At 43.9% G+C, this 144179-nt stretch overlaps 1 protein-coding gene across 1 annotated transcript; it reads left to right on the top strand.

Moving 5' to 3' along the window:
* The first annotated feature begins 31509 nt into the window (after positions 1–31509).
* Positions 31510–111617, top strand: LOC122939998 (agouti-signaling protein-like). The gene is made up of 4 exons (XM_044296276.1): positions 31510–31592; positions 54458–54604; positions 55680–55741; positions 111354–111617. Exons 1-4 carry the CDS (start codon positions 31577–31579, stop codon positions 111522–111524), a joined length of 396 nt encoding a protein of 131 aa, XP_044152211.1. The 5' UTR covers positions 31510–31576; the 3' UTR covers positions 111525–111617.
* Positions 111618–144179: the final 32562 nt, after the last annotated feature.

Genomic DNA, 144179 nt, shown 5'->3' with positions numbered 1-144179 from the left:
CAATCATATGCCATGGCACATTTGTCTTTTTTTTTTGTCTTCTGAGGCATTACTTCCAGCCCCGGACTGGCCCACAGGGAAAAAGGTAAATCCCCAGTGGGCCCCTGAGCAAGGTGGACTCCTAGTCCCCCACCCCTGACATATAAGTAGTGATGAGCAGCAGGGGCAATATTCGAATTCGCGATATTTCGTGAATATTCATCATGAATTCGCAAATTTGAGAAATCACCATTATTTTCTCGGCAATGTATAGTTTCCTGAGACTGGAGAAACTGGTTGGCACGGCAGAACATTACAATAGCTTTATATGCAGATAGAGTGCTCCAATATATTCATGATTGCGCAAATTGGCAATTTATGATGCTCATATTTTGGCGCTGTGAGGAAAATAGATTATTATTTTCTGTCAGTCATGTTCCCACACCAGCCATCTGCTGTCAGATAGCAGAGGTAGTGAACTCCACGGGGGGGGGGGCCTGCTTCAAAGTGCAGAAAAATGGCAGAGAACTTCTAGCAGGCCACCTTTGTTTACAATTTCTCACCTCCATTCAGATAGCATGGATCCTGCAGGAAAACTTCCCTGCAGTGGGTCTAGGCCATTACCCAGTTCAATCAAATTATCATACATTTTGGAGCCGGTGATTCATAAGGAATTATGAATCTCCCATCTTTCGCAGACCTAAACCAGATACATATTTGTATCACTGGTCACGATGAACAGGCCCGTGGTCATAGTTTGGTGGTGGAATGCCAGGGAGGGGAGATATGCATATCTCCCCACAGAAACCAAAAAGGTACCATGCTTGGACTCTACTGGTAGCCGGAACCCAGGCGGATCTATTGGTCCCAGAACCACCTCCCTGCGACATTCTGGTCTGGAGCCCGGAGCCCTAATCTGTTTTGCTGCCAGCCCCAGAAGAGGGGGAGTGGAATCCTCCCAGAGGCCGGGAAGGGAAGGGCCGCCTATAGGTCAAAAGGCTTGTGCCAGCAAGAGGGTGTGTTTTTTCTTCTGAAGGGGGTTCACACTGCATACGTGTTTGGAAGGGACCTAGAAACGGCTGCCATCACTGCTTCCCATGTGACTACAAAAAAGCCTTACAGAAACCCATTATTCATCACCACCCAAAGGACTCACCCATCTGGTAAACTGACTTTTGTTCTGCTTAACCCTGTTGTACAACGCCATCTGTATTTACCATTCAGACCACTGTATATATTTTCTGTGTATATTGTGTTGTGTCTAGTGAGCCCTTTAGGCAATTAAATATATAATTTAATCTTGTACTGTTCTGGTATATCAATCACGAATCCCCACGTCCGTGTTTATATTAAACAAGAAGCTGGTGGCAGTCTTCCGGGGCTGAGGAAGCGCTGTTTCACTGGGGTAGTGAAAAGGCTCCCTCAGCTTGTTGCCTCTCTGTGCCCATATGGACAGGAGGAGTCTGTGAACACTGTACCAAGCTGACCTTACCTGCTCCTCAGGGATGGCATAACATCACGACTAGGTAACCAGTATTCATCACAGGCGCAATACATGCAACTTCACATTTTAGCAGGTCTGACTACATATTACTGATTGGTGCACTATGTATTTTTGTGAACTTGTGACATCACAGCACTATGTCTGTATGTCTATCAGCTACACTATATCACGATCTAACCTACCCTGACTATCTCCCACTAACTATCTGTAATATATATATATATATATATATATATATATATACAGTACAGACCAAAAGTTTGGACACACCTTCTCATTCAAAGAGTTTTCTTTATTTTCATGACTATGAAAATTGTAGATTCACACTGAAGGCATCAGCTGTGAATCCACCTGACTTCTCCACAACGCAACTGATGGTCCCAACCCCATTTATAAGGCAAGAAATCCCACTTATTAAACCTGACAGAGCACACCTGTGAAGTGAAAACCATTTCAGGTGACTACCTCTTGAAGCTCATCAAGAGAATGCCAAGAGTGTGCAAAGCAGTAATCAAAGCAAAAGGTGGCTACTTTGAAGAACCTAGAATATGACTTATTTTCAGTTGTTTCTCACTTTTTTGTTATGTATATAATTCCACATGTGTTAATTCATAGTTTTGATGCCTTCAGTGTGAATCTACAATTTTCATAATCATGAAAATAAAGAAAACTCTTTGAATGAGAAGGTGTGTCCAAACTTTTGGTCTGTACTGTATATATATATATATATATACACACACACACTAACTATCTAATGTAATGACACAGTAAAGCACAGAGCACAGCAATGTCTCTCTCAGAACTTAAAAAAACTGTAGAAAATGGCTGCTGGGGAGGTTCATATTGGTTGCAAGGGATGTTGCTAAGCTCAGACAAAGACATTGTAGCCTTTTCATCGGCCCACAAGCAAGAAGAAGGGAGGGATAATGGGTTCAGAAGAACAAAATCTAGAATATTCGCAAATATGAATATATAGCACTATATTCTAAATCTTCGCAAATTATCAAAGTGGCGATATTCACAATTAAAATTTGCGATTCGAATATTTGCGCCCAATCTAATATATAAAGCTGAGTGTATATGTGTGTGTATGTCCACTAAAGGAATCCGCACCGTCGCATTTACAATCATGAAATTTGGCACACATGTACATCAGGTGTCCGGGAAGGTTATAGACCTTTTTTGCAGCCAAGGTGGGCAAAGGGGCACATATTCCAAAGTGCACCTTTCGGATTTCACCGGTCATTTTTTACACATTTCGATTGCAAAGTTCTTCTCACACATTTGGGCCCCTAAATTGCCAGGGCAGTATAACTAACCCACAAGTGACCCCATTTTGGAAAGAAGACACCCCAAGGTATCCCGTGAGGGGCATGGCGAGTTCCTAGAATTTTTTATTTTTTGTCGCAAGTTAGTGGAATATGAGACTTTGTAAGAAAAAAATAAAAATAAAAAATCATCATCATTTTTCTATGAACTCACTATGCCCATCAGCGAATACCTTAGGGTGTCTACTTTCCAAAATGGGGTCATTTGTGGGGTTTTTCTACTGTCTGGGCATTGTAGAACCTCAGGAATCATGACAGGTGCTCAGAAAGTCAGAGCTGCTTCAAAATGCGGAAATTCAAATTTTTGTACCATAGTTTGTAAACGCTATAACTTTTACCCAAACCATTTTTTTTTTGCCCAAACATTTTTTTTTATCAAAGACATGTAGAACTATAAATTTAGCGAAAAATTTATATATGGATGTCGTTTTTTTTGCAAAATTTTACAGCTGAAAGTGAAAAATGTCATTTTTTTGCAAAAAAATCGTTACATTTCGACTAATAACAAAAAAAGTAAAAATGTCAGCAGCAATAAAATACCACCAAATGAAAGCTCTATTAGTGAGAAGAAAAGGAGGTAAAATTCATTTGGGTGGTAAGTTGCATGACCGAGCGATAAACGGTGAAAGTAGTGTAGTGCCGAAGTGTAAAAAGTGCTCTGGTCATGAAGGGGGTTTCAGCTAGCGGGGTTGAAGTGGTTAAACTGCTGCCACATTCATATTTAATCTGTTAGTTTACACATAGACTTACTGTGCCCTAGTATTAAAGAGTGGTCTAATATATCGCCATGTGCATCGTGTTCAACTGCTGCCACATTCTTTATCCGTTACATTACTGATACAGTTACTGTACACTATAGCCGGCAGAAAGTTGCCAGGGCCCTCCAAGAAAATGGGCAGTGTCAAAAATGTTGATGTAGCCAGCACAAGTAAAAGCAGCAGAAGGGGGATAGGTAGCAACCACAGTAACAGGCCAGAGCTGCCACTGTCATCCAGCGGTCATGTTTTGACCAACAATCCAGCTGTACTGGAATTGTTGACTTAGTCTTCAACATCATCTCAAGTGACAACAGATACACACAGCCAGGAATCGGTGGGTTCCTCTGACACCAGGCTTATTTGGAGTGGCCCAGGAACTGCCTATGTGCCCTCACCAGTCCTGAACTTGCTTCTTGCTTTTGCTGCTCCTTTTGCTAGCCAAGTAATAACAGCTGTCAGCTTGGTTCCACTTTTCATTGAGGATGAGCTTTGTGAGGACAGTCAGCAGTTACAGGCAAGGACAGACTTGGAGGAGAGGTCCGCTATGGACTTATCTAGACAACCAATGATGACAGTCGGGTGGGAGCACATGTTGAAAGAGGTGAAGGAAGTGTGCAAGAGATAGGTGAGGGTGAAGGAAGTGACGACCAAACAGATGTAGATGATGATGTAGCCAATTGCTGGGGGCGAGGGTGGCAGCATGCCCATGAGACAGCAGGGTGGAAGTCTGCCTGTGAGAAAGCAGGGTGGAAGCATGCCCATGAGACAGCATAGTGGAAGCCAGTGGCATGCCTAGGGTGTTTAGCACCCAAATACTTCACTACATACCTCTTACATCCAGGGAAATCTCCTGTCATGTAGACCTTCTCTTTCCTCTTCTCCTCCGTTAGACCGCCATGACAAATTCTTTCAGCTGCATCTCGTCTCTACAGAGTTTGTAACACAGACACGTTAGATTTCTCAGTTTTTCCATCAACCTCCCCATTCTGGTGCCCCCACAGTGTCATCCTGCTGCCACCCACAATACTGTGCCCGTTGTTCCCCCCAATGCTCCAGGTACTATACCGCTGAACAAATAGTGACCCCAGTAGACATAATTGGGGTCATTTATCAAACTGGTGTGAAGTAAAACTGGATTTCCAAAAGAGCTGTCAAATATGTCCTAGATCACAACGTTAAAGTACACAGACAGCTTGACACCCGATGCAGTAGCTAGCAGGGCTCAAGAGGCAGCTGCCTTGGGCCCCCCAGGAGCAACTGGGCAGCTGCCCCTTTTGCCCCTTGTTAAAGACGGCCCTGGTTTGTGTGACAAGAATGGTGCAGCATAAAAGAGCTGGCCTCTAGCCTACAAATGCTGCCATATTTACATGTGATCATAAACAAGCCTTCTTATGAACGCCCTTTGAGCCGTGTGTGTAAAAGGGCCAATGCCTTGGAACACCAGGGAAGTTTTAATCAGTAGCAAAACTTTTTTTGTGTGACTATTTTCTGTTTAAAATCTGGGTGTCCTATAGTCCAAAAATATAGTATATTCTTTATAACATTTTATTAAACCTATTTTATTTCCCGCGCATTACGCAAATAATACATTGCTGATTTTCGCAATCAAGAATATAATCTCGAATATATGACGAATATTCTACAAAATATTTGCGAAATATCGCAAATTTGAATATTGCCCCTGCCGCTCATCACTAAATATTACTACCAAGATGCATTAACTTTACATTTGTTCACATTGAACCTCATTTGCCAAGTTGATGTGCAATCACTGAGTGTTCAAGTCAGCTTATAGTATATAGTAGTATAGTATAGTGCACAGTTCTGCATAGCTTAGTATCATCTGCAAAAATACAAATTGTGCTATTAATCCCGTCCTCTATATCATTAATAAATAAATTAAATAATAGAGGACCCAGCACTGAACCTTGGGGTACACCACTTATAACCTGGGACCATTCTGAATTGGAATCATCGACCAAAACTCTCTGGACACGGTCCTTCAGCCAGTTTTCAATACAAACTGTACTTTCCAAGCCTATAGACCTTACTTTACCTATTAAACGTCTATGAGGGACAGTATCAAAAGCCTTTGCAAAATCCAGAAACACTACATCCACAGCCGCCCCTCTGTCCAGGCTACTACTCACCTTCTCATAGAAACAAATCAGGTTAGTCTGACAACTTCTGTCCTTGGTAAACCCATGCTGGTTATCACTTATAATATTATTTACAGTAACATACTCCTGTATATAGTCCCTTAAGAGTCCTTCAAACATTTTTCCCACAAGAGAAGTTAAAGTAACTGGTCTATAATTACCTGTGAAGGACTTTGATCCTTTTTTGAATATGGGCACCACATTTGCCTTGCGCCAATCACTTGGCCCTGTACCAGTACCTAGAGAATCTTTAAAAATTATAAACAGGGGCACAGCAATGACTGAACCGAGCTCTTTAAGCACTCTTGGGTGCAATCCATCTGGACCTGGAGCCTTGGTCACATTTACTCTAGTTAACTTGTCTTGGACCATATCTACAGTTAGCCAATTGAGTATATTTCTGGATGTATTTGGGGGGATTTGTTTTGCTACCTGTTGTTCGTTTTGTATTTTTTCTAATTTTATCTCCTTTTTATAGATTTTATTAAGCCCTTTGTAATCTTCAAACGCTCCAGCTGACCCCTCAGATTTGTATTTTTCAAATGCTCTTTGTATTTTATTGCCCTTTTTACAGTAGGGTAGCTGTAAGCCATGGGGGTTTAATTTTAGCCATTTATACTTGTTGCCTAAAGGAATACATTTTTTAGTGTAATTGCTCAGTGTGAATTTAAATTTCTCCTATTTATCCTCAGTATTATGTGACAGTAGCTGCACCCAGTCTATGCCCTGAAATGCTGCCCTCAACCGGTGTTCCCTCTAAGCCTCTGCTGTTGCTGAGCGGAGCAGTTAGGTACAGTAGCTGGGCAATACATTATAAAAGGTGGGCAATCTCTTACTAAAGGTGCATTCCTATGTAGCAACCACGGGGTAACCTGCTATACCGTGTGACCATAATTTAAAGGGGAATTCTCATCTAATGTTTCTGTGGATTTACAATAAAAGTGTGACAGATGCTGACTCCTATGGTAGTGTAAGGAGAGGTGGCTCAACATGTATGGCTCCTTCCATTTACTTAAATAGGGGAATGGGACCTGTGGTATCTGAATCTATGGGACTCCTGTGGATATTCCGTAAAGGTTTTATCTGCAGTCCTATGTAAGTGACACTACAAATAATACAGTGATAAATCGGAGTACAGATAATGTAGTAGATGTCATCTGGAGTTCTACGTGACACCACAGATAACACAGTGATAGCTCTCTGAATACAGAAAATCTAGTAGATAATCATAGCTTTCAATTGTTAAAAAGCCCAAGGAGGGCCATGATCAGCAGCAGCAGCCATGCCTCTAACCCTGCTTAATGTCTATCTATACATGTCCCAATTCCACCCAGTCCCCTTTGGGGCCAACAAAACAGAAATTCCCCTTACAGTAGAACGCTTCCTTTAGTGGCAGCTCACAGTAGTGACACATACAGACACAGGGACACACACACACACACAGGGGGAGACACATACAGACACACAAACAGACACACACACACACACAGGGACAGACACACACAGCTAGACTCTGATCTTTTTCTGGTCGGTGCTGCACTATGAATGGACGTCGCCTGGAAGAAGATCAAGGAGAAGAGAGTACAGTTTTTGGAGCGCTAGATTCATTACTCCCTGCACCTCCTGCATACTTATGACAGCTTTCATAATGGAAGTGGTCATTAGCAGTCGCTCTACAATTTTTCCACCACTTTTGGTGAAAAAAAGGACATCTTATAGGGAGAAAATACTATAAATATGATCACCAACATATCTCCCCCCCCCCCCCCCCCAGAAAAAAAATAAAATAAAATATATTATATATATATATATTATACCATATTTTTCACCCTATAAGACGCACTGGCCCATAAGACGCACCTAGGTTTTAGAGGAGAACAATAAGAAAAAAATATTTTCTATTACACCTCAGGTCAGACCAGCAATCAGACCCCCAATGTTAATCAGACCTCAGATCAGACCCCCCCAATGCCTCAGACCAACACCCCAACCTTCAGCCATCTATCAGCCCCTATGTCAGCCATATATCAACCCCCATATGTCAGCCATCAGCCCCCATATATCAGCCATCAGCCCCCAGCGCAAATAAAATAAAATAAACTCGCCTCTCCTGCTCCTGGACACCACACCACCGCTCCTCACCATCACGATCCTCTTCATCCTGTTATCGGCTATGAATTGTGGCGCACAGTGTGAGGTCACAAAGTGCCCTCACGCTGTGCGCAGCCCTGCACAGCCGATAGCCGAGCCGGTCCTCCGCTACTAATGAAGCGCTTCAATAATCGAAGCGCTTCATTAGTATTTGCCCCATAAGATGCAGGGGCATTTTCCCCCACTTTGGGGGGGAAAGTGCATCTTATGGGGCGAAAAATACAGCACATATATATATATATATATATATACACACACACACACACACACAAATACATGCATAGGAATAGACTAGACAATAGGTACCTATACACGTAAATACACACATTTTATATAAATATATATATTACATTTCATGTTTCCATGTGTCGTAAAAAGATATCAACAGTATCCCCCATAACAGTGACCTCTACAGTACCCTATGCTTGTGACCTCCACAGTGCCCGCCCCTTTAAACTTAACCTCCACAGTGGCCGCCCCTTTAACATTGACCTCCACAGTGCCAACCCCTTTAACAGTGACTGCATCTTTAACAGTGACATCCACAGTGCCTGCCCCTTTAACAGTGACCTCCACAGTGCCCTCCCCATTAACAGTGACCCCCACAGTCCCTACCCCTTTAACATTGACCACCCCTTTAACAGTGACCTTCACAGTGCCCGCCCCTTTAACAGTGACCTTCATAGTGGCCACCCTTTTAACAGTGACTTCCACAGTTCCCGCCCCTTTAACAGTGACCACCACAGTGCCCGCCCCTTTAACATTGACCACCTCTTTAAGAGTGACCTTCAAAGTGGTCACCCCTTTAACAGTGACTTTCACAGTGACCGGCCCTTTAAAAACCATGACCTCCACTGTGCCCGCCCCTTTCAGCAGTAAAGAAAAATGGCTGTGTTATTATGGAAAACTGGAGTAAAACTGTGTTGATAGCAGTTGGGATTTGAAGAGAAAGACTTGCAGGCTTGTATTGGGGGGGCTTATTTTTTGGGAATATCAGACAGACTGAAATTTATTTTATATATATACACTGCTCAAAAAAATAAAGGGAACACAAAAATAACACATCCTAGATCTGAATTAATTAAATATTCTTCTGAAATACTTTGTTCTTTACATAGTTGAATGTGCTGACAACAAAATCACACAAAAATTAAAAAATGGAAATTAAATTTTTCAATCCATGGAGGTCTGGATTTGGAGTCACACTCAAAATTAAAGTGGAAAAACACACTACAGGCTGATCCAACTTTGATGTAATGTCCTAAAAACAAGTCAAAATGAGTCTCGGTAGTGTGTGTGGCCTCCACGTGCCTGTATGACCTCCCTACAACGCCTGTGCATGCTCCTGATGAGGTGGCGGGCGGTCTCCTGAGGGATCTCCTCCCAGACCTGGACTAAATAATCTGCCAACTCCTGGACAGTCTGTGGTGCAATGTGACGTTGGTGGATAGCGCGAGACATGATGTCCCAGATGTGCTCAATTGGATTCAGGTCTGGGGAACGGGCGGGCCAGTCCATAGCATCAATGCCTTCGTCTTGCAGGAACTGCTGACACACTCCAGCCACATGAAGTCTAGCATTGTCTTGCATTAGGAGGAACCCAGGGCCAACCGCACCAGCATATGGTCTTACAAGTGGTCTGAGGATCTCATCTCGGTACCTAATGGCAGTCAGGCTACCTCTGGCGAGCACATGGAGGGCTGTGCGGCCCTCCAAAGAAATGCCACCCACACAATTACTGACGCAATGCCAAACCGGTCATGCTGGAGGATGTTGCAGGCAGCAGAACGTTCTCCACGTCATCTCCAGACTCTGTCACGTCTGTCATGTGCTTAGTGTGAACCTGCTTTCATCTGTGAAGAGCACAGGGCGCCAGTGGCGAATTTGCCAATCTTGGTGTTCTCTGGCAAATGCCAAACATCCTGCACGGTGTTGGGCTGCAAGCACAACCCCCACCTGTGGACGTCGGGCCCTCATATCACCCTCATGGAGTCTGTTTCTGACCATTTGAGCAGACACATACACATTTGTGGCCTGCTGGAGGTCATTTTGCAGGGCTCTGGCAGTGCTCCTCCTGTTCCTCCTTGCACAAAGGTGGAGGTAGCGTTCCTGATGCTGGGTTGTTGCCCTCCTACGGCCTCCTCCGCGTCTCCTGATGTACTGGCCTGTCTCCTGGTAGCGCCTCCATGCTCTGGACACTACGCTGACAGACACAGCAAACCTTCTTGCCACAGCTCGCATTGATGTGCCATCCTGGATAAGCTGCACTACCTGAGCAACTTATGTGGGTTGTAGACTCCGTCTCATGCTACCACTAGAGTGAAAGCACCGCCAGAATTCAAAAGTGACCAAAACATCATCAGCCAGGAAGCATAGGAACTGAGAAGTGGTCTGTGGTCACCACCTGCAGAACCACTCCTTTATTGGGGGTGTCTTGCTAATTGCCTATAATTTCCACCTGTTGTCTATCCCATTTGCACAACAGCATGTGAAATTGATTGTCACTCAGTGTCGCTTCCTAAGTGGACAGTTTGATTTCACAGAAGTGTGATTGACTTGGAGTTACATTGTGTTGTTTAAGTGTTCCCTTTATTTTTTTTGAGCAGTGTATATAAGAGACTAGCAGAAGGACCCGGCTTCGCACAGGTATAATTCATCTATTTTATTTTGATTGCGTGTGTCGTAAAAAGATATCAACAGTTTCACCCATAACAGTGACCTCTACAGTGCCCACCCTTTTAACAGTGAACTCCGCAGTGCCTGCCCCTTTAACAGTGACCACCAAAGTGCCCGCCCCTTTAACAGTGACCGCCCCTTTAGCATTGACCACCCCTTTAAGATTGACCTTCATAGTGGCCACCCCTTTAACAGTGACCTTAACAGTGCCCGCCCCCTTTAACAGTAAACGCCCCTTTAACAGTGACGTTCACAGTGGCTGCTCCTTTAACAGGGACCTTCATAGCGCCTGCCCCTTTAATAACTGTGACCTCCACAGTGCCCGCCAATTTAATAAGTGACCTCCACAGTGCTTGCCCCTTTAACCACCTCCGGACCGCCTAACGCAGATGTGCGGTCTGTAGGTGGCAGCGCTGCGCACAGTCACGCATATACGCGTCATCTCGCGAGACGCGAGATGACGCGAATATGCGCGCGCATGCGCAGTTCGCGCCGGCATTTCGCACAGCAGTATTTCGTCAGCAACCTGCCAGCCAATGATCGTGGCTGGCAGGTTGCTGATTTTTAAAAAAGCCAATCAAAGTGCCAGATATCAGATCATATTAGTAAATATGATCTGATATATGGCTGCCTGCTCCTCTGCTGGTTCTTTTCGTCGGTTGGATCCAGCAGAGGAGCAGGCTTCACAGTGAGTACACCAAACACTACACTTTAGCCCCTGATCACCCCCCTGAACCCCAATTAACCCTTTGATCACCCCTGTCAATCACAAGTGAAAAGAAAAAAGTGATCAGTGCAAACTGTCACTTTTTTTTTTCACTGTTATTGACCGTTAGGTTTTAGGTATAGTTTAGGTCCCTTGGTTAGGTAGTTAGCGATCAGTTAGCGCCCAGCCCACCGCACCGCAGTCCGTTATTCGCTGATTAGCGTATCGCTAATCAGCATTTGTACTTTTATAGTATCTTGAAGTGATCAAAACTGATCACGGTCAGATCTATAATAGTACTAGTGTCACTTTAGTTCGCCCTCCACCCAAAACACAGTGTTTGCCCGATCAGGCCTGATCGGTCGCCAACACGTGCGTTCGCCCACACCCGCCCCACCGCAGTGACAAAAAAATAATTTTTTTTTTATCACTGCACATTCACTTTACACGCACTGCGGCGATAAAAAAATCAGTTTTGATATTTTTTATCAACCGCAGCGGCCTCCGGTACTTCGCTAGCCTCCCCTTTGTAAGACAGGCTTGCTTTTTTTTTCTTGGGTAGTCTCAGGGAATACCCCTAAATTTAGTTGCCCACATGTCTAACAGGGGGTATTCTTCTGAAGAGGCCTACAGGCTTCTGACCCAGTCGGATGAGGAGTGGGAACCCTCATCTGATGAATCCAGCGGGTCAGAATACGAACCTGTAGAAAGCAGTGGCTCTCTGACCCAAAGTTCGGACAAGGAGGCTGAGGTCCCTGATACCACCAGGCGTACCCGGCCCCGTGTCGCTAGACCGCAGGTTGCGCAGGATCCGCTTCAAGAGCAGCAGAGTGGGGCTGGTGCTGTCGGATTACGTGGTGAGGCATACACCAGCAGCCCAGCCCTCCCTGGACCTAGTACCAGCACTGCCGTACAACCTGGTGAAGTAGCGAGCACCAGAAGGGCAGTTGAAGCTGGTACGGTGGCACGTGCAGTAGTGACCCCGTCGCAGCCACCGCAAAGACGTGCCCGTAGAGCCCCTAGAATCCCAGAGGTGCTGGCAAACCCTGATTGGCAGTCCCCAACTTCAGCCGCACCTGTAGTTTTCCCTTTCACTGCCCAGTCTGGAGTTCGGGTTGAGACAGCTCAGATCGGTTCGGCCCTGGGATTTTTTGAGCTGTTCTTGACTGCAGAGCTTTTAGACATAGTTGTGGCCGAAACAAACAGGTATGCCACACAATTTATCACCGCTAACCCGGGAAGCTTTTATGCCCAGCCTTTCCGGTGGAAACCAGTCCAAGTTTCCGAACTTAAAACTTTTCTGGGCCTCCTCCTCAACATGGGCCTGACAAAAAAGCATGAATTGCGGTCATATTGGTCCACGAACCCGATTCATCACATGCCCATGTTCTCTGCTGCCATGTCCAGGGCACGTTTTGAGGCCATCCTGCGGTTCCTGCACTTTAGTGACAACACCGCCTCCCGTCCCAGGGGCCACCCTGCTTTTGACTGGCTCCACAAAATTCGGCCCCTCATAGACCATTTCAACCAGAAATTTGCAGATATTTATACCCCAGAGCAAAACATCTGCATAGACGAGTCCCTGATACATTTTACCGGGCACCTTGGCTTCAAACAATACATCCCAAGCAAGCGCGCCCGGTATGGGGTCAAATTGTATAAGCTCTGTGAAAGGGCCACAGGCTATACCCACAAATTTCGTGTCTATGAGGGAAAAGATCAGACCCTGGAGCCGGTCGGTTGCCCTGACTACCTGGGGAGCAGTGGGAAGACAGTTTGGGACTTGGTGTCACCCTTATTCGGCAAGGGGTACCATCTTTATGTGGACAATTTTTACACAAGTGTGGCCCTCTTTAGGCATTTGTTTCTAGAACGGATTGGCGCCTGTGGTACCGCGCGAACTAGTCGCGCGGGCTTCCCCCAACGGCTCGTTACCACCCGTCTTGCAAGGGGGCAGAGGGCCGCACTGTGTAACGAAGAACTGCTCGCGGTGAAATGGAGAGACAAGCGTGACGTTTACATGCTCTCCTCCATTCACGCAGACACGACAATACAAATTGAGCGAGCAACCAGTGTCATTGAAAAGCCCCTCTCAGTCCACGACTATAACCTCCACATGGGAGGGGTGGACTTCAATGACCAGATGTTGTCTCCGTATTTAGTTTCCCGACGCACCAGACGCTGGTATAAGAAGGTGTCTGTATATTTAATTCAATTGGCTCTGTACAATAGTTTTGTTCTCTACAGTAAGGCTGGGAGAACTGGATCCTTCCTCAAATTTCAGGAAGAGATCATCGAGAACCTCCTGTATCCAGGAGGTTCCGTGGCCCCAACCACCAGTGTAGTTAGCCGTCTACACGAGCGACATTTCCCCAATGTCGTTCCTGGTACCTCAACCCAACAGTCACCCCGAAAAAGATGTCGTGTCTGTAGCAGGAGTGGAATAAGGCGTGACACCCGCTATTTCTGTCCTGACTGTCCGGACCACCCTGCCCTATGCTTTGGAGAGTGTTTCCGGAAGTACCACTCACAGGTACACTATTAGCATAGGGATCATCTCACCAGGACAGGCACACAGGGCTATTAGGGCCCATTCACTCACTGCTGCTGCAAACGTCTCCTTTCACATGGGACAAAGTGCATAACGCACTTCGCCACATCTTTGGGCGATTTGCGCTTTGCACATTGACCCATGGGGAAGGAGAGGTTTGTTCTATAAAGGTAAAAAAAAAAAAAAAAATAAAACACACCAGTAAGCAAACACGTTAATGTTCAGTTAAAAAAGTTAAAGTTTATATGTTCTGTTGCAAAGTTAATAAAATTATTGCGTTGCGGCCTGGTTTTTTCTTTTTTTTTTTTTTTTCTTTTTTTACCTTCCAGGTGGACCAACCGATCTACTAGCTGCAGCACCGATGTGCATTCTGACAGAAGCATTGCGCTGCTGTCAGATTACACGCAAGTCGGTGTATGCGGCGCTGCAAGACGGGATTTTCTCCTCTGCAGTGACAGATACGTTTGCCAAGGCATACGAGCTGAGGAGGAGGCGGCGTTCCTATGCTTTGGCAAACACTTTGTATATATATATATATATATATAAAAAAAAAAAATCCCGGCAATGATTTATTCATCCACATCGATTGATGTGAATGGAGAAATCTGGTTTGCCAGGGCATACGAGCTAAGTGGGTATGGATGTTGGGCGGAGCTCCTATGTCCTGGCAGACGCCTTTCCCCTCCATTTTTTTTTTTTGGCAGAGATTTTTTCATCCACATTGATCGATGCGAATGAAGAAATCTGTGCCGTTCATTTTTTTCTTTCAGCCCAGAGGCTGAACGGAAAAAAAAATCTCATTACCTGTATGCTCAATATAAGGAGAATAGCAGAAACTCCTAATGCTGGCCATACATGTAATGATTGTGGAGACCCTCAAATGCCAGGGCAGTACAAACACCCCACAACTGACCCCATTTTGGAAAGAAGACACCCCAAGGTATTTGCTGAGGGGCATATTGAGTCCATGAAAGATTTAAATTTTTGTCCTAAGTTAGCGGAAAGTGAGACTTTGTGAGAAAAAAAAAAAAATAATCAATTTCCGCTAACTTATGCAAAAAAAAAAAATTCTATGAACTTGCCAGGCCCCTCATTGGATACCTTGGGGTGTCTTCTTTCCAGAGTGGGGTCACATGTGGGGTATTTATACTGCCCTGGCTTTTTAGGGGCCCTAAAGCGTGAGAAGAAGTCTGGGATCCAAATGTCTAAAAATGCCCTACTAAAAGGAATTTGGGCCCCTTTGCGCATCTAGGCTGCAAAAAAGTGTCACACATCTGGTATCGCCGTACTCAGGAGAAGTTGGGCAATGTGTTTTGGGGTGTCATTTTACATATACCCATGCTGGGTGAGATAAACATCTTGATCAAATGCCAACTTTGTATAAAAAAATTGGAAAAGTTGTCTTTTGCCAGGATATTTCTCTCACCCAGCATGGGTATATGTAAAATGACACCCCAAAACACATTCCCCAACTTCTCCTGAGTACGGCGATACCAGATGTGTGACACTTTTTTGCTGCCAAGGTGGGCAAAGGGGCACATATTCCAAAGTGCACCTTTCGGATTTCGCAGGCCATTTTTTACACATTTTGATTGCAAGGTACTTCTCACACATTTGGGCCCCTAAATTGCCAGGGCAGTATAACTACCCCACAAGTGACCCCATTTTGGAAAGAAGACACCCCAAGGTATTCCGTGAGGGGCATGGCGAGTTCCTACAATTTTTCATTTTTTGTCGCAAGTTAGTGGAATATGAGACTTTGTAAGGAAAAAAGAGAAAAAAAAAAATCATCATTTTCCGCTAACTTGTGACAAAAAATAAAAAATTCTAGGAACTCGCCATGCCCCTCACGGAATACCTTGGGGTGTCTTCTTTCCAAAATGGGGTCACTTGTGGCGTAGTTATACTGCCCTGGCAATTTAGGGGCCCAAATGTGTGAGAAGTACCTTGCAATCAAAATGTGTAAAAAATGGCCTGCAAAATCAGAAAGGTGCACTTTGGAATATGTGCCCCTTTGCCCACCTTGGCAGCAAAAAAGTGCGACACATCTGGTATCGCCGTACTCAGGAGAAGTTGGGGAATGTGTTTCGGGGTGTCATTTTACATATACCTATGCTGGGTGAGAAAAATATCTTGGTCAAATGCCAACTTTGTATAAAAAAATGGGAAAAGTTGTCTTTTGCCAAGATATTTCTCTCACCCAGCATGGGTATATGTAAAATGACACCCCAAAACACATTCCCCAACTTATCCTGAGTACGGCGATACCAGATGTGTGACACTTTTTTGATGCCAAGGTGGGCAAAGGGGCACATATTCCAATGTGCACCTTTCGGATTTCACCGGTCATTTTTTACACATTTTGATTGCAAGGTACTTCTCACACATATGGGCCCCTAAATTGCCAGGGCAGTATAACTACGCCACAAGTGACCCCATTTTGGAAAGAAGACACCCCAAGGTATTCCGTGAGGGGCATGGCGAGTTCCTAGAATTTTTTATTTTTTGTCGCAAGTTAGTGGAATATGAGACTTTGTAAGGAAAAAAGAGAAAAAAAAAATCATAATTTTCCGCTAACTTGTGACAAAAAATAAAAAATTCTAGGAACTCGCCATGCCCCTCACGGAATACCTTGGGGTGTCTTCTTTCCAAAATGGGGTCACTTGTGGCGTAGTTATACTGCCCTGGCAATTTAGGGGCCCAAATGTGTGAGAAGTACCTTGCAATCAAAATGTGTAAAAAATGGCCTGCAAAATCTGAAAGGTGCACTTTGGAATATGTGCCCCTTTGCCCACCTTGGCAGCAAAAAAGTGTGACACATCTGGTATCGCCGTACTCAGGAGAAGTTGGGGAATGTGTTTTGGGGTGTCATTTTACATATACCCATGCTGGATGAGAGAAATATCTTGGCAAAAGACAACTTTTCCCATTTTTTTATACAAAGTTGGCATTTGACCAAGATATTTTTCTCACCCAGCATGGGTATATGTAAAATGACACCCCAAAACACATTCCCCAACTTCTCCTGAGTATGGCGATACCAGATGTGTGACACTTTTTTGCTGCCAAGGTGGGCAAAGGGGCACATATTCCAAAGTGCACCTTTTGGATTTCACCGGTCATTTTTTACACATTTTGATTGCAAAGTTCTTCTCACACATTTGGGCCCCTAAATTGCCAGGGCAGTATAACTACCCCACAAGTGACCCCATTTTGGAAAGAAGACACCCCAAGGTATTCTGTGAGGGGCATGGTGAGTTCCTAGAATTTTTTATTTTTTGTCGCAAGTTAGTGGAATATGAGACTTTGTAAGAAAAAAAAAAAATCATCATCATTTTCCGCTAACTTGTGACAAAAAATAAAAGGTTCTATGAACTCACTATGCCCATCAGCGAATACCTTAGGGTGTCTACTTTCCGAAATGGGGTCATTTGTGGGGGTTTTCTACTGTTTGGGCATTGTAGAACCTCAGGAATCATGACAGGTGCTCAGAAAGTCAGAGCTGTTTCAAAAAGCGGAAATTCACATTTTTGTACCATAGTTTGTAAATGCTATAACTTTTACCCAAACCATTTTTTTTTTTGCCCAAACATTTTTTTTTTATCAAAGACATGTAGAACAATAAATTTGGCGAAAAATTTATATATGGATGTCGTGTTTTATTTGCAAAATTTTACAGCTGAAAGTGAAAAATGTCATTTTTTTGCTAAAAAATCGTTACATTTTGATTAATAACAAAAAAAGTAAAAATGCCAGCAGCAATGAAATACCACCAAATGAAAGCTCTATTAGTGAGAAGAAAAGGAGGTAAAATTCATTTGTATGGTAAGTTGCATGACCGAGCGATAAACGGTGAAAGTAGTGTAGTGCCGAAGTGTAAAAAGTGCTCTGGTCATGAAGGGGGTTTCACCTAGCGGGGCTGAAGTGGTTAAAAACAGTGACCTCCACAGTACCCACCTCTTTAAGCAGTAAATAAAAATTGCCGAGTTGTTATGGAAACCTGGAGTAAAACTGTGTTTATGGCAGTTGGGATTTGAAGAGAAAGACGTAGGCTTATATTGGCTAATGTGGGTCATTTTTTGGTAATATCTCAGAAACTACGTCCTAGAGAGCCGAGACCTGGTCTAAAACCTCCCCGGACACCTGATGCACCTGTGTGCCAAATTTGGTGAAGATCAGTCATTTGGTCGTGCATAAAGAACGTCCAGACAGACGTCTAGACAGACAGACAGACAGAAATTCATATATATTATACACACACAGGCATATCTATATATGTAGACACAGTGTGTTTGTGTATATATATACCTGTGTGTGTGTATATATCTCCTATACTGGTTGGTGAAGATCAGTCATTTGGTAATGCATAAAGAACAGACAGACAGACAGACAGAAATTAATTTATATTTATATATATATATATATATATATATATATATATAATATACACACACACACACACAGGCATATATATACAGTACAGACCAAAAGTTTGGACACACCTTCTCATTCAAAGAGTTTTCTTTATTTTCATGACTATGAAAATTTTAGATTCACACTGAAGGCATCAAAACTATGAATTAACACATGTGGAATTACAAACCGGATTCCAAAAAAGTTGGGACACTATACAAATCGTGAATAAAAACTGAACTGCAATGATGTGGAGGTGCCAACTTCTAATATTTTATTCAGAATAGAACATAAATCACGGAAAAAAGTTTAAACTGAGGAAATTTACAATTTTAAGGGAAAAATATGTTGAATCAGAATTTCATGGTGTCAACAAATCCCCAAAAAGTTGGGACAAGGCCATTTTCACCATTGTGTGGCATCTCCCCTTCTTCTTACAACACTCAACAGACGTTTGGGGACCGAGGAGACCAGTTTCTCAAGTTTAGAAATTCTTGTATAATACAGGCCTCTAACTGTTCAATCGTCTTGCACCTTCCTCTTTATGATGCGCCAAATGTTCTCTATAGGTGAAAGATCTGGACTGCAGACTGGCCATTTCAGTACCCGGATCCTTCTCCTACGCAGCCATGATGTTGTGATTGATGCAGAATGTGGTCTGGCATTATCTTGTTGAAAAATACAGGGTCTTCCCTGAAAGAGATGACGTCTGGATGGGAGCATATGTTGTTCTAGAACCTGAATATATTTTTCTGCATTGATGGTGCCTTTCCAGTCATGCAAGCTGCCCATGCCACACGCACTCATGCAACCCCATACCATCAGAGATGCAGGCTTCTGAACTGAGCGTTGATAACAACTTGGGTTGTCCTTGTCCTCTTTGGTCCGGATGACATGGCGTTCCAGATTTCCAAAAAGAACTTCGAATCGTGACTCGTCTGACCACAGAACAGTCTTCCATTTTGCCACACTCCATTGTAAATGATCCCTGGCCCAGTGAAAACGCCTGAGCTTGTGGATCTTGCTTAGAAATGGTTTCTTCTTTGCACTGTAGAGTTTCAACTGGCAACGGCGGATGGCACGGTGGATTGTGTTCACTGACAATGGTTTCTGGAAGTATTCCTGAGCCCATTCTGTGATTTCCTTTACAGTAGCATTCCTTTAAAAACCATGTGGTGCAGTGTCGTTTAAGGGCCCGAAGATCACGGGCATCCAGTATGGTTTTACGGCCTTGACCCTTACGCACAGAGATTGTTCCAGATTCTCTGAATCTTCGGATGATGTTATGCACAGTTGATGATGATAGATGCAAAGTCTTTGCAATTTTTCGCTGGGTAACACCTTTCTGATATTGCTCCACTATCTTTCTGCGCAACATTGTGGGAATTGGTGATCCTCTACCCATCTTGGCTTCTGAGAGACACTGCCACTCTGAGAAGCTCTTTTTATACCCAATCATGTTGCCAATTGACCTAATTAGTGTTAATTGGTCTTCCAGCTCTTCGTTATGCTCAAATTTACTTTTTCCAGCCTCTTATTGATACTTGTCCCAACTTTTTGGGAATTTGTTGACACCGTGAAAATTTGAATCAACGTATTTTTCGCTAAACCTACCTAAGCCGTTGGGCTTCTATGTTCAGGAGCGCAGACGCCGCACATATGGTGTGCTGCTCCTAGTAACCTCCATGTGCATCAAGCAACCAATGGGAGGAGGAGCAAGCACAGCTATATGTACCACCTAATTAAGGCGCTCTATTGGATAGGGGAGGGGGGCAAAAGTGGATAGGAATGCTGCTCCCAAGATAATAAGTGCGCATTCACACTTGAAGATGCCACTCCCTCAAGCAAATACTACATAGACAAAAAAAATCACAGAAAAAACTAAGATAAAAACATCCTGCACGATATGATACAAATGTGCAGATGTCCCTGGCCATATTATTGAAGAAAACCACAGAAATAAGATAATAACGCACTTAGTAAAGTAGATGCAAGCACTATATGTGGACAAAGTCCTCACTCTGATATGATAATATCTGAGACACTTAGTCAATATATTTTGATCAAAACACATCTAAGCCCGCCTATCCAATAGAGCGCCTTAATTAGGTGGTACATATGGCTGTGCTTGCTCCTCCTCCCATTGGTTGCTTGATGCACATGGAGGTTACTAGGAGCAGCACACCATATGTGCGGCGTCTGCGCTCCTGAACATAGAAGCCCAGTGGCTTAGGTAGGTTTAGCGTAGGACCCGCCTGACCTGAGACCACCATGGCGTTCGGTAGGCGGGCTTAGATGTGTTTTGATCAAAATATATTGACTAAGTGTCTCAGATATTATCATATCAGAGTGAGGACTTTGTCCATATATAGTGCTTGCATCTACTTTACTAAGTGCATTATTATCTTATTTCTGTGGTTTTCTTCAATAATATGGCCAGGGACATCCGCACATTTGTATCATATCGTGCAGGATGTTTTTATCTTAGTTTTTTCTGTGATTTTTTTGTCAACGTATTTTCCCTTTAAAATGATACATTTACTCAGATTAAACATTTGATCTGTTATCTACGTTCTATTACAAATAAAATATTGACATTTGCCATCTCCACATCATTGCATTAAGTTTTTATTCACAATTTGTTTAGTGTCCCAACTTTTTGGAATCCGGTTTGTATATACATAACAAAAAAGTGTGAAACAACTGAAAATATGTCATATCCTAGGTTCTTCAAAGTAGCCACCTTTTGCTTTGATTACTGCTTTGCACACTCTTGGCATTCTCTTGATGATCTTCAAGAGGTAGTCACCTGAAATGGTCTTCCAACAGTCTTGAAGGAGTTCCCAGAGATGCTTAGCGCTTGTTGGCCCTTTTGCCTTCACTCTGCGGTCCAGCTTACCCCAAACCATCTCGATTGGGTTCAGTTCCGGTGACTGTGAAGGCCAGGTCATCCACTTCTAAGGACGGGCAACAAGCAGAAGAGACTTGTTTGGGCTAAAGAACACAAGGAATGGCCATTAGTCCAGTGGAAATCTGTGCTTTGGTCTGATGATTCCAAATTTGAGATCTTTGGTTCCAACCACCGTGTCTTTGTGCGACGCAGAAAAGGTGAACGGATGGACTCTACATGCCTGGTTCCCACCGTGAAGCATGGAGGAGGAGGTATGAAGGTGTGGGGGTGCTTTGCTGGTGACACTGTTGGGGATTTATTCAAAATTTAAGGCATACTGAACCAGCATGGCTACCACAGCATCTTGCAGCAGCATGCTATTCCATCCGGTTTGCGTTTAGTTGGACCATCATTGATTTTTCAACAGGACAATGACCCCAAACATACCTCCAGGCTGTGTAAGGGCTATTTGACCATGAAGGAGAGTGATGGGGTCCTGCACCAGATGACCTGGCCTCCACAGTCACCGAACCTGAACCCAATCGAGATGGTTTGGGGCGAGCTGGACCGCAGAGTGAAGGCAAATGGGCCTACAAGTGCTAAGCATCTCTGGGAACTCCTTCAAGACTGTTGGAAGACCATTTCAGGTGACTACCTCTTGAAGCTCATCAAGAGAATGCCAAGAGTGTGCAAAGCAGTAATCAAAGCAAAAGGTGGCTACTTTGAAGAACCTAGAATATGACATTTTCAGTTGTTTCACACTTTTTTGTTATGTATATAATTCCACATGTGTTAATTCATAGTTTTGATGCCTTCAGTGTGAATCTACAATTTTCATAGTCATGAAAATAAAGAAAACTCTTTGAATGAGAAGGTGTGCCCAAACTTTTGGTCTGTACTGTATATATACACATATAAACACACATGCATGCATAAATAAATATGGACACATATACACACATGCATGTCTAGAGATATATATAGACACATATATACATACATAGATCTATATACACACATAACATAGATTGATCACTTATCTTTCTACTTGGAGACTGCAGGAGAGGAGCAGTCAGGAGGCACGGAGGAGGAGGAGGGAGCGCACTGCTGATAGCATGCAGAGAGGTTTTTTCTTCCTAACCTTTGCATGCTTCCTTCTGAGTGCGGACTGCTGGACAGCATCAATCAATGTCAGCAGGCATGTGTGTAGAGCTCCTCATTGGCTCAGCGTGCCTGCTGATGTGTAATGCTGCAGCCCTGCGGTCCTCCTGAGCCTGAACACCTGAGTGAGTATGGACACATACATATAAACAGCTTTCTTTATAGGGCAGACAGGGAGGTGGGGGTTGAGGGGTGCCGAGGGAGAACACAAGTGCCGCATATGAACTATGATTAACTGAATAACTCCAATGCAGAGTAGACGGAAGGGCAGTATGGTGGGTGCCTGTTCCAAACCCACCACAGCAATGCACACAGTGAAAATGGTGTGCATTGCGAGGATGGGCTTTACGGAACAGGCACACACCATTACATGAAGCGGGCCTGCAGAGGCCCTGAGCGGAGGCAGTAAGTAAGCTGCGCGGCCTCGCGCCCGTGCAGCTCACAGGGAACACTGCCCTCAACCCAGGGAAATTAGCCTTTTTGAAATTTAGTGTCTTTGCTCTGCCTTACAGAGTTTGCTTCTTATAGTTTAGGGGAATATAATTATATTGTGGTCACTGTTACCTAGTGTTTCTCGAACAGTAACATTTCCAACAAGCTCTGCATCATTAGAGATAACCAGATCCAACAGAGGTCTGTACAACCTCACTGCAGAGCTTATCTGGGTCTGCTTACACCCAGAAGCTTGTGCAGAGCATAAACGTGGCATTGCCACTTCTTATCTCTATGCATAGCTCTCATCGATCACAGTGTATAAAGAGATGGGTAAGGTAGAGATGGTAAAAATTGCAGATCCCTCCACTCCCACAGCTGCACAATTAGCATTCAGCTGCAATGACTGGAAGAAACATCCATGCAGAGATAATTACTAACCACCCGGACATTTATAGTCAACAGTTGACATTTCACTAAACCTTTTTTTAGTCCCATTAAACATGCAAGATAAATATGGCAGATATGTCTGGAAAAGAGCAAATTAACCATTGCTTATGATGGATATACTGTATCTTTCAGAGAGCATTAAGGGGTTACGCCTTCAAAGAATCTTCTAAGCTGATTTATGACCAAATCAATGTTCAGCTTTGTAAAAAGAGATAAAACAACAGGGGGTGCTTCTTCTGGACCAGCAGCCAAAACAATAAAAAGGAGTATGGCAAAAAAAAGTGTAAAATCTTAATCATAGTGCATCACAATAACAAAACTGTAGAAACAAATATTGCTTCTATTCTATTTCACCTGTTCAGCACACAGATCTAAAATATACAGACCATATAAAAAAACAATAAGAAAAAGTGGCACCGCAACTTCAGTCCAAACCTATATTTACAGCACCACTGCAAACCACATCACAAGAACACAGTGTGAGAAATTGCCATAACTGATAACTTGCAGATGTGAACTGTAATAAATACATTTTTAAAAGTCAGCTACCTGTTGCAATAAACCTCCAGGCTGATAATTGTCTTTTGTAGTGCAATCCCAGAGAGAATTGCATTCTGTGCAATAAATAGTTCCTATTAGCAGTGTTAGTAGAGATGTTCCAGCCAGCAGTGTGTATCATTTTCACAGACAAACTCCCCTGTCCTCTCGTTCACCATTGGTGCGATTTTTGATTCTCCACAGGAAGTACTGCTGGTATTATACTCACAAGCGCACGAGGATATGTAAGCACATCAGATGGAAGCCGTCATTACGAACTTCTCTTGCTCTTTTCTTCCCATAGATAGTTCTACAGAAAATTCGCTCTGATAGTGAAGCACTGTCAACAATGTCTATATAAACAGATTTTTAACATACTCACAAACATCAGTAGAAATACAGGCAAATCAGAAAGAATAAAACGCAGCAACGCGGGGTGTTAACGACCGTATCTGTTTTGCGGTCCACCCAAAAAAACAGAAGACATCCGTATTCCATCCTTTTTTTTTTTTTTTGTGTGGACCCATTGTAACAATGCCGAAAATGGACAAGAATACGACATGTTCTATTTTTTTTGCGGGGCTACGGAACGGACATACGGATGCGAATAGCACACGGTGTGCTGTCCACATTTTTTGCAGACCTATTGAAATGAATGGGTCCGCATCCTATCCACAAAAAAGAAAAACAGAACGGACACGGAAACAAAATACGTTCGTGTGCATGTAGCCTAATGCAAATTAAAAGGAATTGTATTAATGCAGCTTAAAATTAGAATTTTGTGAAAAAGTTAAATATTCTAGTCACCCTCTAGTCAGCTAATTAATCCATACCCCCTGAGCAAAGGGGACCTGAGATTGTGACTCTGGGGTTTCATAAGCTGTAAGCCATAATCATCCAAATTATAACAAATAAAGGCTTGAAATATCTCGCTTTGCATGTAATGAGTCTATCTCATATGTCAGTTTCACCTTTTAAATTGCATTACTGAAATAAATGAACTTTGCACCATATTCTAATTTTTGGATTTTTTGACCTGTAATACCAGGAGTGCATGGGGTTAAGCCCACATCACTATTGGGACCTGCTGCGGTAAATTATCCAGGCAACGTATTGGAGGGCTTTCATTTTATATTTTCAGTGTGTATCATTTACTTCTGCCAGCCCAACAAAGGCAACGATGAAGTTACTGTCATCCATCCAATAATGACAAAAACTTCCTACATGTTTCGGACACTGCAGTTCCGTTTCTTCCTTTGATTCCTTCCTAGTTTGATTTGGCCATAAACCAGCTTAGAAGATCACTTCGGAGGGAAAGAATCAAGATGAGAAATCTCATTTCTCCTGGATGCATCCATGCTTTAAAAAAAAAAAGAAAAAGAAAGAAAAAACAGGAAACCAAACCCTAATTGGAACATGAACCCAACCTTATTGTTAATTTGTCTAGCCACAGTGCACACAGTCAAAGGTGTGGGACAATAAATGTGGTGCTGTAAAACTATATGCTGTGGTCAAAATTATTACCAGGCAGTTTTTAGTTGGAATGAAAGAATGACAGAAGCTCTGACATTTACTTGAAGTCTGTGAAAGCATCATTTCTTGATTAGACTCCTAAACTTAACTCTTTCAAAGTAACATTTCAAATAAGCTTCTTTTTTTCTGTTCTATTTTAATGTCAGGCTTATTACAATGATCGTTTTTTATATTCCAATCTAAATAGTATACAGCATTAACAGAAATCACCCAAGTACATACATATTATACTTAAGGATTGGGGCCCCTGCATATGAAGACCAAGTGCAAGTGCCCTCAACCAAATTTAAAAGGGTGGTAAGAACTTTCTCAAATAATGAGAAGAATCAACACAAAAAAATCATGCAAAGGAAATAGCTAAAAGGAAAAAGTTATACTGACTCAGGTAGTTAGAGGTGTATTAGTATCAATCTGATCTCGTTTTTATGTTTGTTGTGGGATCCATTTTCTATATATATGCCTTTGTAATGAGATTACAAGAATGAGCAAAATTATCATAAAGACATCTAGTTTTTGTGTACAGCAGCAATATCACTAATTCCGACACTGGTGATATTGACACATCTTTTAGTCTATACAACTATATGGCTACAATAATTTTCTTTGTTTTACTGTAGTAAAAAAGTTTTAAAAAAATGCCACAGATAAACTAAAACTGGAGATCAATTAGGGTGTATTTTTTGTAGTGGTGAAATAAGAGAAATTTCCTTTGATCGTTCAACAGCTGGGAAGATTTTTCTGGTTGTCTAGAAAAGTAACACTTCAGAGACTGTGAGAATTCATCAAACATGGCAAAACGAGAAACAGAAAAAGAGGCCGACAACAGGATTCCTAGCAAGTAAGCAACTTTACAAATCGTTACTCTGAGAAGACACAGGCTGAGAACTAATCATATCAAAGTCATGTTTACTACTTCCCCGTCAGATGGACCGTTAAAAGATTGTAAAAGTCCACTCCCTAATTTGCTAAAAATATCTTTGAAAAAAAGCTTTCATGTGTGAGGTCAACTTCACTATCCTAAAAATGCACAACTGTTCGTATAGGAAACTAATATACTATATACTTTCGAAAAACGGCCAAGAACAGGATTTGAAAGTAAAATAAAACGACTGTATAAAATGAAAGGATTTTGAGTTCCCATTTTGAAAAATCCAGGCTTGATGATTTATGATACTTTAAGAAGTAAATATGAACAGATGTGATTCTATAAAGTATGACAGACAAATGTTTGCTTGAATATACTGAGCTAATCCTCTTTCCATAGTTTTGTGACCGTCGGTGCTGTATTCTTTAATTGTTTGTTTTTATGCTGTAATAAAACTTACATCACATTATAAATGCCAATGCTCTCATTTACCAAGAAATATAATAAAAGAACAGTGTATGCTTGCGTTTTATAGTACTGAAGAAAATGAGCCACAAATTAGAAACAAATGCAAACACATCTTTAGTATCCTGATTGACAGTTACTTTCAGATCTTGCCTTTTTTGCCATTTTTTTTCCCTAAAATATCACAGATAGTTAAACCGTAGAAAATCTTAGCAGCCGCTATAAAGGAGGTTTTCTAAAAAATGTAACATAATACTATAATCATGATCACGTTGAGTCAAGAAATTCTCCATATCTGAGCATTTGAAAAAATTTGTGGCCGCTACGTGCGGCTATTAACTTGTTGCCGATGAGTCTCTCTACCTTTTTTCTTTCACTGAAACCTTTATATTTTCCAGATTTATGAAACTGTCTTGACAGAGGAGCCTGTTTTACTACATGAAGACACACTAAACTGGCTTACAGAAAAGGTTAAGCTGTTTGATTGACAAAGAAAACGACTAAAGTACTGCGTATAGTGAGAAACCCATAGCACTTAGGCTACATGCACACGAACGTTGTTTGTTTCCGTGTCTGTTCTGTTTTGTTTTTTTTGCGGATAGTATGCGGACCCATTAATTTCAATGGGTCCGCAAAAAATAATGCAGACAGCACACCGTGTGCTATCCGCATCCATATGTCCATCCGTAGCCCCTCAAAAAAAATTGAACATGTCCTATTCTTGTCCGTTTTAGGCATTGTTACAATGGATCCACAAAAAAAACGAATGGCATACGGATGTCATCCATTTTTTATTTTTTTTTGCGGACCGCAAAACGTATACGGTCATGTGCATGTAGCCTTAAAGTAGGACAATAGACATCATCTCTATGGAACTGTCACTGCTTATTAAGGAATCTCACATGTGGCTTAATGCCCAGTATTACTCTATTTAAACAGACACACAGGTCGGGTGTTATGTATAGTGCTGTTGGGTATTAGCTACAGAGTTCTGAGTCTGCATTCCAGGTATACAGGTAAGCAAATTTATAGTCAGGGGTTAATTGGGATTTTACTATTTGAGATTATTATTTTCCGAGTATTTTAAACAGTTGCAAATACTATTTTACTGAAATGAAACAGAAATTGTAGATACGATTATTTAACCCTGTTCAAGCGGCATTCAAAAAATATTTAATTTAAAACTGAATCTAGATGAGCAAATATAATTTTTTAAGAGCTTAAATTGTTGCTATATTTTTGATACATTTTATCTAGATTGTTTTAATACTGGGTTGTAAAAGAGACATTATTGTAATTATAAAAAATGATTATAATAAAGCAAATATAAAAATGATGTGTATTGTGTCATATGCATATCCTATGTCCCAACTAGAACCTTTAATAACCAAGTATATAAAGTACATTTTATTTCACTGCACATTCCAAAAAATACTTTTTTTGATTAATGTAAGTAATTTTGTAACGTTTTATTATAAAATAGTAACTAAGGACATGAATAGAATATAAAAAATAGCATATAAATGGAGAAAAAAAATCTAAAAATCACAGGCACTAAAGTATCTGCTGTACTCATATCACATTTAATTCAAAATACTATATTTTGGTTATCTGAGCAGTGGAGTATAGTATTCAAATAATAAAAGAAATCGGGGGAGGATGTGAGGCAGGAAATAATTAACTTAGTCATAATGTGACCATATGGATTAAGATTTATAAGTTGCAATAATATTACTTTCATGATAAATCGCATAAAAAAATATGTAGCGTGACCTTTTTATCTATTATTGTAACATTTTCCTGATAATCTAGATTGATAGAATTTAGCATAAATTTGGCTTAGGCCTAGTTCACACTTCAGTGTTTGGTCAGTGATTTCCATCAGTGATTTGTGAGCCAAAACCAGAAGTGGAGCCTCCATAGACATTAGGTAGAAGGGAAAGATCTGCTCCTGTTCTATGTTTAGAGCTGCACCTGGTTTTGGCTCACAAATCACTGATGGAAATCACTGACCAAACACTGAAGTGTGAACGAGGCCTTATAGTGAACATACTTTCTTCATGTTACCTGCACTGTTCAACCTGAACAAAAGCTTTATTGATCGCTGTTATAATGTTTTGTTGAAAAATACCCTTGAGAAATACAGAAATATATACCGTATATATAAATATATAATAAATATATTTGAAAAAAAAAAGCCAAAAGAACACAGGAATCCTATGTAATCTCTAATAGGGTAAGCATAGGAAGTTCAGAAGCAGTCTTTGTTTTAATATATTGTGCACAATTTAATATTTTTTTTATTTTTAAATAGCACAAAATTCGTTGCAATCTGCAGGCAGCATATTAGCTAGCAGATTGATATATACCGTAGTTTTGTGGGAAAAGATCCAGTAAAACTTATATTGTATACATTTATATCTCTGCTTTTTCTGAACGCAAAATCTCCACCAACTATGAGTGAATGACAGCTATATCTGTATACATACACAATGCTATCAATTTAGATGTATACAATAAATTCCAAGTTTTACTGAAACTTTTTGCACAAAACTATACATCAATCTGCACAGCTCCTCCTGCTATATAACCTACTGCTTGTAGATTGCATTTTATTTTGCGGTGGTTTTTTATTGTACTATTTAAGAATTTAAAAAAAACATTAAACTGTGCAAAATATTAAAAGGGAATGCTACTGAACATCCCATGCTTACGCTATTAAAACAATAAAGCCTGGACCTGGAGCAGTTTACTTTGATTTGTTAGCAAAGTCCAGATCTCACCAGATCAGTCAGTGTGGCGCTGTTAGATGTTCCCAGTAAGCTATTAGATGCAGGAGCGTCCCTCTTTTTTTCTCCAAGATGTTTCAGTCGCAAACACTGCAGCCGCTTTCGCCATCATGGCTTTTCTCAGGGGATAGGCCCTTGAGAAAGCCATGATGGCGAAACCAGTTGGGTTTTAAGATCTTTTATATGCATAACCACAATATTTTCATTCTGTAAGTATAATTTAAAGTGTGTTAAATAAACTATCGGATCCCACCCAGGGTGCGCTTTTTGGTTTTCCAATCCTGTGCAGTACTCCCAGACTCCATGAAGCAAAGGAACAGCCACAGAGATGTGCAAGGGCTGTTTCACACGAGCGGATGCCGTGCGTGACATCTGCAGCGTGAATGACAGCCAAGACCCGCACTGGACAGCAGAGACACGGAGCATTAATATGATTGATAATGCTCTGTGACCTTCTTACTACAAAATCATTTTGAGATAAAGTTAGTAGAAAGAGGAATGAAAGCAGCACACACGGTCTCATCGGGTCACCAGAATGCATCAGCCGCCAAGACGACCGTAGATCCACACCGGTCATACCAGAACGTTGAAGTAGAAGAGTCACAGCAGCATCTCCGTTTTTTTCTTTTTATTGCGAAAACTTCACAGCATGCATACAAATAACGTATACATGCTGTGAAGTTTTCTCAATAAAAAGAAAAAAACGAAGATGCTGCTGTGACTCTTCTACTTCAACGTTTGAGATAAAGTTGTCACCGTGATTTTGAAGTAAAAAGATCACAGAGAGGCACGGAGCATTATCAATCATATTAATGCTCCGTTTCTCTGCTGTCCAGTGCGGGGCTTGGCTGTCATTCACGCTGCGGATGACACGCACGGCATCCGCTCGTCTGACACAGCCCTAACTGCAGTGTTTGCGGCTGAACCAGCTTGGAGAAAGAAAAGAGGGATGCTCCTGCATCTAATAGCCGAATGCCTTGGCTACATGTGGCTTACTGGGACCATCTAACAGTGCCACACTAAGGCCTCTTTCACGCGGGCGTCTCAGATTTGCTCCGGATGTGTCACATGTGCATTGCGGTAAACCCACGCCAGTGTGCACACAATTTCAGTCAGTTTTGACTGCGATTGCGTTACGTTGTTCAGTTTTTATCACACAGGTGCAATGCGTTTTGCACGACCGTTATAAAAAACTGAATGTGGTACCCAAACCCGAACCCAGACTTCTTCACTGAAAATGCAACAATGCATTTTGAAAGGTTTCAGCAAATAAGTTGTTCGTTGTACAATGGAAAGTTAACTCAATTTCCAACCCACTAAGGCTACATGCACACGAACGTATTTTGTTTCCGTTTCCTTCAGTTTTTTTTTTTTTGCGGTTAGCACGCGGACCCATTCATTTCGATGGGTCTGCAAAAAATCTGGACAGCACACCATGTGCTTTCCACATCCGTATGTCCGTTCCGTAGCCCCGGAAAAAAAAATAGAACATGTCCTATTCTTGTCCGTTTTAGGCATTGTTACAATGGATCTGCAACAAAAAAAAAAAAACGGATGGCATACGTTTTTTTTGCAGATCCGCAATTGCATGTAGTCTAATTGTAACAATTCCTCTTGGATTTTCAGATCTGTGTTTGCTTCTGATCAGTGGGAAGCTGCATTGTTTACTTTCAAGAAATAAAAAACTTTTGATCGTTTGATGGATACATTATATGGACACTATTGTATCTGTAAAGAGTCAAGCACTTGTATGTTCATTACATGACAGATTTTTTCTTGATTACGCAAGGATTAAAGCTAAGGGGGGGATTTATGAAATGATCTGTGACAGTTTGGTGACATTAAACAGATAAATATTTGCAGTTTTCATAATAGCTTGAAATGTTCTCTCCTCTAGCCACTCTTCAGAAGTAGAAGCAGGAGAGGACATGATCCCCGGTGGTCCAACTTATTTACTATTTCTTACTAAAGAAATTGCCAAAAATTATAGCACTGGTCAATGTCTGCTGACTATAGCAGATTTCCATTTCTGACAACAGGGCCACAACACGTGACTGCTACAGCCAATCACTGGCTTCAAAAGTTTATATTGTAGATCACTAATTAAAGAAGTGGTAACTCCTTGCAGCTTGTTAAAGACTTACCACTTCTTTCAATAGCAATACACAGTTCCTGGCAGTATCGCTGCAGCTGCTTGGCTGTTCGACCGCTGTATGGTGTCCAACCCGCATGACAGCAGACTTAGGTAAGATCTTAATATATATTGGATGAGTTGTGGTTATTTTGGTGTTGCAGATGTTGTCACCTTCACCACCCTGCAGAAATGGAAAACTGGAAATCTCCTCCAATAAACCATGACTAGCAAATGAGCTTGGTCTGTGGTTGTTGTTCTTAATGAAGCTTCAAGCATGTACCCTAGCAGTAAAGGCTTGCACAAACGTATTTTCGATAAGTGTTCGTTCAATTATAATTTTTTTTGTGGACCATATACGGAACCATTCATTTCAATGGGTCCGCAAAAAAAAAACGGAAGGTACTCCGTGTGCATTCAGTTTCCGTATTTCCATATATACGTTCCGCTAAAATATAGAACTTGTCATATTATTAAGGATAGTACTGTTCTATTAGGGGCCAGCTGTTCCGTTCTGCAAAATACGGAATTCACATGGACTTCCGCAAAATACATACGGTCGTGTGCAAGAGACCTAAGTCTGTAAAATGAATAAAATACCCAGCATTGATTGATAAGAAAATATTATTCTAACTAACATGATAAGTTTGTATGGCAGGGCAACTGCAGTCCTGGATGCTCTCAATGCTCTCAATGCTGTTGCTGTGATTTTCAAACTTTTAACAGATTTTAGTACTATAGCTTACATCAGCCTAGGACAAAAGCTGCAGATTCAGGGACTAAGGAAGATTTTGTGTACATTTATAGTCATTTTGCTTGACTACAATGCTCCATTCATGGGTCCGCAATTCCGTTCCGCATTTTGCAGAACGGAAATGTGGACCCATTCATTTCTATGTGTCGATGTGCGGCCCGGATACGGAAATGCGGACCCGTACTTCCGGGTCTGCAATTCCGATCCCCCAAAAGATAGAACATGTCCTATTCTTGTCTGCAATAGGCATATTCTATTAGTGCTGGCGATGTGCGGTCCGCAAAAGGCAGAATGCACATTGCCGGTGTCTGTGTTTTGCGGATCCATGAAGCCGCAAAACACACATGGATGTGTGAATGGACCCTAAGTTGAAAAGAAAAATTGGCAACAGTTGGTACGCTCTCAAAATAGGCATAAATTGGAGTACTATAGGGTTGTGAACTGAGCTTAAAGGGGTTTTCCGGGCTTTTAATGTTGATGACCTTCATTTAGGATAGGTGATCAATATCAGATTGGGGGGGGGGGGCTATAGTTAATGTGGCCGGTGGAGATTCTGTCTGCATTCAGCACTGCTGGAGCATTCCGGCAGGCGGTTCTCTGCTGGAAGGGCCCGCCAGAATCACTAACTCAGATGTGAAGGTAGCCTAATACAGGTCCACATACCTCTTACATCCAGGGACATCTTCTTTGATGTAGATGTTCTCTGTCCTCATCTTCTCCTTTTTCACCACACCGCCATGATGATTTATTTTCAGATATCTCTTCTCTCTGCGGGTTCTCTCTCTGTTTGACAGACAGACATCTTAGTTTTCTAGTTTTCCATTATCCTCCCACTTAATTAAGACCCCTCTAATATTGTGGCCGCTGTGCTACAATAATTATTATAATTATTATATTTTATAAATATATTATTATATATTATAATTATAATGTTCCCCAAAAATAATTGTACTAAGCCGATACCATGCCAGGGTGCCCACCAAAGTAACAGTGCTCCCCAAAATCCCACCAATAGAAATAATTATCTACCAGACAACATGTAGTAGTAATAGTGCCCCTATAGTCAGGGCCGTCTTTACCAAGGGGCAAAAGGGGCAGCTGCCCCAGGCCCAGTTGCTCCTGGGGGGCCCAAGGCAGCTGCCTCTTGAGCCAGAGGCGTACATAGGAATCACTGGGCCCCATAGCAAAAATCTGAATTGGGCCCCTTAACCCCGCCCACTACCCACCATGGCCCCTCCCACTTCCTGACCTTGCTCCTCCCATGACACACCCCCATTAAATAAATTTATACATGACCTACAGAAACTGTTAGGGGTTTCCTGGGGGTGACCTGTCACATGGGATATCTGCTGCAGCCTGCAGGTCTCCTTATTTGGGGTGCCATGTTAGGCTACTTTCACACTGGCGTTCGGGTCTCCGCTTGTGAGTTCCGTTTGAAGGCTCTCACAAGCGGCACCGAACGGATCCCTCCAGCCCTAATGCATTCTGAATGGATGCGGATCCGCTCAGAATGCATCAGTATGGCTCCGTCTGTCCTCCGCTCCACTCAGCAGGCAGACACCTGAACGCTGCTTGCAGCGTCCGGGTGTCCGCCTGGCCGTGCGGAGGCAAACGGATCCGTCCAGACTTACAATGTAAGTCAATGGGGATGGATCCGTTTGAAGTTGACACAATATGGCTCAATTTTCAAACGGATCCGTCCCCCATTGACTTTCAATGTAAAGTCAAAACGGATCCGTTTGCACCATCATGTTAATGCAAACAGATCCGTTCTGAACGGATCTAAGCGTTTGCATTATAGGTGCGGATCCGTCTGTGCAGACACCAGACTGATCCGCTCTGAACGCAAGTGTGAAAGTAGCCTTAAAGGCAATCTGTCACTAGCAATTTACCCCCAATTTTTTTTTCATGAATCCATGTTTAACAGAGTACCTGTTTTCCATCTGTCTTGTTCTTTTGATTGTGAGTCTTGTCATTTCTTCAAAAAATCGATTCTTATGATATGCAAATGACGCTGTAAGGAGCCCAGAGGGGCGTTATTCTTTCTCCACGGTGCCCAGGAACGCCCCTCTGAAATGCCGTGCCCGCCTAAGTTTGAAAACTAATAACGCCTCCAAGTTCATCTAAATCACCTCCCAGAGGCGCGGCTAAGTGCTCAACACCCCCCCTCCTCAGTGCCGCGCTCTGCGGCAAACACCCCGATCCTCCTCTCGCCGGCATCCCAAATCCCGCGCAGGCGCAGTGCCGTCAGTCATCTTATCATAGTGCAGGCAATCGCCGACACTGCGCCTGCGCGGGATTTGGGATGCCAGCGAGTGGAGGATCGGATTTGGGAGGCGATTTAGATGAACTTGGAGGCGTTATTAGTTTTCAAATTTAGCCGGGCACGGCACTTCAGAGGGGCGTTCCTGGGCACAGTGGAGAAAGAATAACGCCCCTCTGGGCTCCTTACAGCGTCATTTACATATCATAAGAATCGATTTTTTTGAAGAAATGACAAGACTCACAATCAAAAGAACAAGACAGATGGAAAAAAGGTACTCATGGATCCATGTTTAATAAAGTACCTTCTGGGCTCCAGCTGCAAGGACTGGAGCCCAGAGGGGCGTTTTTCTTTCTCCACGGTGCCCAGGAACGGTGCCCCTCTGAAGTGCCGTGCCCGCCTAAATATGAAAACTACTAACGCCTCCATGTTTAGCTGAATCGCCTCCCAGAGGCGCGGCTAAGTCCTCAACACCCGCCCCCCTCCTCAGCGCCGCGCTCTGCAAACACCCGATCCTCCTCTCGTCGGCGTCCCAAATCCCGCGCAGGCGCAGTGCCTGCGCCTGCGCTCTGATAATACGGCTGAGGGCAACAGCTTCAACATCGAACAGCTTCAACATGTTGAAGCTGTTGCCCTCAGCCGTATTATCAGAGCGCAGGCAATCGCCGGCACTGCGCCTGCGCGGGATTTGGGACGCCGACGAGAGGAGGATCGGGTGTTTGCAGAGCGCGGCGCTGAGGAGGGGGGCGGGTGTTGAGGACTTAGCCGCGCCTCTGGGAGGCGATTCAGCTAAACATGGAGGCGGGGGGGGCGGGGCGGCGCGGCGATTGCGGAGAAGAGTTGATGTTGGGGCTGGGCCCTGGGGAGAAAAGCAGCCGCATAGCCGGCTGCAGGTCATGAGTGGGCGGGGCCAAATAGTGTGGCGGGGCCTTATCTGCGCTACGGGCCCCCCAGTGCCGCGGGCCCCATAGCAGTGGCGTGGTCTGCCTCTATGGGCGGTACGCCACTGTCTTGAGCCCTGCTAGCGACTGCCCCGAGTGTCAGGCTGTCAGCTACACAGGGGGTGCTGCCATGCCATGCCTGCCGGCACTGAGTCCAGGCATCGTACTGTGTTAGAGCTGTGATCTAGGACCTTAGATGACATCATCACCATGTGACCAGTAACCTCGCAATATTACTAGTCACATGGCTATGAGGTTATCACAAGTCCTACCAGGAGTGTTGCAGAAGTTAACTGTGGAGCTTTTTTGTGTGAAGATTACATCAGAAAAAGGTGACAGGGGCTGTTATGTTAATATACTGTAAACTACTGTATAGTGGGGTGCTGTATACTGTGGGGGGCCTGTATACTGTGGGGGGCCTTTATACTGTGGGGGGCCTGTATACTGTGGGGGGCCTGTATACTGTGGGGGGCCTGTATACTGTGGGGGGCCTGTATACTGTGGGGGGGGGTGTATACTGTGTGGGGGCTGTATACTGTGGGGAGGGCTGTATACTGTGGGGGGCCTGTATAGTGTGGGGGGGCTTGTATACTGTGGGGGGCCTGTATATTGTGGGGGGCTGTACACTGTGGGGGCTGTATACTGTTTGGGACTGTATACTGTGGGGGCCTGTATACTGTGTGGAACTGTATACTGTGTGGAACTGTATACTGTGGGGGGCCTGTATACTGTTGGGGGCCTGTATACTGTGGGGGGGGCCTGTATAGTGTGGGGGGCCTGTATAGTGTGGGGGTCTGCATACTGTGGGGGCATGTATACTGTGTGGGGGCATGTATAGTGTGTGGGGGCCTGTATAGTGTGGGAGGCCTGTATAGTGTGGGAGGCCTGTATAGTGTGGGGGGCCTGTATAGTGTGGGAGGCCTGTATAGTGTGGGGGCTGTATAGTGTTTAAGGGCTAGAGGGCTGCAAAAGGCATCAAAATGTGGTTAAGAACATGGCAAGTGCAAATGTGGATAGGGAAATGACTTTAAATAACATAAAATACATAAAAATAAAAAATAATAATCTTGATCTAGGAGGACGAGGTCCATATGGAGTAGGAGGTTGAGGAGGCGGTGGATGTGGCGGTGTAGGTGGAAGCGGCAGTAGAGGAGGAGGTAGCCTACACTGTTTTTTGGTTTAAAATTTTATTTTTTAAATTAGGGTACACCCCAAAACATTGGGAAATATAACCTGTGATAGACCCCCCGCTAAACACACGTTCAGACAATTGACTGGCTGCAGGGCAGGCCAGCACCTCCAAGGGGTAAAGGGCAAGCTCAGGCCATGTGCCCAATTTGGAGACCCAGAAGTCAGTCAGTTCGTGTAGACCTGTGCAAATTTACTGCCCCAACATGCCGCACGTCCCCGTGATGTTTACGATCTTATTGGATATCTGCTCTATCAACTTTCAATGTTCTTTTCTGCGCCTACCTTGATGATCACGGGTGGTGGGGAATCAGGGTTCCACGCCGGAGAGGGAGCGTGAGAAAGAGAGACCACATCCAAGGGAGGATTCATTTTTTTCAAATTTAAAATGATAGAGTTGGATTATGGGAGAAATTTTTAAAGCATAAAAGTGTGACAACTTTTTAAAGTTTAAGCATTGAATGAAAGGATGTGACGCCATTAATTACTGAAGAATTTATGAAATTGTATTCCCTGTCACCTATGCAAAGCAGGGGTTTATTCACGTCTAAAATTGTATAATGTCAACCCAAGAATGTAACAGAAAAATTTGTGAAATTTATTAAGCTGTTAACTAGGTAGAGGAGGGGTATATTACACCCCAAAATTTGTGAATTTCACCCGAAAAATGTAAGTGACAAAGTAGTGAAATGACATAAAATAAAATATGTACAAATAAAAAAAATAATAATAATTAGATTTTTGAGGTTACATATGGAGTAGGAGTTTGAGGAGGCGGTGGACGTAGCGGTGTAGGTGGAAGCAGCGGTGGAGGAGGTTTTTGGTTTTAATTTTATTTTTCAGGGTACACAAAGAGTGTGAAATATCCAAAATACAAGAATGAGCAATTGCGCTGCAGTATAACCATGGCTGGTTAGTGCCGGTATACATGTCTATTCTGCACAAGATACGGACAAGTCCTGTGGGATCCATGCCTGGTTCATTTTAATGAACGTGAGCTTGTCCACATTGGCTGTGGATAGGCGGCTGCGCTTGTCTGTGATGACGCCCCATGCCGTGCTAAACACACGTTCAGATAAAACACTGGCTGCAGGGCAGACCAGCACCTCCAAGGCGTAAAGGGCAAGCTCAGGCCATGTTCCCAATTTGGAGACCCAGAAGTTGAAGGGGACAGACCCGTCATTCAGTACGTGTAGGCGCCTGCACACATACTGCTCCACCATGTTGGTGAAATGCTGCATCCTGCTAAGAAGTTTCATATCAGCTGGTGGTGTTGGTTGCTGTGGCATGCTGTCAAGGAACCATGAACCAGACGTACAACAAGAGATAAGTGGAAATAAGAAGGCTTTATTGAAAATCAAGCTGTAAGGCAAAAGTCCAAACGGATGGCTAAACCGAAGCAGGGTCTTGCGAAGCCAGAGGTCAGGAACCAGCAGGGTAGTCAGACGAAGCCTGGATCAGGAACCAGCAGGGTAGTCAGACGAAGCCTGGATCAGGAACCAGCAGGGTAGTCAGACGAAGCCAGGATCAGGAACCAGAAGCAGCAGCAGTCTTAGAAGCATGTGAACACAGGAGGACCACGCAAGGAACTGAAGCCACAGACCTCCTATATATATGAGCTAGGCATCCAGCTCCTCCCAGTGGGAAGGAGAAGCCGCAGGATGGGAGGCTACAAGAAACCCAGAAACCAAGATGGCCGCCAGCACATGTCAAACGAAGGAGAAAAGCAAGAAGGTAAGACCATGACACTTGCTGACAAAGCTTTTCCACATTTCGTCCATGCTAACCCTGCCTTTTGAGATGCTGGCGGTGCCCCAGCTGCGTTGGCGACCTCTTCCCCTTCCTCTGACTTTGCCTTGTACTTCCACTGTGCCCCCCCTGTCAGGTGGGAATACCACCAGCAGCGTGTCTACCAGCGTGCGCTTGTACTCGCGCATCTTACAATCACGCTCCAGTGACAGAATTGAGGACGGTACGTTGTCCTTGTAAAGGGGATCCAGCAGCGTGGCCATCCAGTAATCAGCACAAATTAGAATTTGCGGAGACACTGCAGCATGTACAGGTCCTTCTAAAAAAATTAGCATAGTGTGATAAAGTTCATTATTTTCTGTAATGTACTGATAAACATTAGACTTTCATATATTTTAGATTCATTACACACCAACTGAAGTAGTTCAAGCCTTTTATTGTTTTAATATTGATGATTTTGGCATACAGCTCATGAAAACCCAAAATTCCTATCTAAAAAAATTAGCATATCATGAAAAGGTTCTCTAAACGAGCTATTAACCTAATCATCTGAATCAACTAATTAACTCTAAACACCTGCAAAAGATTCCTGAGGCTTTTAAAAACTCCCAGCCTGGTTCATTACTCAAAACCGCAATCATGGGTAAGACTGCCGACCTGACTGCTGTCCAGAAGGCCATCATTGACACCCTCAAGCAAGAGGGTAAGACACAGAAAGAAATTTCTGAACGAATAGGCTGTTCCCAGAGTGCTGTATCAAGGCACCTCAGTGGGAAGTCTGTGGGAAGGAAAAAGTGTGGCAGAAAACGCTGCACAACGAGAAGAGGTGACCGGACCCTGAGGAAGATTGTGGAGAAGGACTGATTCCAGACCTTGGGCGACCTGCGGAAGCAGTGGACTGAGTCTGGAGTAGAAACATCCAGAGCCACCGTGTACAGGCGTGTGCAGGAAATGGGCTACAGGTGCCGCATTCCCCAGGTCAAGCCACTTTTGAACCAGAAACAGTGGCAGAAGCGCCTGACCTGGGCTACAGAGAAGCAGCACTGGACTGTTGCATGTCATTCGGAAATCAAGGTGCCAGAGTCTGGAGGAAGACTGGGGAGAGGGAAATGCCAAAATGCCTGAAGTCCAGTGTCAAATACCCACAGTCAGTGATGGTCTGGGGTGCCATGTCAGCTGCTGGTGTTGGTCCACTGTGTTTTATCAAGGGCAGGGTCAATGCAGCTAGCTATCAGGAGATTTTGGAGCACTTCATGCTTCCATCTGCTGAAAAGCCTTATGGAGATGAAGATTTCATTTTTTCAGCACGACCTGGCACCTGCTCACAGTGCCAAAACCACTGGTAAATGGTTTACTGACCATGGTATTACTGTGCTCAATTGGCCTGCCAACTCTCCTGACCTGAACCCCATAGAGAATCTGTGGGATATTGGGAAGAGAAAGTTGAGAGACGCAAGACCCAACACTCTGGATGAGCTTAAGGCCGCTATCGAAGCATCCTGGGCCTCCATAACACCTCAGCAGTGCCACAGGCTGATTGCCTCCATGCCCCGCCGCATTGAAGCAGTAATTTCTGCAAAAGGATTCCCGACCAAGTATTAAGTGCATAACTGAACATAATTATTTGAAGGTTGACTTTTTTTGTATTAAAAACACTTTTCTTTTATTGGTCGGATTAAATATGCTAATTTTTTTAGATGGGAAATTTGGGTTTTCATGAGCTGTATGCCCAAATCCTCAATATTAAAACAATAAAAGGCTTGAACTACTTCAGTTGGCGTGTAATGAATCTAAAATATATGAAAGTCTAATGTTTATCAGTACATTACAGAAAATAATGAACTTTATCACAATATGCTAATTTTTTTAGAAGGACCTGTAATCGCTCATGTGTGCCAGGCTGCCCAGAGGCAACGATAAGCTGTCCTCTGTCAGAGGTGTATCGTCTGTGTCCTCTGTATCCCCCCATCCACGCACCAGTGATGGCCATGAGCTGGTCTGGGTGCCACCCTGCTGTGAACATAGTTCCTCCTCCTCCATCTCCTCCTTGTCATCCTCCAGAACTGTGCCCTGGCTGGACAATTGTGTACCTGGCGTTTGTGGGTGCAGGAACCCACCCTTAGAGCCACTTGGGAATGACTGGCCGGAAACCCTACGAAATGATCCCTCTTCCTCCTCCTCCTGTGCCACATCCTTTTCCATCATCGCCATGAGCGTTTTTTCAAGGAGGCATAGAAGTGGGATAGTAACGCTGAGAACGGCGTTATCGGCACTGGCCATGTTGGTGGAGTACTCGAAACAGCGCAACAAGGAACACAGGTCTCGCATGGAGGCCCAGTCATTGGTGGTGATGTGGTGCTTTTCCGCCAAGCGACTCACCCGAGCGTGCTGCAGCTGAAACTCCACTATCGTCTGCTGCTGCTCGCACAGTCTGGCCAGCATGTGCAAGGTGGAGTTCCACCTTGTGGGCACGTCGCATATGAGGCGGTGAGCGGGAAGGCCGAAGTTACGCTGCAGTGCTGACAGGCGAGCAGCAGCAGGGTGAGAATGCTGAAAGCGCGCTGTAGGGGATCGTCTCTTTTCAGGGGTTAACACTCACAGATATGTTCGCAGACATGATTATAATGTCCAAACTCTTGCTTTATTTCAGACACTGTAGCAAAGCACAGGTTAAGAAGTCGCAGCTTCAACTTATCACGTGTGACCTCCACACAAAATAACAAACCCTTGCCTGGCTAGGCACTAACTAAACACATAAGCGTATCCCTGACTCGAGAGAGCCCTGGTCACACATGGAACACAAATCCGGCTTTCCTCAGCCATTCAGTCCAGCAACCTCCAGGCTGTGACACTTCAATACCTTTTGGGGGATTGTGGCCCAGTAGTCCTCCCGACTCTGGCCTCGTGATCCTTGTTTCACAGGCGTCACTGCGTCCCCCAAAGTTCAGGCTATCGCCTAGCCTCATTGCCCCTCAGCCCACCCGGCTGGGACCACTCACACAGAGCCTCACCAGGACTCTGCTTCACAAGACACTCCAGAGTGAGCCACACCCAAGATCCAGTAGCAGGATTTAATAGGATCCCTGGACATGAGCATGCCTCAAGTCCCGGACTGGAACCTGGGGAAACAACACCTCAATGTTTGCATTGCCACGACTTTATGCAGCATCTCTGACATATCGGTGTAATTTTTAAGGATTGTTTGCACCACCAAATTCAGCACGTGCCAGGCAAGGGATGTGCGTCAAACCGGCTAGTCCCAGAGCTGCTACGAGATTTCGCCCATTATCGGACACCACCAGGCCGGGCTTGAGAATGACTGGCACAAACCACTCATTGGTCTGTTGTTCAAGGCCCGTCCACAGCTCCTGCGCGGTGTGGGGTTTGTCCCCCAAACAGACAAGTTTTAAAACTGCCTGCTGTGGTTTATCCCTGGCTGTGCTGAGGTTGGTGGTGAAGGTGTTACGCTGACTGGATGAGGTGCTGGTAGAGGATGAGGAAGCAGAGTAGGAGGAGGAAGCAACAGGAGGCAAAGAGAAAAGCTCTGCAATCCTCGGTGGTGGAAGGACATGCGCCAAACTGCTATCCGCCTCAGGCCAGAGATATTACTGCCCTGACCGTGCTTACTGGTCCACATATCCGTAGTCAGGTGCACCTTGCCACAGATGGTGTTGCGCAGTGCACACCCGATGTTGTCCCCTACTTGGTTGTGAATGAAAGGGATGGCTCGCCTTGAAAAGTAGTGGCGGCTGGGCACGACATACTGTGGGACACCCACCGCCATAAGGCCTTTAAAACTATACGTCTCCACCAGACGGAATTACAGCATTTCAAAAGCCAGTAATTTAGAAATGCTGGCATTCAGGGCTAGGGATCGCGGGTGGGTAAGGGGGTACTTCCTCTTCCTCTCCTGCGTTTGGGATATGGAGACCTGAATGCTTCCGTGGGACATTGTGGAGATGCTTGGTGACCCAGGTGTAGGTGTTGCTGGCAGATCCTCTGTTTGCGGGGTGGCAGGTGGCACTGTCACTCCAGAGGTGGATGAAGAGGCTGCAACTGCAGCAGAAGAGGAAGCAGGAGGAGCCAGAGACCTTTCTTGGTTTTTGAGGTGTCTACTCTACTGCAGCTAGTGCTTTGCACTTAAATGCCAAACGTTTATGACCCGCTTCAGGCTCAGATTGCACAGCATGCAAACCACTCGTGCCTTGTCGTCAGCACATTGTCTGAAGAACTGCCACGCCAGGGAACTCCTTGGAGCTGGCTTTGGTGTGCTCGGTCCCTTGCTGCGGTGGGCAGTAGGATGCGTACTGTTTAGAGGACAGCCGCTCCCCTTTTGCACCCTGCTCCCTCTTTTGCTGTGCTGGTGGCTTTGTGCGACCACCGCCTCTTCCTCTGAACTACATAGGTCACTCGCATAACCTTGATTCCATGTTGGGTCGAGGATCTCATCGTCCTCCAAATCATCTTCCACCCAGTCTTCACCCCTGCCTTCCTTGTCAGTCTGCACACTTTTGAAAGTCCCAACAGTTGGTACCTGTGTTTCGTCATCATCCGAGACGTGCTGTGATGGTCCTCCCATGTACTCATCTTGAAAGATAAGTGGTTGGGCATCGGTGCACGCAATCTCTTCCGCTTCTGGGGCAGGTATAGGTGGATGGCCCTGGGAAACCCTGCTAACAGAGTCATTAAAAAGCAGAAGAGACTGCTGCATGACTTGGGGCTCAGACTGCTTGGCTGATTTGCAAGGGGGTGAGGTGAAAGACTGATGGACATCAGCTGCAGGTGCCAACTGTGGTCTTTCAGCAGGAGACTGGGTGAGAGACAGTGTGAAGGAACTGGATCCACTGTGAGCAACCCAATCTACTATCTCCTGTACTTGTTCAGGCCTCACCATTCGTAGAGCAGCATTAGGCCCGACCAAATACCACTGCAGGTTTTGTCGCCTACTCGCACCTGAGGAAGGGGTTTCACTCAGGGTGACCACGTGTCCCGGATTGCCCGGGACAGTCCCGCATTTGGAGAGTCTGTCCCGGGTCCCGGTCACCCTCATTCCGGGACAATTTAGTGTCCCGGAATGACCTGAGCCACAGCCGCCGACCTCTGCTAATTGCTCTGAGGCTCCAGGACCACCACACATTACAGTCCATTGTCCAATCATCACCTACCCGGACAGAAACCTTCGGGCGGTGAGGTGATCCGCTTCCCAGCGTGACGTCACTTCACGGCGCCACTAGCCTAGGTCGCCGGCTGATGACGTCAGGACTCTGAGTCTGAGAGGAGATGAAGCTGCTGGTAGGCGGCGCAGTGATGTGAGCAGTGAGCTGTGCTGAGGTAACTGGCTGGCGGGATGATGATGACATACGTTCTTAACTTCTTATGTATGCCGGTCACGTTTCACTCTACTATCCATTCATGTTGTGATAGATATTAGGGGTATAGGGATGAGCCATAGATTACAATTACAAGTGGAGTGGAGGTTTATGGAAGTGATTGTATTATATACTACTAGCAGGAGACACTTTATAGTATATTGTCTGCTCTGTATTACTGGGCTGCAGTGAAAGGGAAAACCAAACTTTTCCCCAAACTAGTAAAAACTTGCGAAAAAAATATCCCCCTTTCCTGGATAAGGCTATGTTCACACCTAGTATAACCTGTGACCAGCAGAGCGGACCACACATGTGATCAGAACTTTACCACGCTGCCATCCACTGAAAACGGAAAATTAGGCAAAAAAAAGTATCAAAAATCATATTTTTTGGGGAGTGGACATGGGTGCGGGGGGGCCGGGGCGGGTGTCCCTGAATGGCAGTTTGGAAATGTGGTCACCCTAGTTTCACTTGTGCGTGTAGCTGGCACAGATCGACCACATCCTCTCCCTGCAACAGGAGCTCCACCAGCAACACCACGACCTGGGCCACGTCCCTTATTTGACGCTCTCCTCATATTTTTCGAATTTAGGCTATTGCCCTAAATGGGTGTTTAATTAATAGTAGAATAAAACGACAGTATGTAAAGGGTGTATCTCACAGGGCCTGAACCAGTATAGGCCTGAATTAAATATGTATTTGCCCAAAATGGCTGTTTTTCAAATGGCTGTATTTTAAATGCCTGATTCAAACCCCGGTATGTAGAGGGGGTATCTCACACGATCTGAACCAGTGTAGGCCTGAAGTAAATATTTCTTTGTCCATAATGGCTGTATTTCAAAAGCCTGAATCAAACCCCTGTATATAGAGAGTGTGTCTCACAGGGCCTGAACCAGTATAGGCCTGAATTAAATATTTCTTTGCCCAAAATGGCTGTATTTCAAATGGCTGATTCAAACCCCTGTATGTAGAGGGGGTATCTCACACGGTCTGAACCAGTGTAGGCCTTAAGTAAATATTTCTTTGTCCATAATGGCTGTATTTCAAAAGCCTGATTCAAACTCCTGTATGTAGATGTAGTATCTTACACGGTCTGAACCAGTGTAAGCCTGAATTCAATATTGGTATACATGGTGGTATTTAAAATCTCTGAATGTAACCCAAATGTATTAAGGGTGTATCTCACAATGACATCTGCATCAAAGGCTGCCAACTAAATTTTTTGTGCCCAAACAAGTGTTTGTTTAACAACTGAATTTGACAGCAGTATATAAGCTTGTAATTTCACATGTGCTGATGCTGCAAGGCCTGGAAATAGTGTTTTTTGTCAAAAAAAGTGTGTTTTTCAAACCCCAGAAAATGATGGGTGCATTTCTAGCTTAAATTGCACACTGACTAATCAAGATGTTGTATATTGCCCAAAAAAGTGTTTTTTTGGTAACAGAATATGAAAGCTGTATATATTAAACTTGAATTTAACACGTGCAGATCTGGAAAATACTGTTTTTTTGGCAAAAAAGTGTTTTTAAAACCCCAGAAAATGATGGGTCTATTTCTACCTTAAATTGCACACTGACTAATCCAGATGTTGTAGTTTGCCCAAAAAATGGTGATTTGCAATGTCCTAAAAGCTCAGGTGCAGTGCTGGTGCACTGAGCTTGCAAAAAATGGCCGCCGCCGCCACCAACCACCTCACTAACAGAATTATAAAAGTCTTTTGGTCAATGGCCTCAGGGCAGGGTAACAATTGTGTCCTGCACCCACACAACTATTTCTAGGTAGATCGCTGAGTTAGGCGCCATGCACACGGCCGTGTTTCACAGCCGTGTGCGGGCCGTGGAACCGCGGCCTGGATCCCTCCTGAGAGCAGGAGCGCACGGCGTCACTGGTTGCTATGACGCCGTGCGCTCCCTGCTGCCGGCACAGTACAGTAATACACTGGTATAGATCATACCAGTGTATTACTGTATTGCGGCGGCAGCAGGGAGCGCACGGCGCCATAGCAACCAGTGACGCCGTGCGCTCCTGCTCTCAGGAGGGATCCAGGCCGCGGTTCCACGGCCCGCACACGGCTGTGGAACACGGCCGTGTGCATGGGGCCTTAGAGTCTGTCCTATTCTCTCCCTGAAATCACAAGTCCAGCAGCATCCTCTCCCTACACTAAGCTCAGCAGAGTGACGTACAGCGCTGCGTGACTCAAGCTTATATAGAGCCTGGGTCACATGCTGCTATGGACAATCACAGCCATGCCATTAATAGGCATGGCTGTGATGGCTTCTAAGGTCAGACAGTTAACCACTTGTTGATTGGCTGCTCTGCAGCCTTTTAAAAAGCGCCAAGAAAGTGCTGAACACCGAACCCGAACTTTTACGGAAATGTCCGGGGTCCAAAAATCCTAAAGTTCGGTACGAACCCGAACTTTACAGTTTGGGTTCGCTCAACCCTAACACTGACTAGTGTATATTGCCAAAAAAGTGCTTTTTTGGTAAAAGAATATGAAGGCTGTATATATTAAACTTGAATTTAACACTTACAGATCTGGAAAATAGTGTTTTTTGGCAAAAAAGTGTGTTTTTAAAAACCCAGAAAATGATGGCTGTATTTCTAGCTTAAATTGAACACTGACTTAGGGCTCTTTCACACCTGCGTTATTGTCTTCCAGCATAGAGTTCCGTCGTCGGGGCTCTATGCTGGAAGAATCCCTATCAGTTTTATCCCCATGCATTCTGAATGGAGTGAAATCCGTTCAGGATGTCTTCAGTTCCGGAACGGAACGTTTTTTGGTCGGAGAAAATACCGCATGCTGCGCTTTTTGCTCCGGCCAAAAATCCTGAAGACTTGCCGCAAGGCTGGATCCGGAATGAATGCCCATTAAAAGGCATTGATCCGGATCCGGCCTTAAGCTAAACGTCGTTTCGGCGCATTGCCGGATCTGACGTTTAGCTTTTTTAGAGTGGTTACCATGGCTGCCGGGACACTAAAGTCCTGGCAGCCATGGTAAAGTGTAGTGGGGAGCGGGGGAGCAGCATACTTACCGTCCGTGTGGCTCCCGGGGCGCTCCAGAGTGACGTCAGGGCGCCCCACGCACATGGATGACGTGATCGCATGGCATGTCATCCATGCGCATGGGGCGTTCTGACGTCACTCTGGAGCGCCCCGGGAGCCACGCGGACTGTAAGTATACCGCTCCCCCGCTCCCCGCTCCTACTATGGCAACCAGAACTTTAATAGCGTCCTGGCTGCCATAGTAACACTGAACGCATTTTGAAGACGGATCCGTCTTTAAATGCTTTCAGTTCACTTGCGTTTTTCCGGATCCGGCGTGTAATTCCGGCAAGTGGAGTACACGCCGGATCCGGACAATGCAAGTGTGAAAGAGCCCTAAGCCTACAAATGCACCAGATGTTGTAAATTGCCCAAAAATTATTTGTGCTGTTTTTAAAGCTTGGATTTCAATGTCCCAAAGGATCAGATGCAGTGCTGGTGCACTGAGCTTGCATAAAATGGCCGCCGCCGCCTACCTGACTAACTCATAAAAGTTATTTTTTTTTCGGTCACTGGGCTCAGGGCAAGATAAAAAAATTGTGCCCTGCACCCACACAACACAATGTATGTAGATCACTGAGTTAGATTCTGATTTTGAGCAAAGGTTCTCTCCTATTCTCTCCCTGAAATCACCAGCAGCATCCTCTCCCTACACTAAGCACAGCAGAGTGGCGTGCGGCGCTACGTGACTCCAGCTTATATAGAGGCTGGGTCACATGCTACACTGGCCAATCACAGCCATGCCATTAGCAGGCATGGCTGTGATGGCTTCTAAGGCTACTTTCACACTTGCGGCAGTGTGATCCGGCGGGCAGTTCCGACGTCGGATTCTGAATGCCGGCGTTCAGGCATTTCTTCAGTTTTTTCATCCGGAGAGAAAACCGTAGCATGCTGCTGTTTTCTCTTTTGCCTGATCAGTCAAAACGACTGAACTGAAGACATCCTGATGCAAACTGAACGGATTTCTCTCCATTCAGAATGCATGGGGATAAAACTGATCAGTTATTTTCCGGTATTGAGCCTTATGACGGAACTCTATGCAGGAAAAGAAAAACGCAAGTGTGAAAGTACCCTAAGGCTGGTTTCACACGGGCGTGACGGATTTGATCCGGATGCGTTCAGGGTGCGTTCAGTGAAAATACTGCGATTTTGGCACTAAAACAAGTCAGTTTTGTCTGCGATTGCGTTTAGTTGTTTTTCCGCGCGGGTGCAATGCGTTTTGATGCATTTTTCACGCGCGTGATAAAAAACGGAATGTTTACAAACAACGTCTCTTAGCAACCATCAGTGAAAAACGCATCGCACCCGCACTTGCTTGCGGATGCAATGCGTTTTTCACGCAGCCTTATTCACTTCTATGGGGCCTGTCCTGCGTTACAAACACAGAATATAGAACATGCTGCGATTTCAAAGCATTGCAGAAGTGATGCGTGAAAAAAAACGCTCATGTGCACAGCCCCATTGAAATGAATGGGTCAGGATTTAGTGCGGGTGCTATGCGTTCACGTCACGCACTGCACCCGCGTGGAAATCACGCTCGTGTGAAAGGGACCTAAGGGCACAGAGTTAAACGCTTGTTGATTGGCTGCTCTGCAGTCTTTCAAAAAGCGCAGAGAAATCACCGAACCCGAACTTTTACTGAAATGTTCGGGTCCGGGTTCCAAAAATACTAAAGTTCGGTACGAACCCAAACTTTACAGTTCGGGTTCGCTCAACCCCAGTCATAATAAAATCATTTTTATTTGCATGAAAACCTTGAGTGTGCAGTGGTACTTCTCTCATTAAATTAAATTGTACAGCAATAGCTCTAAAGTGGCCCATTTTGAGCCTTAGCAACGCTCCTCTGTCTTCTGTTTACATAACACAGTCAGTGTGGAGCGCGTCTCCACAGTTATGTAAACAGAAGATGGAGGAGCGTTGCTAAGGCTCAAAATGGGCCACTTTAGAGCTATTTTTCCTCATAGAAGTGTATGATTTAATTAATTAAAATATATTACAAAAATGGTCAGTATCACTGCCCTTTAGGCCTCTTTCACACTACCGTTTTTTCTTTCCGTTTTGCTGTCCGTTTTTTGCGTTCCGTATACGGTCCGTATACGGAACCATTCATTTCAATGGTTCCGCAAAAAAACGGAATGTGTTCCATATGCATTCCGTTTCCGTTTTTCAGTTTTTCCGTTCCGTTGAAAAGATAGAACATGTCCTATATTTGGCTGCAAATCACAGTCCGTGGCTCCATTCAAGTCAATGGGTCCGCAAAAAAAACGGAACACATACGGAAATGCATCCGTATGTCTTCCGTATCCGTTCCGTTTTTTGCGGAACCATCAATTGAAAATGTTATGCCCAGCCCAATTTTTTCTATGTAATTACTGTATACTGTATATGCCATACGGAAAAACGGAACGGAACAACGGAACGGAAACGGAACCACAACGGAAGCAAAAAACGGAACAACGGATCCGTGAAAAACGGAACGCAAAACACTGAATTCAACATACTGTAGTGTGAAAGAGGCCTTACACTTACAAAAATGAAAAAAAAGGATGACAGTTACACTTTAACAGAAAGTTGGTCTAGCTATATGAAGAAATGTATTGCTATATAACTATGCAAATTAGGAATTCGGCAGTCTGGGAAAACTGGGTAACAACCTATGCAGAAATGTAAAGGAGGACATACTTGGTACATACCTTGCCTACACTATACATACACTATATATGTAGTTTGGTCTCCAGTATACCACCACATGCTATCCAGGAGCAATAGGTTTCCTAGTTTGATAAGTTCCTGCATTCTTCTGTATTCTGTTGTCTACTGTGTACCAACTTTCTGCCCTTTTTCTGAACTATGATCCTCCTCTGCCATGACCTGACCTGAACCAGATCTCCATATTGATCCTACACTGTCTGCCCTGACCTCTAATCATTTCCCATATTACACTCACTTCATCATCCCTGATCCTGGTCTGTCCCTGATTATGAGTTACCCACAACTAGAGGTATGGAGGAAAACTGCCAAAAAATGAAACCATGCGCTACATATAAATAAACGTCTAAAAATAATTTTTTACTATCTTACCGACAACCTTCAAATCTGAGGAATATCCTGAACTAAAGTTCATGGCCATGTACCACACAAAATAGAACCTATCCCCGTAATAAAAGAAGATGCTAAACATGTTCCCATATAATGACAACAGATAAGATCCAGATCCTCAACACAGCAGGACTATAAGTTCCCTGGGATATTCACATGTTCTACATCTAATGTTGTGTATCTGATTATCTGCACTAAATGTCCAGTTGGGGCCTCTATGTTGGAGAAACGGGACATAAACTAAAAGCCAGAATGAGACCCCACCACCACATAATTAAAGAGAAGAAGCTACACTTTCCTGTGGCTAAGAATTTCTGTAGCTCGGGACACAATGAAGGACACATTAAAGTTCTTATATGAAAAGGTAATTTAAAATCTCAAAGAGCCAGAAGAATTTGGGAAAACAAATTTATAAGGCCTCTTTCACACGGGCGTCATGTTTTTTGCCCGGATAAGAGGCGGGTGCGTTGCGGGAAAATGCGCGATTTTTCCGCGCGAGTGCAAAACATTGTCATGCGTTTTGCACTCGCGTGAGAAAAATCGCGCATGTTTGGTACCCAGACCCGAACTTCTTCACAGAAGTTCGGGCTTGGGATTGATGTTCTGAAGATTGTATTATTTTCCCTTATAACATGGTTATAAGGGAAAATAATAGCATTCTGAATACAGAATGCTTAGTATAATAGTGCTGGAAGGGTTAAAAATAATAAAAAAGTTAACTCACCTTCTCCTCTTGTTAGCATAGATGCCGGTCTGTTCTTTAGCTGTGGACTGAATGACCTGAGGTGATGTCAGATCACATGCTCCAATCACATGGTCCATCACCATGGTGATAGAGCATGTGATCTGACGTCATCAAAGGTCCTTCAGCCACAGCTAAAGAACAGACCGGGATCTACGCTAACAAGAGGAGAAGGTGAGTTAACTTTTTTATTATTTTTAACCCTTCCAGCACTATTATACTAAGCATTCTGTATTCAGAATGCTATTATTTTCCCTTATAACCATGTTATAAGGGAAAATAATACAGTGAATAGACTGTCACCTAGAACCCATGCGTGTAAATCGCACCGCATCCGCACTTGCTTGCGGATGCATGCGATTTTCACGCAACCCCATTCATTTCTATAGGGCCTGCGTTACGTGAAAAACGCACAAAGAGGAGCATGCTGCGATTTTCACGCAACGCATAAGTGATGCGTGAAAATCACCGCTCGTGTGCACAGCCCCATAGAAATGAATGGGTCAGGATTCAGTGCGGGTGCAATGCGTTCACCGCACGCATCGCACCCGCACGGAAAACTCGCCCGTGTGAAAGGGGCCTAACACTGCTTGACACTCTGAATACTGGACAGAATTTGTCCCCGGAATTTATGAAACACTACAAGATCTAAAGAGTGTTCTATAGACATAGTGGAGGCACCAGGTCTCTGAGATATGATTACTTTAGCTACCATAAAACTTACACACCCCTTATCTGTAAGATAATTAAGGACTCTTTCTCAAGATCTTTGATATTCTGTTGTTTTTCAAATGTCCATTCATTCCCCCATGTTTCTGTTCTTATTGTATATATATATATATATATATATATAGCTGTTTCTTCATACATTCTTGTAGTATGCCTGGTGAAGGCTATGTAACATCATTACTTCTATTTCTGTTAGCCATTAAAAGGTATTAAACCTGCAATACTCTTATTTTGTTTCTCTGCATGAGAGCACTAACCTAATTTTCTACTGGCTAACACAATACTAGACTTTTCCCTTTTTCTTTTGATTTTGCTAGACGCCTCGGTGCCCTGTGTCAGTATGTCTGACCCCTGTGGGTCAGCTTTGGTAGTGGCCTGGGGACTCATCTGCAGTGAAGTCCGGATCTCTGTATAGGGGTAAATGGGTGAATACCAGGGTGCTGCTAGGATAAAGCTTTTAGAATTAGCGCAAAGTCTAATCTGTTGGTTGGATCCTGTATTTAGTCTTTCCTTAAGTACTGGTGAGGTGAAAGATTTAGACAGACTGCAATAAATAATGAACCAGAAAGGTTACCCATCAGTTTTAATACCGTTCAATTTTAGACTATCATGTGGCCTGCATTTGATTGGATGACCAGAAAACAAACTAAATAATACTTCTAAGGGTGGGTTCACATCTGCGTTCTGGATTCCATTATGGCTTTCCATTATAACCTGGTCATAACGGAAAATAACGGAATCCATAAGACGGAAGGACGGATCAGTTATACTGCCCATAGACTTATATTGTGACGGAATGTAAAACCGAAGCCTTTAAAAGGCATTCCGTCTTAATAGAAGTCTATGGGAATCATAACGTTTCCGTCCCGTTTCCGTTATGCAAACGGAGACAAAAGTCCTTATTGATATTAATTTGGGGTTTGGGTATATATGATGCTTTTTGTGAGGCACGGTAACAAAAAATGGCTATTCTGGCACAGTTTTTATCTCTTTACAATGTTCATGTGACAGGTTCATCTCAGGGGATCATGCGCTATTTTTTACAGAGCAAGTTGTTATGAATATGGATATCAAATATGTCTACTTTTTTGTTTGCTTCAGTTTTACATAATAAAGCATTTTTTTTAAAACAATCATGTTTTTTTGTTCCAAGGTACCATTTGGAATCGAACCAGAGTTCGGGAAATAGTTTTTTACAGTACAAATAAATTTATAAAATTATTACGCGAAGTCTCGCGAGACTTTGCAAAGCAGTAACTTCGGCTCATCGGAGGCAATACATTCTAATACTGTACGGAGATCCTGCTCCGTATAGTATTAGAGCCAATTTTTTTGCAAATCGACTTTGGATGTTCCATCTGAATTTGATTCGCTCATCTCTAGTTGCCGCTATTATTGCAGCCACATGCCACTTTTACCCTATCCTTTCATTGTACTGCTGCTGCTCCCAATTAAAAGGGAGACTTTCTCTAGGCTTGTTCAGAACAAGCCACTCTTTCTTCTGACAATTAACACTTGTGCATGTATAAATATAGGCAGGCATTCTTCCCTGTTAAGACATCATTTTTGGATGCTTGTGTAGAACGAGCCACTCTTTCTTCTGACATTAGTGTATATGTGTGTATAAAAAGGGGCAGTGATTTGCCCCAGACCAGTTAAAGCATAATTTTTGGACGTTTTGGTCCCAACTAGAAAGAGAGAAAAAAATAGAAAAAATGAATTACAAAAGACAATATATTTTTATAGTCCAAGGAGACTAGATCGCTTTATATATCAATTTTCAGGCCAATTAGAGCATGAATGAGTCTGCCCTTGCTGACAGTACCCCATCATGCCACTGTCTGCCAGCCTACCATCAAATTCAGTACCATATGGCTTCTGTCACCACTGTCGGCCTGGCTAGCATGACATTCTGCGCTATATGGCTGCTAGTGATGAGCGGCAGGGGTCATATTCGAATTTGCGATATTTCAAAAATATTTTGTAGAATATTCGTTGAATATTCGCAAATTTGGAAATTCGTTATATTCTTAATTTTTTTTTACTCGAAAAATCACATCCAGACTAAGGACTCGTTAACTCTAATGTGTGAAGCCCGTGCCTGTGCTGTGTACCGCAAATTGCAGACTGCAATGCACCAGCACCTTCTGTGGGGCAGGCGCATGGGGATCGCAGACCCATTTACTTGAATGAGTCCACGATCCCTCCATTCCGCAAAAAATATAGAGCATGTTCTACTTTTTTGCGGTGCGGAGGCACAGAACAGAACCTCAGAAAGCACTCCGTAGTGTTCCGTTCCGTGCCGCATCTCCGGATTTGCGGACCCATTGAAATGAATGGGTATGCATCCGTGATGCAGAATAACAACGGAACGGTCCTGTGTATTGCGGATCCGCAAATGCGGTCCGCAATACGGGAACGGGACACCAACGGTCACGTGAACGAGGCCTAAGGTTGACACATTAAAATCATTGGATATATTCACAAACTGTCTATTCAGGGAAAACTGAAGCACACTCTATCTTCATTGGTTTTTCATTCAGTATGGGTCCATTAAAATCAATGGGTCAGTGAAAAAAAATGAACGCACTAAAAGATTTGCTTTTCACTGATGGTTGCTAAGTAATGCTGAGTGTTAGGGCTCATGCACACAACCATAAATGTTTTGCAGACTGCTAATCTCTCAAAATGTCCTATCCTTGTCGGACAGAACAGGAATAGGATACATGAGATTTTTTGCGAGGCCACAGAATGGACATGAGTGCTGTTCCCATCTTTTGCGGATCCATTGAGATAAACTGAACCACAAATAACGGATTGCAGACTGAAACTATGACTGTGTGCATGAGCCTCTTTCTTCTGTTTTAATTCACATGCATAAAAACTGATGATATCTGTGCAGAAAAACTAAAAACTAAATCAACAGTGAAAGAAAGTAATTTTTCATTGACAGAATTCGAACAAGTTTTGTACTGCTTGGGTAAACTAAGTAATGGAAGGATTCATTCTGATTATTTCATTGTACTTTAATTTTGCATTGTTTAAACTGATCAGCCTTACAACATATACGCTAACAAGTGATATGTTTTCTTTTTAACAGACATGAATGGGTTACATTTAAGTCTTCTTTTAGCCTATATTATATGGGTTGCAGAATCTCATATTATTCCAGTGGAAAAACAAGAGAAAGTCAGCAGTCGCAATATTTTCCGTGTTCCAGAGATTATTCCACCAATATCCATTATTGGTGAGTAAACAACAAATACATCTGTCAATCAAGATTGAGTTAACGCGGTTATCCCATGAGTAATGTAAAAAAATGAAATTCAGACATCATACAGTACATGACATCCTTTTTCTAACAAAGCTAGAACCAGCCCTGTACCTCCCATGGATCCAGAAATCTCCCCATTCATTGCTCTGCTAGATTTATATCAAGCTGGCAGCTCAAAGGGAGTGTCCTCTGTGCTGCAGCTCAGGAGGCGTGTCCATGCTCTCCCTATCACAGCTCAGGGGGCGTGTCCATGCTCTCCCTATCACAGCTTAGGAGGCAGTTTAAGGATGAAACTTAGCATGTGCGGCCATCTCAATGAGCAGGTCAAAGAAATAAGAAAAAACAAACAGCAGGTGGCGCTATACAGACACATTGTATTGATTAATTTTGAGGCTATAATAAAGTTTTAATCACATGCAATTTCAAAAGTATTCAGCTCTAGCTGCTGGTTTGAAAACTGTAGGATATTTTTCATGGGACAACCCTTTTATAGTTCCTTTACACTGAACCATTCAGCAGGCTAGTGTCAGGAGGGAAGTGTTCCTTCCCAGCAAGCAGCTGCTTGTCAGTGAAGGAAACCACTGCATTTACATGCAGTGATCTCCTCCACAGTATGGGGATGAGTGATCGTCACTACAAAAATCACTGCTGGCAGGAGATTGAGCCGTCTAAACAAGAATGATTTAGGTGTTCGCATAAACAATCACATTACCCAATGAATGAGTGTTTAACTCATTCGTCGGGTAATCGGCAGTACCTTTACACCGGCAGATATTAGGGCTGTGTAAAGGGACCTGTATACAGCATCTTGTGACATTTGACAAAAGACGCCAATGTCCTGCTGCTAGCCTAAAACCAGGTTTGTATTTCTGCCAAATGTGGTGATGGTCACCGTAACTTGTGGGTCACAGCACAACTACATTCACTATCATTTGCTGCAATGTAGCATCATGTCACATGGCCACGAGTCTCTGCCTAAGCCTTGCAGTCATTTAAAATGAATCACAAAGCAAGTAAATGCAGCTAAATACTGTGTTGTATTCCTCAGATTTGAAAAAAGCTTCTCGGAGGGTGAGCAGAGCAGAAGCTGAAAAGAATAAATGGGCAAAGGTACGGTAGATATGGCAATACATAGTGAAGTGAGATTCTGATGTTTTATTCTACACATTCTGATTTCTGTCCCAGAACAGAGGGCAAATTTTAGGGACAGCAGCGGAATGAAGCTACAGTACGTGGGCAATGCTGTTTGTGAACAGGCAATGAGTACATACAATGGGGGATTTATTAATAACGGAGTAAAATACTAATCTGTCCCTCGACAGGATCGAGAGGATGCATGCCTTTTGGTGCATTCACCATTGTGTTAAAACAATGTTCTAGAAAGCATTACTACATTCCTGCAATCACATATAACACATTTGTATTTAAAAAAGTGCCACCAGGGACAGGGCCTTTATAGATATGTTCTGAACACCTTTTTATCAGTTTATTTATACCCATTTCTATGATCTTAACAATTACCTGTACTTTGCCTTTAATCGCCTCCAGACCGCCTAACGCAGGATCGCGGTCCGGAGGCGGCAGCGCTGCGCAGAGTCACGCATATACGCGTCATCTCGCGAGATGCGAGATTTCCTGTGAACGCGCGCACACAGGCGCGCGCGTTCACAGGATCGGAAGGTAAGCGAGTGGATCTCCAGCCTGCCAGCGGCAATCGTTCGCTGGCAGGCTGGAGATGCGATTTTTTTAACCCCTAACAGGTATATTAGACGCCTTTTTGATAACAGCGTCTAATATACCTGCTACCTGGTCCTCTGGTGGTCCCTTTTGCTTGGATCGACCACCAGAGGACACAGGCAGCTCAGTAATAAGTAGCACCAAACACCACTACACTACACCCCCCCCCCTTGTCACTTATTAACCCCTTATTAACCCGTGATCACCCCTGATCACCCCATATAGACTCCCTGATCACCCCCTGTCATTGATCACCCCCCTGGAAGGCTCCATTCAGACGTCCGTATGTTTTTTACGGATACATGGATCGAATCCGCAAAACACATACGGACGTCTGAATGGAGCCTTACAGGGTATTGATCAATGACAGGGGGGTGATCACCCCATATAGACTCCCTGATCACCCCCCTGTAAGGCTCCATTTAGACGTCCGTATAATTTTTACGGATCCATGGATACATGGATCGGATCCGCAAAACACATACGGACGTCTGAATGGAGCCTTACAGGGGGATGATCAATGACAGGGGGGTGATCACCCCATATAGACTCCCTGATCACCCCCCTGTCATTGATCACCCCCCTGTAAGGCTCCATTCAGACATTTAGCGGAAATTGTTTTTATTTATTTTTTTCTTACAAAGTCTCATATTCCACTAACTTGTGTCAAAAAATAAAATCTCACATGAACTTACCATACCCCTCACGGAATCCAAATGCGTAAAATTTTTTAGACATTTATATTCCAGACTTCTTCTCACGCTTTAGGGCCCCTAAAATGCCAGGGTAGTATAAATACCCCACATGTGACCCCATTTCGGAAAGAAGACACCCCAAGGTATTCCGTGAGGGGCATATTGAGTCTATGAAAGATTGAAATTTTTGTCCCAAGTTAGCGGAAAGGGAGACTTTGTGAGAAAATACAAAAGAAAATCAATTTCCGCTAACTTGTGCCCCCAAAAAAAAAATCTATGAACTCGCCATGCCCCTCATTGAATACCTTGGGGTGTCTTCTTTCCAAAATGGGGTCACATGTGGGGTATTTATACTGCCCTGGCATTTTAGGGGCCCGAAAGCGTGAAAAGAAGTCTGGGATCCAAATGTCTAAAAATGCCCTCCTAAAAGGGATTTGGGCCGCTTTGAGCATCTAGGCTGCAAAAAAGTGTCACACACTTGGTATCGCCGTACTCATAAGAAGTTGGGGAATGTGTTTTGGGGTGTCATTTTACATATACCCATGCTGGGTGAGATAAATATCTTGGTCAAATGCCAACTTTGTATAAAAAAAATTGAAAAGTTGTCTTTTGACAAGATATTTCTCTCACCCAGCATGGGTATATGTAAAATGACACCCCAAAACACATTCCCCAACTTCTCCTGAGTACGGCGATACCACATGTGTGACACTTTTTTGCCGCCTAGGTGGGCAAAGGGGCACACATTCCAAGGTGCACCTTTAGGATTTCACAGGTCATTTTTTACACATTTTGATTTCAAACTACTTACCACACATTAGGGCCCCTAGAATGCCAGGGCAGTATAACTACCCCACAAGTGACCCCATTTTGGAAAGAAGACACCAAGGTATTCCGTGAGGGGCATGGCGAGTTCCTAGAATTTTTTATTTTTTGTCAAAAGTTAGCGGAAAATTATGATTTTTTATTTATTTATTTTTTTTCTTACAAAGACTCATATTCCACTAACTTGTGACAAAAAATAAAAAATTCTAGGAACTCGCCATGCCCCTCACGGAATACCTTGGGGTGTCTTCTTTCCAAAATGGGGTCACTTGTGGGGTAGTTATACTGCCCTGGCAATTTAGGGGCCCTAATGTGTGCGAAGTAGTTTGAAATCAAAATCTGTAAAAAATGGCCGGTGAAATCCTAAAGGTGCTCTTTGGAATGTGGGCCCCTTTGCCCACCTAGGCTGCAAAAAAGTGTCACACATCTGGTATCTCCGTACTCAGGAGAAGTTGGGCAATGTGTTTTGGGGTGTCTTTTTACATATACCCATGCTGGGTGAGAGAAATATCTTGGTCAAATGCCAACTTTGTATAAAGAAAAAGGGGAAAAGTTGTCTTTTGCCAAGATATTTCTCTCACCCAGCATGGGTATATGTAAAATGACACCCCAAAACACATTCCCCAACTTCTCCTGGGTACGGCGATACCAGATGTGTGACATTTTTTTTTTTGCAGCCTAGGTGGGCAAAGGGGCACACATTCCAAAGAGCACCTTTCGGATTTCACCAGTCATTTTTTACAGATTTTGATTTCAAACTACTTTGCACGCATTTGGGCCCCACAAGTGACCCCATTTTTGAAAGAAGACCCCCCAAGGTATTTCGTGATGGGCATAGTGAGTTCATGGAAGTTTTTATTTTTTGTCACAAGTTAGTGGAATATGAGACTTTGTAAGAAAAAAAAAAAAAATCATCATTTTCCGCTAACTTGTGACAAAAAATAAAAAGTTCTATGAACTCACTATGCCCATCAGTGAATACCTTAGGGTGTCTACTTTCCGAAATGGGGTCATTTGTGGGTGTTTGTGCTGTCTGGCCATTGTAGAACCTCAGGAAACATGACAGGTGCTCAGAAAGTCAGAGCTGCTTCAAAAAGCGGAAATTCACATTTTTGTACCATAGTTTGTAAACGCTATAACTTTTACCCAAACCATTTTTATTTATTTTTTTACCCAAACATTTTTTTTTATCGAAGACATGTAGAACAATAAATTTAGTGAAAAATTTATAAATGGATGTAGTTTTTTTTTTGCAAAATTTTACAACTGAAAGTGAAAAATGTCATTTTTTTGCAAAAAATCATTAAATTTCGATTAATAACAAAAAAAGTAAAAAATGTCAGCAGCAATGAAATACCACCAAATGAAAGCTCTATTAGTGAGAAGAAAAGGAGGTAAAAGTCATTTTGGTGGTAAGTTGCATGACCGAGCAATAAACAGTGAAAGTAGTGTAGTGCAGAAGTGTAAAAAGTGGCCTGGTCATTAAGGGTGTTTCAGCTAGGGGGGTTGAAGTGGTTAAAGGGGCGGTCCAGGGGCGGTTATTTTTTTGCACTTTATATGTTTCTAACTAAGGAAATGTAAGGGGTTGTCAGTTCACTTACTAAATCTCCAGTGGCCCCATTCTCCTAGTTAGCAGAGGTCACATGACCTGTGATGTCAGCTTCTCCTTCTGCTCTGATGACGTTCTATCTACAAGCCTGAGGGAGCAGGAGGAGCAGGTCTGCTGCTGTGCACGGAACCTCACTGTGAAGGCTGTGATGGTTGGAGCAGCAAGCCACGCCCCCTGTACTGCTGGCTGAGTAGTCTACCCTGTCTCTCCCCTTCTACTGGATTATGTAGCAAAGTTTTACCCCTTCTACCATAAGCAGCACAGACTCAGGGTTGGAGGCTCTGCCTCAGGTACTGAGCATCTGCAGGATTTCCTCTTCTCCAGGCAGTGAGGAGATAACTGCTGTGCAAAAGATCGAGCAGACACATAACTGACAAAGACCAGAGGAGTCCTCTCCTCTATATTCTGCTGGTTGTGAGGAAGTACAGATAGGGGGAAGATCAGCAATGTGATTGTACCGTACAGCTGGGACTTGTAGTCCCACAAATACAACATGAGTATACCAGCAGTAAGAGGGAGGGTAAAGGCAGTTTTTGTTGACATCCACAAATAGTCATGAGGAAAACCTCAGAAATTGTTGTTTACATGCAAGTGCATGTAAACAAAGGGACCAGGACAGAACTAGGTAAATAAATATAAATTATTTTTATTTTTTGGGCCTAAAACTTGCATAGCTTATGTATATATTTCTGACCATCAGATTTGCAGTGCTTTATTTTTTATATAACCTGGACATCCCTTTAAAGTATAATTAATGATAAAAATAATATTTAATGGGGAGCTGCGGTAAAGATGTCACACAATTATCTGTTTGCTGCATCTGGCATTAGAATTTTTTATTTTTTATTTTAAAATGCCTATTCTTATCCCCAAATGGACATTATTCTTTGCTGACCCATTGAAATTGAATGGGTCTGCATCTGATCTGCAAAATATGCAGATTTGATGCGGAGCAAAAATATGGTCGCGTGAATGGGGCCAAATTCACATGTCCACTTTTCCGTACAGACCATCAATCCAGGCACAGAAAATCACTGAAAAACCTCCCTGTCTATGATGCTCTGTGCTGCGAAAAAACACAAACCTATCCACAAAAAAACAAAGACATGGTGTAATAAATGGATGTTTAAAAAAAACAAAAGAGTAATAAAATTACATTAGAGAGTAAAGGGCCCTTTACACAGGCTGAGAATGGGCCAGATAATCACTAACAGGAGTTCATAGGAACACACATTAGTGATTATCCGGTGGAGTAAACCGATTACTCAAAACGCTTGTTCATTGGGTAATCACATCATTCATGCAGACCCGTAAATTGTCGATTGCTGGCAGCAGATCATGCCATCTAAACAGCATTCTGCTGCTAGCAAACAATGACTATGTATGAGGACGAACAATGGCCCTCCTCCCTGTACTGACTCCATAGTCTTCTTCACTGATCAGCAGGCGCTTGCCGGGAAGGAACGCTTCCTTCCCAACAATCGCTTGCTAAATTGTTATATGTAAAGGGACCTTAAGTCCTTAATTAGCTTACAGAAAAAGAGATGCATTCTGGAAATGTATTTTTGGGGTTTCTATGTTGGAGAAACAGGACAGAAACTCAAAGCAAGGATGAAGTCTCAACTGTTGTTGTTGTGGACAAATATTTTTGTTGCCCAGGATACAATGAAGAACATATGAAATTTGTCATATTAAAAGGCAACTTCCAATCCCAAAGAGGCAGAAGAATTGGAAATTTTTATTTATAACACTCTTTTGCGCAATGAACACAGGGCTGAATTTTTCTTAAAGGGTACCTGTCACTGGGATTTTGTGTATAGAGCTGATGACATGGTCTGCTAGATGGCCGCTAGCACATCTGCAATACCCAGTCCCCATAGCTCTGAGTGCTTTTATTGTGTAAAAAAAACTGATTTGATACATATGGAAATTAACCTGAGATGAGTCAGAGCTTGAAAATATGACTCTTCTCTGGTCACGTAAGTAAGATTCTGCTCCAGAAATATTGAGATCACCAGGTCTCTTAACTAACATCAATTTAGAAATGATAAGGGTACAGCCACACATTCAAATTTCCTGATGCAGTTTTAGAAGCCAGGAGTTAATAAAAAAATAAGTCACATCTGTCCTATATACTTTTTCTACTTTTATGATCCACTCCTGATTTTGGATTCCAAAAACTGCATCAGGAAACCTGACCACTAGAGTTGAGCGAACACCTGGATGTTCGGGTTCGAGAAGTTCGGCCGAACTTCCCGAAAATGTTCGGGTTCGGGATCCGAACTTCGTCCCGAACCCGAACCCCATTGAAGTCAATGGGGACCCGAACTTTTCGGCACTAAAAAGGCTGTAAAACAGCCCAGGAAAGGGCTAGAGGGCTGCAAAAGGCAGCAACATGTAGGTAAATCCCCTGCAAACAAATGTGGGAAATTAATTAAAATAAAAATTAAATAAATAAAAATTAACCAAAATCAATTGGAGAGAGGTCCCATAGCAGAGAATCTGGCTTCCCGTCACCCACCACTGGAACAGTCCATTCTCAGATATTCAGGCCCCAGAACCCAGGCAGAGGAGAGAGGTCCCGTAACAGAGAATCTGGCTTCATGTCAGCAGAGAATTAGTCTGCATGTCATAGCAGAGAATGAGGCTTCACGTCAGCCACCACTGCAACAGTCCATTGTCATATATTTAGGCCCAGCACCCAGGCAGAGGAGAGAGGTCCCGTAACAGACAATCTGGCTTCATGTCAGCAGAGAATCAGTCTGCATGTCATAGCAGAGAATGAGGCTTCACGTCAGCCACCACTGCAACAGTCCATTGGCATATATTTAGGCCCAGCACCCAGGCAGAGGAGAGAGGTCCCGTAACAGACAATCTGGCTTCATGTCAGTAGAGAATCAGTCTGCATGTCATAGCAGAGAATCAGGCTTCACGTCACCCACCACTGTAAGAGTCCATTTTCATAAATTTAGGCCCAGCACCCAGGCAGAGGAGAGAGGTCCCGTAACAGAGGATCTGGCTTCATGTCAGCAGAGAATTAGTCTGCATGTCATAGCAGAGAATGAGGCTTCACGTCAGCCACCACTGCAACAGTCCATTGTCATATATTTAGGCCCAGCACCCAGGCAGAGGAGAGAGGTCCCGTAACAGACAATCTGGCTTCATGTCAGCAGAGAATTAGTCTGCATGTCATAGCAGAGAATGAGGCTTCACGTCACCCACCACTGCAACAGTCCATTGGCATATATTTAGGCCCAGCACCCAGGCAGAGGAGAGAGGTCCCGTAACAGACAATCTGGCTTCATGTCAGCAGAGAATTAGTCTGCATGTCATAGCAGAGAATGAGGCTTCACGTCAGCCACCACTGTAAGAGTCCATTTTCATAAGTTTAGGCCCAGCACCCAGGCAGAGGAGAGAGGTCCCGTAACAGAGGATCTGACTTCATGTCAGCAGAGAATTAGTCTGCATGTCATAGCAGAGAATGAGGCTTCACGTCAGCCACCTGTCACGACCCCTGGTCATGGTCGTGACTCCTTGGGAGCCGCATGCAGTTATCCGCGGTCTGGTGTTGTCGCAACCGCAGCTGGGGGCACTTAGTGGTTTGCCTCAGGTGCGGTTGCCGCGAATAACAGGCATGCGTGCGGTTGCCCTTGGCAACGTGTTTTGGTGTGCACGTCCTTCGTCTGTGTTTGTGTGCACTTCCTGGTCTGTTTGTTGTGCACGAGGTTGTATGCACTTGGACACCTCCCTTCATCTGCGGTTGTCCGCGGCAACGTCTGGTGTTGTGCATGTGGTGGCAGGGTCTCTGCCTGCTGGTTGTTCTGCAGGACACGGTGGCCACGCATGCCGTTGCCAGCGGTGACAGGTGAGTGAGTGTGTGTGCTATTCCCCTTTAAGTTGGTGTTTTCCCTTCTGTGGTGTAGGAAGGGTTAACTCCCTTCCCAGTGTGTGTGTTGTCACTGGGTGTGGTTGACTGGTGGGTGTGGCCTTTTGGCCTATATAGCCTGAGTCTCTTGCAGGCTTCAGTAGGTTGCTCTCAGCCATGCTGGCTGGAGCAGCCTCCTGTCTCCTCCATCTGCCTGGTGAGGACCATCCTTCTGGTCATAAAACCTTGTTAGTAAAACCTTTGTTACCTTGTCTGATGTTATGTTTATGTGTATGTGGTTGCTGGCTTGTTGCACCTTATGGTTCCCTGGTTCCCTGTGTGATGTATGGTGTGTGCTGTTGTCTTCTCTGTTGTTGTAGACAGACAGCACTTTTGCATGGGTTCCGGGCGGTGTGTTTGTGGCAGGTAGGTGAGGTTGAAGTTCCACATACCTGCCACTGCCATAAGTGGTATTGGATTCCCTTTATTTCCAGCTTGGCCTTTCTAGGCTCCTGTTCCTCCGTGTTCTGGAGGAACAGGTAGTCTATCCAGCTCCTAGCCTAGGGACCTGCGGAGGGATAGTAGGGACCCGAGGTTCCTGCGCATGGGTCCTCCTACCCTAAAGGTCGGCCCATGCAGGTTAGGAGTTAGGGTCAGATCAGGGAGACTTTAGGAGGTGACCTGCTTCCTGATCCTGTGGTCTTGCAGCGACCAAACATCTCTGGGTACCGCACGGCTGGGGGTTTCCCCCATCGCCAGCCGTGACACCACCACTGCAACAGTCCATTGGCATATATTTAGGCCCAGCACCCAGGCAGAGGAGAGAGGTCCCGTAACAGACAATCTGGCTTCATGTCAGCAGAGAATTAGTCTGCATGTCATAGCAGAGAATGAGGCTTCACGTCACCCACCACTGTAAGAGTCCATTTTCATAAGTTTAGGCCCAGCACCCAGGCAGAGGAGAGAGGTCCCGTAACAGAGGATCTGACTTCATGTCAGCAGAGAATTAGTCTGCATGTCATAGCAGAGAATGAGGCTTCACGTCAGCCACCACTGCAACAGTCCATTGGCATATATTTAGGCCCAGCACCCAGGCAGAGGAGAGAGGTCCCGTAACAGACAATCTGGCTTCATGTCAGCAGAGAATTAGTCTGCATGTCATAGCAGAGAATGAGGCTTCACGTCACCCACCACTGTAAGAGTCCATTTTCATAAGTTTAGGCCCAGCACCCAGGCAGAGGAGAGAGGTCCCGTAACAGAGGATCTGACTTAATGTCAGCAGAGAATTAGTCTGCATGTCATAGCAGAGAATGAGGCTTCACGTCAGCCACCACTGCAACAGTCCATTGGCATATATTTAGGCCCAGCACCCAGGCAGAGGAGAGAGGTCCCGTAACAGACAATCTGGCTTCATGTCAGCAGAGAATCAGTCTTCATATCATAGCAGAGAATCAGGCTTCACGTCACCCACCACTGTAAGAGTCCATTTTCATAAATTTAGGCCCAGCACCCAGGCAGAGGAGAGAGGTCCCGTAACAGAGGATCTGGCTTCATGTCAGCAGAGAATCATTCTGCATGTCATAGCAGAGAATCAGGCTTCACGTCACCCAACATTGGAACAGTCCATTGGCATATATTTAGGCCCCGGCACCCAGACAGAGGAGAGGTTCATTCAACTTTGGGTAGCCTCGCAATAAAATGGTAAAATGAAAATAAAAATAGGATTGAATGAGGAAGTGCCCTGGAGTCCAATAATATATGGTTAAGGGGAGGTAGTTAATGTCTAATCTGGACAAGGGACGGACAGATCCTGTGGGATCCATGCCTGGTTCATTTTTATGAACGTCAGCTTGTCCACATTGGCTGTAGACAGGCGGCTGCGTTTGTCTGTAATGACGCCCCCTGCCGTGCTGAATACACGTTCAGACAAAACGCTGGCCGCCGGGCAGGCCAGCACCTCCAAGGCATAAAAGGCTAGCTCTGGCCACGTGGACAATTTAGAGACCCAGAAGTTGAATGGGGCCGAACCATCAGTCAGTACGTGGAGGGGTGTGCACATGTACTGTTCCACCATGTTAGTGAAATGTTGCCTCCTGCTAACACGTTGCGTATCAGGTGGTGGTGCAGTTAGCTGTGGCGTGTTGACAAAAGTTTTCCACATCTCTGCCATGCTAACCCTGCCCTCAAAGGAGCTGGCATTGACACAGCTGCCTTGGCGACCTCTTGCTCCTCCTCTGCCTTGGCCTTGGGCTTCCACTTGTTCCCCTGTGACATTTGGGAATGCTCTCAGTAGCGCGTCTACCAACGTGCGCTTGTACTCGCGCATCTTCCTATCACGCTCCAGTGCAGGAAGTAAGGTGGGCACATTGTCTTTGTAGCGTGGATCCAGCAGGGTGGCAACCCAGTAGTCCGCACAGGTTAAAATGTGGGCAACTCTGCTGTCGTTGCGCAGGCACTGCAGCATGTAGTCGCTCATGTGTGCCAGGCTGCCCAGGGGTAAGGACAAGCTGTCCTCTGTGGGAGGCGTATAGTCGCTCATGTGTGCCAGGCTGCCCAGGGGTAAGGACAAGCTGTCCTCTGTGGGAGGAGTATCGTCATCGTCCTGCCTTTCCCCCCAGCCACGCACCAGTGATGGACCCGAGCTGCGTTGGGTGCCACCCCGCTGTGACCATGCTTCATCCTCATCCTCATCCTCATCCTCCTCCACCTCCTCCTCATCCTCGTCCTCCTCGTCCTCCAGTAGTGGGCCCTGGCTGGCCACATTTGTACCTGGCCTCTGCTGTTGCCAAAAACCTCCCTCTGAGTCACTTCGAAGAGACTGGCCCGAAGAGACTGGTGCTAAAAATGACCCCTCTTCCTCCTCCTCCTCCTCCTCCTCCTCCTGGGCCACCTCCTCTTCCATCATCGCCCTAAGTGTTTTCTCAAGGAGACATAGAAGTGGTATTGTAACGCTGATAACGGCGTCATCGCCACTGGCCATGTTGGTGGAGTACTCGAAACAGCGCAACAGGGCACACAGGTCTCGCATGGAGGCCCAGTCATTGGTGGTGAAGTGGTGCTGTTCTGTAGTGCGACTGACCCGTGCGTGCTGCAGCTGAAACTCCACTATGGCCTGCTGCTGCTCGCACAGTCTGTCCAGCATGTGCAAGGTGGAGTTCCACCTGGTGGGCACGTCGCATATGAGGCGGTGATCGGGAAGGCCGAAGTTACGCTGTAGCGCAGACAGGCGAGCAGCAGCAGGATGTGAACGCCGGAAGCGCGAACAGACGGCCCGCACTTTATGCAGCAGCTCTGACATGTCGGGGTAGTTGTGAATGAACTTCTGCACCACCAAATTCAGCACATGCGCCAAGCAAGGGAATGCGTCAAATTGGCTAGTGCCAGAGCTGCAACGAGATTTCGCCCATTATCACACACCACCAGGCCGGGCTTGAGGCTCACCGGCAGCAACCACTCGTCGGTCTGTTGTTCTATACCCCGCCACAACTCCTGTGCGGTGTGGGGCCTGTCCCCCAAACATATGAGTTTCAGAATGGCCTGCTGACGTTTACCCCGGGCTGTGCTGAAGTTGGTGGTGAAGGTGTGTGGCTGACTGGATGAGCAGGTGGAAGAAGAGGAGGAGGAAGCCGAGAAGGAGGAGGTGGCAACAGGAGGCAAAGAATGTTGCCCTGCGATCCTTGGCGGCGGAAGGACGTGCGCCAAACAGCTCTCCGCCTGGGGCCCAGCTGCCACTACATTTACCCAGTGTGCAGTTAGGGAGATATAGCGTCCCTGGCCGTGCTTACTGGTCCACGTATCTGTGGTTAGGTGGACCTTGCTACAGATGGCGTTGCGCAGTGCACACTTGATTTTATCGGATACTTGGTTGTGCAGGGAAGGCACGGCTCTCTTGGAGAAGTAGTGGCGGCTGGGAACAACATACTGTGGGACAGCAAGCGACATGAGCTGTTTGAAGCTGTCTGTGTCCACCAGCCTAAATGACAGCATTTCATAGGCCAGTAGTTTAGAAATGCTGGCATTCAGGGCCAGGGATCGAGGGTGGCTAGGTGGGAATTTACGCTTTCTCTCAAATGTTTGTGAGATGGAGAGCTGAACGCTGGCGTGTGACATGGTTGAGACGCTTGGTGACGGAGGTGGTGGTGGTGGTGTTGGTGGTACATCCCCTGTTTGCTGGGCGGCAGGTGCCAACGTTCCTCCAGAGGCGGAGGAAGAGGCCGAGGCGGCAGCAGCAGAAGAGGCCGAGGCGGCAGCAGCAGAAGAGGTAGCAGGGGGAGCCTGAGTGACTTCCTTGGTTTTAAGGTGTTTACTCCACTGCAGTTCATGCTTTGCATGCAGGTGCCTGGTCATGCAGGTTGTGCTCAGGTTCAGAACGTTAATGCCTCGCTTCAGGCTCTGATGGCACAGCGTGCAAACCACTCGGGTCTTGTCGTCAGCACATTGTTTGAAGAAGTGCCATGCCAGGGAACTCCTTGAAGCTGCCTTTGGGGTGCTCGGTCCCAGATGGCAGCGGTCAGTAGCAGGCGGAGTCTCTTGGCGGCGGGTGTTCTGCTTTTGCCCACTGCTCCCTCTTTTGCTACGCTGTTGGCTTGGTCTCACCACTGCCTCTTCCTCCGAACTGTGAAAGTCAGTGGCACGACCTTCATTCCATGTGGGGTCTAGGACCTCATCGTCCCCTGCATCGTCTTCCACCCAGTCTTGATCCCTGACCTCCTGTTCAGTCTGCACACTGCAGAAAGACGCAGCAGTTGGCACCTGTGTTTCGTCATCATCAGAGACATGCTGAGGTGGTATTCCCATGTCCTCATCATCAGGAAACATAAGTGGTTGTGCGTCAGTGCATTCTATGTCTTTCACCGCTGGGGAAGGGCTAGGTGGATGCCCTTGGGAAACCCTGCCAGCGGAGTCTTCAAACAGCATAAGAGACTGCTGCATAACTTGAGGCTGAGACAGTTTCCCTGGTATGCATGGGGGTGATGTGACAGACTGATGCGGTTGGTTTTCAGGCGCCATCTGTGCGCTTTCTGCAGAAGACTGGGTGGGAGATAATGTGAACGTGCTGGATCCACTGTCGGCCACCCAATTGACTAATGCCTGTACCTGCTCAGGCCTTACCATCCTTAGAACGGCATTGGGCCCCACCATATATCGCTGTAAATTCTGGCGGCTACTGGGACCTGAGGTAGTTGGTACACTAGGACGTGTGGATGTGGCAGAACGGCCACGTCCTCTCCCAGCACCAGAGGGTCCACTAACACCACCACGACCATGTCCACGTCCGCGTCCCTTACTAGATGTTTTCCTCATTGTTATGGTTCACCACAACAACAAAAATATTATTTGGCCCAATGTATTGTATTCAAATTCAGCGGGATATAAATTTGAGGCCTAGTATTTAGGCGCTGGGTGACCGGTATGGATTTACTAACAGAATTGGACTTGGAAATGCACAGTAGCGTGTGTGTGAAGTTATTCTGAATGACCCTATGCGCACCTTGAATATTATATACCCTTTTAGGGATAGATTTCAAATGGCTCTGATATAGCAGGAACCACTAAATTATGAAATTGCTAAATTGGGAATTGTATTTCAACCCAGAACAAAAAATGTGCTTTGACGGACACTAAATAACTTTCCCAGCCACAACAGGACAGCGGTAACTAGAGATTTAGCGGGATATAAATTTGAGGCCTAGTATTTAGGCGCTGGGTGACCGGTATGGATTTACTAACAGAATTGGACTTGGAAATGCACAGTAGCGTGTGTGTGAAGTTATTCTGAATGACCCTATGTGCACCTTGAATATTATATACCCTTTTAGGGATAGATTTCAAATAGCTCTGATATAGCAGGAACCACTAAATTATGAAATTGCTAAATTGGGAATTGTATTTCAACCCAGAACAAAAAATGTGCTTTGACGGACACTAATAACTTTCCCAGCCACAACAGGACAGCGGTAACGAGAGATTTAGCGGGATATAAATTTGAGGCCTAGTATTTAGGCGCTGGGTGACCGGTATGGATTTACTAACAGAATTAGACTTGGAAATGCACAGTAGCGTGTGTGTGAAGTTATTCTGAATGACCCTATGTGCACCTTGAATATTATATACCCTTTTAGGGATAGATTTCAAATAGCTCTGATATAGCAGAAACCACTAAATTATGAAATTGCTAAATTGGGAATTGTATTTCAACCCAGAACAAAAAATGTGCTTTGACGGACACTAATAACTTTCCCAGCCACAACAGGACAGCGGTAACGAGAGATTTAGCGGGATATAAATTTGAGGCCTAGTATTTAGGCGCTGGGTGACCGGTATGGATTTACTAACAGAATTAGACTTGGAAATGCACAGTAGCGTGTGTGTGAAGTTATTCTGAATGACCCTATGTGCACCTTGAATATTATATACCCTTTTAGGGATAGATTTCAAATAGCTCTGATATAGCAGAAACCACTAAATTATGAAATTGCTAAATTGGGAATTGTATTTCAACCCAGAACAAAAAATGTGCTTTGACGGACACTAAATAACTTTCCCAGCCACAACAGGACAGCGGTAACGAGAGATTTAGCGGGATATAAATTTGAGGCCTAGTATTTAGGCGCTGGGTGACCGGTATGGATTTACTAACAGAATTGGACTTGGAAATGCACAGTAGCGTGTGTGTGAAGTTATTCTGAATGACCCTATGTGCACCTTGAATATTATATACCCTTTTAGGGATAGATTTCAAATAGCTCTGATATAGCAGAAACCACTAAATTATGAAATTGCTAAATTGGGAATTGTATTTCAACCCTGAACAAAAAATGTGCTTTGACGGACACTAAATAACTTGCCCAGCCACAACAGTACAGCGGTAACGACAGATTTAGCGGGATATAAATTTGAGGCCTAGTATTTAGGCGCTGGGTGACCGGTATGGATTTAGTGACAGAATTAGACTGGGATATGGCCAAAAAATAACCACACTATTGCTGGTTAAATGCACTTGGTGACGGGCGCAGCTTGCCCCTGATGTAGTATATGGCCAAAAAATGAACAGACTATTGCTGGTTAAATGCACTTGGTGTGATAGCTTGACCAACCACACTACTGAGGGTTAAATGCACTTGGTGACGGGCGCAGCTTGCCCCTGATGTAGTATATGGCCAAAAAATGAACAGACTATTGCTGGTTAAATGCACTTGGTGACGGGCGCAGCTTGCCCCTGATGTAGTATATGGCCAAAAAATGAACAGACTATTGCTGGTTTAGTGCACTTGGTGCGATAGCTTGACCAACCACACTACTGAGGGTTAAATGCACTTGGTGACGGGCGCAGCTTGCCCCTGATGTAGTATATGGCCAAAAAATGAACAGACTATTGCTGGTTAAATGCACTTGGTGATGGGCGCAGCTTGCCCCTGATTTAGTATATGGCCAAAAAATGAACAGACTATTGCTGGTAAAATGCACTTGGTGTCACAGCTTGACCAACCACACTACTGAGGGTTAAATGCACTTGGTGACGGGCGCAGCTTGCCCCTGATTTAGTATATGGCCAAAAAATGAACAGACTATTGCTGGTTAAATGCACTTGGTGTGATAGCTTGACCAACCACACTACTGAGGGTTAAATGCACTTGGTGACGGGCGCAGCTTGCCCCTGATTTAGTATATGGCCAAAAAATGAACAGACTATTGCTGGTTAAATGCACTTGGTGTGACAGCTTCACCCTGATGTAGGCTTTAGCCAAAAAAACAACCACACCATTGAGGGTTAAATGCACTTGGTGACAGGCGCAGCTTGCCCCTGATGTAGTATATGGCCAAAAAATGAACAGACTATTGCTGGTTAAATGCACTTGGTGTGACAGCTTGACCAACCACACTACTGAGGGTTAAATGCACTTGGTGACGGGCGCAGCTTGCCCCTGATGTAGTATATGGCCAAAAAATGAACAGACTATTGCTGGTTAAATGCACTTGGTGTCACAGCTTGACCAACCACACTACTGAGGGTTAAATGCACTTGGTGACGGGCGCAGCTTGCCCCTGATGTAGTATATGGCCAAAAAATGAACAGATTATTGCTGGTTAAATGCACTTGGTGACGGGCGCAGCTTGCCCCTGATTTAGTATATGGCCAAAAAATGAACAGACTATTGCTGGTTAAATGCACTTGGTGTCACAGCTTGACAAACCACACTACTGAGGGTTAAATGCACTTGGTGACGGGCGCAGCCTGCCCCTGATTTAGTATATGGCCAAAAAATGAACAGACTATTGCTGGTTAAATGCACTTGGTGACGGGCGCAGCTTGCCCCTGATTTAGTATATGGCCAAAAAATTAACAGACTATTGCTGGTTAAATGCACTTGGTGTGATAGCTTGACCAACCACACTACTGAGGGTTAAATGCCCTTGGTGACGGGCGCAGCTTGCCCCTGATGTAGTATATGGCCAAAAAATGAACAGACTATTGCTGGTTAAATGCACTTGGTGACAGGCGCAGCTTGCCCCTGATGTAGTATATGGCCAAAAAATGAACAGACTATTGCTGGTTAAATGCACTTGGTGACGGGCGCAGCTTGCCCCTGATGTAGTATATGGCCAAAAAATGAACAGACTATTGCTGGTTAAATGCACTTGGTGTCACAGCTTGACCAACCACACTACTGAGGGTTAAATGCACTTGGTGACGGGCGCAGCTTGCCCCTGATGTAGTATATGGCCAAAAAATGAACAGTCTATTGCTGGTTAAATGCACTTGGTGTCACAGCTTGACCAACCACACTACTGAGGGTTAAATGCACTTGGTGACGGGCGCAGCTTGCCCCTGATGTAGTATATGGCCAAAAAATGAACAGACTATTGCTGGTTAAATGCACTTGGTGACAGGCGCAGCTTGCCCCTGATGTAGTATATGGCCAAAAAATGAACAGACTATTGCTGGTTAAATGCACTTGGTGTGATAGCTTGACCAACCACACTACTGAGGGTTAAATGCACTTGGTGACGGGCGCAGCTTGCCCCTGATGTAGTATATGGCCAAAAAATAAACAGACTATTGCTGGTTAAATGCACTTGGTGTCACAGCTTCACCCTGATGTAGGCTTTAGCCAAAAAACAAACGCACCATTGAGGGTTAAATGCACTTGGTGACAGGTGCAGCTTGCCCCTGATGTAGTATATGGCCAAAAAATAAACAGACTATTGCTGGTTAAATGCACTTGGTGTGACAGCTTCACCCTGATGTAGGCTTTAGCCAAAAAAACAACCACACCATTGAGGGTTAAATGCACTTGGTGACAGGCGCAGCTTGCCCCTGATGGAGTATATGGCCAAAAAATGAACAGACTATTGCTGGTTAAATGCACTTGGTGTGACAGCTTGACCAACCACACTACTGAGGGTTAAATGCACTTGGTGACGGGCGCAGCTTGCCCCTGATGTAGTATATGGCCAAAAAATGAACAGACTATTGCTGGTTAAATGCACTTGGTGTCACAGCTTGACCAACCACACTACTGAGGGTTAAATGCACTTGGTGACGGGCGCAGCTTGCCCCTGATGTAGTATATGGCCAAAAAATGAACAGATTATTGCTGGTTAAATGCACTTGGTGACGGGCGCAGCTTGCCCCTGATTTAGTATATGGCCAAAAAATGAACAGACTATTGCTGGTTAAATGCACTTGGTGTCACAGCTTGACCAACCACACTACTGAGGGTTAAATGCACTTGGTGACGGGCGCAGCCTGCCCCTGATTTAGTATATGGCCAAAAAATGAACAGACTATTGCTGGTTAAATGCACTTGGTGTGATAGCTTGACCAACCACACTACTGAAGGTTAAATGCACTTGGTGACGGGCGCAGCCTGCCCCTGATTTAGTATATGGCCAAAAAATGAACAGACTATTGCTGGTTAAATGCACTTGGTGTGATAGCTTGACCAACCACACTATTGCTGGTTAAATGCACTTGGTGTGACAGCTTCACCCTGATGTAGGCTTTAGCCAAAAAAACAACCACACCATTGAGGGTTAAATGCACTTGGTGACAGGCGCAGCTTGCCCCTGATGTAGTATATGGCCAAAAAATGAACAGACTATTGCTGGTTAAATGCACTTGGTGTGACAGCTTGACCAACCACACTACTGAGGGTTAAATGCACTTGGTGACGGGCGCAGCTTGCCCCTGATGTAGTATATGGCCAAAAAATGAACAGACTATTGCTGGTTAAATGCACTTGGTGTCACAGCTTGACCAACCACACTACTGAGGGTTAAATGCACTTGGTGACGGGCGCAGCTTGCCCCTGATTTAGTATATGGCCAAAAAATGAACAGACTATTGCTGGTTAAATGCACTTGGTGTCACAGCTTGACCAACCACACTACTGAGGGTTAAATGCACTTGGTGACGGGCGCAGCCTGCCCCTGATTTAGTATATGGCCAAAAAATGAACAGACTATTGCTGGTTAAATGCACTTGGTGTCACAGCTTGACCAACCACACTACTGAGGGTTAAATGCACTTGGTGACGGGCGCAGCCTGCCCCTGATTTAGTATATGGCCAAAAAATGAACAGACTATTGCTGGTTAAATGCACTTGGTGTGACAGCTTCACCCTGATGTAGGCTTTAGCCAAAAAAACAACCACACCATTGAGGGTTAAATGCACTTGGTGACAGGCGCAGCTTGCCCCTGATGTAGTATATGGCCAAAAAATGAACAGACTATTGCTGGTTAAATGCACTTGGTGTGACAGCTTGACCAACCACACTACTGAGGTTTAAATGCACTTGGTGACGGGCGCAGCTTGCCCCTGATGTAGTATATGGCCAAAAAATGAACAGACTATTGCTGGTTAAATGCACTTGGTGTCACAGCTTGACCAACCACACTACTGAGGGTTAAATGCACTTGGTGACGGGCGCAGCTTGCCCCTGATGTAGTATATGGCCAAAAAATGAACAGATTATTGCTGGTTAAATGCACTTGGTGACGGGCGCAGCTTGCCCCTGATTTAGTATATGGCCAAAAAATGAACAGACTATTGCTGGTTAAATGCACTTGGTGTCACAGCTTGACCAACCACACTACTGAGGGTTAAATGCACTTGGTGACGGGCGCAGCCTGCCCCTGATTTAGTATATGGCCAAAAAATGAACAGACTATTGCTGGTTAAATGCACTTGGTGACGGGCGCAGCTTGCCCCTGATTTAGTATATGGCCAAAAAATTAACAGACTATTGCTGGTTAAATGCACTTGGTGTGATAGCTTGACCAACCACACTACTGAGGGTTAAATGCCCTTGGTGACGGGCGCAGCTTGCCCCTGATGTAGTATATGGCCAAAAAATGAACAGACTATTGCTGGTTAAATGCACTTGGTGACGGGCGCAGCTTGCCCCTGATGTAGTATATGGCCAAAAAATGAACAGACTATTGCTGGTTAAATGCACTTGGTGTCACAGCTTGACCAACCACACTACTGAGGGTTAAATGCACTTGGTGACGGGCGCAGCTTGCCCCTGATGTAGTATATGGCCAAAAAATGAACAGACTATTGCTGGTTAAATGCACTTGGTGTCACAGCTTGACCAACCACACTACTGAGGGTTAAATGCACTTGGTGACGGGCGCAGCTTGCCCCTGATGTAGTATATGGCCAAAAAATAAACAGACTATTGCTGGTTAAATGCACTTGGTGTGACAGCTTCACCCTGATGTAGGCTTTAGCCAAAAAACAACCACACCATTGAGGGTTAAATGCACTTGGTCGCAGCTTGTGCTGGCGCACCACAAGACACAAAATGGCCGCCGATCACCCCAGAAAAATGTGACTGACAAACGGTCTGGGCAGCCTAAAAACAGTGAGCAATTGAGTATCAGCAGCTCAATGATCCACAGCTGCAGATCGATCAATAATCAAGTCCTTTGGAGGAGTTAATCTGCCTAATCTCGCCCTACTGTCGCAGCCGCAACCTCTCCCTACGCTAATCAGAGCAGAGTGACGGGCGGCGCTATGTGACTCCAGCTTAAATAGAGGCTGGGTCACATGGTGCTCTGGCCAATCACAGCCATGCCAATAGTAGGCATGGCTGTGATGGCCTCTTGGGGCAAGTAGTATGACGCTTGTTGATTGGCTGCTTTGCAGCCTTTCAAAAAGCGCCAAGAAAGCGTCACAAAAGCGCCAAGAAAGCGACGAACACCGAACCCGGACTTTTACGAAAATGTCCGGGTTCGGGTCCGTGTCACGGACACCCCAAAATTCGGTACAAACCCGAACTATACAGTTCGAGTTCGCTCATCCCTACTGACCACATGTCCGTAACCTAAAACCTTTACATCGCGTAGGGTCCTGCCACAGTATCACAGTGCAATGGTGATACACTTACTGCATCAACAAACATGCATTTACAACGCAGTGGATTTTTTTTAGCCAGCTACAGTTAATTTAGATGGTTTCTGCTATGCAGAGTACCAGTGTTTAATTAGGCTGCTAAGCTTTATAACTATGGTGTAAATGCCTGTCTGCTCATCTTAGCTGTTGATGAACTACAGCACCCTTACACCATGTCTCAGCTCTTTTGTGTTTCTTCAGACACTTTGTTATGCAATGCTAGATGAAGATAACCACATTTTCTTGAAAGATTAATATATAACATCATTGCTTGTATTTTTGCTAGCCATGAAAGGTATCATATCTGCAAAACTCTTATTACTGTATTTTTACTTTATAAGACGCACCTTTTTTCTCCCCAAAGTGGGGGAAAATGTCAGTGTGTCTTATGGGGTGAATACTAATGAGCACTTCCCTTAGTATAAGGAGGACTGGGAAGCGGTGAATGCAGCTCTCCCCGAGCTCTTTACTCACCGCTTCCTGGTCCTCGGCCACTCACTGTGCTGTGACTGTGCACATTGTAAGGACGTTGGCGCTCTATCACCTCACGCTGTGTGGTGTCAGTTCACAGCACAGCGTGTGGCAGGCTGGACTAGAAGAGTGTGGCTGTGAGGAGCTGCAGCGGTGTCCAGAGCAGGAGAGGTAAGTTAATTGTTAATTGTTTTTTAATGTTTCCTCCATTTGACCTGAGCTCTACTTGGGGCGGGGGTCATTCACTTCTGGCTCTGATTTGAGTTTTGCTTGGGGGGGGTCATTCACATTGGGTTCTGATTTGAGGTCTGCGTGGGGGGGTCATTCACTTCTGGCTCTGATTTGAGGTCTGCGTGGGGGGGTCATTCACATTGGGCCCTGATCTGAGGTCTGCTTGGGGAGTCATTCACATTGGGGGTCTGATCTAAGGACTGCTTGGGGGCAATTCAATTGGGTGGTTCTTAGTAACATTGGGGCTGTCATCTGAGGTCTGATTGGGGTCTTATGAACATTGGGGCTCTGATCTGAAGTCTGATTAACCACCTCCGGACCGCCTAACGCAGATGTGCGGTCCGGAGGCGGCAGCCCTGCGCACGACGACGCATATACGCGTCATCTCGCGAGGGCCGGGATTTCCTGTGAACGCGCGCACACAGGCGCGCGCGCTCACAGGAACGGAAGGTAAGCGAGTGGATCTCCAGCCTGCCAGCGGCGATCGCTCGCTGGCAGGCTGGAGATCCGAATTTTTTAACCCCTAACAGGTATATTAGACGCTGTTTACAGCGTCTAATATACCTCCTACCTGGTCCTCTGGTGGTCCCTTTTGTTAGGATCGACCACCAGAGGACTCAGGTAGCAGGACTCAGGTAGCTCAGTACAGTCGCACCAAACACTACACTACACTACACCCCCCCCCGTCACTTATTAACCCCTTATAAACCCCTGATCAGCCATGATCACCCCATATAAACTCCCTGATCACCCCCCTGTCATTGATCACCGCCCTGTCATTGATCACCCCCCTGTCAGGCTCCGTTCAGACGTCCGTATGATTTTTACGGATCCACGGATACATGGATCGGATCCGCAAAAAGCATACGGACGTCTGAATGGAGCCTTACAGGGGGGTGATCAATGACAGGCGGGTGATCACCCATATACACTCCCTGATCACCCCCTGTCATTGATCACCCCCCTGTCATTGATCACCCCCCTGTAAGGCTCCATTCAGACGTCCACATGATTTTTACGGATCCATGGATACATGGATCGGATCCGCAAAACACATGCGGACGTCTGAATGGAGCCTTACAGGGGGTGATCAATGACAGGCGGGTGATCAGCCATATACACTCCCTGATCACCCCCCTGTCATTGATCACCCCCCTGTAAGGCTCCATTCAGACGTCCGCATGTGTTTTGTGGATCCGATCCATGTATCCATGGATCCGTAAAAATCATGCGGACGTCTGAATGGAGCCTTACAGGGGGGGTGATCAGTGACAGGGGGGTGATCACCCTGATCACCCCCTGTCATTGATAACCCCCCTGTAAGGCTCCATTCAGACGTCCGCATGTGTTTTGCGGATCCGATCCATGGATCCGTAAAAATTATACGGACGTCTGAATGGAGCCTTACAGGGGGGTGATCAATGACAGGGGGGTGATCAGGGAGTCTATATGGGTGATCACCCCCCTGTCATTGATCACCCCCCTGTCATTGATCACCCCTCTGTAAGGCTCCATTCAGACATTTTTTTGGGCACAAGTTAGCGGAAATTTTTTGTTTGTTTTTGTTTTTTCTTACAAAGTCTCATATTCTACTAACTTGTGTCAAAAAATAAAATCTCACATGAACTCACCATACCCCTCACGGAATCCAAATTCGTAAACATTTTTAGACATTTATATTCCAGACTTCTTCTCACGCTTTAGGGCCCCTAAAAAGCCAGGGCAGTATAAATACCCCACATGTGACCCCATTTCGGAAAGAAGACACCCCAAGGTATTCCGTGAGGGGCATATTGAGTCCATGAAAGATTGAAATTTTTGTCCTAAGTTAGCGGAAAGTGAGACTTTGTGAGAAAAAAACAAAAAAAATCAATATCCGCTAACTTATGCAAAAAAAAAAAAATTTCTAGGAACTCGCCATGCCCCTCATTGAATACCTTGGGGTGTCTTCTTTCCAAAGTGGGGTCACATGTGGGGTATTTATACTAGAATTTTTTATTTTTTGTCGCAAGTTAGTGGAATATGAGACTTTGTAAGAAAAAAATAAAAATAAAAAATCATCATCATTTTCCGCTAACTTGTGACAAAAAATAAAAAGTTCTATGAACTCACTATGCCCATCAGCGAATACCTTAGGGTGTCTACTTTCCGAAATGGGGTCATTTGTGGGGGTTTTCTACTGTTTGGGCATTGTAGAACCTCAGGAATCATGACAGGTGCTCAGAAAGTCAGAGCTGCTTCAAAAAGCGGAAATTCACATTTTTGTACCATAGTTTGTAAACGCTATAACTTTTACCCAAACCATTTTTTTTTGCCCAAACATTTTTTTTTTAATCAAAGACATGTAGAACTATAAATTTAGCGAAACATTTATATATGGATGTCGTTTTTTTTGCAAAATTTTACAGCTGAAAGTGAAAAATGTCATTTTTTTGCAAAAAAATCGTTACATTTCGATTAATAACAAAAAAAGTAAAAATGTCAGCAGCAATAAAATACCACCAAATGAAAGCTCTATTAGTGAGAAGAAAAGGAGGTAAAATTCATTTGGGTGGTAAGTTGCATGACCGAGCGATAAACGGTGAAAGGAGTGTAGTGCCGAAGTGTAAAAAGTGGCCTGGTCATTAAGGGGGTTTCAGCTAGCGGGGCTGAAGTGGTTAACATTGGGGGTCTGATTGGGGCTCTAAGCTGAGGTCTGATTAGCATTTGGGGTCTGATTTGGGCTCTGAGCTGAAGTCTAATGAAAGATATTTTCCTCCTCTAGAACCAAGGTGCTTCTTATGGGCAGGTGCGTCTTATAGAGCGAAAAATACTATATGTTTCTCTTGAGAGTGATAAAACATTACTGTACTGGCTAACACAACATCCAACTTTTTTATTTATTTTTGTCGACAGCTCTAAAGATACTACTAGCTATGACTGAGCTAACAAAAAATTATATGATACATCATATTGTGAGCCTGGCTGCATCACATTTACCTGGAGGGGGTGGATCTGTCTGACCAGTTATGAAGTAGTCCAGATTTTGTTACTGGAACAAGTCTAGGACCAGTATTAGGCCTCTTTCACATGAGTGTCGCGGGTGAGAGCCGGATGCGTTGCGGTTGCTCTGCTGGAAACGCAATTTCAGTTAGTTTTATCTGCAATTACATTGTTTCCACGAGAGTGCAAAGCGTTTTAATGCGTTTTGCACGCGCGTGATAAAAAACTGAAAGTGGTACCCAGACTTGAACCCAGACTTCTTCACTGAAGTTTGGGTTTGGGTTAGGTGTTCTGTTGATTTTATTATTTTTCCTTCTAACATGGTTATAAGGGAAAATAATACCATTCTTAATACAGAATTCTAACTAAAATGTCCATTGAGGGGTTAAAAAAATTAATGAATAAACTCACCTCATCCACTTGATCGCGCATCCGGTACCGTCTTCTTTCTTCTTCCTGCAGGACCTGCAAAAGGACCTGCAAGAAGAAGAAAGAAGACGATAACAGCTGCGCAATCAAGTGGATGAGGTAAGTTTTTTATTATTTTTTAACCCTTAATGGACATTTTACTTATCATTCTTTATTAAAGAATTCTATTATTTTCAATTATAACTACCGTATTTTTCGCCCTATAAGACGCACCTAGGTTTTTGAGGAGGAAAATAAGAAAAAAAATATTTTGAACAAAAAGGTGTGCTTTTGGTGGGTTTTGAACTAATGGTGGTCTGTGGATGACACTATTATGGGAGATCTGTTGAGGACACTGTTATGGGGGATCTGTGGGTGACACTGTTATGGGGGATCTGTGGGTGACACTGTTATGGGGGATCTGTGGGTGACACTGTTATGGGGGATCTGTGGGTGACACTGTTATGGGGGATCTGTGGGTGACACTGTTATAGGGGATCTGTGGGTGACACTGTTATGGGGATCTGTGGATGACACTGTTATGGGGGGATCTGTGGATGACACATATATGTGTCATCCACAGATCCCCTCCATAACAGTGTCCCTGTAGTGTGAATGACCCCCAATACAGGGGGTGGGGGTCGCATCTGGTTTTATAATGACAGCGTGGCCCGTGCAGTGACTGTATTCTACTACACGGCTCCCGCTTACTGTATATACCGTAATCTTTATCTCTATAATTGTGGCATTGTTAATAGTAATTAGCGCTGTGTATTACTTACAAGCGCTCGGTAGCAGAGAGGAGGGAGCTGGCAGCGTGAGTCATATGTCATGCGCCCACGCCACCTACTTCATTCATAAAGTGGGCAGCGCAGGCGCATGACGTAGTGACTCACGCTGCCAGCGCCCGTCCTACCGGCCTGCCTCCTCCCTCCTCTCTGCTACCCAGCGCTTGTAGTAAGTAATACACAGCGCTGATTACTATTAACAATGCCACAATTATAGATAAGATTACGGTATATACAGTGAGCGGGGCCCGTGTAGTAGAATACAGTCACTGCACGGGCCTCGCTGTCATAAAACCAGATGCCGGCCCCCAGCCCCTCCTCCCTCTCAGCTGATACACCCGCCGCCAGTTCGGCAAAATGCAGCATTCGCCGCATAAGATGCACTGCTATTTTTCCCCCACTTTTGGGGGGAGGAGTGCGTCTTATAGGGCAAAAAATATGGTATGTTATAATGGAAAATAATAAAGTAAATGGACTTTATTGGGGTCACGGGGTTCATCTCATAATCTTCTTAGCAACCATCCATGAAAATCACACTGCATCTGCACTTGCTTGCGGATGCAATGCGATTTTCACACAGCCCCATTCACTTCTATGGGGCCTGCATTGCGTGAAAAACGCAGAATATAGAACATGCTGCGAATTTCACGCAACGTACAGTAGAAGAGGCGATAATCCCAACTAAGACTGGGCCCTCTCTTGTCTTGGATCCCATAGCAGTCGCATGGTCTGCCGCTATGGTAGTTATGTCCCGGGGATGGATATCCTGCACTGGTGTGCCATGCCAGGCTTTAGCAGAGCGCAGAGAGTACAGGCAGGAGAAGTGATGTGCTCTGCACATGTAACCACTACCCAAGTCACTTCGAGTCCAGCAGGAATTGGAAGCACCTGTGAACCGGGCAGAGACGCAGGGACTGCAGGCTGGTGATTTTTTTTTTTTTATTGGCCACAGGTCACTACCATTGAGGTTGTCAGCTCCTAGGCCACATAACCTCTTTAAGTATTTTGCTTTATTAAAAGATCTTACCAAGGGATAAATAGAAAGGTATCTATGTTGTTCTAAGAAACCCTACAGAGTGAGAGGTTACATGGGGTCTGTTTGGATGTTATCTAGGCTTGAACTCTATGGTATTTAACATGTCTGACAGCATGAAATAATATGAAATCTGGACATTTTTGAAGTCCCTTGACTAACATCATGGTATCACGGGCCAAATTAGAACTCAGTATGTTCCATCTGGAATGTATTATTGTTATGCTTGCCTGTCGGGCAGCATTTTGAATCATAGATTGAAGAAGCTCATTGATCATTATCTTACGCCCCCCAAAAAAGTATCTTGTTCACAGGCGTAATTTGCTGTTTTGAAATATGTGGAGTCCAATTTCTATTGGCAAAAGCAATCGGTTATTTTTTCTGCTTAAAAAAAAATATATATATAAATCGAAGGACTTTTACAAATAAGGCCTCATGCACACGCCTTTGCGTGGCCGTTCCATGCATTGGGAACCGCAATTTGTGGTCCCCAATGCACTGGAAACGTCTGTGCGGGGGCGGATCAAGACCCATTCAACATGTTCTATTTTTTTGCGGTGCGGAGGCACAGACAGAAACACCACGGATGCACTCCCTAGTGCTTCCGTGGGGTTCCGTGCCTCCGTTCTGCAAAAAAAACATATTGAATGGGTAAAGTTGAATGGTTCTCGATCCGTCCCGGCCACCGCACGGACGTTGCCGATTCAAGTGATTGAGTCTGCATCCGTCATGCGGGGAGCACGTGGTCGGTGCCAGCATAATGCAGACCAAAAGTTTACGGGCCGCAATACAGCCACGGCAGGGTAAGGGCTGTGTGCATGAGACCTTAGCCTGTTTTTATCTTTGCTTTTAACAATTATGGTACACTTCCAGTATAGAACATGGTTCACCAGTTCAAGTTATATGAGCCAAATCCACTTTAAAAATAATGAAATACGTTACATAAAACAGATATTTCTATCTCAAACAATTACATGTAACATACAGGTCAAAGGTCAGCAGCATCAACTTTTCAGAGAGCAGATTCCTCAGGAAAGCTGAACTGTGGAGTAGTAAAATTTCCAACAAACAGCACATTCATGTGTCAAATAAAGATGAGTGAATTAATTCTAAACTAATCAAATATGTTATGAAATTTCCCAAAAATTTGGATTCTGACAAATCTGTAACATGAATTTGATATTATTTTTCATGGGACGCCTTAGATCTTTCTTTTGTGCCATTACATGACAGATATAATATTAAGAAAAATATTTAGGGAAAATCTGTGAAAATTTTCTTTTTTTCCTGCTATAAAAGATTTCAAGACTTCAAAGGACATATTTATGATTTTAGCAGCCTACTTTCTATTGCTGGCTCTATAGCACCGTACTGTCAGTACACATGTTGTACAACCAAAAACATTAGAAGTTCCATTTTTTATGTTCCCCCCTAAGGTATTCATCTTGGGGTAATTTTAAGCTTTCAGCTTTCATTTTAAAATTTTAAAAATTCTGCTATACTATCGCTAAAACGAATTCATATTTTTTTAATTTGTATGCACAAAAAGGAGGCAAAATTGTGTGTACGTAGTCTACATTACTATGGCTAAAATTTATTATAATTAATTTTTTATTTTCTTTATTTCAATTTTTTTTAGTTTTTTATTATTAATTCATATTTTTTTTATTAATGCTTTATTTCATTTTTTATTACAAAAAAAAAACATTTAAATTTGCCACTTCCTACCACAGTGAGGACAGGAAGGGGTTAATTCACAGACTGCAGGCTCACAATAAATTTTACAGCCAGTCAGGGGCGCTTTCACATGAAGAAGAGTGCTCCTCTGCCAGTTTTACACTGTGATGGATCATTTTAGCACCCTGCTACAATGATGACACACAGGGAGACCACTTTGGCTGGTCTCCCGGATACTTACTGTGACTGCAGCTGTCTAATGGCATTATGGCAGCATGGTGTAATGCCCGGCGTCACGCACAGGGAGGGAAAAGGGAAAGCCCTGCCCAAGGGAGAGGGAAAGGTGGTGACCCCTGACTCACCTTGCGGCTGGCACCTGACTGCCCTGACGTCCCTAGATGGGTTCCTCACCCGTGCGGCGATCACGTGCCTAAACCCTGGCTTTCCCTAAAATGAGCCCTAGATAGTGAACGGGCTGGTCTCCCGGATACTTACTGTGACTGCAGCTGTCTAATGGCATTATGGCAGCATGGTGTAATGCCCGGCGTCACGCACAGGGAGGGAAAAGGGAAAGCCCTGCCCAAGGGAGAGGGAAAGGTGGTGACCCCTGACTCACCTTGCGGCTGGCACCTGACTGCCCTGACGTCCCTAGATGGGTTCCTCACCCGTGCGGCGATCACGTGCCTAAACCCTGGCTTTCCCTAAAATGAGCCCTAGATAGTGAACGGGCCAGTGGGATCACTAGTCCGCACCACTGACACTAAGAGGGAAACACCAGGGAGAGGACAGACAATACAGACAAACACATAAACCCAGGTGGGCGACCACAGCAGACCACAAAGGTCCAACAGGGATCTGGAGGGAAACGTTCTGGAACAACAACCAGAGAACGCAGCAACACAGCTGCAGTGGGTCAGTATAGAAGTCCAGGCAGGAAGCTCTATATCTGGCAACCAGAGAAGTGTGAGAGGGGAATATAAGGAGGTTGGGAGTGACAGACAAGAAACAGCTGAGGAGAAGGAGCTACGGATCCCTGAGGGAGCCAAAAAGGGTTGCAAAGCAAACCCAGAAAGCTACCATAAGGAAACAGCCCTATCTTACATAGAGCGCGCAGCAAACCGCTGCGACTTCCTGACCCCGGGTATAACGGAGTCAGGCGTGATTCTTGACACCCTCGTGACACATGGTCACAGAGATCTGCAGCACCACAAAGCACCAGTAGATCACCATGTAACCCAATGCTTTTGTATGTTGGGTTAAAGAAAAGCTTACTGCTATGCCAGTGTGAAACTGGCTGTTTGTTACCATCTATGATCAGTTTACTTATAGATATATATGTCACTGTCATTTTGACATAACTAATGCTGTATTGGCGTTAAAGAGCTTGAAAGAACTTCGATACAGTCCTTGAGACTACAGAATTACATGACTTTTCAGGGCAACGGCGGTACTGTTGATTTAGATAAAATTTATTCAGACCAAAATCGAATCTGATGATCTAACCTGAAATGGTAGTCCAGAAAGTATCCCCTTTTTCATGAGCCTCCTGGACATTTTAGGACAGTTGGCAAGTATAGCTTAATATATTCTATTTTACTTGCAGCTTCTATGTACAGTATATAGGTTTTAAGATCTCTCTCTTGTAATGCCGTTTACTAGCCAAGGTCTGACATACTGGTCTCTGTGTGGACAATAACCAGGGTTACATTCTTTCCCTCTGAGATGCTTTCTTTTCACCATTGTGGAATTCATATTTCAGCAGTATTAGGTATTTTAAAGTTTAAAATTTTATATTTACTATATTCTGCAGTTTTTGCCTGTTTTTAAAGGCGCTTATAGTTCCTTTCAATTTTGAGGTTTATATTAAAGATGAGCGAACCAGTTCATACCAAACTAGGTTCAGTCCTAACTTGGCTTTTTTTTCGGATGACAGAAGAACCCCAACCTTTTGTGGTTCCCTTTGGACAAATGTAGTAAAGCGGAGAGTAGCACAATTTTAATGCACATGTCGGCAGGAAAAAAGCTCTAGAGGAGAAGAAGAAGGGTGCTCACATGGCCCTGAGAGGAAGTGGTGGGAGGGCTCGTCTTTAGCTCACAGGCCAACAACCAGCCAATCAGTGCTGGGCATGCAGGCAGGTGCCCTAGCAGAATTTCATTATGTGCTGGGCTTTGAAAGAAGATAGTTGTGTGTGACAATGTCTGCCCTGGAAAACGATCTTAATGAGTCATAGACAGCGAAACATCAATCAAGCTTGTTGAATTCTACTGCCGGGGACATTGGAGGGAAAGGATGGAATTAGAAAGAAGAAGAATTGTGTGTGTAGAATAGGGACAGGCAGGGAAAACTGTCTGCCAGGGAGTGATAAGGAAGGAGCTGAGGCTTGGTGTGCCTCCTAGCACAACTGCAGCTGATGCAAACCTCAAAAGCAGCTACCTGCAAGGACATTACTTTTTTACAATTCTTTTCCATTTTAAAGGGAGTCTGTCACCTCCCATATGGCCATATGCAGTGCTTACATTGTCCTATAGCACACTGTGGGGATTTGCTCTGGTAGACAGGTTAGCCGACACAGTATAGAGGCAAGAAACCAGGATGTAAATCAAACTTCAGTTTTTAATTCACACTCAACAAAAAAATAACATTCTTGGTGCTTGTTCACACACAGCAAAATAACACAGTGTTCACCTGGAATCCTAGATGTCAGTTCACACCCGTCTTCAGACGGTCTTCAGACGTCAGCGCAGAGAGCTCCACTGTCAGAGGGAGGTAATCCACACAGCTGAGACTGCTGGCAGTTTTTTTTTATCCCAGCCAAAAACCGGCCTGGAGCGTGAGGAGGAGCCACCCACCCTGCACTTTGGCTACTCCCAGTAAGAGCCGGCCTGGATCGGCTTTACAGTCATACTAAATAACAAACAGTGTCAGTCAGCACTAACTGCCGCTGACACTTAAAATTACCGGCTCTTACCTCACCGAGGCCAAGAATCTCGGTGACACATACCTTCTGTCAATGACGGACCCTTGCGCCTTCCTACTCCCCCCTTTGTTCAACCCTAAGGGGGTGAACACTTGCCAGACAGTGTACACGGGACAGGGCATCTGCGTTTCCCTGGAACCTGCCTGCCCTATGTTCCACAGAAAAGTTTTGTAAAGACAAGAACCACCTGGTGTCCCGAGCATTCCTCTCTTTAGCTTGAGAGGGGGGAGTGGTCGGTCACCAGACGGAACTTTCTCCACAACAGATAATAGCGGAGAGACTCGAGTGCCCACTTGATGGCCAGGCACTTTCTCTCCACTATACTGTAACTAGTGTAGGCTGGGGTAAGCTTTCAGCTCAGGAAAACAAAGGGATGTTCCTCCCCATTGATTTTCTGAGAGAGTACAGCTCCGAGGCCTACTTCAGAGGCATCGGTCTGTACCACAAACTCCCACTTGAAGTTGGGGGTGTCACCAATACCGGGGGCCGACTTCAAAGCGGAGAAGCCTTTTCCGCCTGCTCATTCCACTGGACCATCACTGACTTGCGTCCCTTCAAAAGGCCTATCAATGGTGCAGCGACTATAGCAAAATTGGGGACAAACCTCATATAGTACCACACCATACCCAGACACGACTTTACTTGCCGATTTGTGACAGGCCAGGGCCAATTCCTAATGGCCTCAATTTAGTTCACCTGAGGTTTGATCCTTCTGCACCCAATTACATACCCCAGGTATTTGGTCTCTTCTAACACTATCACGCACCTTTTTGAGTTAGCGTTTAAGCCAGCCTTCCTAAGGGAGTCAACTACAGCCTATACTTTAAGTAGGTGACTTTCCCAGTCTTGGGGTGCTATGGACAATGATATCGTCCAAATACGCTGAAGTGTACCGACGATGTGGACAGAGTACAATGTCCATTAGACTTTGGAATGTGGCAGGAGTGCCATGTAGACCAAAGGGTAATACCTTGTACTGATACAGCCCCCTCTGGCATGATGAAAGAAGTTTTTTCCTTGGCAGCCTCCGTCAAGGGTACCTGCCAGTACCCTTTGGTGAGTTCCAAAACAGAAAAATGCCCGGCTTGGCCTAACTTCTCAATAAGCTCATCTACACGTCATACTTGGACACCTCATTGAGTTTGGGGAAATCGTTACAGAACCGCAATGTCCCTTCCGGCTTGGGTATTAAGACCATCGGACTGGCCCATTCACTTTTTGATTTCTCTATTACACCTAGCTGGAGCATTAGCTGCACTTTCTCTGCGATGGCTTGTCGCCGAGCCTCGGGTACCAGGTATGGTTTTAACCGTACTTTTGCCTGAGGCTCAGTGACAATGTCATGCCGGATTATGGACGTGCGTCCAGGGAGGTCCGAGAACACATCCGTGTCCTGACTAATGAACTCCCTGGCTTCCTAAGCCTGTTTAGAGGAGAGGCTGTCAGCAACTTTCACTGTGGCAGCTGCTTACCTTGCTTCAGATAGAGGGGCCGAAACCGCTTCCCCTAGGAACCCTGATCGTGGGCTGTCTTCTGTACAGGTTTCCCTATCTTTCCAGGGTCTGAGCAGATTCACATGGTACACCTGCTCTGGCTTCCGCCTCCCTGGCTGGTGTACCTTGTAATCTACCTCTCCAATTTTTTTCAAGTACTCGTAGGGCCCCTGCCACCTAGCTAGGAACTTACTGTCTACAGTCGGCACAAGGACCAACACCTGATCACCCGAGTTAAAGTTCCGTACCCGAGCTGCCCATTATACTCTGGGCTAGCTGTGCTGCCTCCATTTGCTCACTAACAAGAGGAAACACTGTTTCCATCCGTCCCTGCATCTGGGTGACGCACTCAACAACACTTTTTTGTGCGGCGTGCGCTGTTGTTCCCATGCCTCTTTGGCCACGTCCAACAGACCATGAGGGTGTCTGCCGTATAGCAGTTCGAAGGGCGAGAACCCAGTAGAGGCCTGGGGCACTTCTCGCAATGCAAACATAAGATAGGGCAGAAGAAGGTCCCAGTCCCTCCCATCCTTAGACACAGCTCTTTTTAACATATTTTTTTGTGTTTGATTAAACCTCTCTACCAGGCCATCCGTTTGCGGATGATACACAGACGTCCATAGCTGTTTTAGGTGGAGCAACTTACAGAAAACATCTCCATTTACCTCCTTAGCTTTGAGTTTGGCTGATGTATGATGCAGTGGCACCGCCCTCGGGGTACTGAGTGGCGTAGTCGAGGACGACTAAAATGTGTTGGTGCCCTATAGCGGACTTCGGTACTGGGCCTATGAGATCCATAGCGATCCGCTCAAATGGAACCTCAATATTTGGGAGAGGGACCAGGGTACTACGGAAATGTGGCTGGGAGCTGGTTATCTGGCAAGTTGGGCAAGACTTGCAATCTTCTTCTATCTCTCTGAACACACTGGGCCAGTAGAACCGCTGCAGAATCCGGTTCTGCGTTTTCTGCTGGCCCAGGTGTCCCCCAAGAACATGTTGGTGGGCTAACTCCAACACAAGCTTGCGATACACCTTGGGCACCACCAGCTGTTCAATATTCTTACCCTAAAGTTGATTTAGAGATACGTCTCTACATTGTCCGATTAGGGCATCTTAGGGATCGCCGCACAAAGGCAGGAGCCTGATCAGGCTAAGTGTATTTGAAAATACACGGCAGTACACTATACAGTGTACTGCAGTGTATTGTAGAGGCATCAGACCCACTGGATCTTCAAGAACCAAGTGGGTCTGGGTCAAAAAAGTTTAAGGCTACTTTCACACTCATGGACGGATCCATTCATATAATACAACAGTCTGTATCCGTTCTGAACAAATCAGTTTGTATTATCTTTAACATAGCCAAGAAGGATCTGTCTTGAACACCATTGAAAGTCAATGGAGGACGGATCCGTTTTCTATTGTGTCAGTGAAAAACGTCCCCATTGACTTACATTGTGTGCCAAGACGGATCCGTTTGGCTCAGTTTCATCAGACGGACGCAAGCAGCGTTTTGGTGTCCGTCTCCAAAGAGGAATGGAAACGGAACTGATGCAAACTGATGCATTCTGAGCAGATTCTTTCCCATTCAGAATGCATTAGAATGCAACCTGATCCATTTTGGACCGCTTGTGAGAGCCCTAAATAGATTCACCAACGGAAAGCCAAAACGCAAGTGTGAAAGTAGACAAAAAAAAGTGAAAAAAATCTAAGAAAAGAAAACATACTTTATCCGCACATATACAATTGGTTAAAAAAATAAAAATATTTAATACTAAACATGTTTTGTATCGCCGCATCCGTAACAACCTGATCTGTAAAAAAAATTGTTACTTTCCCCGCACGGTGAACGCCATAGAAAAAAACTATGATAGAATTAAAACTTTGCCCACCTCACTTCCCGAAAAATGGTGAGTCATATGCACCCAAATTAGCACCAATTAAACTGTCACCTCATTCCGCAAAAAATGAGCCTCTACCTATGACAATTGCCCAAAAAATATAGAAAATATAACTTTCAGAAAATGGAGACACCTTAAACATGATTTCTTTTCATAACTGCTTTTATTGTGTAAAATAAAATTTAAAAAATGCACATATTAGGTATTGCCGCGTCCGTAACGATCTGCTCTATAAAAACATCATGGGATCTAACCCGTCTGGTGAATGCTGTAAAATGTGCCAAAAAAGCCATTTTGTATTACCTTACATCACAAAAAGTGTAATACCAAGCGATCAAAAAGTCATGTGTCCCAAAATGGTACCAATCAAACCGTCATCTCATCTTGCAAAATTGAGACCCTACCTATCATCCAGAAAATCTAAAAACATTATGGCTTTCAGAAAATGGAGACACAAAAACATGATTTTTTTTTCAAAAATGCTTTTATTGTGTAAAATAAAATGTTGAAAATGCACATATTAGGTATCTTTATGTCCATAACAACCTGCTCTATAAAAATATCATGTGATCCAAACTATCAGTGAAAAACTACCGTGAAAAAAGTAAAATAAAAAATGTGCCAAAAAAGCAATTTTTTTATCACCTTACATCACAAAAAGTGCAATACCAAGCTACCAAAAAGTCATATGTCCCCACAATGTCACTAATTAAACCATTATCTCATCCCGCATATAATGAGACCCTACCTAAGACAATTGCAAAAAAAAAGGCTTTCAGAAAATGGAAACGCAAAAATATGATTTTTAGAAAATAATTTTTGGGTGTAAATCCCAAATAAAATTTTAAAAATATACATTTTGGTATCGCCGCATCGTTACGACCTGCTCTATAAAAATATCACATTATCTACTCTGTCAGGTGAACATTGTAAAAAAAAATTAAAAAAAAAAAAACTTTGCTATAACAGCTGTAATTTTTATGGGAAAAAAAAGAAAAATAGGAAAGTAGTAGGGCACACCTTCATTCAGCTGTACATGGAGTGTTTGTGAAGACAATAGATTTATTCAAACTAAATTGTATACAAAGTTACATAAAATACATATATAGACACGTACTAAATTATACTCATAGAAATATTAATAAAATCATAAAAAGGTATAGTCCTAGTGGATCCCTGTATTTGATCAGCACTCCCTATAGAGTAGTTCTATATAAATAACGTTGTTCGTCCGGTAAATTCACTGTCCCAACACAGTCGGGAATACTTAAGTTAAGAAAGATAGTCAGATGGAATCCTCAATATAGTCACTTGAATTTACTTGATTAAATCGCTTTATATATTTGATATAGTACCTCAGATATCGCTGCCTGCATATACATTCACTCAGCGCTGGTTTACTCACTGTTCTGTTGAGTTTTGTTGGTTATGTTGCGTCTATCGTGGCGTCCCACGTGTAGTTCGGTTGCTGCAGGCAGTAATCTGGCTTCCAGGAAACTTGTCTGCGGGTTTGGGGATCTTCGGTAGTTGTTTGTAGGTGTGCCATACTAGTGATTTCCTGATGTTATTCTTGTGCAGGTGATTGATTAAGCGCAAGGTCAGGTTTCACTGAGATTGTGGATTTTCCGGCCTTTCCTTTACAAATTTAATTACCTATCCCTCTCCCTGTGTATTACTTGAAGCGCTTCAGTATTCCAGTCCTGTACTTTGTTTCATGAGACTGAGGAAGGAGTCTTAATTAACTCCAAAACGCGTATGGTGATCAACAGTCTCATGAAACAAAGTACAGGACTGGAATACTAAGGCGCTTCAAGTAATACACAGGGAGAGCCCACATGTACACCCTTGAAAAATTATCATTTTGACCCTCAAAAACATTAGGTGCAAGGGCCTGCTGATCTGACCATCTAAAATATCAGGGGCGAGGGCCTGCTGCTGAGCTGACCCTCTAAAACATTAGGGGCGAGGGCCTGCTGGTGAGCTGACGCTCTAAATCATTATAGGCAAGTGCCTGCAGATGAGCAGACGCTCTAAAAAATTTGAGTTGAGGGCCTGCTAATAAGCAGACCCTATGAAAAAATTAGAGTAGAGGGAATATATACAATCTGGATGAGGAGGAGGGGGAGCAGAAAACAAGATTCAACCATACACTCTTTTTGTGGTGGAAAAGGTGCATGGGAATACACTACAGTAGATTGAGTACAGTGTAAATCAGGCATGTCCAAACTGCGGCCCTCCAGCTGTTGCAAAACTACAACTCCCAGCATGCCATAATAGCTGTAAGCTATCCAGGCATGCTGGGAGTTGTAGTTTTGCAACAGCTGGAGGGCCGCAGTTTGGACATGCCTGTTATAAATGATAGATTGAAATTGCCTTTTGAGTCAACCTGTCAGCATGCCAGTGGACAAGCGGATACGCTTATCTGTTATAATGCCACCAGCAGCACTAAAAACACACGCTCAGACAAAACGCTGGCGGAAGGGCAGGCCAGCATCTCCAAGGCGTAAGTCGCAAGTTCGTGCCACGTGTCCAGCTTGGACACCCAGTAGTTGTAAGGATCATTTAGGACGCTGACACGGTCTGCTATGTATTCCTTCACCATCTTCCAAAACTTTTCCCTCCTTGAACCACTAGGCCGCGCTTCAGGGTGAGGTTGCTGGCGGGTTGTCATGAAAGTGTCCCATGCCTTGGAGAGTGTTGCCCTGGCTTTGTTGGAACTGCTGTGTGTTCCCATTGTCTCCCTTTTTCTGGTTGCCTAAGGAAGTACGGACTCTGCGTTGTCAGATGGAAAATTCCGGAGCAATCTCTCAACAAGTACCTTCTGGTATTGCACCATTTTACTTGTCCTCTCCACCACAGGAATAAGAGATGAGAAGTTCTCTTTGTAGCGGGGGTCAAGAAGGGTGAACACCCAGTCATCCGTGTTATCTAAAATGTGTATAATGCGAGGGTCACGGGAAAGGCAGATCTAACATGAATTCAGCCATGTGTGCCAGAGTACCAACAGGCAAGACGTTGATGTCGACATCAGGATGACTCTCCATCTGCTCTTCCTCCTCCTCCTCCTCCTCCTCCTCTTCTGCCCTATGGGTACTACGCTCTGTAGCAGAGGCAACTGTCTCCAGCTCCTCCTCCTCCTCTTCATGGTCCAATTCGCGGTGAGAAGACGAACTGTGGGTGGTCTGGGTATCACCGTGTGATGTCCTCCCCAATTTCCTCATCTGCCACATTCAGAGCGTCGTCCTTAATTGTGAGCAGCGATCATTTGAGTAGACACAGCAGTGGGATGGTTACGCTGATAATAGCATTATCACCACTAACCATCTGTGTGGATTCATCAAAGTTTTTTAAAACCTCACACAGGTCTGACATCAATGCCCACTCCTCGCTTGTGAATAGTGGCAGTTGACTCAAAAGGCGATGACCATGTTGCAGATGGTATTCCACAACTGCCCTCTGCTGCTCACAAAGCCTGGCCAACATGTAAAACATAAAGTTCCAGCGCGTGCTCACGACGCAGAACAGGAAGGGAGATGGAAGCCGTAAGCGCTGCTGCAGCGTTGACAGACCGCCTGAAGCTGTAGATGACTTGCGGAAATGGGCACACATGGGGCGCGCCTTCACTAGTAGCTCTGGCAAATTGGGGTATGTTTTGATAAACAGCTGAACCACAAAATTTAAGACGTGGGCTAGGCATGGAATGTGTGTCAGGTTGCCGAGCTCCAAAGCCGCCACCAAGTTACAGCCATTGTCAGACACATGCCTGGTTGTAGGTTGAGTGGCGAAAGCCACAGCTCGGTCTGATCCTTTATACCCTGCCAAAGCTCTGCGGTGGTGTGCTGTTTGTCCCCTAAGCAGATCAGCATCAGCACGGCCTGTTAACACTTACCCACAGCAGTGCTACACTGCTTCCAGCTAGTGACTGATGGCTGACTGGTGCTGGAGGTGGAAGTGGAGGAGGATGAGGCAGAGGAGGAGAAGTGAGGGTTGGAGCCAGTAACATAGCTGCTGGCGGAGACCCTGATGGACGTAGGGCCCGCAATCCTGGGCGTGGGTAGCACCTGTGCCATCCCAGGGTACGACTCACTCCCGGCCTCCACTACATTCACCCAGTGTGCGCTCAGGGAAATGTAGTGTCCCTGGCCACCAGCACTTGTCCATGTGTTAAGTGGACCTTCCGAGTAACTGCGTTAGTCAGGGCACGGGTGAGGTTCATGCTGGTGTAAGGCATGCACGGCACACCGTGAAAAATAGTAGCAGCGGAAGGCCTAAGTGTCCATAAGCCTAAATGGCAACATTTCAAAGGCCAGTAATTTTAAAAGTTGGCAGTTTAGTGCTATGGCCTGTGGGTGGGTGGGCGGGTGGGCGGGTGGGTATTTGCGCTTGCGTTCAAATGACTGTGTTATTGACATTTGGACGCTGTGCTGGGACAGGGAAGTGGATGTTGTTGCTGATAGTTCATGCGAAGGTCCAGGTGCAGGGCAAGAGGCATCCGGGCCTGCGTTTTGGACAGGGGATCGGACAGCACGTAACACAGGGCAGGGGGAGGCAGTGGTGTGACCCGCAGACCCAGATTGTGGACCCAGGCTTTCGGACCACTTATTAGGGTGCTTGCATGCCATGTGACGGATCATGCTGGTGGTGGTGAGGTTGCTAGTGTTCACTCCTCGGCTCATTTTGGTATGGCACACGTTGCAAACTACCACTCTTTTTTTCCTCAGCACTTTCCACAAAAAAGCACCAAACTGCGGAACACCTACCCCTTGGCAAGGTTGATTTACGCATGGCGGTGCTCGGTGTAACAGTTGCAGGCCTGTTTTGTGTGGGCTGACTTCTCCCTTTTGCAACCCCACTCTATCTTCCAGCCTGTTGCGGTGCTACGGATCCCTCCCCCTCTGTACTGCTGTCCTCACTCGGCTTTTCACCTTCCCATGTTGGGTCAGTGACCTCATCGTCCACCACCTCCTCTTCCACTTCCTCACTCTGCTCATCCTCCTGTCTTGACCTAACCCCAACCTCAGTGATTGACAACTGTGTCTCATCATCATCCACCTTGTGAACGAATGATTGCCATTCACCATCGTCATCTTCTTGAGACTGTGAAGGCTCAAGAGGTTGGGAATCAGGGCATAATATCTCAGGTCCCTCTTCAAGCCTGTTAGGCACGAGCGCCAAATGTAATAGTGGCGCTGGAAAGAGCTCCTCGGAATATCCGAGTGTGGGATCACTTGTTTGGCAAGCCTTTCCATGGTGGGAGAAAGGATGATCTGAGCGAGGATTCGGTTGAGCAGACTCTTGGTGGAAGAGAGGGTGGGGCTTAACCGACTGGAAGCATTATCTTGTCATGCACCGCCCAGCTAAGACATAAAGATGGGTACGGTTTTCTTAACTTTTTTTTTGGTGCACTGGCAGCAGGCACAGTTTCATTGCGCCCAGTGCCATGGCCTCTGCGTGAACCATCAGCATCACGCCCACTTCCCCGTCCCTTAGTGCTCGCCTTTTGCATATTTATGGATTTGTTACTGGTTGTGATGCAGTTTTCTTTTTTTTTTTCTGTCCACAAAAGACACAGTTTTCAGATGCAGTACAGCACAGATTTTGGACACTATTTTAGCCACAGATTATTGGAATTTGCAGTACAGACACTGTTTTATGATGTTTATATTTATAACTATATTATTCCCAATATATGGCCCTGAAAACCACATATGGTGTTCAAATGCAGAGCACTGAGATTAACGGATTAAACCGCAGACAGCAAAAAATGTGGTCAAATTCTGGTAAATATGTTTTTTTTTTCCACTTTTTCCCAATATATGGCCCTAACAACCACAAACGGTGTTCAAATGCAGAGCACTGAGATTAACAGATTAAACCGCAGACAGCAAAAATGTGGTGAGATTCTGGTAAATATGTATTTATTTTTTTCACTTTTTCCCAATATATGGCCCTAACAACCACTGACGATGTTCAAATGCAGAGCACTGAGGTTAACAGATTTAACACAGACAGCAAAAATGTGGTGAGATTCTGGGAAATATGTTTTTAGTTTTTTTTTTCACTTTTTCCCAATATGTGGCCCTAACAACCACTGACGGTGTTCAAATGCAGAGCACTGAGATTAACAGATTTAAACGCAGACAGCAAAAATGTGGTCAGATTCTGGGAAATATGTATATATATTTTTTTTTACTTTTTCCCAATATATAGCCCTGAAAACCACAGACGGTGTTTAAATGCAGAGCACTGAGATTAACAGATTTAAACGCAGACAGAAAAAATGTGATCAGATTCTGGGAAATATGTATATATATATTTTTTTTTTCACTTATTCTGGGAAATATGTTTTTTTTTTTCACTTTTTCCCAATGTATGGCCCTAACAACCACAAACGGTGTTCAAATGCAGAGCACTGAGATTAACAGATTAAACCGCAGACAGCAAAAATGTGGTCAGATTCTGGTAAATATGTATTTATTTTTTTCACTTTTTCCCAATATATGGCCCTAACAACCACTGACGGTGTTCAAATGCAGAGCACTGAGATTAACAGATTGAACGCAGACAGCAAAAATGTGGTGAGATTCTGGGAAATATGTTTTTAGTTTTTTTTTCACTTTTTCCCAATATTTGGCCCTAACAACCACTAATGGTGTTAAAATGCAGAGCACTGAGATTAACGGATTTAACCTCAGACAGCAAAAATGTCAGATTCTGGGAAATATGTATATATTTTTTTTTTCACTTTTTCCCAATGCCCTGAAAACCACAGACGGTGTTCAAATGCAGAGCACTGAGATTAAAGGATTAACCTGGGGCTATATAGCACCCAATGACGCGTTCCGGCAGGCCAATCCCTGTAATTCCAGTAGAAAACATGGCTACTGGCATTACAGTGATGGCAATACTTACCTGCACGTTTATTGGCTTCTTAGCATTTGCCAAACGTGCGGGGAGGAGACTCGAGCATGGCGCTCGAGCATATGTGGTACTCGGCCGAGTACCGCCATGTGCTGAGCATAGCGATGCTCAAGCTGAACAGGTATTCGGCAAAGCATGCTCGCTCATCACTAGTGATGAGATCTATATCCTGCTTATAACGCCATAGTTCTAACTGTAGATAGCTGCACTAACGTTATCAGCAGAAATATCTATTGTGTCTACAAATAATGGACTTTCTACAGAATATAAAGTGAGAAATTGACCTGCTGATTACAGGTTGTAGCATACTGTAAGACTCACCATGTTGTGGATTGGAATGAAATCTTACTACCAAGTTACTTGCAAGTTCCAGCAGCCTATATGTAAGTAGCTACTAGCTGTGCTGTGTAACAGGATATGGGGGCAGGGCAGCAGAGCTGTGCTATGTAACAGGATATGGGGCGGGGCAGCAGAGCTGTGCTGTGTAACAGGATGTGGGGGCTGGGCAGCAGAGCTTGTGCTGATGTATGTCAAATCAACAGGAACACCCACAGAGCCTCACAGGAGATGACAGCAGTGAGCAAAACTCATAGAAGAGCATTTCTGAGAGCATGTGAAGCAAAGCTGATACCAGTAAACAAACAAGTGCAATTTTTTTATGTGCTGCATAAGATATGAAGTTATTGATTTTTAGTGCATAAAGGTGTCCGTAGCCTTTAATAGCCCTTAATTTTTCATTTTTATAGTTTAAGTTTGAAAAACCATATAAATCAGTAATTGATAACATACTATCAGGGCTAAATATGTACATAAAAGTGATCAGTACACCAGTACCAAGGGTAGTGCACCACATTATCTGTGAGCGATGACAGGATATTAAGCGTCAGGCCTCAATCATCCATTTCTGTTTATTTCCTTCTTAATACGGTTCCAAATTTGTTTTGAGGTTGTTCAATTTAATTAACAGCGTGTAAGCGATCACTACATCAAAACGCTTGGTAATGCACCAAATTTTTTGTGAGTGATAACGTGATATTAATGTCACGGTGCGGTTCACTGTGACAGTTGTGGAGCCTTGTAGGCTGGCTGCATGCTCTCTCGTGTACTGGCTGCAGGCTGACACCTGTTTATGCTGGTTGCTTGAGGCTGAGTGCTGACTGTGGTTTTGTGTATGAACTGTTGCCTGTGTTTGTGTCTCCCCACGTCCATATCTCTATGGTCCCTGTCACTGGTGCTGTGCTGCTGGCGCCATCCACTTTGTGTACTGGCTGTGGGTGTTCCCATGTATTCTGGTTCTGTGATGCCTGCTGGCTGCAGCCTCGTGTGTAAACGGAGTATGGATGCTTTTGTGTTTGTATCATCAGTGCAGTTCTGTCACTCCTTGTTGTTGTGTAGGCTGGCTGCCTGTAACCTCGTACTGGCTACAGTTATCCTGTGTATGCTGGTTGTCGTTTGGGGTTTGCTGGCTGCAGCATTCTGTGACTGATATGAACTGACACTTGTGATTGTGTGTTCTGTGCTTCTGGTACTCCTGGTTAACCTTTCCTGGTCTGTTCCTGTGTGTGGCTTATCAGGTGCCCTAGTTATTGCAGCTATTTCTACCTGTGAACTGTGGGGCTTGGGGTCTGGGTTCTGTCTTGTGCCTTGCTGGGTGTAGCCCCTTGCTGCTAACCAAGGGGGGTCAGTCTGTCTTGTGCCTTGCTATGTGTAGTCTGTTGCTGCTGACCCAGGGGGTTTTGCCATCTGCCCTTCTGTGTGGTGTTGCCTGGTAAAGCATTGATGTTATATCCTTGTCCATTTCCATATCCTTGTCCATGCCTTGCCCTGTTCTCTGTCTGTATTCTATCGGTTCTATGTTTTGCCTGGCAGTGCTAAACTGCTTCTGATCCTGTCTGTTCCATGTCCAGCCTAGCAGTGCCTAACTGTTTATGATCCAATCTGTTCCATGTCTGTCCTGCGGTGCCTTACTGCTTCTGTTCCTGTCCTGTGTATCTCCTGCCTTCATGAGAAAACTCCTGGGTTCTTCAGAGGGAGGATCTCTAGTCTGTGTGCTACTCTACCTGTGACAGCCATGCTTCTCTTCCGCATAGGGTCCAGACATCTGTTTGTGTGCTGGTTCCCATTTATCTTGTCTGTTCCATGTCCTGTGTTTGTTTGGGTTCTAGTCCTGTTGTTGTCTGTGGTTCTCTGCAGGTTGCGGCCAAGTGTACCGGGACCTATTTCGAGGTGCCACCAGTGAGCCCTTGGCCAAGTTCATCCCCACCAGCAGGGGCTCTGTGAAGAACGGGGCTCGCTGGTTCTCCACCCTCTGGGTTTGGCTTCCTGCCTTGACAGTGCACTTGGGTCAGTGGTAGTGCTACCACTATTTCCTAACCTACTTTTTCTTTTACTGCCATGTTCCTTTATTACATGCGTAATAAAGTATTTTTTTAGTCCCTGGTCTGTTTTTGCCTGTGTCCTGTTTTCAAGACATTCTGGAGGTCTGCCCTGTCCCCCGGAAAGTGACAATTAAGCATCAGGCCTCAATCATCTTTCTGTTTATTTTATTCTCAACATGGTTCCATGGTTCCATTTTTTGGGTGGTTGTTCAATTTAATTACCAGCATATAGGCGATCACTAGACCAATACTTGTGCACAACATTATCTGTGGGTGATAAATTTAGGCCTAAAATAGTTTCAATTTATTTCTGTTTCCACATGGTTCCAATAAAATTTTTGGGGCTGTTGAATTTATTCAAACCAGAATATACATGAGTACTACACCAATACACAGGGTAGCGCACAAAAGTATCTGTGCATGATAACGAATTTAGGCCTAAATCCATTTCCATTTATTTCTGTCTCCACATATTTCCAATAAAAAATTTTTTGGGGGTTGGTGGAAATGATTAAAACCAGCATATACATGTTTACTACACCAATACAAAGGGTAGCACACAACATTACCTGTGAGGCCCAAAAATGACAGGGCTACCAAAGGGTTTCCAACGAATGACCCAGAGCCAGAAAGTGGCTAGTAGTATCACCAGCTAGCCAGCCAGAAGTAATAGTAGTAGTAGTAAGCTTCCATTATACCTGCTTTGGAAAGGCATTATCGTAGAGGATAGAGGATAAAGAGGATAATAATGTCCTCCTCTCAGTCACAGCAGGATAATGTGGAGGTGACTTTGGAGACTGACACCGTGCCATGGAGCTAAGAGTCACAGTCGTCCACCTGCTCATCTTCCTTGCAGCTTGTGAGAAGACTTTCAGTGAAGTTCTCTTATGGCAAGCAAATGCCTGCCGCCAGCGTGTCCGAAAAAGAGGCCCCCCACTCCGCAGAATTTTCCCCCAACCCCCATATCGAGCCGCCACAAGCAGCAGGAGCCGCAACAGAAGTAGCAGTAGTAGCCATTTCAGTCTCCTCAACATGATGGAGAAGTTTTTCCACGTGCCATGCCAGGCTGAGGCCAGTTCAGTCCCCGGTTCAGGCCTACCTACAATACAGCCTGGATTTCTGAGCAGACCGACTGGAACAGTGGCCGAACTGGCACAGAACGCTCTTTCTTCTTTTTTGATTATTTTCCATTGTCATCTCAGACATGGTTTTCAGCACTGCGGGGATGAGGGGGAGGTGGTGACACCCAAACAGACCAGGTTGTCCTCTGCCAGTGTCCAAAACATCACTTTTGTCAAAATGAACCAAGCCTGGATTCGGGAAGGATTTTCTACTCCTCCAACTGAGGCCGATAAATATATCTGGCCTTACTGATGAGGCCCCATCTCATGGTTTTTGGAAGGCAGGTTTTGCTGGACTGTTTTTTTTTACACCATTTCCCATTTCAAGCTCCCCTGATGCACCCCTAGAGTAGAAACTCAAACAAAGTGACCCCATTTTAACCACTTTAACCCCGCTAGCTAAAACCCCCTTAATGACCAGGCCACTTTTTACACTTCTGCACTACACTACTTTCACCGTTTATTGCTCGGTCATGCAACTTACCACCCAAATGAATTTTACCTCCTTTTATTCTCACTAATAGAGCTTTCATTTGGTGGTATTTTATTGCTGCTGACATTTTAACTTTTTTTGTTATTAATCGAAATTTAACAATTTTTTTTGCAAAAAAATGACATTTTTCACTTTCAGCTGTAAAATTTTGCAAAAAAAACGACATCCATATATAAATTTTTCACTAAATTTATTGTTCTACATGTCTTTGATAAAAAAAATGTTTGGGCAAAAAAAAAATGGTTTGGGTAAAAGTTATAGCGTTTACAAACTATGGTACAAAAATGTGAATTTCCGCTTTTTGAAGCAGCTCTGACTTTCTGAGCACCTGTCATGTTTCCTGAGGTTCTACAATGCCCAGACAGTAGAAAACCCCCACAAATGACCCCATTTCGGAAAGTAGACACCCTAAGGTATTCGCTGATGGGCATAGTGAGTTCATAGAACTTTTTATTTTTTGTCACAAGTTAGCGGAAAATGATGATTATTTTTTTTATTCTTACAAAGTCTCATATTCCACTAACTTGCGACAAAAAATAAAAAATTCTAGGAACTCGCCATGCCCCTCACGGAATACCTTGGGGTGTCTTCTTTGCAAAATGGGGTCACTTGTGGCGTAGTTATACTGCCCTGGCAATTTAGGGGCCCATATGTGTGAGAAGTAGTTTGCAATCAAAATCTGTAAAAAATGACCGGTGAAATCCGAAAGGTGCACTTTGGAATGTGGGTCCCTTTGCCCACCTAGGCTGCTAAAAAGTGTGACACATCAGGTATCGCCGTACTCAGGAGAAGTTGGTGAATGTGTTTTGGGGTGTCATTTTACATATAACCATGCTGGATGAGAGAAATATCTTGGCAAAAGACAACTTTTCCCATTTTTTTATACAAAGTTGACATTTGACCAAGATATTTCTCTCACCCAGCATGGGTATATGTAAAATGACACCCCAAAACACATTCCCCAACTTCTCCTGAGTACGGCGATACCAGATGTGTGACACTTTTTTGCAGCCAAGGTGGCCAAAATGGGCACATATTCCAAAGTGCACCTTTCGGATTTCGCAGGCCATTTTTTACACATTTTGATTGCAAAGTACTTCTCACACATTTGGGCCCCTAAATTGCCAGGGCAGTATAACAACGCCACAAATGACCCCATTTTGGAAAGAAGACACCCCAAGGTATTCTGTGAGGGGCACGGTGAGTTCCTAGAATTTTTTGTCACAAGTTAGCGGAAAATGCTTATTTTTTTAATTTTTATTTTTTTTCTTACAAAGTCTCATATTCCACTAACTTGCGACAAAAAATAAAAAATTCTAGGAACTCGCCATGCCTCTCACGGAATACCTTGGGGTGTCTTCTTTCCAAAATGGGGTCACTTGTGGCGTAGTTATACTGCCCTGGCAATTTAGGGGCCCATATGTGTGAGAAGTAGTTTGCAATCAAAATCTGTAAAAAAATGACCAGTGAAATCCGAAAGGTGCACTTTGGAATGTGGGTCCCTTTGCCCACCAAGGCTGCAAAAAAGTGTCACACATCTGGTATCGCCGTACTCAGGAGAAGTTGGGGAATGTGTTTTGGGGTGTCATTTTACATATAACCATGCTGGGTGAGAGAAATATCTTGGCAAAAGACAACTTTTCCCATTTTTTTATACAAAGTTGACATTTGACCAAGATATTTCTCTCACCCAGCATGGGTATATGTAAAATGACACCCCAAAACACATTCCCCAACTTCTCCTGAGTACAGCGATACCACATGTTTGACACTTTTTTGCAGCCTAGATGCGCAAAGGTGCCCAAATTCCTTTTAGGAGGGCATTTTTAGACATTTGGATCCCAGACTTCTTCTGGCTCTTTAGGGCCCCTAAAAAGCCAGGGCAGTATAAATACCCCACATGTGACCCCACTTTGGAAAGAAGACACCCCAAGGTATTCAATGAGGCGCCTGGCGAGTTCATAGAAAACAAAAATTTTGGGGCATAAGTTAGAGGAAATTGATTTTTATTTTATTTTTTCTCACAAAGTCTCACTTTCCGCTAACTTGGGACAAAAATTTTAATCTTTCATGGACTCAATATGCTCCTCAGCGAATACCTTGGGGTGTCTTCTTTCCAAAATGGGGTCAGTTGTGGGGTGTTTGTACTGCCCTGGCATTTGAGGGTCTCCGCAATCATTACATGTATGGCCAGCATTAGGAGTTTCTGCTATTCTCCTTATATTGAGCATACAGATAATGAGATTTTTTTTTCCGTTCAGCCTCTGGGCTGAAAGAAAAAAATGAACGGCACAGATTTCTTCATTCGCATTGATCAATGTGGATGAAAAAATCTCTGCCAAAAAAAAAAAAGGAGGGGAAAGGCGTCTGCCAGGACATAGGAGCTCCGCCCAACATCCATACCCACTTAGCTCGTATGCCCTGGCAAACCCGATTTCTCCATTCGCATCAATCGATGTGGATGAATAAATCATTGCCAGGATTTTTTTGATTTTTTTTATATACAAAGTGTTTGCCAAGGCATAGGAACGCCGCCTCCTCCTCAGCTGGTATGCCTTGGCAAACGTATCTTTTACTGCAGAGTAGAAATCTCGTCTTGCAGCGCCGCATACACTGACTTGCGTGTAAACTGACAGCAGCGCAATGCTTCTGTCAGAATGCACATCAGCTACAGCTAGTTGATCGGTTTGTCCACCTGGAAGGTAAAAAAAAAAAAAAACAGGCCGCAACTCAATAATTTTATTAACTTTGGAACAGAACATATAAACTTTAACTTTTTGAACTAAACATTAACCTTTTTGCTTACTGGTGTTTTTTTTACCTTTTATAGAACAAACATCTCCTTCCCCATGGGTCAATGTGCAAAGCGCAAATCGCCCAAAGATGTGGCGAAGTGCGTTATGCACTTTGTCCCAGGTGAAAGGAGACGTTTGCAGCAGCTGTGTGAGTGAATGGGCCCTAATAGCCCTGTGTGCCTGTCCTGGTGAGATGTGATCCCTATGCTAGGTGTACCTGTGTGTGGTACTTCCAGAAACACTCCCCTAAGCATAGGGCAGGGTGGTCAGGACAGTCAGGACAGAAATAGCGGGTATCACGCCTTATTCCACTCCTGCTACAGACACAACATCTTTTTCGGGGTGACGAGTGGGTTAAGGTACCGGCAACGACATTGGGGAAATGTCGCTCGTGTAGACGGCTAACTACACTGGTGGATGGGGCCACGGAACCTCCTGGATACAGGAGGTTCTTGATGATCTCTTCCTGAAATTTGAGGAAGGATCGCGTTCTCCCAGCCTTACTGTAGAGAACAAAACTATTGTACATCGCCAATTGAATCAAATATACAGACACCTTCTTATACCAGCGTCTGGTTCTGCGGGAAACTAAATACGGAGACAACATCTGGTCATTGAAGTCCACCCCTCCCATGTGAAGGTTATAGTCGTGGACTGAGAGGGGCTTTTCAATGACACGGGTTGCTCGCTCAATTTGTATTGTCGTGTCTGCGTGAATGGAGGAGAGCATGTAAACGTCACGCTTGTCTCTCCATTTCACCGCGAGCAGTTCTTCGTTACACAATGCGGCCCTCTGCCCCCTTGCAAGACGGGTGCTAACTAGCCGTTGGGGGAAGCCTGCGCGACTAGTTCGCACGGTGCCACAGGCGCCAATCCGTTCTAGAAACAAATGCCTAAAGAGGGCCACACTTGTGTAGAAATTGTCCACATAAAGATGGTACCCCTTGCCGAATAAGGGTGACACCAAGTCCCAGACTGTCTTCCCACTGCTCCCCAGGTAGTCAGGGCAACCGACCGGCTCCAGGGTCTGATCTTTTCCCTCATAGACACGAAATTTGTGGGTATAGCCTGTGGCCCTTTCACAGAGCTTATACAATTTGACCCCATACCGGGCGCGCTTGCTTGGGATGTATTGTTTGAAGCCAAGGTGCCCGGTAAAATGTATTAGGGACTCGTCTACGCAGATGTTTTGCTCTGGGGTATACAAATCTGCAAATTTCTGGTTGAAATGGTCTATGAGGGGCCGAATTTTGTGGAGCCGGTCAAAAGCTGGGTGGCCTCTGGGACGGGAGGTGGTGTTGTCGCTAAAGTGCAGGAAACGCAGGATGGTCTCAAATCATGTCCTGGACATAGCAGCAGAGAACATGGGCATGTGATGAATTGTGTTCGTGGACCAATATGACCGCAATTCATGCTTTTTAGTTAGACCCATGTTGAGGAGAAGGCCCAAAAAAAATTTAATTTCGGAAACTTGGACTGGTTTCCACCGGAAAGGCTGGGCATAAAAGCTTCCCGGGTTTGCGGTTATAAATTGTGTGGCATACCGATTTGTTTCTGCCACAACTAAGTCTAAGAGCTCCGCAGTCAAGAACAGCTAAAAAAATCCCAGGGCCGAACCGATCTGAGCTGTCTCAACCTGAACTCCAGACTGGGAGGTGAAAGGGGGAACTACAGGTGCGGCTGAAGTTGGGGACTGCCAATCAGGGTTTGCCAGCACCTCAGGGATTCTAGGGGCTCTACGGGCACGTCTTTGCGGTGGCTGCGACGGGGTAACTACTGCATGTGCCACCGTACCAGCTTCAACTGCCCTTCTGGTGCTCGCTACTTCACCATGTTCTACGGCAGTGCTGGTACTAGGTCCAGGAAGGGCTGCGCTGCTGGTGTATGCCTCACCACGTAATCCGACAGCACCAGCCCCACTCTGCTGCTCTTGAAGCGGATCCTGCGCAACCTGCGGTCTAGTGACATGGGGCCGGGTACGCCTGGTGCTATCACGGACCTCAGCCTCCTCGTCCGAACTTTAGGTCAGAGAGCCACTACTTTCTACAGGTTCGTATTCTGACCCGCTAGATTCATCAGATGAGGGTTCCCATTCCTCATCCGACTGGGTCAGAAGCCTGTAGGCCTCTTCAGAAGAATACCCCCTGTTTGACATTTGGGCAACTAAATTTAGGGGTATTCCGTGAGACTACCCAAGAAAAAAAGCAAGCCTGTCTTACAAATGGGAGGCTAGCGAAGTACCGGAGGCTGCTGCGGTTGATAAAAAATATCAAAACCGATTTTTTTATCGCCGCAGCGCGTGTAAAGTAAATGTGCAGTGATCAAAAAATAAATAAATTTTTGTCACTGCGGTGGGGCGGGCGTGGGCGAACGCACGTGTGGGCGACCGATCAGGCCTGATCGGGCAAACACTGCGTTTCGGGTGGAGGGCGAACTAAAGTGACACTAATACTATTATAGATCTGACCGTGATCAGTTTTGATCACTTCCAGATACTATAAAAGTACAAATGCTGATTAGCGATACGCTAATCGGCGAATAAGGGACTGCGGTGCGGTGGGCTGGGCGCTAACTGATCCCTAAACTACCTAACCAAGGGACCTAAACTATACTAAAACCTATCAGTCAATACCAGTGAAAAAAAAAAGTGACAGTTTGCACTGATCACTTTTTTCCTTTCACTAGTGATTGACAGGGGCGAACAAAGGGGTGATCAAAGGGTTAATTGGGGTGCAGGGGGGTGATCTGGGGCTAAAGTGTAGTGTTTGGTGTACTCACTGTGAAGCCTGCTTCTCTGCTGGATCCAACCGATGAAAAGGACCAGCAGAGGAGCAGGGCAGCCATATAACAGATCATATTTACTAATATGATCTGCTATGTGGCTTCTGATTGGATTTTTTTTAAATCAGGCAACCTGCCAGCCGCGATCATTGGCTGGCAGGTTGCTGACGAAATGCTCCTTTAACTTTTGCCGGCCCGCGATGCGCATGCGTGCGTAAGGCGGTCCGGAGGTGGTTAAAAACTACGGGTTAGGGTGGCAGTATTGTTGGTACTAGTTTAGGGTACATAAGATTTTTGGTTGCTCTATATTACACTTTTTGTGAGGCAAGGTAACAAGAAATAGCTGTTTTGGCATCGTTTTTATTTTTTTTATTTACAACTTCATCTGACAGGTTAGATCATGTGATATTTTTATAGACCAGGTTATCACGGATGCGGCAATACTTAATATGTATACTTTTTTTTTATTTATGTAAGTTTTACACAATGATTTCTTTTTTGAAACAAAAAAAATAATATTTTAGTGTTTCCATAGTCTGAGAGCCATAATTTTTTCAGTTTTTGAGTGATTACCTTGGGTAGGGTATGATTTTTGCGGGATGAGATGACGGTTTCATTGGCACTATTTTGGGGTGCGTGTGACTTTGATCGCTTGCTATTACACTTTTTGTGATGTAAGATTTTTAATTTTTTTACAGTATTCATGTGAAGGGTTAGGTCATGTGATATTTATATAGAGCAAGTTATTACGGACGCTGCGATACCTAATATGTATACTTTTTTTATTTATGTAAGTTTTAAACAATAATATCATTTTTGAAACAAAAAAAATCATGTTTTAGTGTCTCCATATTCTGAGAGCCATAGTTTTTTCTGTTTTTGGGCGATTATCTTAGCTAGGGTCTCATTTTTTGTGGGATGAGATTATGGTTTGATTGGCACTATTTTGGGGTGCATATGACTTTTTGATCGCTTGCCTTTACACTTTTTGTGATGTAAGGTGACAAAAAATGGTTTATTTAGCTTTTTTTTTTTTTTTTACGGTCTTCATCTGAGGGGTTAGTTCATGTGATATTTTTATAGAGTCGGTCGATACGGACGCGGCGATACCTAATATGTATACCGTATTTTTCGCCCTATAAGACACACCGGCCCATAAGACGCACCTAGGTTTTTGAGGAGGAAAATAAGAAATAAAATATTTTGAACCAAAAGGTGCGCTTTTGAACTAATTGTGGTCTGTGGGTGACGCACTGTTATGGAGGATCTGTGGATGACACACTGTTATGGGGGATCTGTTGTTATGGGGGATCTGTGGGTGACGCACTGTTATGGGGGATCTGTGGGCGACGCACTGTTATGGGGGATCTGTGGGTGACGCACTGTTATGGGGGATCTGTGGGTGACGCACTGTTATGGGGGATCTGTGGGTGACGCACTGTTATGGGGATCTGTGGGTGACGCACTGTTATGGGGGATCTGTGGGTGACGCACTGTTATGGGGGATCTGTGAGTGACGCACTGTTATGGGGGATCTGTGGGTGACGCACTGTTATGGGGGATCTGTGGGTGACGCACTGTTATGGGGGATCTGTGGGTGACGCACTGTTATGGGGGATCTGTGGGTGACACTTATGGGGGATCCTCTCTGGATGGCACTGTTATGAGGATCTGTGTATGACAGTTATGGGGGGGATCTGTGGATGACACATATATAGCATCTTATGCTATGTGTCATCCACAGATCCCCTCCATAAGTGTGGGGGTCGCATTTGCTTTTATAATGGGGGTGGGGGTCGCATCTGCATTTATAATGACAGCGGGGCCCGTGCAGTGACTGTATTCTACTACACGGGCCCCGCTTACTGTATAATCATATCCCTAATAGTTAATTGTTGTGTGCATGTAAAAGCATAATGAGCGATAATGATGAGCGCTGTCTATTACTTACAATTAGAAGCGTTCGCCGTTCGGAGCAGAGAGGAGGGAGGAGGCAGGCCGGGTGGACGGGCGCTGGCAGTGTGAGTCATCCGTCATGCGCCCACGCCGACTGCTTCATTCATAAAGTGGGCGGCGCAGGCGCGTGACGTATGACTCACACTGCCAGCGCCCGTCCTCCCGGCCTGCCTCCTCCCTCCTCCCTCCTCTCTCCTCTCTGCTCCGAACGGCGAGCGCTTCTAATTGTAAGTAATACACAGCGCTCATCATTATCGCTCATTATGCTTTTACATGCACACAACAATTAACTATTAGGGATATGATTATACAGTAAGCGGGGCCCGTGTAGTAGAACACAGTCACTGCACGGGCCCCGCTGCCATTATAAATGCAGATGCCGCCCCCAGCCCCTCCTCCCTCACAGCTGATACACCCGCCGCACGGCATCGCGGCAGGTGTATCATTGAAAACTAGGCAAAATCGGCTACATTCGCCGTATAAGACCCACTGCTATTTTCCCCCCACTGTGCGTCTTATACAGCGAAAAATACGCTTTTTTAAAACAAAAACACAATAACAGCTTTTTTAAAACAAAAATAATGATGTTTTAGTGTCTCCATATTCTGAGTGCCATAGTTTTTTCAGTTTTTGGCCGATTATCTATTTTGGGGTGCATATGACTTTTTAATCGCTTGCTATTACACTTTTTGTGATGTAAGGTGACAAAAAATGGTTTATTTAGCAGCGATACCTAATATGTATACTTTTTTTCCCCCCTAATTCTTACCAATTTTTCTTAACTTTATTTGGGAAAAATGATGTTTTTGTTTATTTTTACTTGAAACTTTTAATTTTTTTGGAGGCAAACTTTATTTTTTCAACTTTTTTTTCACTTCCCCCCCCCCCCCCCACTTTGGGACTTGAACTTTTGGGGGTCTAATCCTTTACAATGCATTCCAATACTTCAATAGGGCCATGTCCTGATTTTTACTGACAAGTATAGTACGTGTTTCATTTTTTGCTGAGCCGTGCAATGGAAGAAAAGGGCCCCATAGAAGTGAATGGGACAGCATCTAATCTGCACGGCCGTCTGAATGAGCCCTTACTGCACTACATACATACTGGTACAGCACCTCAACCAGCCTATGTTCATATAAAAAACTTAGATTATTTATTATATTTGAATGTATCTGTATGGTGGGCCCCCAAAACATTTTTTACTGGTAGGCCATAGGTACGCCAGTCCAACACTGGCTGGATCTCACAGGCTCGTCACCAGAAGGCAGCACGATGCCTTCCTTAGGCATCGCACTGCCTTCCATGCCATCGGGTCCCCCCTACAACCGCATGGGGACCGGATGGCACCGCCGATCGCTGAAACAAACCGCAGGAAAAGCCGCAAACAGCAGGTCTCGCCGACACGGGGGGGGGGTCACGGGACCCCCCCACGCATTTAGCCAAGATGCCTGCTCAATGATTTGAGTAGGCGCCGGGTTCCAATTACCGCCCGCCGGGCGGCAGTGATCGGAAATACACAGGACGTACCCGTACGCCCTGTGTCCTTAAGTACCAGGACATCAGGGCGTACTGAAGAGGTTAAACCAGGTGTCAGCTCTCTAGTAAGTACCATTCCTGAGATATTCCCAAAAAATGCATTAGCCAATAGAAGCTTGGTCACATGACCCATATCACCCAATAGAAGCTTGCAGGCCGTTAGCCTCCACATACAGTTTTACTACAGGTTTCCATAACACAGCCATTTTTCTTCACTGCTGTAGGAGAGCTTTAAAGGAAGTCTGTCACCAGGATAATCGCTATTGCAGTAAAGCCATGGCCTAATAGCACTTAGTACCTTATTTCAAGATGTGCCTTTGTTCCAGCAATAGATGTTTTTATCCTCTGAAAAACCTTTCAGAGAGAATATTTAAAAGAAAAACTGCTACAAGAGGACATAGTTTTAAATTAGAGGGGCAAAGGTTTAATAGTAATATCAGGAAGTATTACTTTACTGAGAGAGTAGTGGATGCATGGAATAGCCTTCCTGCAGAAGTGGTAGCTGCAAATACAGTGAAGGAGTTTAAGCATGCATGGGATAGGCATAAGGCCATCCTTCATATAAGATAGGGCCAGGGGCTATCCATAGTATTTAGTATATTGGGCAGACTAGATGGGCCAAATGGTTCTTATCTGCCGACACATTCTATGTTTCTATGTTTCTTTATTTGGTATGCAAATGAGCCAGTAAGGTGCCCAGAGGGGTGTCACTCTTGCAGAAAGGAGCCCAGACACGAACTCTGCCACAATGTGTCCACCCTCAAAAGGCAAACTTAAAACCCCGCCCCAGGTCCCTCTAAGCCACGCCCATGACCCCTCCCACTCCTCAGCCAATGGGGATTGAAAAAATAAAGGTAAAAATCAACTTCTGTCAGCTGCAGGGGTGGGAAGGACGGGGACTTTCAGACAGCAGCACTGTGCTGTCTGAGTGTGAGCTGCAGGAAGAGAGTGAGCTGTTCAAAAGGACATCCTTGTGTCTGTCCAGGCCCTGTGCCAGACGGAGGACAGGGAGTCTGAAAGCCGGACTGTCCGGCCTAAAATTGGACCTCTGGCCACCCTAGGGACAGGCTGCTGTGGAGGTCAAAGTTAAGGGGATTGTCCTCTATGGAGGTCAGTGTTTAGGGGCAGATTGCTGTAAAGACCACTGTTAAGGAGTGGGCCCCTGTGGAGGTCACTGTTAAGGGGGTGGTGTTCTGTGAAACTCACTGTTAAAGGGGAAGGTTGCAGTAAAGTTCAAAGTTAAGGGGGTGGGTTGCTGTGGAGGTCCAATTTTAAGGGACGGGGCACTGTGGGAGGGGGTCATTGTTTAGGGGTGGGGGGCTGTGGAGGTCACTGTTAAGGGGGCGGGGTGCTGTAGATGTCACTGTTATAGTGGACAGTGTTGATAACTTTTAACAAAACACAAGCATTAAATGAAATAAATGAAATATACCCGAGCGAAGCCGGGTCCTTCAGTTAGTTTTTGATTTTTTTGATTAAAAAAAAGTTATGCAAAACATAGTGGCGATGGGGGGGTAGTTATGCTAGAATGAGAACTCATACAAAAAATCTTGCACTCTTGTATTTCTTGTATTGCACAACTTGTAAATTTGTATAGGCTAACAAGTTTGTTTTTTGCTGAAATTGTTTTTAATACTTGCATTGCAGAAAAAGGATGTTCCTGAAAAGAAGAAGACATGGACACCACCTCCCAACTGTGTGCCTCTTAAATCTAGCTGTAAGCCACCTGCACCACCCTGCTGTGACCCCTGCGCTTTCTGCTACTGCCATTTCTTCAAAACTGTCTGCATCTATAAGATGGGTAATCCAAATTGCTAAAATACAACTTAGGCGACTTTCACATTAGAGTTTTCAATTCCGGTATTGAGATCCGTCATAGGATCTCAATAGCGGAAGAAAGTGCTTCAGTTTTGTCCCCATTCATTGTCAATGGGGACAAAACTGAACTGAACGAAACGGAATGCTCCAAAATGCGTTCCATTTGGTTGCACTCCCATCGCGGACAGAATAACGCTGCAAGCAGCGTTTTTCTGTCCGCGATGTGGTGTGGAGCAAGACGGATCTGTCCTGGCACACAATGTAAGTCAATGGGGACGGATCTGTTTTCTCTGACACAATAGAAAACAGTTCCCTTCCCATTGACTTTCAATGGTGTTCGTGACGGATCCGTCTTGGCTATAGAAGACATAATACAACCCGATCCGTTCATGACGGATGCATGCAGTTGTATTATGGTAACTGAAGCGTTTTTGCAGATCCATGACTGATCCGCAAAAAACGCTAATGTGAAAGTAACCTTACTATAGCAATACAAGAAGCAGCCTAGTAATATTTTAACAGCAGTTGTTTAGCTTTAATTGATTTATTACCATGCTAATATATAATGGGATGTTTCCTGTTTAGATAGTTAACCATCTGCTCTTCTGAACGTAAGACTTCCCCCTCATGCAACTCTAAGAGACTGACAGCGTTCTATGAATACACACTTAGGCCTCTTTCACACTACAGTATGTTGCATTCAGTGTTTTGCGTTCCGTTTTTCACGGATCCGTTGTTCCGTTTTTTGCTTCCGTTGTGGTTCCGTTTCCGTTCCGTTTTTCCGTATGGCAAATACAGTATACAGTAATTTCATATTAAAAATTGGGCTGGGCATAACATTTTCAATTGATGGTTCCGCAAAAAACTGAATGGATACGGAAGACATACGGATGCATTTCCGTATGTGTTCCGTTTTTTTTGCGGCCCCATTGACTTGAATGGAGCCACGGACTGTGATTCTCGGCCAAATATAGGACATGTTCTATCTTTTCAACGGAACGGAAAAACGGAAATACGGAAACGGAATGCATACGGAACACATTCCGTTTTTTTGCGGAACCATTGAAATGAATGGTTCCGTATACGGACCGTATACGGAACGCAAAAAACGGACCGTATACGGAACGCAAAAAACTGTAGTGTGAAAGAGGCCTTATACAGGGAGTGCTAATATGCTGCCTGAAGGTGCACTTCACTTTAAAATGCAATTTACACTGTATCTAGTACTTGTGACGTCTGCGAGAAATGTTATCAATCTATGCATATATTCTAAATGCACACAGAGTGAAACATTGATCCCTCATTTAGTATGATGTGATTGAGAAGATAAGAAAAAAGAATTCTCACCTTTAACGTCCTATAGTTCCATTTTCTCTGCTTGAGGGCTCTCTCAGCCTCCAGAAATCCATCTAGTGTAAAACAGTAAATACTAGATAGCAGACATTTCTGGACAGTCCTTAAAATAGTTCACTTTTTCCTGTGTCCGTGATTTTTTTTGAGGCTAGTGTTACTTGACTAGATCACTTTGATGGCAATTATAATCATTTGTCTCACTTCAGCAAATGGCATTCATCATGCAGACAACGTTACTGCAAGGCACTTACTAATGTGTCGTGATTGCCCATATTACCTCCTTAGCTGGCTTGATTCATTTTCCCATTACTTATACACTGCTTGTTTCTATGGTTACAACCACCCTGCAATCCAGCAGTGGTGGTCGCGCTTGCCCACTATAGGAAAAAGCGCCGATCCATATGCACTCCCATGGTGATGACCACCAGAGAAGCCGTCTAATATGTGTGGCACGAACTATAATAGATGCAGTGTGTAAAGATATATAGTAATACAGCAGTGTATGGATATGTGAGGTAGAAGGTATAATAGATGCAGTGTGTAAAGATATATAGTATGTACAGTCGTGGCCAAAAGTTTTGAGAATGACACATATTATTTTTCACAAAGTTTGCTGCTAAACTGCTTTTAGATCTTTGTTTCAGTTGTTTCTGTGATGTAGTGAAATATAATTGCACGCACTTCATACGCTTCAAAGGCTTTTATCGACAATTACATGACATTTATGCAAAGAGTCAGTATTTGCAGTGTTGGCCCTTCTTTTTCAGGACCTCTGCAATTCGACTGGGCATGCTTTCAATCAACTTCTGGGCCAATTCCTGACTGATAGCAACCCATTCTTTCATAATCATTTCTTGGAGTTTGTCAGAATTAGTGGGTTTTTGTTTGTCCACCCGCCTCTTGAGGATTGACCACAAGTTCTCAATGGGATTAAGATCTGGGGAGTTTCCAGGCCATGGACCCAAAATGTCAACGTTTTAGTCCCCGAGCAACTTAGTTATCCCTTTTGCCTTATGCCACGGTGCTCCATCGTGCTGGAAAATGCTTTGTTCTTCACCAAACTGTTGTTGGATTGTTGGAAGAAGTTGCTGTTGGAGGGTGTTTTGGTACCATTCTTTATTCATGGCTGTGTTTTTGGGCAAAATTGTGAGTAAGCCCACTCCCTTGGATGAGAAGCAACCCCACACATGAATGGTCTCAGGAGGCTTTACTGTTGGCATGACACAGGACTGATAGTAGCGCTCACCTTTTCTTCTCCGGACAAGCCTTTTTCCTGATGCCCCAAACAATCGGAAAGAGGCTTAATCGGAGAATATGACTTTGCCCCCGTCCTCAGCAGTCCATTCACCATATTTTCTGCAGAAGATCAATCTGTCCCTGATGTTTTATTTTGAAGAGAAGTGGCTTCTTTGCTGCCCTTCTTGACACCAGGCCATCTTCCAAAAGTCTTCGCCTCACTGTGCATGCAGATGCACTCACACCTGCCTGCTGCCATTCCTAAGCAAGCTCTGCACTGGTGGCACTCCGATCCCGCAGCTGAATCCTCTTCAGGAGACGATCCTGGCGCTTGCTGGACTTTCTTGGACGCCCTGAAGCCTTCTTAACAAGAATTGAACCTCTTTCCTTGATGTTCTTGATGATCCTATAAATTGTTGATTGAGGTGCAATCTTAGTAGCCACAATATCCTTGCCTGTGAAGCCATTTTTATGCAATGCAATGATGGCTGCACGCATTTCTTTGCAGGTCACCATGGTTAACAATGGAAGAACAATGATTTCAAGCATCACCTTCCTTTTAACAGGTCAAGTCTGCCATTTTAACCCAATCAGCCTGACATAATGATCTCCAGCCTTGTGCTCGTCAACATTCTCACCTGAGTTAACAAGACGATTACTGAAATGATCTCAGCAGGTCCTTTAATGACAGCATGAAATGCAGTAGAAAGGTTTTTTGGGGATTTAGTTAATTTTCATGGCAAAGAAGGACTATGCAATTCATCTGATCACTCTTCATAACATTCTGGAGTATATGCAAATTGCTATTATAAAAACTTAAGCAGCAACTTTTCCAATATTTGTGTAATTCTCAAAACTTTTGGCCATGACTGTACAGCAGTGTACAGATATATACAGATTCATCTGACAGTTTATTTTCTTCAGTGAATACAGCGGAGAAAAAAATATTTAATAACTTTGCTTTCTCCTCATCGCTCTCTGCAACTTCCCCCTCATTACTCTGTAGAGGGCCGAAACCTTCAGATTTATACTTTTTACCATTTATAAAATTGACAAACATTTTAGGGTTAGTTTTTCTCTCTTCGGCAATTACTCTTTCTGTCTCTACTTTGGCTGCTTTTATTTGTTTTTTACATATTACATTTTTTTTTTCTTATAGTTTTTCAGTGCTTCCTCGCTATTCTCCTGTTTTAGTGATTTTGTCATTTATTGCTTTCTTTACAGTTCTATTTATCTACATAGTTTTTTTCTTGTTCCTTAACCTTTTATTCCCATACGGTATGTACCTCTCACAATTAGATTTTAGGATGCTTTTAAAAATATCCTATTTTGTGGCAATATTTTTATTTTTTAAGGACTTTGTCCCAGTTAGTTAGGCATATGGCCTCTCTTAGTTGGCTAAATGTAGCATTTTTGAAGTTTGGTATTTATGTTCCTCCCTGAAGAAACACTCTTTTGAATGATAATTGGAAGGTTATTACTTTATGGTCACTATTTCCCAGGTGTCCCCCGACCTGCACATCTGTTGTTCTGTCCGGCCTATTGGTTAATACTAGGTCATAGAAACATAGAAACATTGAATGTGTCGGCAGATAAGAACAATTTAGCCCATCTAGTCTGCCCAATATACTGAATACTATGGATATCCCCTGGCCCTATCTTATATGAAGGATGGCCTTATGCCTATCCCATGCATGCTTAAACTCCTTCACTGTATTTGCAGCAACCACTTCTGCAGGAAGGCTATTCCATGCATCCACTACTCTCTCAGTAAAGTAATACTTCCTGATATTACTTTTAAACCTTTGCCCCTCTAATTTAAAACTATGTCCTCTTGTAGCAGTTTTTCTTCTTTTAAATATTTTCTCCTCTTTTACCTTGTTGATTCCCTTTATGTATTTAAAAGTTTCTATCATATCCCCTCTGTCTCGTCTTTCTTCCAAGCTATACATGTTAAGGTCCTTTATGGCCATCCCTCTAGTCGGGTCATGAACCAGTTGGTTATTGCAAAGAACCTGTTTCCTTTATGAGATATACAAGTTTGTTTCCCAGTCTATATCTGGGTATTTGAAGTCGCCATAATAACCACCTCATTGTCATTTGCTGCCTTGTCTATCTCGTTTAGTAGCAAATTTTCTGTGGACTCTGGTATATTAGGTGGTTTATAATAAAACTCCTATTAGTAATTCATTATTGTTTTTGCCTCCATCTATTTCTACCCAAAGTGACTCCACATGTTCATGTCCCTCACTTATATCCCCGAAGTGTGGGCTTTAGACAGGACTTTACATAAAGGCAGACCCCTCCCCCTCTCTCCGGTTTTGGCTATCCTTTCTAAACAGACTGTAACCTTGTACATTAACTGCCCAGTCATAGCTATCATCCAGCCATGTCTCAGTTATTCCCACCATGTCATAGTTCTCCTCACACATCACTAATTCTAGTTCCCCAGTTTTATTAGTCAGGCTTCTGGAATTAGTATACATACATTTAAGAGGTGTATGTATATTTTGTACCCTACACTTTTCCTTCTGAACTGTTCTAGTCCCTCCCTCCATTTCTCCACCAGTCCCATTACCTTGCCCCAGGTCTCTATATGCACTATCTTCCCATTCTATAACATAATTACCCTCCCCCCCATAATAAAATAAATAAATAAATAAAAATCTGAACTGTGTGCCATGCATTTGTATTCAGCCCTTCTGAGGCAATACTTTGTAGAGGAAAGAAAGAGAACCACCTTCAATCACATCTGCAAGTCTTTTGGGGTATGTCTCTACCAGCTTTGCACATCTAGAGTGTACAGCATGGGGTTTTCAAAAGGACATTCAGGCCTTCAGTGATGAACTAAAATCCAAAGGAGTTTATTTTAAACATTTCTTTTTTTCAACATAAAGCAATCACATGGCAAAATGTCCTTTAGGGCTCATTCAGACAGTAGTTTGAATGGGTCTGCATCCGTTCCACAATTTTGCAGAACAGGTGCGGACCCATTCATTTCAATGGGGCTATATGTGGTGTCCGAATCTGTGGTTCCATTCCACGGCCCCACGGAAAAGATAGAACATGTCCTATCCTTGTCCACAATTGCGGTATTTTCTATTATGGTTGCGGCCATATGCAGTCTGCAAATTGCGGAACGCACATGGCGGTATCCGTGTTTTTCATATCCTCAAATTGCAGATTCGCAAAGCACTATGGCCGTGGTGGGGATTCGCAAAGCACTATAAGTGGGCGTGGCGGGGAAGGGGACGGACTGGGAGGCCCGTTAGAATTATAATTTTCTACGCCTGTTTCAGGCGTCAAAAAAGGTCTAAATATAAGTTAGCTAGGAAGCCGTCTTACATTTAGAACTGGTGGAGGATCCACTGAAGTTATGAAGAGACTGGTGCCTCTTCAGAACTTTGGCTGAACCACTGCCAGCTTAAAGATTTATTAAGACCTGCGTCTAAAACACTGGTCTAAATAAACGTGCCCCATGGTTTTCACATAGTTTCCTTGGTTCTAATACATAGGTCCAGGTGACAAAACCTTAAAGAGGATCTTTCCTCTGTTTAGCCCTAGTCTAATTAAGGTCTTACCTTATAGGGTGGCTCCCACTGATGTTCGTCTGCTGTTGTCCCCCGTTGGTTTCGGCGCCTTATATTCTAATTAGCCAACTTAGTTATACTAGGCGGAGACTAGAGCGGTTCTCTTCTTCTTGGCTGGCTGTGAGCGCACCGCACATAGCTGGGGAGGAGCTCAGTGGGCATACCCGGGCAAGTTCTGGGGCCCACTGCTCCTGGGGGGGGCCCACTGAGCTGCTATGAGCACTTCCATCAATGACACAGCTGTCATTTCACTGACGCAGTACCCCTCTGGTGGGCCCTCTGATAGTCACATGAGGCCGGCTGCTGCAGAGACTTAGACACGACCCCTCTACACAAGATGTAGACGTGCTGCCTGAGGAGAGAGACCGCAGGGCTGGAGCAGAAGTGTGAACACTGTCTGTGAGTCTGCACTGTGACTGTTTCTTCTCTGTGAGACAGGAGGGTGGGCAGGCTAAACTCTTTGAGTTGCTGCTGGATGCTATATATCAGAAGCTTCATGCTATTTAGTTGTTTTACTGCCTCATTAAGCAGTTTGTCTCCATGACACCTGCCCCCTCTTCATATCCTGTCCTATCTCATCCTCATGGAGCCCCTGCTGTCTCCTTTCCTTCCTCATGTATCCAGAGCTTCTGATCCACCCTCCTATCTCCTATTGCTGCCCTGCACAGAACTCCTGCACCTAATTTTTGTATAAATCCCCCTGAGAGCCCCTTCCACCTACTTGCTCGGTCCACCCCTCCTGTCCATCCTGGGCCCCGGGCCCCTGTCTCACTCCTCTGCCTCTCATTATGTTGACGTCTGAACCGCATTCACCAGAAGGATCTTCTAACGTCACTGGGTCATGTGACTGTGCCCCCACCCCATACTGTGCCCTTACCCCATACTGTGCACTTATACCCTGCATTGTTCCCTTTTACCACACCCTGTACAGTGCCCCTAGTCATTCCCTGTACTGTGCCCCCTTATACCCTTTTATCCGGTCACTGTATGGCTGTGTTATCCGGTCACTGTACAGAGGTGTTATCCAGTCACTGTATGGCGGTGGTATCCAATAACTGCATCCCTTTCCCTGCCCACGCCACCTTTTTTAGACCTGGCATGAGTGAGGAAACGTTGCAGATTGTGGGGCTAAGGACCTTTACACCACAATCTGTGTCAGAAATACACCTAATATAGATGTATTTCTATTTAATAAATGACCCCCTAATTGTATTATTATTCCAGGGTAGGGCTAATATTTTTATATTCTATAGATTCTTGGGGGTGACTGGGGGCCATTAGTCTGAGTAAAGGGCCACTGTGGGGTCATTATACTGTGTGTGGGGACACTGGGGGTCATTATACACTGTGTGGGGAGGCATTGGGGGGTCATTATACCATGTGGGAGCCACAGGGGGATATATAAATTTAAAAAAAATGCCTCAAGGGGGCCCACTGGGATTTATCGCCCAAGGGCCCACATGAACCTGGAGCCAGCCCTGTATATATATATATATATATATATACTGTATATAAAAAGGTTGAAGAGCAGCACATAAATCAAAGTTGGTGCAATTCCTTAAAGCAGACCACGGACCCAGCCTGTTAGATATGTGCAAAAAAGGCCAAGGTAGCACTCACATATTGAGTGCTGCCTTGGCCTTTTTTGTGTTTGTGTGTGTATATATATATATATATATATATATATATATATATTATATATATACAGACCAAAAGTTTGGACACACCTTCTCAGTCAAAGAGTTTTCTTTATTTTCATGACCATGAAAATTGTAGATTCACACTGAAGGCATCAAAACTATGAATTAACACATGTGGAATTATATACATAACAAAAAAGTGTGAAACAACTGAAAATATGTCATATTCTAGGTTCTTCAAAGTAGCCACCTTTTGCTTTGATTACTGCTTTGCACACTCTTGGCATTCTCTTGATGAGCTTCAAGAGGTAGTCACCTGAAATGGTTTTCACTTCACAGGTGTGCTCTGTCAGGTTTAATAAGTGGGATTTCTTGCCTTATAAATGGGGTTGGGACCATCAGTTGCGTTGTGGAGAAGTCAGGTGGATACACAGCTGATAGTCCTACTGAATAGACTGTTAGAATTTCTATTATGGCAAGAAAAAAGCAGCCAAGTAAAGAAAAATGAGTGGCCATCATTACTTTAAGAAATGAAGGTCAGTCAGTCCGAAAAATTGGGAAAACTTTGAAAGTGTCCCCAAGTGCAGTCACAGAAACCATCAAGCGCTACAAAGAAACTGGCTCACATGCGGACCACCCCAGGAAAGGAAGACCAAGAGTCACCTCTGCTGCGGAGGATAAGTTCATCTGAGTCACCAGCCTCAGAAATCGCAGGTAAACAGCAGCTCAGATTAGAGACCAGGTCAATGCCACACAGAGTTCTAGCAGCTGACACATCTCTAGAAAAACTGTTAAGAGGAGACTGTGTGAATCAGGCCTTCATGGTAGAACATCTGCTAGGAAACAACTGCTAAGGACAGGCAACAAGCAGAAGAGACTTGTTTGGGCTAAAGAACACAAGGAATGGACATTAGACCAGTGGAAATCTGTGCTTTGGTCTGATGAGTCCAAATTTTAGATCTTTGGTTTTTACCACTGAGTCTTTGTGCAACGCAGAAAAGGTGAATGGATGGACTCTACATGCCTGTTTCCCACTGTGAAGCATGGAGGAGGAGGTGTGATGGTGTGGGGGTGCTTTGCTGGTGACACTGTTGGGGATTTATTCAAAATTGAAGGCATACTGAGCCAGCATTGCTACCACAGCATCTTGCAGCGGCATGCTATTCCATCCGGTTTGCGTTTAGTTGGACCATCATTTATTTTTCAACAGGACAATGACCCCAAACACACCTCCAGGCTGTGTAAGGACTATTTGACCATGAAGGAGAGTGATCGGGTGCTGCGCTAGATGACCTGGCCTCCACAGTCACCGGACCTGAACCCAATCGAGATGGTTTGGGGTGAGCTGGACCGCAGAGTGAAGGCAAAAGGGCCAACAAGTGCTAAGTATCTCTGGGAACTCCTTCAAGACTGTTGGAAGACCATTTCAGGTGACTACCTCTTGAAGCTCATCAAGAGAATGCCAAGAGTGTGCAAAGCAGTAATCAAAGCAAAAGGTGGCTACTTTGAAGAACCTAGAATATGACATATTTTCAGTTGTTTCACACTTTTTTGTTATGTATATAATTCCACATGTGTTAATTCATAGTTTTGATGCCTTCAGTGTGAATCTACAATTTTCATAGTCATGAAAATAAAGAAAACTCTTTGACTGAGAAGGTGTGTCCAAACTTTTGGTCTGTACTGTATATATATATATATATATATATATATATATAAATAGTAAAAGAATGGGCAGCACTGCAAGAAATAAAAATAGCAAAAAAACTTTATTTACCCCAATGGAGCATGCAACGTTTCGGCTCTAGACAGGAGCCTTCCTCAAGCTTTGAGGAAGGCTCCTGTCTAGAGCTGAAACGTTGCATGCTCCATTGGGGTAAATTAAGTTTTTTTGCTATTTTTATTTCTTGGAGTGCTGCCCATTCTTTTTCTATTTTGTATTTATCGGATTGGCTTTAATCCATTTTGGGCCAGTTGCACCCACTATTTTACATTAGGGACAGTGCTGCCACTGTTTTTATTATATATATATATATATATATATATATATATATATACACAGTCAGGTCCATAAATATTGGGACATCGACACAATTCTAACATTTTTGGCTCTATACAGCACCTCAAAGGATTTGAAATGAAACAAACAAGATATGCTTTAACTGCAGACTGTCAGCTTTAATTTGAGGGTATTTACATTCAAATCAGGTAAACGATGTAGGAATTACAACAGTTTGCATATGTGCCTCCCACTTGTTAAGGGACCAAAAGTATTGGGGCAATTGTCTTCTCAGCTGTTCCATGGCCAGGTGTGTATTATTCCCTCATTATCCCAATTACAACAGATAAAAGGTCCAGAGTTCATTTTAAGTCTGCTATTTGCATTTGGAATCTGTTGCTGTCAACTCTCAAGATGAGATCTAAAGAGCTTTCACTATCAGTGAAGCAAGCCATCATTAGGCTGAAAAAATAAATAAAATAAAATCATCAGAGAGATAGCAAAAAGATTAAGCGTTGTCAAAACAACTGTTTGGAACATCCATGTGTGAAAATTATGTCTCATGCTCCCTGAACCACTCTTTCACATTTTGAGCCCGATGAATTCTGGCATTGTCATCTTGGAATATGCTCGTGTCATCAGGCAAGAAAGAAATCCATTGATTAAAAACCCTGGTCATTCAGTATGTTCAGGTAGTCAGCTGACCTCATTCTTGGAGCACATACTGTTGCTGAATCTAGACCTGACCAACTGCAGCAACCCCAGATCATAGCACTGCCCCACAGGCTTGTACAGTAGGCACTAGGCATGATGGGTGCATCACTTCATCTGCTTTTCTTCTTACCCTGATGCACCCATCACTCTGGAACAGGGTAAATCTGGAATCATCAGACCACATGACCTTCTTCCATTGCTCCAGAGTCCAATCTTTATGCTCCCTAGCAAATTTAAGCCTTTTTTCTGGTTTGCCTCACTGATTAGTGTTTTTCTTACAGCTACATAACAGTTCCGTCCCAATACCTTGAGTACCATTCGCATTGTGCATGTGGAAATGCTCTTACTTTCACTATTAAACATAGCCCTGAGTTCTACTGTTGTTTTTCTTCGATTTGATTTCACCAAACGTTTAAGTGATCGCCGACCACGATCATTCAGGATATTTTTTCCCGCCACATTTCTTCCTCGAATACGATGGGTCCCCACTATCTTTCCAGTTTTAAATAATGCGTTGGACAGTTCTTAACCCAATTTTAGTAGTTTCTGCAATCTCCTTAGATGTTTTCTCTACTTGATGCATGCCAATGATTTAAACCTTCTCAAACATCTTTTCCACGACCACGAGATGTGTCTTTCGACATGGTTGTTTAAGAAATGAGAAGTTACTAATTGCACCAGTTGAGGTTAAATAACTTGTTGCCATGCAGTAATTATCCAATAGGATGCTTATAAATATTTGCTTAGTTAAATCCAAGTGGTGACTTTTTTTTTTTTGGGTCTTGGGTCAGGCAGTGTATAAATTCCATTACTTTAAGCAACTGGGCTCTAAAAACATCCCATCCTCCCCAAAGTTGCTCTCGTTTTATAATCCCATAACTTTTCTTTGTTTGTTTTTTAGAGAGATTTTTTATTACTTTTTACTTTTTATTACTAGAAACAATACAAAAAAATAAGATTACATAATCTCAAGGAACTGTAAAGTAATTCAAAATAACAAATAAGTTAAAACAGTTAGTAGTCAAATGAAAGGGTGAGATAAATCAAATCAAAACCATGAGTTAAGAGGGTAATAGAGGATACTTCCTTCACAAAAAATAAAAGCTACAGTAGTATGTTTCCAAATAGACAGGGTGTCGCTAAATCTCTTCTAGGGCTCCCAGCGAGATGTGATATTGGAACTTTTTGGGGATTTGTTAGCATAAGTAAGTTTCAAGGCATAAGGAGGTGTCTTTGGCAATACTTGGGTTGGCTGAAAGAATAATATGGGTAATGGGATAACCTTGGTGTTGAAGAAGCATAAAACAAGGGATGGCAATTCTTTTCTCAGTGAAGGATGACATAATATCATACACATAGCCAAAAATTGTAGACTATAGGACTATGACACCACGCATAAATCTATGTACCTTTAAATCCACACCCCTGCCAGCAGGTGTATGGATAAGTCTTATCTATCTTAGCTATGTGTGATGGAGTAAGGAACCAACAAAGTGTCAATTTCTGAGAGATTTCCCAATACTTAGTACCTTTTAGTGATTATACTTGGTGAACTAATTGCTTTAAGCCACAGGGTTGTGGAGAAGTTGTACTGGAAATTATGTTTGAATATATGCAAATGAGCCTCTAGGGGCAAAGGGAGCATTGCCGTTACTCCTAAAGACTCTGCTCTCTCTGCAACTATTGCGCCCTTTGTATTTTGATTGACAGGGTCAGGCAGGCATGATCATATTTACACTGCCTTGGCCTATCAAAGTGCAGAGGGCTAGGGAGTTGCAGGGAGGAGCACTGAGACACTAGGTGTAATGACAACACCCCTGTTGCGCCTAGAAGCTCACTTCCATATATTAAGATTTTGCTCAGCAATGGGGGCACATATGAACATGGAACCAACACAAGTGCCTTTAGCTGCCAAGTGCACATGTAACAGGTCAGCCAGTGTCATAGGTACAAATCTGCTGACAGATGCCCTTTAATCAATAAAGAAGAGCTTGTAACGAAAAGAAGTGCCAGTTTAGGAAAGATAGGTTCCTCCATTTCCTTATTAGGAACTGCAAAGGAAGAGACTATCTCCGAAAAGAGCTTCAGGACATTAATATTTTGGAGGACTCTCAATTATCTGGAGTTGCCTGGAAACATCCAAAACTTAATCAGGTAGATATATATATATATATATATTATTATTATTATTATTATTATTAGGGGGGAGGAAAAGAATAAGGTAAAAAAAAACAAAAAAAAAACAAGAATGAATATCAATGAAAAAATAGAAGTAAAAAAATTATATCTCAATACTAACCATACCAATAATGTATTGTATATATCAAACAATTCTGAATTAATTCATACAAATCATGATTATAATATTCACAAATAACCTAATCCAGTTTCTTACAAAATGTTAGTTCATAATTGCATGATTAGTAATACATAATAATTGCATAATAGATAGTAAATATGAAATATACCATATAATCATGTGAATGGTTATTTATTAAAATTTCTAATATTTTACAGAAAATATATGAATATCCTACTGGTTAAAATTTACATAAAAAGCTTTTAATTCATAACAGTCATTGAAGAGATGTATGAAACCCTCCCAATCCTTTCTGCAGTTCAAAACTGGATCATAATTGTGTATCCGACTTGTATCCACAATTGGGTCAATATACCAGAGTTACTCAATTAATACAATAAGATTGGCTAGCCCATTTTCCTTTAAAAAGTATATTTAAAAATATGTTTAGGAATATATCAGTTTGTCGTATAGGGTCACTCCGTGATTAACAAAATTAACTGACGTCAGTAGTTGATATCCTTTATGAAATTGCGGCTATCCTTCCTCTCTACAAAGTAAAGTTAAATTATCTTGGTAGAGTCATTCATTTTTGTTAATATTTGATGTAACACCTGTGTTGTTACATTACCACTTCCTTCATAGATCGCAGAGAGTCTGGCTACAGGGTAAGATAGTTGTGTCATGGCCGCTGAGTTGTATCGGCTCGGCTCTCTCGGCGTCCTACATGTTGGGAAGCTGTCAGTTCCCTCTGCTTCAGATCGCTGTTAGGTAAATGATGTTAGTGGGTACCTCCTCTTACTATAGGAAGGTAAATCTGGATGCCGCAAAATGGACTCACTGTTAATGTTGTAACCTAATCCATACGGCCAGTACAGTAGAGCAACTGAAATTTAGAAATATTATACAGCTTCAGGACATTTCCTTTCAATTGATTAATGTAAACTAGGACTTTTATCATCTAGGTATCCAGCTCATTATCAGGAATGAAGGCGTGCAAAAAGCGTAGGGACAAATCCCTAATGTCATGCAAATCAGCAGGAGGAATATATTTGAAGGGGTTGTGTCACTAAACCTATTCTACATTTTTTTTAAACCAGCACCTGGATATGAATACTTTTGTAATTGCATGTAATTAAAAATGTTGTATAGCCAATGAGCTGTTCAATAAAATGTATCTGCATAGCGCCACCTGCTGTTTATTTTCCTTATTATTTGTCTGTCTCACTAAGCTGGTCACACATGCTCAATTTAAATCTTCAACTGCCACCAGCCATATGTTCTGTTAGAAGCTGTGGCAGTTTCAGGGATAGAGCTGCAGCAGAAAAGACCCACACGCTGACCTTCCAGGCTGAAGATAATCTAGCAGATGACAGAGTGCTTACCAAAGTGCGCAATGGCTAAGTTCCAGGATTGTGTTACCTGCACAGTGTATACAGTCCCCTGATGTCAGTGATGTCAATCCTACGGTGCATCATTCCTAGTGTCTGTTTTTCCTCTAGCAGTAAAAGTGCTGCGGGATAGCACTACTCATACCCAAAATTCCATATTGATCCAGTAGTGTGTGGTTTGCCATACTCAAACAACTAAATTATTGAAGAAACTACAGTATTGCTTCAGGGAAGCCAGACTTGTTAACTGTCACAGGAGATTCATACTGATAAATACCTTACGTCAAACTCAAGAAACGCTTCTAGTAATATGGTTTCCTCCAGAAATAAAGGGTTTTGACAGGGTTGCCTGATACGTCTACATTTTAACTCCTTAAGGACCCTGGGATTTTCCATTTTTTTGCGTTTTCGTTTTTCACTCCCCGCCTTCCCCTAGTCCTAACTTTTTTATTTTTCCATTCACATAGCCCTATGAGGGCTTATTTTTTGTGGGACAAGTTTTAATTTCTAATGGAACCATTTACGGTTGCATACCATGTAGTAGGAAGCAGGGAAAAAAATCCAAATGGGGTAGAATTGTTAAAAAACGCAATTCTGATAAAAGGTTTTTATTTTATTTTTTTGCACTGTACACTATGCAGTAAAATTGACCTGTTATCTTCATTCTCCAGGTCAGTATGGTTATAACGATATCACACTTGTATAATTTTCCTTGTGTTTTAATACTGAAAAGAAAAAGAAAACCTATTGAGCATATTGTAATCTACTGAGTATATTCAGTAGACTTGTGCCAGTCTAGCCCTCGGTGGGATCTCCCAATGGTTGTCTAGAAATTTTTGGGTCTTTCCTTTAAGTCTTGAAGGAAATCACCTTAGCTAAGACAGGTGGCAACTAAATTACAGGTTCTAGACTATGCACAATCTTATATTCTATTTGGTATAATTGATGCCAGGGTTTCTACCATTATTCAGCCCAAAGGCATCAATCTTCAATATTAAAGGGGTTGTCCGGGTTCAGAGCTGAATCCAAACATATTTCCTCCTCCCCCCGTGCTGAGATGTGCAGGGAAAGGGCTTTTTTTGGAGATCCGTGGCGGGCTCTCTTTCGGTAAGCTCACCGGCACTCAGGGCCGGTTTTAGACAAAATGTGGCCCTGGGCAAACTCAAAAGTGGGGCCCCAAATCTTGTAATAATGTACTAAAAACACAGTCCGATGTCCAACACCTGAGACCCCCGCCGATTAGCTTTTTGAGCAAATGACACGTGCTGTCTACTGCTGCTGCCCCATAAGACATGCAGCAGTGAGCAGGAAGAGAGAAAGGAGACGACACGTTTGCACAGCGCACGCCGTCTACTCAAACAGCTGATCTGCAGGGGTGCCGGGTGCCCTTTCAGTACCCTAGTAGTAATAATATAACCATAATGCTCCCAGTGGCTCTAATGTCCCCCTGTAGTGCTCCCCACTAGTTCCAATATATAATGCTCCCCCCCATAGTGCCAGTATGTGTGTATATATGTGTATATATATATATATATATATATATATATATATATAAAATGTACCCCGTAGTGGCAGTATATAATGCTCCTCCATTCCTCCCCAGTAGTGCAAGGTATATATAATGATCTTCTTCCCCCTTTCCCTGGTGCCCACAGCAGAGCGGACATTTAGTAGAAAAAAAACAAAACAAAAAACACCTTACTCCCAATTTCCCCAGCCGCTGTCTGCGATGCAGACCACATTGTTATCTGTGGCTTGTGTTGCTGTGTCCTGATGCATGCGTTCCCAATCCAATTACATCACCGCTCCTGCTCCGGGTCTCATGTGATCATGTCATCATGCGAGACCCAGTGCAGGAGGTCGCACTGATGTCATTGTGGCTTCTTGCGCTGTCCTAATGCCTCACAGGCTTGAGGCCTACCGGCCAGAGGCTTGTGAAGTTGGAAGGCCATGAGTGCTCCCCCCCTTTATGAGTAGCGAAGTGGTGCCCTAGGCGGATGACTACCCTCCCCTATCCATCGTCCCATCCCTAATTCAGAGAACATTACCGCAGGAGGTATAAAAGGAGAAGGCTATAACTCCCAGCATGTCTAAGCCATTAATATTTAATATCAGAGCATATTATAGGGGGAACATATAAAAGGATGGGACTACAACTCTCAGCATGTCCAAGCCTATATTATGTAATATAAGAGTACATTATAAAAGGAAGTACAAGAGGAGAGGACTACAACTCCCAGTATATTCAGGGTGTTGCAATGTACCCTGATATTATATAATAATGGCCTAGACATGCTGAGAGTTGTAGCCCTCTCCTCTTATAGTTCCTCTTGTAATTTACTCTGATATTACATAACAAGCTGAACATGCTGAGAGTTTTAGTCCTCTCTTCATACCTCATCTTGTAATGTACTCTGATATTACATAACAGGAGGTATAAGAGGAGAGGACTACATATCCCAGCACTTACATTGAATCCTTCACTTCCCATGCATCACTGGTCTTCTTCATTACTTTACTGCACTGCTTAGCTCCGCCTCCTGTACTGGTCACATGATGGTGAGGTAATTACAGGTCCTTCATCCCCTCTTCTCTGCTGAGCTCTGCCTCCTGCAGTTGACATCATGGCAGGTCCTACAGCTGTCAGTTTGCAGAGCAGCACTGTGATAATGACTTGTGTTAGGTGTATAGGGAAGGGGCCTTACACTGCATTGTAATGTGCAGCTTTTCAGCTGTCTGCCCCTCTGCTTTCAGGGATGTTCAGCTAACCAGCAGCACTGAAGCAGGGGGGCCCTGGGCAATTGCCCAGTTTGCCCCCCCCCCTAACGCCGGCCCTTCCAACACTAATGGGTGGGCTTTAGCACTGCCCTAGCCTGCAAGCCTGTCCATCAGTGGCGGTGATGTCACCAGGAACACTGTTAGGCGTAAGCCTCTGCCTAGCAGTGTAAAAATGTAAACCGGCTGAGTGGGGGAAGGGGATATTTCCAGGTTCAGAAACGTTTTAATCAGCTAATCTTTACATTTCTCCCATCTGACAACTCTAAATATCAATCTCCAGCTTTTTTAACAAAGCAGTTTACACAGCATTTCAACGGATCAGTAAGGTTCTCTGGGATTAGAGCTTTATCTACAGTGCCTTGCAAATGTATTCACCCCCTTCACTTTTTTAGTGTTTTGTTACATTACAGCCTTAAGTTCAATGTTTTGTTAATCTGAATTTTATGTGATGGATCAGAACACAATAGTTTAAGTTGGTGAAGTGAAATGAAAAAAATATATAAATAAAGCTATTGTTTAGAAATATAAAACAGAAAATTGGCATGTGCCTATGTATTTATCCCCTTTTTTAGGAAGCCCATAAAAAGCTCTGGTGCAACCAATTACCTTCAGAAGTCCCATACTTAGTGAAATGATGTCTACCTGTGCGCAATCTAAGTGTCACATGACCTGTCATTACACGTACACACCTTTTTTGAAAGGTCCCAGAGGCTGCAACACCTAAGCAAGAGGCATTACTAACCAAACACTGCCATGAAGACCAAGGAACTCTCCAAACAAGTAAGGGACAATGTTGTTGAGATGTACAAGTCAGGGTTAGGTTATTAAAAAAAAAATCCAAATCTTTGATGATCTCCAGGAGCACCATCAAATCTATCATAGCCAAATGGAAAAAACATGACATAACAGCAAACCTGCCAAGAGACGGCTACCCACCAAAACTCACGGACCGGGCAAGGAGGGCATTAATCAGAGAGGCAGCACAGAGACCTAAGGTAACCCTGGAGCAGCTGCAGAGTTCCATAGAAGAGACTGAAGTATCTGTACATAGGACGACAATAGGCCGTACTCTCCATAGAGTTGGGCTTTATGCAGAGTGGCCAGAAGAAAGCCATTACTTTTAGCAAAAAAACAAAAAGGCACATTGTGAGTTTGTGAAAAGGCATGTGGGAGACTCCCAAAATGTATGGAGGAAGGTGCTCTGGTCTGATGAAACTAAAATTAAACTTTTCATCCTTCAAAGAAAACTCTATTTCTGGAGCAAACCCAACATATAACATCACCCAAAGAACATCATCCCCACAGTGAAACATGGTGGTGGCAGCATCATGCTCTGGGCATGTTTTTCAGCAGTTGGGACTGGGAAACTGGTCAGAGATGAGAGAAAGATGGATGGTGCTAAATACAGGGATATTCTTGAGCAAAACCTGTACCACTTTGTGCGTGATTTGAGTCTAGGACGGAGGTTCACCTTCCAGCAGGACAATGACCCCAAACACACTGCTAAAGCAACACTTGAGTGGTTTAAGGGGAAACTTGTAAATGTGTTGGAATGGCCTAGTCAAAGCCCAGATCTCAATCCAATAGAAAATCTGTGGTCAGACTTAAAGATTGCTGTTCACAAGCGCAAACCATCCAACTTGAAGGACCTGGAGCAGTTTTGCAAGGAGGAATAGGCAAAAATCCCAGTGGTAAGATGTGGCAAGCTCATAGAGACTTATCTAAAGCGACTTGGAGCTGTGATTGCCGCAGAAGGTGGCTCTACAAAGTATTGACTTTAGGGGGGTGAATAGTTATGCACATTGACTTTTTCAGTTATTTTGTCCTATTTGTTGTTTGCTTCACAATAATAAAAAAACTAACATCTTCAAAGTTGTCGGCATGTTCTGTAAATTAAATGATGCAAATCTTCAAACAATCCATGTTAATTCCAGGTTGTGAAGCACCAAAATAAAATAAAAAGTCAAGGGGGGTAAATACTTTTGCAAGGCACTGTATAAGAATTGCTGAATGTATACAGCAGCAAAATTGTAAGGTGGTCTCTCAACCACTCCTGATTGTTTTCATTATTAAGGATATGACTTTGTGAAGATCTACAAATAGATTAACAATGCAGTCAAATTAGAGATCTCTGCAAGAGATCCCTCCCTAAGAGATTTTACTTGCCTCATCCTCATATTTTACTGTTGGGAGGTATGGAAACTTTGGATTTAGCAGATCAGAAGCAATATCACACTATATTATGTTACTAGCTGTTACTGTTTACGTAAGATCAAAATAAAAAGGTAATAATATTCATGCTTCTAATATTATGGAAATGTTTTCCTGACCGCAGGACAAGGCTCCTTTCCTATAGAGGAGATGGAGTTTGAGGTATTCTATATAGTGTTCAGGTGTCAAATAAAATTTCCACCTTTCCTATCAACTCTGCTGCTAAGAGAAAACATTTACAACTTTTATAACACCTTTAAAGAAGAGGGTGATTCAGGAAATTACATTTACTGAATGCCTTGACTTCATGAGAAAAAGGTTGGATCAAAGCAGATTTATAATGGGTACGTCATTAATTGGAAAGTGACTTGCCATAGGATTATTTTGAATGCCGTGAAATAAGATGACATCTGGGTTTGGTTATTTCAGGTAACTTCACTGAGAAAAGTCTAGAAAGTAAGAAACCTTCAATTTTCATTTACTTTTTAAATCATGTTTATGGCTCTTGTGGAATTATTACACAGTCTTTGATAAGGGCCAAGAACAGTAGTTTAAAGTGTCTACCAGACGTTGCAAACTAACTCTCTGAGAAATTGATACCAGCTCTGCACTTTCATTTCACTTGCCACGTTGGGCAGAGTTTTCATTGGTGTTATTTTTGCTAACAGACATTTATGGAAAATTCTCAGGCATACTTGCCAACTTTTAAGATCAGGAAGGCGCACATAATATCATATGTCCTGCCAATTTATATTGGGCATTCCCCCAACCTATAAAACATATGACCCCCTGCACAGACCACATGCCAGATCTAAACCAGGCCTTAATATGGACAATTATTTTGACACCCAAAACATACAGTACATGTGATAAGGGGAATTTGGTCACTACTGCATACTGTAATTGGCTACAGCGGTCATGTCGTCCCCTGTCCCCCCCAACGGCTGGTATTGATATTGGGTGAGTGAACTACATAGGACATGCTCAGCAAGGGGCAGAGTTTATCAGAAAGAAGTTGGAACTTTGCGAGAGGGATGGTGTCTAAGATGCACCATTTTGCGCCAAAACTGCACCACAATTCAAGCATAAAAATATGTCTCAAAGTAAGCCAACCAATAGTTGGTATAGAGTCGAGGAAAAGTGTCTATCCCTGTACCATCCAGCCTGAGCCCCTGTAATAAAGCTGGTGCAGATGTAGACAACCTGTATACACCATTAATAAATCTGGGCAAACGTGGTGTAAAATTACAGAAAAACTTTCTCAAATTGTGTACTCTATGGCACAAAATGTTTCTGTCGCTGATAATTGCTGTAGATATTGGTGGGTCTCAGAACGTCTGCAACAAGCTATGGCTAGACTTTCCTATCATGAAACTCTTCTGTATTCTATTCATTCAATATGCACTAAGATAAAGGGAGAAAAAAAAAAAGGTTTGCCATTGCAAATGGCTTTGATGAAAATTTTGCTTGGGTTCTTTTTTATATGGGGGAGATTTATCAAGACTGGCACTTTCTGCGCCTGTCTTGATATACCCTGCGCTGCATGAGGATGTGACTAATTTATGATTAGGCACACTCCTTGTCATAAATTAGGCACATCGTCCTTCAGTCGGTAAATCTAGAGATTCCATACATCTCTGACTTCATTTATTGGTATTTTATTTACCAATAAGCATCAAGCAAGGCGATGTTTCAACATAACCAAGTCTTTTTCAAGCACCGTGAAAGTGTACATTGCATCACTTAAATAAGCACTGTAATGATGTGGGCTCCTATGACCAGTGTTGAAGAAAGGCAGGGACACAACAAAGTCACTTCAGTACGGTTTATTGCAGGTTCCAGCAAACTTACAGCTCAGTACAGCCGGGTCAGGTAAACAGTCCATGACATCCCAAAAAAGTAATGCAGTCTCGGCTCTCCTCTAGATCCGTCCACAGGACCATGTTGCTCCACACGTGCCTTGCAGTCTGTGATCTGGAGCCTCTCACTCTGGCACACCCTGCTGACTTTCAAATGCAGTCGTGGACATGGGCCACGTGTAAAACCCGGAGTGGATCGTGGGGAGTAAGCACCCACCCAGCTCTTTGCTTACTCTCAGTAAAAGCCAGGCCTGGATTAGTTGAAACCAGCTATGCTAGTTAACAAGATTATCCACTATCTATCCTAGTGGACACACAAACTAACAGCTTTTACTCCACCAAGGCTGGGTACCTTGGTGGCACGTCTCAGGTGCACCACAGAAAACCATGATATGCCTCTCATTAATATGTTTCCTGCACTATTCTAGGAGATACATACCGTCCTTCATATATGAGGCCTGTCACTGCCTCACAGCACCTAAAAAGGGATGTGTGCCATACAATTATTGACTCCCATCTCAGTTGATCCACCATATGCAAATATGATCTAGTAAACATATCGCACCTGTATATACAATCATAGAAATATTACCCAATGTAATTGTCATATAAACGTGATTAGAACCTACTGTCAAAAAGTGTCCATTTGAAAGTCAGGAATATCCATCCCTCAGAGCAAGATTGCAGCTAAAAAAGTGTATGGCGCCATGAAAAGTTGAGTGTGCATGCACCAGAACAATGCACGAGAACAGTGTCTTGTTTGAGAGAAAGCATGTCCGCCATGCAGGGGAAGCATGACATCACAGGGAATTATCAAAGGGGAAGGTAATATAGTGATGTCAATGGTAACTATGCAGAAAAAAGGTCCTTTTCATCTAACAATATGTACGCCGTACAGGAAAGACGTCACTGTGAGATGGAATAAAACAACAACGTCTGTGATCACTAGGCAATGGCCAGTACAGGGATCATCCTATCATGTATCAAGGGGCAAATATAACTATGATACAAGGGCAAAAAGAGGGGGAACAGCAAGTCACTCAGTGGGACATTTGCAGCAGAGATAGCCAATGAGGGCATGTAAGCCCAACAATCGGACAGCCGCTATGTGGGGTCACCATTTACAGAAGATGACGCAGACCCATAGCCAGTCTGGTGTCCAAGTACTAACATACATTAACCAGAGAAGTGACCGTGTGGAGTAATCAATTAAGGGGCATTATCCACAACCGGCCCTATTACTGGCAATATTCTGTGTTACACAATTATACTTCAACCTGGGTCATCACTTAGATTACAAATTACCAGGTGAGAAGTAAGTGTTAATTCTTATCATGTATATATAGCACACCAGTACGCTACCACACCAGTCACAACGTGAGGTGAAGATAGCCAAAGAGGTCTACAAACACGCATCATCGTATCATCTGTTTCACCAAAAGAGGCCAAAAAAATGACTCACCCCCAAAGAGAGTTATCAAAGTTACCAAAGTCAATAAAGGAGAAGAAGGCCTCCGTTGAGGTGTCATGACTGTATGCAGTAATGACACATCTATGGTCTATTCAGACCCTAAATTCCCTGTAGGGGTCCCTAACTGAAAATAAAAATATTTCTTTATTAGTTATTATTTTAAAATAAATGAACCAAACAACTATAGAAAACTATTAAAATTGTCAGTGTCTGATGGAGGGTACAATTGGAGTGTATGAATGTATTTGCCTTTGTCACATGTAGCCACTGTGGAGTGCAGTGCCTCCCATTCATTTGTATGGGGTATAGCTGCACTTGCAAGCCTCTGCTAATACTTTGTTTGTGCATTCATACAATGTGATGGCAGATTGGGCGCTCCTATTAAGATCCTTTTATCGTTCGGCCTTTGTATTCAGGCTGGACAACAGTGAAACAATGTTGCTAGGTTTGTGTGTACTTTTGAAGCTACCACTAGTCTGCTCAATTCACTTGTCTCTAGGCTACACTCTACACTTTTGTGCTACTGACTGCTCTATTTCATCCATAGAAGTCACTGTTCACGCTAAACCGCTCATGTGGCATGCTCAATTCCACTCCTCAATGTCTGGTGCTGTCTCTGCAGCGTACTCTTTTTATACTAGTCCCTAACATTTCAGGCACTGTTTAAAATACAGGACGTCATACCACCCCTCCCGACATGTATATATGACTGTATGCACACGCCAAAAAATTAAGGAGATGTTCTGGTTCCACATGGAGTGTATCTAAAAAGACAAGAAGATGTCAAATAAAAGGTTTGATAATCTCAACATGATGTTGGGCACCGCATATTAAAATTGAATATACCATATACGAGAATCTATATACAGAAAGAGAAAATGAGGCAAAAAGGGGGGTCTAGGTAAGAGAATATATTCAGTCCAAATTCTCAGTTCAGTCCTTTAGGTTCAAGAGTAGCCAACCGGTAAATCCACTTCAATTCCCGTTTTTCCAAGAGGGTTTTTTGGTCACCCCCTCTGTCATTTATCATGCACCTCAATTGTAAATATTGTGTCGGAATTAAGCAAAATTATCCGGGACAGGCAGCTCAACGGAGGCATTGTGTATTTTAGATTTATGTTGCGTGACCCTCTTCTTAATCTCTTGGTTGGTTTCTCCTACATATAAAAGGCCACAGGGACATTGTAAAATATATATCACAAAAGAGGAGTATAAAACTGATGGATATTATACCTTTTCCCCGTCTGGAGATGTACAAAAGAATTGTCTTTAATCATACTGCTACAGTGGCAGCAGTTAAAGGACCTTTTACACGGGACTATATTACAACAGATTGTCGGGAGGGAAGCGTTCCTTCCCGATAATCTGCTGGTTGCTAGCGGAAGAGACTGCTGTATTGACTTGCAGCAATCTCCTCCAGAGATGGGGAGGAGTGATCGCTAATGCCATCGCTATTCCCCATAACGACTCGTTGTTTCCCGGCAGCAGATCGTGTTTACAGCCCTTCCTCAAAATGAGTTTAGCATTGATGTTACTACATTGCCCCCCCCCCCTTGTGACATTATGCCTCCTCTGCATGGTGGATGCGCTGCCTCTCAATGGAACCTTGTTCCTGTGCATTCTTCTGTCTGCACATGCACACTCAATCTTTCATGACGCCATACACATTTGTAGCTGGAAACTTGCTCTGATGGATGGATGTTCCTGACTTTCACATGGGCACTGTTTCACAGTAAGTTCTAATCACATATATGGCAATTACATTGGGTACTCTTTGTAAGATTGTATATACAGGTGCAATATGTTTACTTGATCATATTTCCATATTGTGGGTCAAATGAAATGGGAAGATGGGAGTCAACAATTGTTTGATATAAATCCCTTTTGAGGTGCTAATTTAAAGGGGTTGTCTGGGCTTTTACTATTGATGACCTATCTTGAGGATAGGTCATCAATATCAGATCGGCGCCCCCGACGATCAGCTGTATGAGGATACGGCACATGCAATGCGCACATGCCGTCTTCCTCTGATAAATACAAATAAATGGCTAAGACAAACTCTTGGGGGGTCATTTATTATCCGTCATTTTAGACTGCGCCGGCCTCTACATTACTTCATCGTATCCACCACCTGTCTAAATGTACGCCAGCTCCCTTGCTGGCGTACATTGAGACCTGGGATGAGCGGGGAAATTTGCAGATTGCGGCGCAATTAACCTTTGGCGTATATCTGATACTAAATGACCCCCCCTGTTTTCTAGGAAGAATATATGACAAATCACATATCTTAATTCGGCTGGCATGAGATAATATTATGTGTGTATATAACGGGCACTCAAAGCATAGGGAGTTGCATCAAATATACTAAAACATATGACATAAAATATATGACATTAAAAGCAAATGATATGATGGTCCCGGATGGTTGATGTACCAGAAAATCAAATAAATTATCAGATGATAAATATACCAGAAAATCAAGTATAAACCTGGAAGGTACATATACCAGGATGGATGGTTGATATACCAGAAAATCAGGTGAATGATTGGACAAAAATCTAATAGTGTGTAATAGATCGAATGAATAATCAAATGTTGATTGATATACATGATCAGAAACCACATAGATGTTAAAAGTCCTCCAGATTCTATTCCCAGTGGTAACATATAGAGTCACTTATATACTCAACAGTAGGGTATGTGACCATTGTTGGCTTGATATGATCAACATACAAAACTCCTATGTACGAACCTCTGCTATAGCCGGCAGTCCGATAGACAGGAGATTAGCAAACTATGCAAACAGTAGTTAAGTTCATATGCTGTATTTCCTATAAGGGGTTAAAACATGTGCAAAGCAAAAAATATTGCATACATATGCAGCGGTATATACTGTACATGGAATATGGCAGGCATAGGCAACCTGCTGCTAAACTACAACTCCCTACAGCACGTGATGGTGGGAGTAGTAGTTTTATAACTGTTGGAGAGCCACGAGTTGGCCAGTCCTGATTACATGGTGTTGACTTAACACCTGAAAGGTGGCCATACATATACTGAAAATATAATGTCTATACTTACTGATGCTTTGCTTCTTCTTTGCATCTGCCTTCTCCTATTCGGACCAAGAAAGTTCCATGCCGATCTCCTCCCATGACCTGTCCTTCAGTAACCGGAACCGATCAAGGTAGGAGTCCTTCCTTGTATCCCACAGGTTGGGACCTTCATGGATCAGGACTATTAATTTCTCAACATCAATTGATGACATCTTGAATACAGGCCAACTTCACTGTTGATGTCCGCAAAATCCGGAATGGATCCGGACAAAACTGGCGGACATGTGAATGGACCCTAATAGGATTTGTGTTATTACTAGACACCAGTAAGGCATTCACACCATGCATGAGGCTTGCCCAATAAATAGCTCATGAAGTCTCGAGTCAGAAAACAAACTTATAACTTGAGTAAATGACAACATCAAATTTACCATTGCAGAACTACACATCCTATAACTATTAATATGCAAACCTATCCTTCTAAAGTTTATCGAAAATTGTCTAGTGTTTTTTATAAAAAGGTTGAAAATGACTTCATGTAGTCTGATATATTACTCTGCAAGTCCTTGCAAGGGCCACATATACGTATAATGAGCAAAACTGATTGGTGGAATGAAGGTAGTGTGATTCATTTAAACATAACCCCATATGTAGTAATATATACAGTATATAATATACAGTACAATATATACAGTAATCAAAGCGCTTTATCTGGCATGCTTTGATTTAAGTATTTGCACAATAGACAAAGGCTGAGGATCTGGGCACCTTATGTCTTTTCTCCAGGAAGTTTTAGAACCTTCTCCCAACTTCCAATGTGACAGGCTGACACTGAGAAGAACCATATATACTAAAATACTTTGACATGTCCAACTTTTAGAAAGTCTGGTACTTAACCTTGACACAAAGCAGACATTGTGTTGAGGAAGCAGCAGAAGTATGGTTCAAACCACAGCTCAGCACCACTTGTTGTTTAATGCAGTCTTGGCATTCTTTTGTACATCATGGCTGCATCTGCCATGAAGCAAGATGAGCATCTTGTCTCAGGCGGCAGATGACCTGCCTCTTGGAGGGAGCGGGGAAGGGGGGGAAGGAAGTGCCTCTGGCTCCCGTCCCTGCTGTTCAGCCTCACAATCTCAGGCCGCTAGGCCTAAAGCCTATGAGGCAGCATTTAAGTGCAGGAGATGGCAATGACATCACAACAACTTCCTCTCCGGGTCTTGTTTGATCATGTCATTGTGCGAGACCTGATACAGGAGATTACAGTGATGTCATCGCAACTGTCTGCACAACTCCTGCCTATGGCCTGAATCTCCAAGCAGCGGCCAGCACCGGGAGTGAGGTGAGGTTTCTATGTTTTAATTAGAGGTGGGACAACGAATCAGTCGAATCCATGAATCTCTCGAATGGACTCGAATCCCAACCTATTTAGTAAACCTTGTGGACTCGAATCCCGACGTATTTAGTAAAACTCGAATCCGACGAATCCCACAATGATACACGGCCGCTGCCATGCCGCCATGCCGCCATGCCGCGGTAGGCGGGTGTATCAACAGAGGGAGGAGGGGGTGGGGGCCGGCATCCGGATTAGGAATGACAGCGGGGACCGGTGCAGTCCCTGTATTCTAATGCACCGGCCCAACTCACTATCTAACCTGCATTGTTAAGATATAATAATTATGTGTAATCCATCTGTATTACTTACAACATTAAGTTCTGTAGCAGAAAGGAGGGAGGAGGAAGGCTGGGAGGGTGGGTGGGCGGCGCGTCACTCACTACGTCATGCGCCAGCACCGCCCACTTAATGAATAAAGCATGCGGCCTCCCTCCTCTCTGCTACGGAACTTAATGTTTTAAGTAATACAGATGGCTTACACATGAATGATTATTATATCTTAACAATGCAGGTTAGATAAGATTATACTACAGTGAGCGGGGCCGGTGCATTAGAATACAGGGACTGCACCGGTCTCTGCTGTCATTCCTAATCCAGATCCCAGCACCCAGCCACTGTATTGGGGGTCATTCACAGTGCAGAGACACTGTTATGTGGGGGATCTGTGGATAGCATACATAGCATAAGATGATATATATGTGTCATCCACAGATTTCCCCCCCCCCCATCACAGTGCCATCCAGAGATCCCCCATAACAGTGCCATCCAGAGATCCCCCATAACAGTGCCAGCCACAGAACCTCCCATAACAGTGCCATCCACAGATACCCCCCATAACAGTGTCATCCACAGATACCCCCCATAAGTGTTTGGATCACTTTGTTTCTTACACCGTTCACACAATTCTTATGTACATGATTTGGATTCGAAAAAAATTGGATTTGTCCCACCTCTAGTTTTAATACTAAACATTGGCACTATTGGGGGGCACTAAAGGGGGAATGGAGCATTATATCTTCCTAACACTATGGGGCATTATATACTAGCACTACAGGAGGGAGCATTAAATATATATTGGCCCTACAGGAGGCACTAGAGGGGGAACATTATATACGGGCACTACAGGGGGGTATAATATATACTGTATACTGGCAATACAGAGGGGGACGGAGGAGTATTATATAGTAGAACCACGGGGGAAGCATTATATATATATATATATATATATATATATAGTGTCACTACAGGGGGATGGAGAAGCATTATATACTGACACTACTGGGGGCATTATATACTGGCACCACAGGAGATTTAACTGGCACTATGGGGGGGAGACAGAGCATTATATACTGGCACTACAGGGGGATTATTATATACTGGAACTATAGGTGAGACGTAGGAGCATTATATACTGCCACTACACAGGGGGAGAAGGGGGTATCATTATAAACTGGCATTACAGGAGGAAAGGGAAAGCATTACATATGCCAGCACTACAAAGGGGAGCACTATACATACTGACACTACATGAGGGAGTATTGTACATACTGGCACCATAGGAGGGAGCATTACACAGGGGACATTATATTACAGGGGACACTACAAGGGAGTTATAATTTCAGGGGGCATTAGAGCTACAGGAGGCACTATAGGGGAACATTATAAATACTTTGAGCACTTGGTTGCATTATTACTACCAAGGGTACTTTGGGCATTATTATTGGGCATAATATGGAGAGCATTGCTACTAATGGGGGCACTTTGGGGGAGCATTATCACTATTGGGGGCACTATTACTGAGGGCACTCTAGGAGAGAATTATTACCATTGGTGGGACTTTGGGGAGTACTTACTATGAGGGGGTATCTATATGGTACTGTTATTTCAGCAATGTAGTATTTGGGGGCATTAGGGAGCACAGCGGGCACCATATTGGGAGTATGAGCAAGATGACACTTTTGGGGCACCAAGATGATGAGGATGGTCGTAAAGTGAGCAATCTAAGATGTCTGTAGTAAACTCTGCAGAGATACGATTATGGCAGTCTGTTCCCAATAGAGAAGATAAGACAAGAGAGCATGCATCTACATCAGAGGAGACACAGTGGTGCTTTGTTCTCCTGTATGTTTGATACCGCTGAATATAATGACCATTCAAATATGACTTCAGCAATAGCTGGGGGGGGGGGGGTCTCAATTTTTGCATCAGGCAGCAGAGAACCTAGAATCGTCCCTAAGCAACATAATAGCATGGTTTGTAAGGTTTCACCTCAGGCAGGTTGATCCGAAGGAAGGCAAAAAAAAAAAAAAAAAAAACAGTCAGTAGAAGCCAATTTTTCTCATTTTAGGGGGAAAATCCCTTTCCGACTCCAATCAGGCAATCACAATAACTCCCTGGATCAATGACCATACTCCAGAATTGTAATAACTATAACCTGTAAGATTATAGCACTCCAGAAATACATCCAGGCCACTCTTATACTCTTTTAGTGAGTTCACCATCATCACCTCCTCAGGCAGAGAGTTCTATAGTTTCACTGCTCTTACAGTAAAGAATCCTCTTCTATGTTTGTGTACAAACCTTCTTCCTCTAGATGTAGAGAATGTCCCCTTGTCACAGTCCTGGGTATAAATAGATCATGGGAGAAATCTCTGTAGTGACCCCTGATATATTTATACTGTACATAGCTATTAGATCGCCCCCTAAGCCCCTTTTGATATTCTTTCTGGGTACTATAGTCCACCCATTCCAGTTATTACTTTAGTTGCCATCCTCTGAACCCTCTCCAGCTCTGCTATGTCTGCCTTGTTCACAGGAGCCTAGTGATTTGCCAGGCTCATCTATCCATACAACTACTAGACTGATGCTACTAGTCTGTGCCAGTCACTTCACTGGTTGCCCATCCACCACAAAATACAGCTTCTTACCCTCACCCACAAAGCTCTCCACAGTGCTTCACCTCCATACAGCTCCTCCCTCATCTCCATCTACCACCCTACTCGTTATCTCCTTTCTGTTAGCAACCAAAGATTAATAACCTCCATAATTTGTATCTCTCACTACCGTCTTCAAGACTTTTCTCGAGCTGCACCTACTCTCTGGAATACTCTGCCCTGGAATACTAGGGCAATTCACAACCTCTCCACCTTCAAACGTGCGTAAAAAACACATCTTTTCAGGCAGACTTATCAGGCTACCTAAAATGACTTTTCCCAGACTAAACCTTTCCCCAACCAACTCCTATGGCCTTAACTCGATCCTCTAGTAGTCCCAAAGCCGGCACCACTCCTGTCAGTTCAATAATGGCTCAAATCCTACTTATCACAATCAACTACCTTATGTGTCACACCCAATTCCTCATAGATTGTAAGCTCTTGCGAGCAGGGTCCTGACTCCTAGAGTTTCAGTTGCATATTAGCCAGTTAGTTTTATTTCGTACATGAACCCTATGAATTTGTAAAGCGCTGCGGAATATGGTGGCGCTATATAAATACATTTTATTATTATTATTATTTGTAAAGTGGCAGGACTATGTTCTGATCACATGCATCTATGCTCTTTTTGATGCACCCTATTATCTTATTGCCTTTGGCTGCAGTTACCTGACACTCCAGTTAAGTTTACTGTCAACTAAAATTCCTAAGTCCTTTTCCATGTCAGTATTACCCAGTGTTTTCCCTTGAGTATGTACTGGTGACTTGTATTTTCCATTCCCATGTGCATAAATTTTAATTTATTAGTGTTAAACCGTATTTGCCACTTCTCTGCCGAAGCCTCAAATCTATCAAGATCCAACAGTGGCAGGATATTGACCTTTATTGTGTTAATTACTTTACACAGTTTAGTGTCATCTGCAAAAAAATTCCTATGTAACACCACAGATAACACAGTAATAACTCTGAGTACAGATAGTGTATTAGATGGGTGGAAGGCCCTAGAATTCAAAACACGGACAGTGTGACCTGAAATATGGGAATATGGGGCCAGGGAAAAGCAGTGTTGGGGAAAATTCTCAATCCCCCCCCAACCCTACCAAGTAACAAATATTTGGATTGACATTACATATATTGCTACCTCATACACCCAGTGATTTGTCCTCTGAGGTACATTCTTTCCTCAACAAGGGCCCCCTAGTAGAAATAAGGGAGAACCCGAGCATTAAACCAGGCACCCCCTGCTCTGAAGAGGGGAGGGTGTCTGGTTCATAGGAAAAGGTCAGAAATTGATGGAAACACCACCGAATTGGTTCGGGAACAGCATGGGGAGGATATCTGGATGCATCTTGGACTCCCCTGTCAATGCTGGGAATGATGTTGTCCGAGTAGTACGCCACTTTTACAGACTGACAATAATACGCACAAAACCGAAGATAAAATCGATTTTAGATGAAAAATTGTTAGGAAACATTCTTTCCTGTATATTTACTTGTATATAAAGTGCAAGTGCTGCCAAAAATTACAATGAAGAGGCACTCTGATACAACCTATATATCACATAAAGGAGGGCCTCATTCACATTGTGGTACAATTGTTCATGTAGTGGGACTCCTACACTCATGAAGCCTATGCACTAAGTGAAAGGGCTGCCAAAAATTACAACAAACCGGCACTCCAATACACCCTCTGTTACACATAAAGGAGGGCAGCATACACAGCCTTGAAAAATTATGATTGGTGGCCTGCTGGTGACCCTCAAAATCATTTGGAGCAAGGGCCTGCTGATCTGACCATCTAAAACATTATGGGTGAGGGCCTGATGCCGTTTTGGTGACTCTAGATAACCTGGGGCCGATCGCACATCCTCGTGACAGCAATGATCCATTCGGATGTCTGGCCTATCACCTTTCAATGTTATTGTCAGTGCAAACCATGGTGACCACAGGTAACGGGGAATCAGGGTTTGATTCTGAAAAGGGAGCATAAGAAACAGCTAAGGATACCACATCCAAGCAAGGCAGCATGCACGAAAATTAACTATTAGGTATAATTAGGTGAGGGCCTGCAGGCGATCTGACCCTGTAAAATAATTTAGGGATGGGCCTGCTGGTGAGCTGACCCTGTAAAGGATTGTAGGTGACGGCCTGCTGGTGAGCTGACCCTGTAAAAAATTATATGCGAGGGCCTGCTGGTGAGCTGTCCCTGTAAAATATTTGAAGTACAGGCCTGCAGGTGAGCTGACCCAGTGAAAGATTTTAGGTGTGGGCCTGCTGGTGAACTAACCTTCTAAAAGGTTGTAGGTGAGGGCCTGCAGGTGAGCTGACCCTCTAAAACATTATATGTGAGGGCCTTCAGGTGAGCTGACCCTCTAAAAGGTTGTAGGTGAGGGCCTGCAGGTGAGCTGACCCTCTAAAACATTATATGCAAGGGCCTTCAGGTGAGCTGACCCTGTAAAATATTATATGCAAAGGCCTGCTGGTGAGCTGACCCTGTAACATTACATTAGAGATGAAACTCGAAAAATTAGAATATTGTGCAAAAGATCATTTATTTCAGTAATGATACTTAGGGCTCGTTCACACGACCATATGGATTTTTCAGTGTTTTGCGGTCTGTTTTTCACAGATCCATTGTTCCGTTTTGTTTCCATTTCTGTTCCGTTTTTCCAGATGGCATATACAGTATACAGTAATTACATAGAAAAAATGTGGCTGAGCATAACATTT

This window comes from Bufo gargarizans, chromosome 6 (genome assembly GCF_014858855.1).
Source record: "Bufo gargarizans isolate SCDJY-AF-19 chromosome 6, ASM1485885v1, whole genome shotgun sequence".
Lineage (NCBI taxonomy): Eukaryota > Metazoa > Chordata > Amphibia > Anura > Bufonidae > Bufo > Bufo gargarizans.
Note: the sequence above shows the minus strand (reverse complement) of the source record. Positions and strands in the feature narration are given on the sequence as shown.

What these genes read in the sequence shown, in the direction of transcription:
- LOC122939998 (XM_044296276.1), top strand. An exon ending in TCCACCAATATCCATTATTG is followed by an intron (nt 54,605 to 55,679) that starts GTGAGTAAACAA and finishes TGTATTCCTCAG; the next exon opens with ATTTGAAAAAAGCTTCTCGG. An exon ending in AAAAGAATAAATGGGCAAAG is followed by an intron (nt 55,742 to 111,353) that starts GTACGGTAGATA and finishes CTTGCATTGCAG; the next exon opens with AAAAAGGATGTTCCTGAAAA.